Raw genomic sequence first — 121,896 nt, 5'->3', positions numbered from 1 at the left:
TGTATTGTAGGAGCGTCACCGTATTAAGAGTTGGAAGGGATCGTTGTCCAATTTCCTCATTTCGCAGAGAAGGAAACAGGCAAAATAAAGCTGATCCTGAATTATCTATTTCCTGCAATTATGTTTGCTTCCAAGATAGACTATTTGTTGTTGAGAGGCAAGAACAATTTTCTCTATTTCTGTCGTATCCCCTCAGCTCAGTGCCCAAATTGTGCTGTACACAGTAGAGACTGAAAACTTGTCCAACGAAGGGTCCAGAAAATTGAGTTTCTCATACAGTAGGTCAGTACATATTAATTGACTAGAACAATATTCAGACAGTAAAATGAATGAAAACCTCATTCCTCTGTGGATGGAATGAGGTGTGAATTTTAACTAATGTCTTTTAGTTCTTGGTTTCCTCAGTGATTTTCAGACAAGGCTCTTGAGTAAGATAGGACAGCTACTTCGTGTGACCTAGGGGAATAACTTCCGCAGTACCCTCAGTCCGGACCCTGAGTGGCCAAGCGGACTCTATAACCACCCTGGGAAAGTGCTTTGAAAGTGGAGCTCCGCCACGGAAATGAGACAGCCAAGTCTGTTGCCAGCGAGGCGAGGGCTCAGACTCGGGTCTCCGGCAAGCCCCAGGCTCCGCATTTCCGGGTGCGGAAGGGTGGGTCCAGGGGCGGGGCATGAGTGTCAGTCCGCGCGAGGTCCGCCCCCCGCCCCCACCACGGTCTCCTCTGGAGCCACGCCTGTACTTCGCGCAGGCAGCCAGTCGGCCCTGCCGGATCGCTGGCGCGGAGAGGAGTGGGGCAGGGAGACAGCTGGCTGGCTGGCGGGCTGTGGGGGGCGGGGTGCACGCGCGCCAACGCTTCCTTGTCCAGCGCCCTTCCTGCGCGTGCGGCTGGTCGGCCCGCGGCGGCGCAGAGCGGAGCCGGCGTGGGGGGGCCCCGGCAGGGCGGGGGCCGGGGCCGGAGCCGGGCCGGGCCGGGGCCGGGGCCGGAATGCCCCTGTTCTTCTCCGCGCTGTTGGCCTTGCTGTTGGTTGCCCTCAGCGCCCTCTTCTTAGGCCGGTGAGGGGATCCCAGCTACAGCGGGCGGGGGCTGGGGAAGGGAGACCGAGGAGGGGGCGCGCGCTGGAAAGGCGTGCGGGAGGGGAAGGGGGCTAAAGGGCAAGGTGCGCGGGCGGCGGTGGGGGAGGACCCAAGGGGGGCCGCGGAGGGGGCGCGCGGCGGGCTTGAGCGGGGGCGTCCGGCCCGAGCTGGCACCGAGAAACTGGGAGTAGGGGACACTGAGGGAGCCGGCGAGGCCTGAGGAGATGCCGAGGCCGGGAGCTCAATAGGTGTGTGTGTGACGAGGGGCCCGGCGTGGTGGCCTTCCTTTCCCCCTCCGTTCGCCCCTGAGTGTCCCTTTCACCGAGTGCAGAGGGCACCTGCAGCCTCGCCCTAGGAGCCGGAACAGGTCTGGCTGCCCAGGGGAGAGCGGCATTTGAGCCGGCCGGGTGTGACTCCACGGTGCCTTCTCGCTGACACCTGTCTGGAGGGCGGAGACAGAGACCCTGTGGGGGAGTGTGCGATGGCCCATCTGAACCGCTGCCTGTATTTCGACTCCCCCCTTCCGGCCTCTTCTTTCTTCATCTGGGGCTCCTAAGGATTGGAAGGATTGCTTTCTTTGTCCCCAACTTAGGAGCTGGACTGTAGTTGGTCTGATTTCAGTTGGGTGGAGGGAACACTCCAGGACTAGGGTCTTGATTTTTGTGGCAGAGTGTATGTGACAGAGTGTTGTTTTGGGAGACCAGAAAGTTGCCCAGAAGATCCAGTTTTAGGGCATGATATTTTTGCAAGGCCTTCTAGGACCAGGAAGGGGTGAGGAAAGCCAAAACTGGGAGAGGGTCCTATGAACTCACAGGGGTATTTCTGCAGGTGGTTTGTGGTCCGGTTGGCCACCAAGTGGTGTCAGCGGAAGCTGCAGGCGGAGCTAAAGATTGGCTCCTTTTTTTGGATCCAGAATGTCAGCCTTAAGTTTCAGCAGCACCAGCAAACAGTGGTGAGTCTTGGGGAACTCCCTGGGTATGTGTGTGGGGTGGACTCAGCTAAATTTTAACTTCTTATTTCTAAAATTCTGGGTGGTTTTCCTAGTTCGCCCAGCCTTGTCACTTCTTCACCAAGATGATTTTAGAGTTAGTTTGGGAACACTGGGATTGATGCAAGTTGTTGAGTTAAAAATGCTTATAAGGCACAGAGTGTTCAGGGTACAATAAGAAAGATACAGAACTAAGCACAGAAAAAAAGATAACAGGAAATGGAAGAGCTTACTGTTCTAATTTAAGAGGAGAAATAGTAACATATCCATAAAAGAGAAATACTGAGCAAGTTCAACCAATGTCATTGTGAGGAACAGGATATAGTGCTGAGGAGAGAAGTTGGTGGAAATGGAGTGGAGAATATTAAGTGGAAGGGCTATAGCACTTCCTTCTCTTCTTAGAATCTTTTCTGGCTGTCAAGCTGGTCATGGCTTACCTAGCAGCTAGTGTACAAAGCTCTTTTCCACACTGTTTTAGGAAATTGATAGCCTGTGGATTTCCAGCAAACTCTTTAGCCATGATCTGCCGTGAGTACCCTATATCCTCACTCTTTCCTTGGGAAATATTTTGGGATTGGGTTTTGCAGAATGACATTCTACAGAGGCCTCACAGCCCAAGGAGGGGGCGGGGGTTTTGCTGATATCCTGGTTAGCCTGGAAGCTACTATTTTGTGAGACAGATGTTGATAACTACTGTAAGACTGTTCTCCATGATTTGAGCTACATTTTTAGGGAGGATGGGAGAGTGAATGTAGAGGAGAGGAGGAGACTGCTAGGAAGGGCTGGACCTGATGGCAGTGAGGTCTCTCTTCTGGGCAGACGCTATGTGGCATTGTGCTTTGGAGAAGTGCGTATCAGAACGGACCTACAGAAGGTTTCTGGCCTGTTTGCCCCATTTTCCCAGAGCACTGGGGTGCATCAAAAGGAACTGTCCTTCAATCCATCCTTACTGAAGATATTCTGTCAGGTGAGATACTTTTCCCACTTTCCTGGACTGTAGTAGGGATGGCTGGCTGGAGAGTGGTGGGTAGATTTTTCTACTGTTTTGGGAATATAATGCTAGAAGATGCCTCTTATTCTTTCTCTACAGGAAAGGAAACGCTGTGCCTTGATATTAATGATTATTCTTTGCTGCTTCTTTCTAGCTCTTCTCCATTCATGTAGATTCTATAAACATCATGGTTCTCAAGGTGGCTACTTCTGAGTCTTTGTGGCACATTCAGATCAGAGAAAGCAGCTTTCTTTTGGATAGTGATGGGAAAAGGTAACCGCTGGGTAAAAGAAGGTCTGGTAGCCCCATTCTTGCCTTATGGTTGTTTCAGTGTGGGTGGATGTCAGGGTTTTATAAAGGTGTCAAGTTCTCATTCTGTAGCAATTTGAGGCGAGGCTAAGATTAGGCACTTCTGTTTGCCTTGTTCCTTTTAGCCAATAAAGCTTGACTCAAGTTAAATGGTGAGGAAAGGGGCTAAGTGCGCTTAATTTTTTTCCTTTCCCAGGCTGAAATGTGAGGTGAGCCTAAATCAGATCAACAGCAAAGTTCTAAAGAGTGGCCAGTTGGTGAGTATGCCATGGTCATTTAGATGCCCTGTTTCCTTCTGGGCATAAGATATGAAGGAGCTTACATTCTAGATTCTGTGTTCTTATGGGGGGGAGTTCTCTCAAGGTGGTGTTCTAGACCACTGCATTTTGACCCAAAACTCCCAGACTCCCTACATCTTAACACCTTAGATGCTTGTCCTCCCTGCAGGAGGACACCTGCCTAGCGGAGCTCTCACTGGCCCTAAAGTTGTGTCTAGAGGTGGGCATCAGCAGTTGGCAACTGAAGGCGATCACTGTGGATATGTGGACACTCCATGCTGAACTGCATGAGGGCCTTTTTCATAGTCAGCTGCTACGCCAGGGCCCAAGCCTGGCACCCAAACCTGTTCCTTGTTCAGGTAAAGCCCTGGACAGTAAGCTTCTTGGCTGCGCTGTTCTTTGATTATTCTGGAATTACATAAAAATAGTGGTCTCACTACTCATTAGGTGTGATTTGTTATTCAGCATGACCTTTGTTCCTGAGGATAGCTAAAGGAAATAGGGCATTTACTCGTGGTGAGTGAAAGAACTAATATTTAGTGGTAATTATCGTGAGTTAGACTTGTAGTACGAGTTTTATCTATTGTCTCTCACTAAATTCTCAGCATTTCACAAATGAGGAAGCAAGCCAAGAAGAGCAGATAGATGACTTGACTGAGGTCATAGGTCTAGTCAGTAGTAAAAATGGGGTGTGAATTATTTTGCCCTAAAGTCCATATTCTTTGCATTATATCAACCTGTTACCCATATTGTTTTTTAAACTCCGGGGAAGGAAGTATAGTGGGTGCCTGGATCTCTGGGATATTTGCCTTGTGGCCTAGGATTGGGCATTTGGTTAGCCTACTTAAATGGGAAGATTTGGCCAAAGAGGACAGGGCATTTTGGGAGATTTGAGTATGTTAAGGATTGATGGTTCTTGTGTTACTCATTCATGTTTTCAGAGGTGACAGAGAACTTGGCTGAGCCAAATCTGCCTGGCCTGTACCTCCTTCAGCAGCTGCCAGATCAGGTCAAGGTGAAAATGGAGATCACAAGTGTGGTGCTATCCATGAATAGTCAGAAGAGGTGAGAGCTCTCTTGATACAGAAGTGTGGAGAGTGATGGTTGGAGCTATATGCTGGGGTCTCTGTGATCAGCCTAGTAGCTGCACTGCGCTGAGCTTGTCTGTGGGGAGAAAGGGAGGAGGAATGACATTCCGTGTATTTCTGAGCCAGAGTCTGTCTCTGGTCCAGGCACCTGAATTGGACGCTGAAGCTGCTGCATTTCCTGTACCACCGTGATGAGGATCAGCTGCCTCTTCGAAGCTTCACAGCAAACTCTGATATGGCACAGATGAGCACTGAACTCCTACTGAAAGGTTCCTGGGTGGGGACGTCGGTACCAAGAAGACCAGACCCTTTCTTTCCCCCATACCCTGTTTGGCCTTCTTAATATCAGTGTAGCTGGGGATGGGGAGGAGGGAATATATGGAGAGTAAAGAGCCCCAACTCATGAGTTTTGGTGACAGCCTATTCATCTGCTTGCCTGTCTCTGACCCTCTCCTAGTTTTACCTTTTGTCTTCCCAGTGTTCTTCTCTGATCTGCTCTTTGTCCTCACAGATGGGTTGTTGCTGTCCCAGAGCCGCCAGCGCATTGTCTGTCTCAACTCCCTCAAGGCTAGTGTGCAGGTGTGATGACTGTGATACCAAGGGTCATTCCTTTCTCTGCTCTCTCCCTGTATCATAGCACTGAGATAAAACCCAACCCAACAGTTCTGATGTTATTTCCAGGTGACCACCATTGACCTCTCAGCCTCCCTGGTTTTGAATACTTGTATTATTCATTACCGGCACCAGGAATTCTCTCACTGGCTGCACATGCTAGCACTGGAGACCCAGGAGTCTAGTTCATCTGTTTTTAAGCAAAGAAAGAAAAGGTCAGTGTAATCTTTTTTAACTGCCATCTTTTCAGGTGGATTCTCAGATTCTTTTGATCTAAAGTGGCATATTGTGTTAAATATGTATTTGATTAGTTCAGTAGCAATTCTATGTTATTTATTTTTGTTTTTATTTTTTGAGAGAGAGCAAGCATGGGAGGGGTGGGGGAGAGGCAGGAGGAGGGGGAGAGAGAGAATCCCAAGCAGGGGCTTAATCCCACCACCCTGAGATCATGACCTGAGCTGAAATCAAAAGTCGGACGCTTAACTGACTGAGCCACCCAGGCGCCCCAATAGTGCTTCTATTTTATATATCTTCCCCATTAAACTAGATTCTTTGACAGTAGGATGAAGTCTCTTTTGTTTTTATGTCTTCAGTGCCCAGCACAGTGCCTTGTTATACAAAACAAACAGTTGTTGCACTGAGTGTAAATGATCCACAATCTTGTCTGCCTTAGATTATAAGGTGATACGTCCTGTCAACAATGTCATCTCTCTCTGCATTGTGTTGCATAGAGAACTTAAGGTTAATGGCTTGGAAGCAGGGACGCCTGGGTGGCTTAGTTGTTAAGTGTCTGCCTTCAGCTCAAGTCATGATCCCAGGGTCCTGGGATTGAGTCCCACATCGGGCTCCATGCTCAGCAGGGAGCCTGCTTCTCCCTCTGCCTGCCACTCCCCCTGCTTGTACTTTCTCTTTCTCTGACAAATAAATAAATAAAATCTTTAAAAAAATGGCTTGGAAGCAATGCTCCTTGGTTGTATTAGGTTGAATCATGTGATATACTGATGTTCATATTTGACATTCATATTTGATTTATGAAATTGCAATCTCATATGGTTCAACGTAATAACCTTTCTTACATTCCTGCAGTTTACTATTGGGAATAGCAAACTTATGAATTTGGTCTTTTATTTTCTAGTTGCATTCCATCCTAAGAATCACAACAAAACTCACCCTGACTTTTGAGAGCTTCAGGTATCTGTTCCATAACAGGAAGCTGCAATTCTTTCCTTATCAAACAATGATGTCTTATCCCTATGCAGAACCTTTCCCCAAATCCTGGCTCCCATCATCTTTAGCACCTCCATCTCCAATGTCAACGTTTCTGTTCAGCTTGGTGATACACCACCCTTTGCCTTGGGATTCAATTCCATTTCTCTAGGTAAGACTCTGGGATGGAAAAGGAACAAGAATCTGTCCATTCGTGAAGCTAGGCCCAGTTAATGGCAACAGTGGCTCCATAGAACTCTCTCCTACCTTTTTGTTCAGATTACCAGCACCTGAGGCCACAAAGTATCCATCAGCGGGGCGTCCTAAGTGTGGACCATCTCTGCTGGCGGGTGGGCAGTGACTCCCACATTCAGCGGGCACCCCACCCACCCAATATGCATGTTTGGGGTGAGGCACTTGTCCTGGACTCTTTCACGCTACAGGTAGGTGGGTACTTTGGTGAACAGGGGCCCATACAGTTTCCTTTTTCTGCCATGCTTTAGAGGACGGAGTACCTTTTTGGTAGAAGATGATGCATCAGGGTATTGCAGAACTGTGTGTTCTGCATGCTCCTAATGGGGCTCTCTCTTCTTCTTTCCTAGGGTAGCTATAACCAGCCTTTGGGCCTGTCTAGCACCCAGTCAGATACTCTCTTTCTTGATTGTACCATCCGTGGACTGCAGGTAGAAGCGTCAGATACCTGTGCCCAATGTCTCTCTCGCATTTTATCCTTGATGGACACACAATCTGGGAAGTCAGCTGTCTCTAGAGAAACTTCATTTGGGGAATCCGTGTCATTACTGTGGAAGGTGGACTTGAAGGTGGAGGACATGAACTTGTTCACCCTTTCTGCCCTGGTTGGTAAGTGGGACAGGGAGTCTATACCTAAGTGGGTAGTTTGTAACCTAAGCAGATTATGCTGGTTCATTTGGCTCCTTCTCATTTAATGAAGCTGATTATTTGGGCTTTTTTTTAATTAAAGGCATGAAATGCTGGAAGATCTTACATAACTCTTGGGTTTCTTGATATTTCTTAAAGTCCAATAGGAGATATTAAGTATTAGGCAAAATTTATTTTTAAAAAAAGCCTTGATAGTTGATTGAGATGTGTGTAGTTTTTTTTCTCTTATGTGTTTAGTTCTAGAGAGTAACTGATATATCTCTGGGCACTTTGTAGGAGTTAGGGAGCTTCTTTGTCTTTGCCAAATTTAGGTAGGGTAGGATAGGAAGGGAAAAATTTCTCTGAAACATGAGGAATGAACTTAGGGAGGTATAGGGAATAAAACTAGAGTGAAGGGAATGAGTAAGAAAGGAGAGTGAAGGCTGAAGTTGCCATGTGAGAGCTGAGAACCGATGCTAACGTGATTTCTGGATGTTAGGGGCTTCAGAGGTCCGACTGGACACACTGACTGTCCTGGGAAGTGCTGAAACCTCCACTGTGGGTGTCCAGGGACTTGTGCTTGCCCTGGTGAAGTCAGTCACAGAGAAGATGCAACCCTGCTGTAAGGCTCCTGACATCCCCACTCCCGTGCTCAGCCTCTCCATGCTCTCCATCACCTATCATAGCAGCATCCGCTCTCTGGAGGTAATGCTTCTGTGGGGAGGTGGAGTCCGGTTGGTTTTTCTCTAGGCCGAAGAGCATTTCCCAGTCTTTTGAGTGTGTCGTGAAACCCATCTGAGAGAAATATGACACCTTGTGTTATTCTTTTTGTCCTGGCTTGTTCTGCATATTTTTAACTCTTTATTATCAAATGTAAAGTATACACAGAACTAGAGAGAATATATGAACTTGTATGTATCCATACCCAGCTTCAGTAATTACCACTTACGACCAACCTCTTTCAGCTCTGTACCCACCAATTGCCCTGCCGCCTGCTCCCGGATTATTTTGAAGCAGACATAAACCAGGACAGATAATTTCAACTGTAAATATTTCAGTGCATATCTCTGAAAAATATGGGACTTTTTTTTAAAGATCATGATCTGGTGTTATTTTGCTGAAGCACTCAGCTCATTAAAAGGCTGGAAGGGAGAGATGCCGGGCTGGCTCAGTTGGTGGAGTGTGGAACTCTTGATCTTGGGGTTGTAATTTCGAGCCCCACATTGGGTGTAGAGATTATTTAAAAATAAAGTCTTTAAAAAAATAAATAAAAGGTTGGAAGGGATATGAAGATGGAGGCACTGGCAAGTTTTAAGAGGCTTTCCAAGATCTTTCTCCTCAGGGTATCAGGTGGATATGGAACCCTCTTAGGAGGGGAGTGGGATGTCTTTCTAATTGTCAGACTTCAGCTTCCTTGGGAAACTGAGGAGTTGCCTTTTCAGAGGCTGGAACTCAAAGGCATTTTTCTGTTCTGGAATTTAAATTTTTTCTGCTTAACTTTCGGAATTGACTTTGTTTTTCAAGGTTACAAGGACTCCCTTCTTTGAGGCATACTTTCATATAAGTCAGTTGCTGTATTGTGTGGTCAGTCCTTTTTATACTCTTTAAGAATTAAGTCAAGGGGCGCCTGGGTGGCTCCGCTGGTTGAGCGTCCGACTCTTGGTTTCCGCTCAGGTTGTGATCGTATGGTTGTGGGATTGAGCCCCACATCAGGTTCTGCGCTCAGTGTCGTCTTCTTGAGGTACTTTCTCCCTCTCTCTCTGCCTCTCCCCACTCGCACACTCTCTCCCCCTCAACCCATAAAATGAATAAATAAAATATTTAAAAAGAAATTAAGTCAAGATGCAATCATTGCATAAAACATTTTCTTTTCTTGGGTCGCCTGGGTGGCTCAGTCGTTAAGTGTCTGCCTTCGGCTCAGGGCGTGATCCCAGAGTTCTGGGATCGAGCCCCACGTCGGGCTCTTCCGCTGGGAGCCTGCTTCTTCCTCTCCCACTCCCCCTGCTTGTGTTCCCTCTCTCGCTGGCTGTCTCTCTCAAATAAATAAATAAAATCTTTAAAAAAAAAAATCTAAAAATTTAAAATCCTTGTTTAAAAAAAATTTTTTTTTTTTTAAAGATTTTATTTATTTATTCGACAGAGATAGAGACAGCCAGCGAGAGAGGGAACACAAGCAGGGGGAGTGGGAGAGGAAGAAGCAGGCTCATAGTGGAAGAGCCTGATGTGGGGCTCGATCCCATAACGCCGGGATCACGCCCTGAGCCGAAGGCAGACGCTTAACCACTGTGCCACCCAGGCGCCCCTCTTTTTTTTTTTTTTTTTTAAGATTTTATTTATTCATTTGAGAGAGAGAGAGAGAGAGAGTGAGCATGAGTGGGGTGAGGGGCGGAGGGAGAAGCAGACTCCGCACTGATCAGGGAGCCCGACGCAGGGCTCAATCCCAGGACTCTGGGACCTGAGCCGAAGGCAGATGCTTAACCAACTGAGCTACCCAGGCGCCCCACATAAAACATTTTCAAATTGATTGTTACAGTGGTTATTATACAGAGTGTGGCTATTATAGAAAGATAACTCAAAAAGAAAAACAAAAAGCCAAATGACTTACTAAGTATGTGTTGTATGTACTGCATATCCTACGGTAGATATTAAAGAATCAACACACATGGCCTACACTCTCAGACAATTTAGAATCCAGTTGGGAACTCAAAAGTGTAAATGCTCTTACATATAAGTAAGAACTGTAGCTCAGTATATTCATGCTAAGGGGAACAAGGCAAGGGAGTAACGGATATAGTTGCTCAGGAAATGTCTCTGAGTGGAGATGGTTCTTGACCCAGGTGTGCATGTATAGGAATAATCCCAGCCATCTCTCCTATTTTGGGATATTGTAATTGACAGATCTTTCTCTCTTGCTCCCTGAAGGTTCAGTGTGGTACAGGGCTGACCTTACTTTGGAGCCCCCCAGATCACATGTACCTGTACCAGCATGTCCTGGCTACCTTGCATTGCCGAGACCTACTAAGAGCTACTCTGTTTCCTGAGTCTGTTCCACTCGTTGCACTAGAGACTCCAGAGACTGCGTCTGAACCAGAAGGCCTTCTCCCTGAGCCATCTCCCCCAAAGCGGCTACTAAACCTGATGCTAGAAGTGAGCACAGCTAAGCTGACCGCTTTTGTAGCCGAGGACAAGTTCATTACCCTGGCTGCAGAGAGTGTGTCGCTGAGCCGGCATGGGGGTTCACTGCAGGCTTACTGCCCGGAGCTGGCTGCCGGCTTTGATGGCAATAGCATCTTCAACTTCAAGGAGGTGGAGGTACAGCTGCTGCCTGAACTGGAGGAGATGATCCTCCACCGGAACCCTTTCCCTGTGCTGCAGACCCTCCGGAACCGTGTTTGGCTCCTCTCCCTGGGCTCAGTCTCAGTGGAGTTTCCTTATCAGTATGATTTCTCTCGAACTCTGGATGAGGCTGTGGGAGTTCAGAAATGGCTGAAGGGGCTGCATCGAGGAACTCATGCTCAGGCTTCTCCAAGCTCTGCCCCACTCCCACCTGATCTACTCTTGAAGGTTCAGCACTTCTCATGGGTTTTCCTAGATGACGTTTTTGAGGTGAAACTTCGTGATAACTATGAACTAATGAAGGATGAAAGTAAGGAGAGTGCCAAAAGGCTGCAGTTGCTGGATGCCAAGGTGGCTGCCCTTCGGAAGCAACATGGGGAATTATTGCCAGCCCGTAAAATTGAGGAGCTCTATGCCTCTTTGGAACATAAAAACATTGAAATCTACATTCAGCGCTCCCGTCGTCTCTATGGCAACACACCTATGCGCCGGGCGCTGCTCACTTGGAGCCTGGCAGGGCTAGAGCTGGTAGCTCTGGCAGATGCCTCCTTCCATGGGCCTGAGCGTGTGGTAGAGCAAGTTCAAGAGCTTGATCCAGGCAGCCCTTTCCCTGCTGAGGGAGTAGATCTTGTCATTCAGTGGTGTCGTATGCTCAAGTGCAGTGTTAAGACATTTTTGGGTAAGTAGCACTTCCTTATTTGCAGAGCGTGGTGTTTGCCCTCAGAGCTCCAGAAAGCTCTTTGAGTGACTACAGAGGAACTCAGTTATATTGGGAACTGTGGTGGTTTTTGGATGGGTGGAGTGGGATGGGTGGGCTTCTCTTCCTTTCTTTGTTCCTGAATTTCACCCCGAAACTGCTTGGCTAACATAAAGGACAACTAACACAGTCATCTTCAGGGTTGGTGTGCCTCTTGGATCTCAGTGTTATTCCCCTCACCATCTGCTCAGTGTCTCCATGCCCTTTTCCAGCTTTTCTACCGACTGCCAGCTCTTGTTCTGTCAGTTGACCTTGTTAAATAGATGGGTAAAAGTAGTGGCAGGGGAGAAAATGCTCAAGAATGTTGAGACAGTCCTCTGAATAGTCAGCGTATATCCTCCCTGTAATAACAGTTCGGATAAGAGATTATCCCCGGTACCTGTTTGAGATACGTGACTGGCGGCTGATGGGTCGACTTGTGGGCACCGAGCAGAGTGGTCAGCCTTGCTCCCGGCGGCGTCAAATCTTGCACTTGGGGCTTCCATGGGGTAATGTGGCAGTAGAGAGGAATATGCCCCCACTCAAGTTCTACCACGACTTCCGCTGTGAGTAGAGGAGGGCAGTTGGTTTGGCTGAGGGACATTGTGATGGCTGGGATGGGAGATGAGCTGAGGCCCTCTGGAGTGAAGAAAGAAGTTGTGTAACAAGTTGTACCCTTTGCTCCTCTATCCCAGCGGAAATCTTTCAGTACACAGTGGTATGGGGCCCGTGCTGGGATCCAGCCTGGACACTGATTAGCCAATCTGTGGACCTCTTAACCAAGCCCTCAGCTGACCCCAGCCCACCCTTGCCCTGGTGGGACAAGAGCCGTCTTCTGTTCCATGGGGACTGGCACATGGACATTGAACAGGCAAATCTGCACCAGCTGGCTACTGAGGTGAGGGGTTCCAGAGGAGTTGTTTTCTTATTACAATGGTACGGTTGGGGGGAAGAGAGAACGGTACTCATTTGGGAGATTTGGGTGATACTCTTATCCAGATCTCACCGAGTTGTTGGGGTGGTTATAGGACCCGTACAACACAACAGAAAATATGCACTGGGAGTGGAGCCACCTGTCTTTTCATTGGAAACCTGGTCAGTTTGTGTTCAAGGGTGACTTGGATGTCAACGTGAGAACAGCTTCTAAGTGAGTGGAGTGATGGGTGGGGCCTCAACAGGGTGAGGGATTCAGGTTGGAGGGAGAGGGGAAGGGCCAGAGGGTTGCAAGGGACCAGGGCACTGAGAGCTGGGACTCTGTTGTGAGACAGGTATGATGACTGCTGCTTCCTTCACCTGCCTGACCTCTGCATGACACTGGACCTGCAGTGGCTATGCCATGGGAACCCCCACGATCACCACAGTGTCACTCTGCGGGCCCCAGAGTTTCTGCCTGAGGTGCCCTTGGGCCAGCTCCATGACTCCTATCGGGCATTCCGCTCTGAGAACCTCAATCTCTCCATCAAGATGGATCTGACCCGGCACAGTGGGAGTGAGGCTTGGGTCTGGGGCAACGGGAGGAAGGATTGGGAGGATGGGCTTAAATACCAAAGGCTTCAACTTGACCATCTTGGGAGGGGGTAGGGAAAACAAGGGATGATTTGGATCAGGACCTTTTTTTGAAAAAGGGCTATTGAACACAAAGCTTAGTTTTTTTGTTTTTTGGTTTTTTTTTTAAGATTTTACTTATTCCTTTGGGAGAGAGAGACAGAGAGAGTACAAGCAGAGGGAGAAGGAGAAGCAGGCTCCCCACTGAGCAGGGAGCCAGATGTGGGGCTCAGTCCCAGGACTTGGAGATCATGACTTGAGCTGAAGGCAGACGCTTAACCATCTGAGCCACCCTGTCGACCCCAAAGCCTAGATCTTTAAAAGGAAAGGGTGTTGGGGATATTGAGTTGAGGCTGAATGCTGCTTGGGTTTTTAAACTTCTAAAAGCTGAAGCTAGAGATGGATTTAGCTTCATCTCTGTTTCAATCATAGGTAGAAAATGTCTTATTTTTTCTTTTACAGCAATATCCCAGCCCCGGATTCTGTTATACAGTAGTACCCTACGCTGGATGCAGAACTTCTGGGCAACTTGGACTAGTGTCACAAGGCCTATCTGTAGGGGAAAGCTCTTCAATAACCTGAAACCTAGCAAGAAGAAACTTGGCCAGCACTACAAGCAGCTTTCCTATACTGCACTTTTTCCCCAGCTGCAGGTCAGGCTCTGACATCCCTGCTGACATCTTCAGTTCTGTTTCCCTTCCCTAGTTTTCTCATTTTTTCTTATCTTAATCATCTCTCTGATACCATTCTTTGTTCAGTATTATGCTCTTTTGTTGCCAGGTGCATTACTGGGCCTCATTCGCCCAGCAGCGGGGCATCCAGATTGAGTGCAGTCAGGGCCATGTCTTCACTAGGGGAACTCAGCGGCTTATACCTCAAGGTAGGTTCAAAGACTGCCTTCAATTCTCCTAGCTTAGTCCTTGCCCCCTTTGCCCTTCTCATTTCTCTTCCTTTTTTCTGTCCCACACTGTTCTTCTGTACTGGTCCGCATGGGCTCTGTACGCCTCCTTTTCTCAGCGGGCACAGTGATGCGGCGCCTCATCTCCGACTGGAGTGTGACCCAGATGGTTAGTGACCTAAGTCAGGTGACTGTTCACCTGATGGCTTCCCCCACTGAAGAGAATGCTGATCACTGCCTTGATCCCTTGGTAACGAAGACCCACCTACTGAGCCTGTCCTCCCTCACCTACCAGCGGCACAGCAATCGCACAGCGGAGGAGGTACCACCTGACACAGTCTCTTTACTCCCTTATTTGTATCAGTAGGTGTCTTGGTTTGCTCGGGCTGCCATAACAAAATACCAAAGAATGTGTGGCTTAAACAATAGAAATTTATTTCTCGCAGTTCTGGAGGCTGGGAAGTCTAAGATCAGGGTGCCAAGCATAGTCACATTCTGATGAGGGCTCTTTCCTGGCTTGTAGACAGTTGCCTTTGCTGTGTCCTCACAAGGCAGGGAAAGAGAGAGGGAGCATGCTCTCTGGTGTCTCTTCTTATAAGGGCATTAATCCCGTGATAAGGGCCCCACCCTCATGACCTCGTATAACCTAATTACCTCCTAAAGGCTACATCTTCAAATATTATCACATTGGGGATTATGGTCTCAACATACAAAGTTTTGTTTGAGGAACTCAGTCCTTAGCAGTAGATTTCAGGCCAAGGTCCAGGTAATGTTTCTAACTATATTCCAAGCATATATATCATTATTTTATGATGAATTCACTATCAGCTGTATCAGTGTCCCTCTTTTTGAAAATTCCTTTTCTCCCTCTCCTTCTAAAGATAGTCTCTCTTTTTTTTTTAAAGATTTTATTTATTTATTTGACAGAGAGAGACAGCAGCGAGAGAGGGAACACAAGCAGGGGGAGTGGGAGAGGAAGAAGCAGGCTCTCAGCAGAGAAGCCCGACGTGGGGCTCGATCCCAGAACACTGGGATCATGCCCTGAGCCAAAGGCAGATGCTTAACGACTACGCCACCCAGACGCCCCGTAAAGATAGTCTCTTGCCCTTCAGGAAACAGTAAAAGTTTTTTCCTGAGGGGGCGGTTTCCCCCCTAATTAAGGAAAGATTTTATGTTGAAATTTTTTCTTCTTTTTTTTTTTTTAAGATTTTATTTATTTATTTGACAGAGATAGAGACAGGCAGCGAAAGAGGGAACACAAGCAGGGGGAGTGGGAGAGGAAGAAGCAGGCTCATAGTGGAGGAGCCTGATGAGGGGCTCGATCCCAGAACGCTGGGATCACGCCCTGAGCCGAAGGCATACGCTTAACCGCTGTGCAACCCAGGCGCCCCTCCTCTTCTTTTTTTAATTAAGTAGGGTGCATGCCCAAGGTGGGCTTGAACTCACAACTCTGAGATCAAGAGTCACATGCTCTACTGACTGAGACAGCTAGGCGACCCATACGTTGAAATTTTCTGAACCATTTAAAATACAGTCTGAGTATAGTCTAATACACACATTAAAACCACTTAGTTTTTCTTTCTCCAGGGTTGTCTTATCTCTCCCAGAACAGATTTTTTTTTTTCTTTTTAGGTGGGGGGAGGGACAGAGGAGAGGGAGAGAGAGAGTCTTTTTTTTTTTATATAAAGATTTTATTTATTTGAGAGAGAGAGAATGAGTGAGAGCACAAGCAGGGAGAGGAGCATAGGGAGATGGAGAAGCAGACTCCCCGGCGAGCAGGGAGCCCGATGTGGGACTCGATCCCAGGACTCCAGGATCATGACCTGAGCCAAAAGCAGACGCTTAACCGACTGAGCCACCCAGGTGCCCCAGGAATATATTGCTTATTCAACAAGTTTGTTTTCTTGTCTCTACATTTGTGGTTCAGGAGAAATTGTGGGAATTTCCATGCTACCTTGTGGTTCTTTACCTGTTTCTTAGGAGCTCTCTACTCGAGTTGGGGATCCTGCCTTTCATACACACCAGCTGCACTTGGTGGATTTACGGGCTTCTTGGACAACCACCAATCGGGACATTGCCTTTGGTTTATACGATGGCTATAAAAAGGCAGCAGTACTCAAACGTAATCTCTCTACTGAGGCCCTGAAGGGGTTAAAGATTGAACCCCAGATGCCAGCTAAAAAGCCAAAGCAGAGTGTTCCGACCAGTGCCCCAGCCCCACCTCCCGTCAACACTCCCAGCTTTAGTGGACAGCCTGATAAGGGGTCATCAGGAGGTAAGCTGGGGGAGATGAGACTTCATAGGGTCAGGTGTAGAATATGTACACGGAATTGGACAGGAATTGGGAAGGACTAAATCACAGATGGTTCCATCTAGGTGTAGAGATGAAAACTTTTGTTTTTCCGTATTAGGCCGCCTCGGTCTTTTTTTTTTTTTTTTTTAAGATTTTATTTATTTGAGAGAGTGTGCAGGAGCTGAGGGGAGGGGCAAAGGGAGAGGGAGAAGCAGGCTCCCTGCTCCAGCCCAATGCAGGACTTGATCCCAGGACCCTGGGATCATGACTCGAACCAATGGCATACACTTACTGACTGAGCCACCCAGGCGCCCCAGGCCACCTCAGTCTTACATAGCAATGATATAGGGGCATTTAAAGGTGTGATCCTGTGGCCAAGAAGAGGATTATGAAGGAGTGATGGGTCAAAACAGGATGAGTAAGGGAAAGAAAGGATTAAAGAGTTGTTTTGTGGTTTGATGAATTAATTTGTTCAACAAATATCGAGTACTTAATAGGCACAAAGCACTGTGCTGGATTCAGGGAGAGGTATAAAATGAAAGACATTCTACTTGCCGCAACAAGTAGTTTATCATCTCTGGATGAGCTAAGATTAGTTTGTTCATTCAGTCAACCACTCATTCAGTCATAGATTCATTTTAGCTTATAGAGGATATATAATGTGCCAGACATAACCCTAGACATTAGGGATATAAAGATGAGGGTAAGCTCAGAAACTAGTAGGTAACATGTAAGTTATTATTTCATTATGGAAGTGCTTTGTAGGAATGTTCAAGAAGTAAGTATTTAAATCAGCATAGAGAAGTCTAGAGAGGCTTCCCAGAAAAGATAGTTGAGATGGGTCTTAAAAGATGAGTAAGAGTTCAACAGGCAAGAAGAAAGGAGAGGGCATTTTAGGGAGAGGGAATAATAAGTACAGAGGAATGCACGTTCATGGTGAGTTTAAGAACAAGGTGAAAAGTGGTGTATGTCACAAGCGAGAAATGAGAGTGTATGGGAGTTCTTGAGTGAAGGAGGGAGTGCAATCAGGGAACGGTTTATTGATTAAGTAGCATTTAAGCTGGACTTTGAAGGCTTAATATAGTTTGAAATTGTGGAAATGGGAAGGAAGGGCATTCAAGGCAGAGAGAGTATCCTGAATAGGAGTAGAATTGATAAAGCTCAATATGTTCAAAGGAGAGCAAACAGTCTGTTTCATTTGGCATAAAGAGTAGCTAAGATGAGGGGTGAGGGAAGATCCTGGAAAGGAAAGCTGCACATAGACCATCAAAGGTCTTTCATACAAGGCTAAGGAGTTTTTGGTCCTTACTTAGTAGACAGTGGTGAACTACTGAAGGCTTTCGAATAGGGATGTGTCATCATTAGACTTAATTTTTAGGAAGATAAATCTGGCAGTGCTGTGGAGGAGGAATGGAGAGGAAGAAACGAGGTGGAGGGACAGATAAGGAAACTATTATGGCATCCCAACAGCATGTAATGGAGGCCTGAACTTGGTAGAGACAGCGGGAATGGAGATGAGGGGCTGGGTAGAAATGTTATCGTGCATATGAAATGTGTGGCGCAAGTAGCATATCTAGGTAATGCCTAACAGCTGGAGATGAAATCTAAAAGCTTAGTATAGGAGATGAAGATTTTGGGAGTTTCATCCTAGAGCTAAGAAGTTAGGCCAAGGAGATAATAATAATTGCTTACTGTGTGGCAGGTACTCTGCAAAATACTTCTATATGTTGTAGCATTAAATTCCCTCAACAAACTTATGAGACGGTTACTGTTATTTTACAGACAAGGAAACTGAGACACAGGTTAAAGCAAGCTGCCAAAGGTCACAATCAAGAAACTGGCAGAGATGGTATCTTAAATACAGGCAGACTAGTCTGATTCTGGAGGCTGCTATTAACCATAACACACTGTTAGACAAACTCATTAGAAGAAAGAGGAAGAGAGAGGAACCTGGCAAGGATAGACATTAGTAGATACTTATTTTCTAAGACCTGGGAGGAAAGGATTTAGAGGCATAATCAGAGGAAGCAGAACTATGAGAACACAGTGACACTGATGGCAAAGGGAGTGGTTTCATGGGGAAAGGAGTGGTCAACAAACAAAATTGAAGATAATATGAAGTGAAAAATAGAAGGAACAAAATGAGGAGAAAAAAGATCCTAGAATAACTCAGGTTGATACACCTAAGAGAAAAAAATGCTGCCACATACATAGCATTTCTAAGTTTCTTTTGGGAATTTATTACTTTTGTTAAATTGAAGGGAAAATGAAATGACAACCCTTATTTTGCCCTCAGGGATCAAGGGGTGGAGTGGGTGGGCTGGAGTTGCGATAGGAGAATGCGTTCTAGAGAAATTGAAGGAAGATCAGTTTGGCCTTAGATGTGTTCCCTATCCCTTTGAGATTATGACTTCTTCCCACTTCCTGTTTCTCTGACAGGTGCCTACATGTTGCAGAAGCTGATTGAAGAGACAGATAGGTTTGTAGTGTTCACAGAAGAGGAGTCAGGTGTGAGTGACCAGTTGTGTGGCATTGCTGCCTGCCAGACGGATGACATATATAACCGAAACTGTCTTATTGAGCTGGTTAACTGCCAGGTAACTTTTCTTTACCAGAGCACCCCAGCATTGGGCTAGGTAGTATGTGTTCACCTCTCCCACCACCAGATAAGAATGGGCAGACAGCTCCGAAAAATGATTCCTTCCAGCAGGTATCCAGGATAATCACTTTCATTCTAAAACCATAGCATTCACTCAGTAAGCCAGAATTAGACCCAGCTGTAGTCATTGGTACCATCCTTTCACTAACCGTCTCACCTTCCCTGGTGGTCCTTGTGCTGTGATTCTGCTTCTTTCTGTGGTATAGATGGTTCTTCGTGGAGCGGAGACAGAAGGCTGTGTCATTGTGTCAGCTGCCAAAGCTCAGCTGCTGCAGTGCCAACACCATCCAGCCTGGTATGGTGACACGTTGAAGCAAAAGACATCCTGGACTTGCCTGCTGGATGGCATGCAGTACTTTGCCACCACTGAAAGCAGCCCCACTGAGCAGGATGGCCGACAGCTCTGGTTAGAGGTTAGTCAGTGGGACTGGGAAGGCCCTTTATATTCCCAGTTTTCCATATTTGGCTCCTTCCAGCAGACTACTTGCAAGATTCCTGATAGTATCTGTTGCTACCAGCTTAGTAGAATAATGAAGCTGGTAACACCTTGAACATAGGAATTGTAGGCAGTCTCTGTTTGGGGTCTGTGAGCACATAGTGCTTTTTTTTTCTTAATCTCTTGCTATTCTTTTCCATTGCAAGGGAAATTCTCATTTCCCAGCCCTAGAATAGTTGGAACTTTTTTACTTTTGAGAAGATTGCTGACCCCTGCTAATAAATCACACTAATCAGTGGGCAGCCAAGAAAACAGGCAATAAGTTTTGAGAACTTTAGATAAATTCTCTATCTGTTCTTTCTCTGATTTCTCTTACGAAAATGGTTGATTGTTTCAGCAAAGCAGTACGGTTGAATAGAAAGATTGCTTGTCTAGGACTCAGGTTATGTGAGTTTTAATGCCACCTTTGCTATTATAGTAGTCATGAGCCCTTGAGCGAGTCACCGTTATTTGTAAAATTGATTAATACTTCCCCCTCACAAAATTATTGAAAGGGTCTGTGAGAGAGTGCTTTGAAAAATACAAAGCTTCATTTAGATGGAAAATAATCATACCATTTTTAAAAAGTTTTTATGTCAGGGGAGGTCTAAGTGTGTGTCAAGATAATGTTTTGTTAGATGGTGAAATTGTCAGCAGTTGGCAGGGACTAGGATATAGATTTTTTTTCTTTTTCTTTTCTTTTAAAAAATTTTTTTTAATTTTTTTTTAAAGATTTTATTTATTTATTTGACAGGATAGAGACAGCCAGCAAGAGAGGGAACACAAGCAGGGGGAGTGGGAGAGGAAGAAGCAGGCTCCCAGTGGAGGAGCCTGATGTGGGGCTCGATCCCAGAATGCCGGGATCACGCCCTGAGCCGAAGGCAGACGCTTAACCGCTGTACCACCCAGGCGCTCCACTTTTTAAAAATTTTTTTTTAAAGATTTTATTTATTTGACAGAGAGAGAGACAGTGAGAGAGGGAACACAAGCAGGGGCCGAGGGAGAGGGAGAAGCCGACTTCCCACTGAGCAGAGAGCCCAATGCGAGACTCGATCCCAGGCCCCTGGGATCATGACCTGAGCCGAAGGCAGACGCTTAAGGACTGAACCACCCAGGCGCCCCTAGGCTGTAGATTTTCTTTTCAGCTTAGTAAAACAATTTGCATTATAATTTCTAGGATATAATATCAGAATTATTGGGAGATCTAATAGTTTATAAGATAAAACATACCTAGCCAATATTCTGCATTGTTACTACTTGCACAGGTGTGAAGTGTCCACATCGTGCTGGGCATGGTACACCCAAATGAGTTACTGGATCCAGCTACATCTGTTAAGCACCAATATGATAACTTCATTTGCCAGGTGCTTCTTGACTCCAGCAACTTTAGGGCTCAATCCAAGCAACCTCAGGTGTAATTACATAAAAGGTAATCATTTAATCAGTTGTCAGGTCAAGTAAGGGTCAGGTTGTTGGTAATATGAGAGGTCATGTAATATATCATACTACAGCTGTGGTTCAAACAAGACATGCTCTTTACCAGTAGTCTCAGGAGGTAGGCACAGAAGATACTAACTATTCAAGCAGAGGTGGGCAGGATGAGCTATGCAGGATCTCTCTAGCATTTTCTGGGCTTCTGCTTCTTTAGGCATGCCTTCTTTTGCAAAAGAACCCCCCCCTCAGGCTGTGATATTAGCATTAGAATGGAATGTTTTTTGGCTTAGATGAGAGGGACTTTGTGTTTTTGTATTTTTTAAGATTTTATTTATTTGAGGAGGAGGGGGGGGAAGTGTGCTTGTGCTTGCGCGTGCAGGGTAGGGGCAGAGGAAGAGAGAGAATCTCCAGCAGACTCCGTGCTGAGTGCCGAGCTTGATGTGGGGCTCCATCCCACAACACTGAAATCATGACCTGAGCCGAAACCAAGAGTCGGATGCTTAACCTGAGCCACCCAGGAGCCCTGATACTAGAAATTTTGGTGTGAAGTGGTTTTGATTTGCATTACTCTGATGATCAGTGATGTTGAGCATCTTTTCATGTTTCTGTTAGCCATCTGTATATCTTTTTTTGACAAATGCCTACTCTGGTCCTCTGCCCATTTTTAAACTGGATTAATGGTTTTTTTTTGGTGTTGAGTTGTAGGAGTTCCTTATGTATCACCTGCAAATATCTTCTCCCATTCAGTAGATTGCCTCTTCGTTTTGCTTATGGTTTCCTTCACTGAGTTGGGAGGGCACTTTGATCTTGCCTTTCCTATATGAATTTTTTTGTGATTTGGCAGATTTGCTTATGGTCTTCCCATATCACTCATTCTATTACCCATTTTGACTTCAGCTTAGCAGAGAGAGAGTCAAAAGAATTCATTCCCCTTACCCCATAGCAACAGTGTCAGAGTGATTGTCTAAAGACAGAAAACAGCAAGAATACAAACACATGAATATCAAAGTGGGTAGGAAAGTCATTGGTTTTGATGAAATTTTTTTTGCTTAACATGATTTGATTTTTCCCCCAATTTTTTTATTGTGGTAAAATACGTATAAAATTTACTGTTTTAACCGTTTTAAGTGTAAAGTTCACTGGTATTAAATACGTTCATAATACTGTTTATCCATCTCTACCATCCATCTCCATGACTCTTCATCTTATAAAACTGAAATTCTATCCGTTAAACAATAACTCCCCACCTCCCCTTTCTAGTCCTTGACAACCACCATTGTACTTTCTTTCTCTATAATTTTGACAGTTCTTAAGTACCTCATATAAGTGGAATCATATAGCATTTGTCTTTTTGTGACTGGCTTATTTCACTTTCTATAATCTCTTCAAGGTTTATCTGTGTTGTATCATCTTCATTTTTTTGTTGTTGTTTTTTAAGAAGAGGAGGGAGAGGGAGAAGGGGTGAGGGAAAGAGAAAGAGAGGCAGGCAGGGGGAGGGGCAGAGAGAATCTTAAGCAGACTCTGCGCATAATGCAGAGCCCTAATAGCGGGGCTTTACCTCCCAATCCTGAGATCATGACCTGAGCCAAAATCAGGAGTTGGACCCTTAACTGACTGAGCCACCCAGGTGCCCCTAGCATCTTCCTTTTTAAGACTGAATTCGTTGTGTATATATACACCACACGTTGCTTATGCATTCATCTACCAATGGATATTTGGGTTGCTTCCATATTTTAGCTATTGTGAATAATGTCAGATGAACATGGGTATACAAATCTCTTCAGGACCCTGCTTTCAGTTCTTTTGGGTCTATATCCAGAAGTGGAATTGCTGGATCATATAGTAATTCTATTTTTAATTTTTTGAGGAATTGCGCTTGACATACTTGCCACAGTACCATTATACCATTTGACATACCTCCAACAGTGCACACGGGATCCAGTTTCAGCACATCCTTTCCAACACTTGGTACTTTCCCTTTTATTTTTTTTTTTAAATTGATAGTAGCCATCCTAATGGGTGTGAGGTAGGACAGGATATAATTTTAACCTAGCTTGCTTTTCTGGCCTCAGGCCTGCAGGTCTGGCAAATGTGCATGTAACTCATTTGGCTTTGGAGAATTTGGGTGGTTTGGGCCAGGAGAGAGTCATGTATGTCTTCTACCCTGTGAGATCCTTCAAGCTATTACAGGCAGTGGAAGTTTGGATGGTAAGTGTAACTACTTGCATCATAGAGATCTGTGACCCAGTTGGCCAGGAGTTAAAGGTGCCTGTATCTCTGTCTTCAGGTAAAGAATATCGAGGAGCACCGGCAGCGTAGTCTGGATTCTGTGCAGGAGCTGATGGAGAGCGGGCAGGCAGTGGGAGGCATGGTTACCACCACCACAGGTCAGCTCTCTCTTGTTCCCCAACATGTGGTTAGGAGCAGATGTGCATTTTCTTACATACTCTTAAGATTAACATGCTGGAGTAGGACCATTTTGTGTTAGGCTAGGTTGAAAGCAAGTGTCTGGGGTTCCCTAGCCATCACACGTAGCCGGAAGGCTCTTACAATACGTCTGTTGAGAACGTCTCCTATCTCTTTCCCACCTCTTCCCAGATTGGAACCAGCCAGCTGAGGCGCAACAAGCCCAGCAAGTCCAACGGATCATTTCACGCTGTAGCTGCCGAATGTACTATATTAGTTACAGCCATGACATTGATCCTGAGCTGGCAACTCAGATTAAACCACCTGAGGTCCATGAGAACCAGGAAAAGGAAGATCTCCTAAAGAAACAGGAAGGTATTCAGGGCTTGAAAGGCTTTTAGAAGGGACTAGGGAACTTGTGAAAGTAGTTACTTCCTTAGTGGTTTTGAGTCAGTAGTGTTATTAGAAGTCCCACTGTGTACTGGGCATTAACGGTTTCACTTTGTTCTGCATTATGTAAGTTCTGCTATAATAGGATAATCTGTACTCTTGGAGGGAACTGGGATGAATGGGTATTGTTTGATTCTAAAATAAGCAAACATATTTCTACCCATGAGCCTCTCTAATCCATTTCTGTGGGGTTAACTAACAGGAGTGGTTCCAAATACGGGTTAGAAGATAGAGTAGATATTTAGAGAAAGTTGAGTTTCTTATTTAGCTGCTAACAATTACATAGGGGCTGTGGATACCTTTACCCTTATTCATCATGAACTGGAAATCTCCACCAACCCGGCTCAGTATGCCATGATCCTGGACATTGTCAACAACCTGCTGCTCCACGTAGAACCTAAGCGGAAGGTGAGCATGAGCCCTTATAGAATGCCAGTTAGCCTCACGGGAACCCACAGACCTTGTGCTTTATTTGGGGTCCAGTAAGAAAAGCCATGCTTCAAAACGAAAAAGGACCTTGTGGTTGGTACATCCTCTGTTAGTCAATAGCAGCCACTGAAATTTCACTTACCTAGGAAAGGTCTGAGTGTTCCCGAGACTGTAGAGCTTGTTTACTTGATTGTTTTTCTTGGTCGGTTCTCTACTCAGTCACTTCGATACCTCTAAAAGCAGTAACTAGTCCCCACTGTCACCTCTATCCCTGCCCTGTGGGACTGGCTTACTGTGAAATCTTTACTACTTCTGCATGGGCCTGCCCCTTACACTTGCTACTAATGGTGATAGATACAAGTAAGCTTTCCAGAAGAGACCCGTATTCCTTGTTACTTTCTCTGTTTCCCTTTACTGCAAGACTTGTCTATTAAAAATTTTTGCTCATTTCCTTTTCCATTCCTTCAGGAGCATAGTGAGAAGAAGCAGCGGGTCAGGTTCCAGCTTGAGATCTCCAGCAATCCTGAGGAACAGCGCAGCAGCATATTACACCTACAGGAGGCTGTGCGGCAGCATGTGGCCCAGATACGACAGCTGGAAAAGCAGATATATTCTATCATGAAGGTAGTTACCAGGGCAGTCTGAGGAGAGGGTGTTCTCCTAGGACAAGGGAGATCTCCTCTCAGTTTCTCCTGCCCTGGCTCCCTAGTCTTTGCAGGATGACAGCAAGAATGAGAACCTGCTTGACCTGAACCAAAAGCTTCAGTTGCAGCTAAACCAGGAGAAGGCCAGTCTACAGCTGGAAAGCGAAGAGCTTAATATCCTCATCAGGTGCCACAGCATTCTTTCTCTGCCTTTTTCCAGTGCCCAGCTAGGGTTGCTTTCTCTTCCTTACCTGTATTATGATAGTCTTTGGGTCTAGTGTGCATCTTCAAAGGCTGATGTAGATTTGGGAATTTTCTGAATGAGCCTGGCTGGACTTGGCCAAAAGACTGAGAATAGGAGAGCCCTTCCTTTGGCTCTTCATTAGAGTACCTCCTAGGAAAGGAGAAAACCAGATGGTTTGGAAAGATCACTTCTGTGGCCTTGCTACATGCAGGTGAACTGAAAATAAAATGTCTTGAAGTTGATCAGTAAGGAGCACAATTGCAGATACAATTGTAGGGGTTTATTAGTGAGCAGAGACTACTTTATTAGCTGTGAGGGGTGCCTGGCTGGCTCAGTCAGTAGAGCATGTGACTCTTAATCTCAGGATCATGAGTTCAAGCCCCACATTGGGTGTAGCGCTTACTTAAAAAAAAAAAAAAAAAGCAGCTGCCGTGGAACTAAAAGATGGGATTATTCTCCCAGGCCCCGGGTGTGAGGAGCAATGAATCCAGTGGAAAAAATTTAGGGAATACCTGTTCCAAAATCTCTGGGTTTACCTCCTGCATCATTCTAGAGCATTCCACCCCACCCTAACCCAGATGCTGTTACCCTTATTGGCTTTGGCCCTCCTGTCCATTTATAGGTGTTTTAAGGACTTCCAGTTGCAACAGGCCAATAAGATGGAGTTGCGAAAGCAACAAGAAGATGTGAGTGTGGTCCGTCGCACTGAGTTCTACTTTGCTCAGGCACGATGGCGCTTGACAGAGGAAGATGGACAGCTGGGAATTGCTGAACTGGAGCTGCAGCGGTTCCTCTACAGCAAGGTATCGGGTATATACAGTCATACAAAGGCAGCTCTATTGAGAGGCACTGACCTATCTCAGGAGTCTTAACTTACAGAAAGAGATACAAAGGGGCTGGTTATTATATGATTACTGATGATGGTATTAATGATTATAGAAACATGAGCATAGTTCCCCTTAGACACAATCGTTTGTACTATGAAATAACCCAGATGTAGATGAGCTTGATCAAAAGCTTCTTTCATTGAATAAGATTATCCCTAGAAATATGGCCCAGAGGGAAATAATCTTCCAAGTCCAGCTTGGAATAGAATTGTTAATTCTATACTGACATTCAGCTTTCCTGAAATAAGTAACCAATGGCAGGGAGGAGAGGACATGATTCATTATTCCACACCCTTTCCCCAGGAGTTTGGAAATATGTGAGACCATTTTTTAGTATCACAGTGACTGGGAAGTGCTGCTGGCACTTAGTGCCCTCACCAGTAGTGCCCATGAGAAACACTGGATTAAAGGGTGAATTGATTGTTTGAAATTGAAAGGGATACCAAAGGTTGGGATTAAACATGTGGAGATCGTGAAAACAGGATATGTAGCAATTCTCTAGCAAGCTCCTGAGAAGGGCTTATTATAGTATATGGGGGTGGGGGGGTGGGATATCTTTTTATAGGTGAATAAGTCTGATGACACAGCAGAACATCTTCTGGAGTTGGGCTGGTTCACTATGAATAACCTCCTCCCCAATGCGGTCTATAAGGCAAGTCTTATTTCCCCATTCCTGCCCCATTCTCATGCTTTCTAACAGGGCATTTGTAGGATTTTATTTATTTGAGAGAGAGAGAGAGAATGAGAGAGAGGAGGGGCAGAGGGAGAGGAAAAGAGAGAATCCCAACCAGACTCTGTGCTCAGACACAGGGCTAGATTTCATGGCCCTGAGATCATGACCTGAGTGGAAATCAAGAGTCGGACGCTTAACTGAGCCACCCAGGCGCCCCCTAACATAGGGCATTTGTAAGGGCCCTTCGACATAAATCCAGTGTGGGAAGCAGTGTGATGATCTGAGGGGTTGAAACCTTGCCCAGCTTAGCAAGACCATTGTTTTTCCTCTTAGTCTGAATGGATTTGAGGGTTGATTTGTCACTCTTTATCCTGTAGGTAGTCCTGCGGCCCCAGAGCTCCTGCCAGTCTGGGCGACAGCTGGCCCTCCGCCTCTTCAGCAAAGTGCGGCCCCCTGTTGGGGGTATTTCTGTTAAGGAACACTTTGAGGTTAGTATACAGTCCTTTGGGGATCCAGAAACGAAAGGGTACTCAAAAGCTATCTGTGTGTTATTATGCTACATTAGGGGTAGGTAAACTGAGGGATGATGTCTGAGCTTAATTGCTTCTTCAGCCTTTTTCCTCTTTAGGTAAATGTGGTGCCTCTCACCATCCAGCTGACACACCAGTTCTTCCATAGAATAATGGGTTTTTTCTTTCCTGGCCGAAGTGTGGAAGATGATGAGGTTGGAGATGAAGAAGATAAGTCCAAACTGGTGACTACTGGTGAGAACTTTTATGGCGGAGCTCCAGAAGACTGGGGTAGTGGCCCCAGAGATAGCTAAAGCCTCAGAAAGAGGATAGCAGCGGGTATGCTTGCCTTTTCATAGGAATACCAGTGGTGAAGCCTCGGCAGCTGATTGCAACAGATGATGCAGCACCACTGGGCCCTGGGAAGGGTGTGGCACAAGGCTTAAATCGGAGTTCTGGCGTCAGGAGGTCATTTCGGAAAGTACCTGAGGTACCACATATGCCCCTGATGATGGAGAGATGGGAGAGTCTTGGGGTTCTCTGTTTGGGCCAGCTGGGGATTTCTTCATTCTTTTACAGGGATGAACGGAGATGGAGATGTTTGGGGTCCTAAGTTTCTTCTGATGGTTTCAGGGACTCACACTCCTTTCCTGCCTTTCCTAGCACCCTGTGGATGATATTGACAAGATGAAAGAGCGAGCAGCCATGAACAACTCCTTCATCTACATAAAGATTCCACAGGTTCCTCTGTGCGTCAGCTACAAGGTCTGCTCCTCCCTAGTACTTTCTAGAACAGGATCGGAAGGGAACCAGATAAGATCAGAGATTAAAGTTAGGCACAACAGTCTAGTTTGTGAAGCTGGTCTGTGGGTGGTAAACTGCTGTTCCCTCTGCTGCCTTCAGGAGTCAGTACCATTACAGGATGAGGTAAAGGGAAATCAGTATCTGCTGTAGGAAAGCACTAGGCTTGACTCAGATATTGCTTGAACTAAAAATGGCAGCTGATAAATCTTTTGATTTTTCTTTTCTCTCCCCTCTCCCCCTCCTCTCGCAGGGTGAGAAGAACAGTGTGGATTGGGGTGACCTTAACCTGGTGCTGCCCTGTCTGGAGTACCACAACAACACGTGGACATGGCTAGACTTTGCCATGGCTGTCAAGAGGGACAGCCGCAAAGCCCTGGTTGCCCAGGTATCCCGGCAGAGTTCATGGCTGTTTGGTTAGCAGGGGCTGGCAAACAGATCCTGTGCTCAGGTGCATTTCAATGTAGGACATAGGTAGGACAAGTACCTTGGGGATGGGCAGCTGAATGAAGTGAGCATCTTCTGTCCCTACCCTCTCCATGACTTTGGTCAGATGATTAAATTAGATGTTTACTGAGTATTTCATATATGTTAACAGCTGATTTTTAGGAAACTGTGGGCTGACACAACTTCAGGTTCAGAATGGGTTCTAATTAGACTGTAAGCTTATTGAAAGCAGAGATCATTTTATAATTTGAATTACCCCACTGTGCCTTCATGTAAGCTTAATAAATATTTATTGACTTGGTTCACATTGATTTATTCTGCCTGTACCACTAATATTTACCTTCCCTTGTACTCCTCTCTAACCTATCAGGTAATCAAAGAGAAGCTAAGGCTGAAGCCTGCAACAGGGTCTGAGGTCCGGGGAAAGCTAGAAACTAAATCAGACCTCAACATGCAACAGCAGGAAGAGGAGGAGAAAGCCCGGCTCCTCATCGGTTTAAGTGTGGGCAACAAGAACCCTGGCAAGAAGTCCATCTTTAGCAGGCGCAAGTGATCCAGCATCCAAGAGTGGCTTCAGTACAGGATCTGACTCTGGCTCAGGCCCCAGGGACTTGTGGGGTGGGAGGCACTTCCCTTTACCTATCAGGATTTGTGGGGGGTCAGGAGCCCACAGGGTACTGTGGAGAGGCACTGCTCTTTTAGCAGCTGGCCTGTTCCCTGCAGAATACGGTGGATAATAATGCTGAGTTCTACCTCGCACTGATGAGCAGGCCAAGGGCCAGAGAGGCATCAAGAGAGCAAGACCCAGGGAATGGGCCCGGGATCAGGATCTGGTTCCACTGCGGCCAACTGAAAGGGCGGGAGGGACAGTTCTGATCAAGTGTGATAAATTTTTATAGACCTATATATAAATATATACATATATATTTCTAAGTGTAACTGCTCTCCCTCTGTGCTAGAAAGTTGAGGGGAGGAGCCGATCTCCTGTTCCTCATTCCACTGCCTTGTATGAGAGGTATTAGGGTTCCGGGGGGAAATCAGCCCCTTCTCAGTCTGTGCCAAGTTCACTTGGGAAGATGGTAATAGGTGCCAGGGCTGGCCATGGGTTCCCTTGGGGTATGCCCTGGAGAATGGTGAGAAAATGACTTAAAGAGAAAAAATATATATTTTAAATTTGATTTTTTTTTTTTTTGGTGTGTTAAGTGCATGGGTTTCAACCTGTGTTCCTCCCTTACCATCAACTATCAACCTAAGACATATCCTCTAGCTACCATTCTAATGAGGATGGCCTCTTCCCTCATCTGTGAAACTATATCACAGATACTTCCCAGCTCTGGTTTGACATTGGCCTCCTAATAGGTCTCTGCACATTTTAGTGCTGGCTATGAGCCTATTCCTAACTGGGATGGGGGGGGGGGATAGGATATGGGGATAAGAGTGGGATTTGGCTGCATCAACTTGCATCTCTAGTCATGAATCGCAAGGAAGAGGCGGAGCTCATGTGTAATGTAGCATCAGGGGCAGGAATTGCTTATGTAACTGGGACAGCAGATTTAGCAGGAGGAGAGGAGGCAGAGGCTGTGGATGGGAACAGTGAGCTGTCGGCAGGGGCAACATGCCCCAGTGGCTGCTTCTCACAAGGTAGGCGGTGGGGCTCTGGCAGCCTGTTTAGGGGAGGTAAAGGGGGCATGGGCTTAAGGCCTGGGAACTGACTGGTGAGGAGAATGTTAGTGATGCCCACTGTGGAGGTGAACAGGCTATGCTGTGAAAATATCCCAACCCTGTACCAAGAGGCTCAGGCTGAATCTCTGATGCCTCAAGAGGAAAATGTCCAAATACTGCTCTCGTAGAGGATTTGAATCATGTCCAGGAAATCTAGGCCTTGGCCCAAAGCAAGAGTAATGGCAATTTTGCCTGGTGCTCAAAAACATATCCCTAAGGTTACGATTTGAGGGTATGTCTTCTAAGATGGGCAGAACTTGTAATGCTTCAAGGGTAGAAATTTAGAGTGGCTCCCTTGGTTCTCAGCAGGGTGGCAACATCCGGGGTCCCTGGGTCCGAGGCTGGAAGAGCCTCTGGTCAGGTGTGGGGACTACCAGGTCAGGTGTGGAAGAGCTGTGGGGACTACGGGGGCATCAGTGCCTACACCAGGAGCCCCTGGAGCCGGCCCCATTCCTAATAGAGAAGCCTCTGTCTGAGTGGCCAGTGCCTCAGTTCGTCAACCTTTTTCTGCCGGAGTTTCCCATTAGGCCCCTTAGGGGGCTTCACCAGCTGAAGGTAGGTCAGTCCCTGGAAGGGGTCTCAGTCTTGGGGAGACATCTAGGAATGGCCAGAGTTTCAATTGTGCTATTCTCCATTTCTCTGTACAGATTTTAGGCCTTGTGGCTAAAGGCTCCTTCGGAACGGTCCTCAAGGTGTTAGATTGTGGCCAGAAAGCAGTATTTGCAGTGAAGGTAGGGACCTAGGCACTCTTCCACATCATTCTCTAGTCCCTGTCTCCAACCTTGGTTTCAGAAAGGTTTGGTAGGCATGAATAACCTGTAGGAGTCATTACTCCTCTCCTTTTATAGGTGGTGCCCAAGGTAAAGGTCCTACAGAGGGACATCCTGAGGCAGTGCAAAGAGGAGGTTAGCATCCAGGTATGCACAGACCCCAGGAGTGGATCCTAGGAAGAATTAAACCACAGGTGGAGAAAGTACCTTTCCTGTCCAATTGCCCTGCTCTTCCTGGTTCTGCCCCCTTCCTCTGCTTCAACCAAAGTGGATCCTGGGAAAAGTAGTTATCAGCTGTTAATTCTAGGTCCTTCCATGGAAATCTGTCCAGCATGTCCTAGTGTGTTCCTCAGTATCATGCTAGTTTGGGGATTACCAGGCAGGCAGTCCCTACTTAGTTCACATGAACTGAGAGGTAGGGCAGCAGCTCCTTTTCTGCACAATCAGGTAAATCCTGACTTCTTGACTGCCTTGATCCTCAATGACCTTTTTCCTCCCTAACTTCCTGTTTTCTTCATTCCTAGCGACGGATCAACCATCCTTTTGTACACAGTTTGGGGGACAGCTGGCAGGGAAAACGGCACCTCTTCATTAGTGAGTGACTGGCCTCTCCTCATTCCCAAGAATCCTACTCTTGTACTTCCCGCCTGAGATTCCCCATCCCTTTGGCTTGTTCTCCCTTTGCCCTGTTTCCCTTCTCAAAGCACTTCTCTCTCCCAAAGGGAGAGGGAACAACAGGTGGCATCAGTTTGGGCAACAGGCCTGCAATGCCTTGAGCCCAGGCACAAATATTGCCTAGACTTCTGCTGCTTTGCAGTGTGCAGCTACTGCAGTACAGATCTGTACTCCTTGTGGTCCTCTGTTGGCTGCTTTGCTGAGGCCTCCATCCGCCTCTTTGCCGCTGAACTGGTTCTGGTGCTGTGTAAGTGAAACAAGAATGGTAATGGAAATGAGGGAAGAATTAAGAGGGAGGGGCAGAGAGAAGAGATTTGATACTAACTATGGAAGTCAAAGAACATGGATAGGAGAGGATGGGAGCTAGCAGGGAATCGGGAAAGAAGGAGAGCTTCAGCATGCCCCATGCTTGCTGTCATCCACAGGCTATCTCCATGATTTGGGCATCATCCATCGAGATGTGAAGGTAGAGTTAAGTGCTTTCTTCTTTGAAGTGGGCCTCAGTAAGAAGTTCCAACAGATCTAAGAAGGCAGTGGGGAGCTGAGAACAGCTGACCGTGGGGGCCTCATGAGTGCTAAGGATTTGGGCAAGGACCATCAAAGCATAGGCCTGAATGCTGAATAGGGCATCTTCCTCAGCTGGGAGGTAAACATGATGGAGGGTTGAAAGGAAGAGGATGACTAATAACTTCTCACCTGTGATTTTTCAGATGGAGAATATCCTTCTGGATGAACGAGGTAAGTCCTTTTCTTTTCCTAGCCCCAGAATGAGAGGACCCTCAGTTTGGGAATAAGTCATGGCTGATGAGGGGAGGAACAGAATGGTGCTGTTGCCTTATCTTTCACAGGTCATCTGAAACTGACAGACTTTGGTCTGTCCCGCCACCTGCCCCAGGGAGCCCATGCCTATACTATCTGTGGCACTCTTCAGTACATGGGTGAGAGAGGGGCTAAAGTTGGTGGGTAAGCATTGGCGGAAATCTAGCCAATTGATGTCAGTAACAACTGTCTTTCAAATCTAGCCCCAGAGGTCCTGAGTGGAGGGCCTTACAACCATGCTGCTGATTGGTGGTCCTTGGGTGTCTTGCTTTTCTCCCTGGCAACTGGGAAGGTGAGAGAATGGTAGGGATGTTGGGCAAAGCTCCTCTCTTTGCCCTGTAGCGGGAAGAAGACCTTAGGAAATCTTGCCTCATTCCTATCAAGCAATGACACTGCTCCCCCCCCCCCCACTCAGTTCCCAGTGGCTGCAGAGAGAGATCATGTGGCCATGTTGGCAAGTGTGACCCACTATGATTCTGAGATCCCAGCTTCTCTTAACCAGGGGCTCTCACTCCTGCTTCATGAGGTAAGGGTGAACACTATTTTCCTTCTTGACTACCAAACCATTCATTCTCTCCTTTCCCTATCACTGAAGTGATATTTCTCCATCCCTCTAATAATCTGGCCGGGGTGGGGGTGTGCTCCAACTTGATCGAGTACCACTTCACCACTTGCCCTCTAACAAGCACTTTAAATTTCAGTTCTGAGTTTCTCATCCTTCAAATATCCTCCCCATCCGTAACAGGTCACTTCTGAGAGAGAGGGCCAGTGCTACTCTCTTACCAATACAGCACCTTTATTCCCACCTTTGCCCCCAAATTAGCCTGTTTCTCTCTTTCAGATTTTCTCTAGGACTCTTCTTCCTACCCTCCACAGCTTCATGAACTTCTCCTTTTCCAGCTTTTCTGTTTAGCCCCCTTCTTATCCCAGTCCCTCATCCTTCATGCTCTATTTGCCTTCAGCTCTTATGCCAGAATCCCCTCCATCGTCTACGTTACTTGCATCACTTCAAGGTCCACCCTTTCTTTCGGGGTGTGGCCTTTGACCCAGAGCTCCTACAGAAGCAGCCAGTGAACTTTGTCATGGAGACACAAGCTACCCAGCCCAGTTCATCGGAGTCCATGCTTTTCAAGGATTTTGACTGTAACCTGAAGTCCTACCTGGTCCATCCCAGCCTTGCTTGAGCCCCTCTACTGTAGATTGGGGCCCATCTGGGAACCTGAGGATTTCGTCCACTGCCAACTCAGTATGACCACTTTTATGATCCAGTTTGTTTTTAATCTATAGCCTCTTACCATTCTGTTCTACTTGTTGGACCAGAGTTCAAATCTTGGGCATTCTGCTATTGGCAGCCACAATTGGCCCGATCCCTCCCCACCCCCTAATCAACATCTCAGATCACAGTGTTGACCTTTTCCTTTGCTTCCTTTCTCCAGCGCTCATACCCTGAAGCTTTCAGCCAGAGGCTTATTCTGCTTTTCCTGTTCCTTGTCTCTCTGCCACATTTCCTTTCTTTCTTTTTATTTATTTATTGGAGGGGGGAGGGGCAGAAGGAGACAGAATTTTAAGCAGGCTCCATGCCCAGCGCAGAGCCTGATACGGGGCTTAATCTCACAACCCTGAGATCATAATCTGAGCCAAAATAAGGAGTCGGATGCTTAACTGACTGAGCCACCCCAGGCGCCCCTGCCATATTTGCTTTCTTGAGCAATAATGACACTTCATGGGGTCTCAAGGTGCTATTTATGTATTTTTAATAGGCTTGTTGGAAGCAGTATGAATGTTTTTCAAAGGTCTCATAAGCTGGCATTTTAACCCCTAAATATGCAGCTAAAACATGATCTTGGGGCTCAGAGCCTGTCTGTAATAAATCTAATTTTTAAAAATTTCCAGTGAATCTAATAGCCGAATGTGAGGAACAGGAACCAAAACAAATGTGAGTTAAATGTCTTTTCTAGGGCTGATTGGTATAGCTATTGAATTTTTTTTTCCAAAACAAAACGTCTTCAAAAGACAAGATTCTTAAACTGATCATTTCCCTAGATAGCCTAGAATTCAGTTTCTGATGGGCCAACCAAGGGATTAAGAGGCATGATGTCAACCTTAAGATTTAAGGTTAGATGTACTTCAAGAACCTTTTCCTTTAGTTAAGGAAAATCATCTGGACCTTAAATTTGTATATATTTCTGGCCTTTACTGACTTCTTTTCATTTTTCTTAAACTAACTTCTCAAAACTTTTTTTAAACAAAATACAGTTCATTTATATATTTAAGTAATCTCTACACCCAATGTGGGGCTCAAACTCACAACCCCAAGATCAAGAGTCGCATGCTCTTCTGACTGAGCCAGCCATGGGCCCTTCAAAATCTTCATTTTTATTATTCTTCAGTTATATGTGATCTCTCTTTACAGACCAAAGAGAGTCTGGAACACCCTGTATACTTGTGTTTACTAATTCTGTTCCCTGGATTAAGCCAGATTTTCCCTGTACATAGCTGGCATTTTATTGGCCTCTGCAAAATTGCTTTTTCTGGATTGTACTTTGGCAATCTGTAGGAAAATCCCTATGAAATTTAATTGCTGTGGATATATTAAAGGGTATTCATTACAATTCATAATGTTCCATTTAAGGGTGCATGGGAGAAATTTCCTCTGGACCCAGCTGTGCTTTTCCTGAATTGCTGTTTGGTTTTTACCTTAAAGACACTAAATATTCAACAGACTGTATTTTTCTCTTCATATCAGTGCAAGGCCACTTAGAGCCTAATTTGCAGTCCACTTCCAGCAAGTGTTTAGGACTTCATGTTGTATATTTTGTATGCTAGCCATATTCTTGGTTCCATCTTCATTTTCCACCTTTATTTTCTTTTTTCTGTTTTAATCTTTTTTCTTACTATAGTATCTGCAACTTTGTAAGCCTTTTTGGAACAAGGTTGGGATATAAATGAATAAATAAGTGTAACATTAATTCTTTTGATTATCCATTTGTTTATCTTTAGACACTTTTTTAGCTTTACTACATTTTTTTTTTTAAGTTGTAGTGACCAGAACTGCATATTGGATAAAACCCCTGAATACTAGAAATAGGAATTAATGGTTTCTTTTTTTTTTCTTTTTAAATATTTTATTTATTTATTTGACAGAGATAGAGACAGCCAGCGAGAGAGGGAACACAAGCAGGGGGAGTGGGAGAGGAAGAAGCAGGCTTATAGCGGAGGAGCCTGATGTGGGGCTCGATCCCAGAACGCTGGGATCATGCCCTGAGCCGAAGGCAGACGCTTAACCGCTGTGCCACCCAGGCGCCCCGGAACTAATGGTTTCTAAAGAAGTTAAGAGTATTAGGCTGGTACTTGGATCCGCCAGTAACTATCTCAGAGTCTTTACATAAGTTATTTTAACTTCTCTGGATCTTAGTTTCCTATATATAAAATGAGGGGGTTATAATCACTGGTTCTTGATTGTAGGGAATGGGCTTCAGAGTTCTGTGATGCTTTTTCAAAGGGCAGATGTAGATGATTTTATGATATTGTGTGTCTGGACCAGTGTTAATTAATGTTCAGGTCACCTAACATTATATAGCCCCTCTGGTCACAGCAGCATATTGGGTTAAGGTCTTTTGGACATGGTTGACATGTCACTAGGGTCCCTTCCTTAGGTAATATTAGGTAGCTTTGGGACCATAATCATGTAAGTGTAGTTTGAATCATTTATCAAATGTGGACATTTTTAATGTACTCTATTCAATCACTGGGGCACTACAGCAGTGATTCTCAGGGTAGTGTGGAGGGGGTGACAGAAAATCAAAGTTTCAGAAAGTATAATTTGAAAAAGCACTGTCTTCACCCCCAGTTCTGATATGCTCATCCCTGGAAGACATTTTTTCCTGCCATCCTCCACCCCTATTTAGAATCACTGACCTATAAATAAAATACCTTTTAATTATTCACATGAAATTCACTTAAAAATATTTTTATATACAACCTGATATCATCGTTTAAGTCTGTGCTTTTTCATTACCTAGAAGAAATCAGATATACCTACCTATCAGTATGGATATTTTATGCTGTACTCCCTTCTATCTTTTCTAAGAATGTAAATGTAAGATTAGTCTTAACCCCAATCCTTATATTCTTCTAGAAAAGTGTCTTTGTAGTTCTACTCATTGTTTCTTACCTCTAAGTTTACCATATATCAATGTGTTCATTTGTTCACTGATTTAACAAATTGGTAATCACAATTCCTTAGCTACTTCTTTAAATAGTCTTCAGTGTAAAAATCTTGTCAAAGCTTTTTCAAAATAAAATCATATTCATTGCATTATTAATCCCCATTCAAGCTGAATTGTGTCTCCACTGCACTCCCCCTCCCTGTATTCATACGTTGAAGCCTACACCCCAGTACTCCAAATGTAACTGTATTTGAAGACAGTCTTTAAAGACATAATTAAGTTAAAATGAGGTCATATGGGTTGGCCCTAATCCAGTGATTGGTGTCTTTATAAAGAAGAAATTAAGACAGACACACAGAGGGAAGACCAAGTGAAGATATAGGGAGACAACAGCTATCTACAAACCAATGGGAAAGCCTCAGAAGAAACCAACTCTCTTGACACCTTGATCTCAGACTTCTAGCCTCCAGGATTGTGAGAAAATAAATTTTTGTTGTTTGCGCCACCCAGTCTGTGGTACTTTGTTATAGCAACTCTAGCAAACTAATACACTGCTATGATGAGTTCTAATAGATTAGTCAGGAATGATTATTTACTAAAAATCATGCTACCTTATTCCCTATAGTTTGGTTTTGCTTATATTCTGAGAACACATCATTATTTCCATGAGTTTTGCTGATTTATGGAGCCCCACTGATTAGCAGCTGTCACACTGCCTCCTTTGTTCAGTACTGCCATCACACACATCATACACACATACATCATTAATTGTAGCAGGGCTACTAATTCCACAGTTTCATCCTTGAGTTCACTTAGAACTGCCTGGTGCATTCTTCTTAGAGTTGCTGATTTGGGTTATGTATTTGGATTTTTACAAAATGAGTAATCTCTAATCCTAAAATTAAAAACTACAAGTGTTGGGGTACCTGGCTGGTTCAGTTGGTAGAGCATGCGACTCGATTTTGGGATTGTAAATTCGAGCCCCATATTAAGCATAGAGATTACTTAAAAAATAAAAGTACAAGTATTTTTAAATATTTGGGCCTCTCCTTCATATCATGTACAAAACTTAAGTCCAGATACATTAAAGATTTTTTTTAAAGATTTTATTCATTTATTAGAGAGAGAGAGAGAGCACAAGCAAGGGGAGAAGCAGGCAGAGGGAGAGGGAGAAGCAGGCTCCCCACTGAGCAAGGAACCTGATGTGGGACTCGATTCCAGGACCCTGGCATCATGACCTGAGCGGAAGGCAGCCGCTTAACTGACTGAGCCACCCAGGTGCCCCAGATACATTAAGGATTTAAATGTGATCGTCAAAACATTAAAAATTTTAGAAGAACATTTGGAAGATTAGATCTACAATCAAGGGATGGAGGATACACCTAAACCAAAACAGAAAATGAAAGCACTATAAAAGAAAAAACATTTACATAAAAATTTGAAGAATGAATGACTCAATCAAGATGGTCTTAAAAGAAAGATAAAAAAAACTCAACCACATAAAAGTCTTATGTGGGGACGTCTGGGTGGCTCAGTTGGTTAAACGTCTGCCTTAGGCTCAGGTCATGATCCCAGGGTCCTGGAATTGAGTCCTGCATTGGGCTCCTTGCTCATAAGGGAGCCTGCTTCTCCCTCTGCCTGCTGCTCCTCCTACTTGTGCTCGCTCTCTCACTCATGCTCTCTCTCTCTGATAAATAAATAAAATCTTAAAAAATAAAAGTCTTATTTGTAGGGCCAAAGATACCACTAATAAAGTCAATGGACAAAAACAGAGCTAAAAAAATTTGTATTGTGATGACAGGGTCTATCACACCAAACTCGTACAAATTAGAACAGAGAAAAACCCTATTTTTTTTTATAAAAGGGCAAGGAATATGAAGTGATAAATCAATTAATTACATCTATATCAGTTGACGTAGAAGGGTCTATACAAGGGGAACCTGGCTGGTTCAGTCGGTAGAGCATGCCACGCCTGATCTTGGGGTTGTGAGTTCAAGCCCCATGCTGGGAGTAGAGTTTACTTAAAAAAAAAAGAGAGAGAAAAAGTCTCTTACAAGACATTGAATGAGGAAGAAAAAATGCAGAAGTGTAAGAAATGATGCCATTTTTGTAAAGAACTCAATGCCTTCTTCCCCTCCGTGTGAGTGTGAGAGAGAACGTGAAAAAAATGGAAGGGAGAAAGGAGTAAGTACAAGTAGAGAAAAATAAAGACACTAGCCCTCAATCCCAGAGACCCCATTCTATACATTAATTGGGGGGAGGAATGTGTGTGTAAAGAGACATACAGAATCTGTGTATGTATGCATATGTTTTTACAAAGGTGTACACACTATTGATTATCTCAGGCAGGTAGAATGGAGGGAGGAGGCTTTGCCTTTAATACATCTTTGCATTGCATTGTTTCACTTGCTATAACAGGCATCTATTATTTTTACAATTCGCAAAACACCAAATTTAAGAATTGCAAAATGACACCAGCAAACATTCTGTTTATGTTACCTATTTAATGGTGTTTTCCCACTCATCTACCCTTCCATATCCCTCCTGATTTGCTGCTGTAAGTACCATATCATTTTGGCTACTCATGTAGCTTCTGACATACCAACTGCAACAAGGACTAAACATTCCAATTCACACATTTCTATGATACAAGCTTTTACCAGTAGCACTTAGGTTTTTGTTTGTTTGTTTGTTTCTGCCACTTTCCACCCTTGTTTCATTTGCTGAATCTTTTTGATTGACCAGAAGTACATACACCTTGGGATGCCCTCTGCTGAGTCTTGGGAAACCCCACGCTCAAGTTAGTGCTCTTACCTGGTCTTTCTTCCAGTTTTCCATTCAAGCAACTGTTATCCATAGTGCCTGCAGGCTGGGACTGTTAGGTTTCTAGAGCACTGCTGTCCCATAGAAGTACAATGTAAGCCCCATAAATCATTTTAAATTTGCTAGTAGCCACATTAAAAAGGTAAAAAGAAACAGGTGAAATTAATTTTAATGTATTTTACTTAACCTAATATACCTAAAATATAATTTCAACATGTAATCAATATTTAAAAAGTATTTTATATTCTTTTTTCCATACAAAGTCTTCGAAACCCAGTTTGTATTTTACACCTATAATACATCTCAATTTGGACTAACCACAGTTGAAGTGCTCAGTATTTACATGTGATAGTGGCTATGGTATCAGACCACAGGGTTCTACAGGAGCTCATTCCCTGAGAGCCCAACAGTTCATGACAGATTATAGTTCCTCCTCTTTGGATGATTTCCTTTTCTAAATCATTAAGACTTCAGAGTGTAAACAAGGTACAATGATTGTTGCAATGAACACACTTTATCGTAAACTCTAAATACTTACCGTTAGGCTGTTTCCAAAAATCGAGTCCACCTTCAACAGCTAGATTTCCCACGGAGGGGATTCAAGCTCACAGGGAGAATACAGTCCTGTAGTTACTTGACGGTATGGGTTGAAATCTCCACACTCCCAGTTACCACCGGTGGGGCTCTGCCAATTTCATTAGGGTTCAGTTTCTTGTCTGCAAAAGGATGGTATTTACAGCACCTACTTCACATGTCCTTAGGAGGATTAGAGGAGTTAATGTAAATAAAGCATTTGGAACAGTGTCAGTTTCCTAATAAACATTCAATACTGGTTAGCTGTCATTCCCGTACACTTGTAGCGGCCCTGAGGTAAGTCCCAGGAAAACACGAGAAATTCCGAAGAGGCTAAATTCCAGCCCAGGCCACCCCCGACGCAGGGCTTACGCGCGCGGACCCACCAAGCCTCGTCCCAAAACGCTCCACTCACCTCTCCCCTCCGCGCTCCCCCGCCGGCTCTTTCCGGTCAAGGCTGAGGCGCCAGGTAACTAAGGCAAACTGGGGGAGACACCTGAGGCCAGGCAACCGAAACAACTTTTCTGTCTGACAGGGTGTGAGGGTGGTCCCCTGGAAGCGGGAGGGACAGACTCCTTGACTCTCCAGCTACCTGGGTCCCCGCCCCGAGGTGAGGCCACAAAACCGGCCTGGTGCCTGGGGCGCTTCCAGCCCTCTAAGCCCCCTCCCGCGCTGGTTGGGGGGGGGGCGGGTGTCCGTCCGGCGAGCGCGTGCTGCCCGCGGGCGGGAGGGCGGGGGCGGAGCCTACGATGGCTCCGCCCCCGCCCGCCGGGCTCGAGCCGGGAGCGGACAGCTAGTCCGACGCACCCAGGCCCCCTCAGCCAATCGAGAGGCGCGGCGCAGGTTCAAATAAAGAAGGCGGGTGAACATGGCGTCTGCTCTTGGGTCTGGGAGGTGATCGATCCGCGTTCTGTGGTGAAAATGTGGCGGGTGAAAAACCTGAACGTTAGCCTGTCGCCTTCGCCCCAACCGGTGAGCAAGAGAACCTCAGGGACGGAGAGAGCTGGGTCGGGGCTTCGGGGGGGGGGGGACGCCGGTGTGTGTGGGGAAGGGGGTGTGTGTGGAGTCTATTACTGGTCCTGCCGCTTCAGCGCGACTGGTGTGGAAGTCTACCCTTCCTATTGCCCCAGAGCTTCTTGGAGAGGGAAGACGGGCCGGACCGGGCTGGGCCGACCCAGGCTTTCTCACACTCTCTGCTTTCTCAGGGAAAACCAGCTATGAGAGCTCCTCTTCGAGAACTTATCCTGCAGCCCGGTGCCCTCACCAACTCTGGAAAAGGGCCCCCGATATGCTCCTCGCCGACCTCAGCACTGTGCAAGCTGGGATTGCAGGTGAGATTCGCCTGGCCAGCTTCTCGACTGGGCTCTTTGCCGAGGTCGAGAGCTCAGAGGAACAGAGGGCCAAGGCTGGAACGTAATTAATAACGATAATGAAGTCTGCCTTAGTGACATCCATTTACAGCTATTCAGGCCAACAGAGAGGTGCCCTAGGGTGGTTAAAGGAAATCCACAGAGAACCCAGACCTCTATTTAGCTGTTAGTTTTTTTATCACTTCCTCCCCCGTTAAACCTTTCCCAAACTACTGAGAAATATCATCACTTTGATTAGTGGTTTCCCCTGACATGGGCTCGCACGCAGAGACCAGTCAGCTGCCATAGTGAGGCAATATCCACGTCCATTCCAAGAGGTAGTCAGAACTCTTCCTGGGATCAAGTTATAGAATCGCCCTCACTGAGTTGTACTTTTGTCCAAGTCTTGAGAGAAGTAGCCATGCAGAAACTGCTTTTCAGTTGTTGTAAAAACTTGCCAAAGAAGGAGATTGACCCCTTTATAAAGTTCCTCAAAGAAATTTCTTTTAGAACTTAACTGCCTGGGATGATTGTCTTCCTGAAGAAATTGCTAACCTTTTCTCTTTCTTTTTGATGAGGAGAACTATGTAGTTTACCATATTTCCCCTCTTTTTCTGGCTTCCAGAGAGCTCAGGGTCAAATTTGATCATCAGATATAGCTACTGTTACTCCTTGAAATAGGAAGATTTGCTTCCTTTTTCTTTTTTGGCTGTGATTTTGTATCTTATTAACCTGATCTATCGCTCTGTCTGTTCTTTTTCATGCAGCCTGAATTATTTTTAATATTTTTATTTTTAGTTATTTTTATTTTTTCTTTAGCAAGCTCCACACCCAAGGTGGGGCTCAAATTCAGGACCCCAAGTTCAAGAGTTGCATGCTCCACCGACTAACCCAGCCCACTGCCCCTTTGCAGTCTGAATTATTTTTGGAAGGAGATACTATATAAATAAAATAGATTAGAGGAGGAAAGAAGAATATATATTCTTGACATCCTGAATAATGGATGTATGAAGGTAGCAGCCTTTCTTGAAAACACTCTTAACACCTACTGGCCAATAGAACTTTCTGAGGGGCGCAGTCAGTTGAGCATCTGACTCTTGGTTTCCGCTCAGGTCGTCATCTCAGGATCATGGGATCATTGGTTTTGCACTCAGTGGGGAGTCTCCTTCCCCTCTGCCTTTCCTTCTGCCCCTCTCCCTGCTTGCTCACTCTTCCTCTCTCTAAAATAAATAAATAAATCTTTAAAAAAAGAAAACTTTCTGGGATAATGGGAATTTTGATAATATGTGCTGTCCAGTATGGTGGCTATGAATTATATGGCTGTTGAACACTTGAAAGGTGGTTAATGTGACTGAGAAACTAAATTTTTAGTTTTTTTTTAATTGTAATATACCATATTAGTACAGCATAGGTTAAAAAAAAAGTATCTAATGGGAACTGATCTTCACAGAACTTATAGAATTTAACCACAGCCATTTACTTTTTAAAATCTCTTTTAATTTTAAAGATTTTTTTTTTTAAAGATTTTATTTATTTGACAGAGAGAGGAACAGTGAAAGGAAAAACAAGCGGGTGACGGGGGGGTGGGGGAGGTGGGAGAGGGAGAAGCAGGCTCCCTACTGAGCAGGGAGCCTGATGCGGGGCTCGATAACAGAACCCTGGGATCATGACCTGAGCTGAAGGCAGATGCTTAACAACTGAGCCACCCAGGTGCCCCTAAATTTTAAAGATTTTTATTTATTTATTTGAGAGAGAGAGAATGAGAGAGTGAAAGAGAAAGCATGAAGGGGGAGGGTCAGAGGGAGAAAGAGACTCCCTGTGTGGGACTGGATCCTGGGACTCTAGAATCATGACCTGAGCTGAAGGCAATCTCTTAACCAACTGAGCCACCCAGGTGCCCTATTTTTTTTTTTTTTTTAATTTTATTTATTTATTTGACAGAGTGCACAAGCAGGGGGAGTGGCAGGCAGAGAGAGATGGAGAATGGAGAACCCACTGAACAGGGAGCCTGATGCAGGGCTCCATCCCAGGACCCTGGGATCATGACCTGAGCTGAAGGCAGATGCTTAACCGACTGAGCCATCCAGGCGCCCTGAATCACAGCTTTGTTGCACTTAGGAACATTAGCCAGAGGTGCCTGGGTGGCGCAGTCGTTAAGCATCTGCCTTCTGGTCAGGTCATGATCCCAGTGTTCTGGGATCGAGCCCCACATCGGGCTCCCTGCTCAGTGGGAAGCCTGCTTCTCTCTCTCCCCCACTCCTCCTACTTGTGTACTTGTCCCTCTCTCGCTGCCTCTCTCTCTGTCAAATAAATAAATAAAATCTTAAAAAAAAAAAAAAAGGAACATTAGCCAGCACTTCAGCACTCAGCACGAAACAGTGAAATTGCCAACAAAAAGGCACAAGAAATGTGAAAACATGGCACTAAATAGATCACTAAAAAAGCATCTGTTTACAGTATGATAGCTAAAACAAGAAGGAAAGGGGCACCTGGCTGGCTCTGTGGGTAGAGCATACCACTCTTTTTTTTTTTTTTTTTAAGATTTTGGTTTTTTTTTTAGTATATTTGTCAGAGAGAGAGAGAGTGCTTGAGCACAAGCGGGGGAGCAGTAGGCGTTGGGAGAAGCAGGCTCCCCACTGAGCAAGGAGCCCAATGCTGAACTGGATTCCAGGCCCCCAGGATCATGACCTCTGCTGAAGGCAGACACTTAACCAACTGAGCCCCCAGGTGTCCCAGAGCATTTCCCTCTTAATCTCAGGGTCCTGAGTTCAAGCCCCACATTGGGCCTGGAGTCTAGTTAAAAAAAACAAAGAACAACCCAAGAAGGTAAAAATGTTACTTTGTTCAACCTCAGGTGGAATGTGTGTTTTAGGTGATTTTTTTTTCACTGCTCTGTATGTACTTACAAATGATCACAAAAGGCTGCAATTATTGATTTTGAGGTTACAAATTTTAAATTTTAGTGCATAAGCAAATTCACGAATACCGAATCCATAAATAATGGGGATCAACTTTACATGTCTCTGCATGTTGCTTTTCTCATTTAACAATGTGGTGCTGGGGCACCTGGGTGGCTCAGGCGTTAAGCGTTGCCTTTGGCTCAGGGCGTGATCCCGGCATTCTCGGATCAAGCCCCGCATCGGGCTCCTCCACTGGGAGCCTGCTTCTTCCTCTCCCACTCCCCCTGCTTGTGTTCCCTCTCGCTGGCTGTCTCTCTCTCTGTCAAATAAATAAATAAAATCTTTAAAACAAAAACAAAACCCAAAACAATGTGGTGCAAATCCCTGTGCCCACTGGTGTAGAACTAATTCATGAGATACTATGATATGCATGAATCATAACTTATTCATAAATGGACATTGTTTTCTATTTTTTTTCTTCTACAACCAATGCTAATAAATATCAAGGAAACTTTTTTTTTTAAAGATTTTATTTATTTGAGAGAGCGTGTGAGAGCATGAGCGGGGGTTGGGGGGGAGAGGCAGAAGGAGAGGGAGAAGCAGACTCCCCACTGAGCAGGGAGCCCGATGCAGGGCTCCATCCTAGGACCCTGGGATCATGAGCTGACCCCAAAGGCAGACACTTAACCGACTGAGCCACCCAGGCACCCCAAGGATTTTTTTTTAATTGACATATAGTTGACATTATATTAGTTTCAGGTGTACAACATAGTGATTCAACAGCTTATGTACATTACAAAATGCTCACTTAGATATTTTTAATTTTAATAAATTTTGGCAGATTGCTATCTAAAATAGCTATTACGTGGGGTGCCTGAGTGGCCCAGTTGGTTAAGCCTCTGCCTTTGGCTCGGGTGGATGTTTTATGTTTTAAAGTTCATCCCTCTCTGTAAATGAAAGATTTCATGTAAGTCTGATTTTTTTTTGGTAAATAATTGGTCTTTCTATCTCAAGCTTCTAAAATAGTTTTATCTTTCTTAAATAGTTCAGTAATTTTATTTTTTCTTACCAGTCTTGCTTGGAATTTGGTGAGCCATTTCAATATGCAAACACTGGTCTTTCTTTACCTCAGAGAAATTTTCTTCTAATATTTGTTAATTAGTGCTTCCTGTCAGTGTTCTCTTTTTTCATGGAACTTCTTTTCTTCACATGTTAGGTTTACTGGATTTATCTTCCAATTCTTTTAGCTTTTGCCTAAGATTTACATTTCTTTGTATTTTTGTCTTTGCTTTAAGATATTCTTCCACTTGATTATCCAGGCCAATAATTACAGCCTCTGCTCTGATCATTGTCTTTCAATTCGTAATTTTACTGAAATTTTTTGTTTAAAAGTAATATTTATTATTTCCAGAAGGTCTTTGTGTGTGTGTGTGTGTGTGTGTGTGTGTGTGTTGTATATCCTCTTTTAATTCATTTTACTGAATTTGTTTAAAAGTAATTTTTACTATTTCCAGAAGGTCTTTGTGTATGTGTGTTGTACTCGAATCTTCTTACATTGTCATCTGTTTCTTCCATCAGCTGCGTTTTGTTAGGGTCTACTTTTTCTAACTATCTTAGGGTTTGTCCTTCCTCTGGCTACTAGATCTGTTTAAGTACATTCATATTTTCCTTTTCTTTTTCACTGAATCTCAGGACCAGCAACCCTTTAGATGGTAGAAGGCACAGTGGTCTTTGTTCCTGTGAACCAGCATGTGGGGAGCTGTCGGTCCTTTATAAGGGCACCAGAAGGAAGTCTCTGCTCTTCATTTTCCTCTGCTATGAAAGTTAGAGCTCTTCAAATGGGTTGAATGGATTCAACCCATGTGTTCAGGACACCTTCAGCTCTTGAGGCCAGGGAGACTAGGTCACTAGTACAGGTTGATGTTGCCCTTTTTCCTAGGATCCATGGATCTCTCTGGGCCCCAGCAAAACATTATACTAACTCTGGTCCCCAATTTCTCATCTATCCCAGAAGAGAGAAAATCTTGGAGCAACTCTAGAGTTTGGCAGAGCGTACCTAGGGATCCTGCCTACCCATTCCTCTAAAAGTGAGTTGGAGTTAGGATTGGAGATGAGTGAGGTCACATTCAAGCTGCCATCTCCCCAGGATATGGATAGATTATCTCAGCCTTGTTTATACTGTAGGCTGGTTCACTTGCAAGTTCCTTAGGTTTAGTTTAGGGTTTCTTTAGTGAGCAGCAAGGCTTAGCCAAGTTTTTACCTAAGCAGAGGTAATGAAAACTCTTCCCTTGAGTTCAGACACTATCCTGTACCATAATTATATGTTGGGAATGTGAATTGACTGCCTTGGTCAACTACTTTTGTTTTCTTTGGCAGGAAGGCAGCAACACCTCATCTCCACTGGATTTTGTCAATGCCAAGAGGACAGATTCCCCCCCAGAACAGTTCGGCCATCCCTCAAAGTGGCTAGAAGCTTGTCAACATGAATCAGATGAGCAACCCCTAGATATGAATCCCCAAACCAACTCTACTCCCAAAATATCTGAGGAAGCAGTAGATCCACTGGACAACAATGTGGTTAAAACCATAGTCCTTGTACCCTCTCCCGTGGGGCAGCAGCAAGATGTTGCACTTGAGGCTCATTTAGATACCATGACAGAGACAAATAGCATTTCTGCAGATGAGACTTTGAGGCCAGGAGATCTGCTAAGAGAGTGGGTGGCGGCCTGCAAAGAAGACAACTTCTCAGAAGTTGTTCCCACTTTGCCTGAGAAACCTATATTTCAGCATCCTCCATCCCACGTCTTGGAGTGTCTACCAAATCCTTGTTCTGAGCAACACTGCTCCAAAGAAAGCCTCAGAGGTGGTAGGACTGAGGCTGTGGCTGAGGACTTAGTCCCTTCTGAAAGTAACATCTTCTTGCCTTCCTCCATGCTCTGGCTCTCCCCTTCAACTGCCTTAGCAGCAGATTTCCCTGCCAGTCATGTAGACCCAGGGGAGGAAATTGTAGAGCACAGATCTATAGAAGAAAGAGAACTTAGCTTTCCCACACTCCCTGAGAAGGCTGAATTAGAAGATCAAGCACTTGTCTCATATACGGAAGATACTCCATCCACATGTCTGACCCCAAATCCAGGAGAAATGGAATCCCAGGCAGCTCCAGGCCCAGCAGTAGAAGATGCTGGTAGGGTTCTCATCTCTGATACAGGGCCTTGGATGTCCCCACTCGCCTGGCTGGAAAAAGATGTAAATACTTCGATCATGCTGGAAAGTCTCCGCCAGAGCTTATCCCTTCCCTCTGTGCTTCGGGATGCTGCGATTAGCACTACCCCTTTCCCTACTTGCTCGGTGGGGACTTGGTTTACTCCTCCAGAAGCACAGGAAAAGAGTACAAACACCTCCCAGGCAGACCCAGCAGGTATCAAGGATGGTACTTCTGAGACAGAGCACCTCTTATGGGGGTAAGTGTCCCTGTATCTTTGTGCCTCCGTTAACCTGGACCTGCTGCTCCCATCCCTTCTCTTTTCTTTCTTCTCCTCATGTTCTCTTGCTGCAGCAACCATCCTCCGGATCTGACTGCCTTATCTCGACATGACCTAGAAGATAACCTGCTGAACTCTCTTGTCATTCTGGAGGTTCTCTCCCGCCAGTTGCGGGCCTGGAAGAGCCAGCTGACTGTCCCTCACTCCGAAGTTCAAGACAGTAGCACACAGACTGACACATCTCCCAATGGGGTAAGAAGGCTCTTCCCAGTGGTCCCTCTTTAAAATATGTATAAAAGCTGAGGATCTGGAAAATCCCTTAAAAGCTGTGGGCGCACATTATACCCTTGGGATACATCACAATTTTCCAAGGGAATATAAGCAAGGAAAGTTTTAAAGGAATCAGTTTCTAGATCTTCATCTTCCACATGTACTCTTGACTAATTTTTTTCTTTCCTATTTCCCCATTCTCAGTGGCCTTGCCTACTTTACTAAAGAGCAGCGTATTTGCTACCTATGCTGAATCTTACATTGTGAAGGAATAGCAATCAAAGGACAACAGAAAATTTTTGTGTACATGCTGAGAAAGCAAATGGCTGCAATGATAATATAACACATCATTTTTGCATGCTTTCAACAAAATTGAAGGAAGACTTCAGTTATGTTTGTGGATCATTAAAAATTTTGATACAAATTCACTATTGAAATTTTTGGCCTGTATCTGTAAAGGTGTGCCTAGAATTGGGTGACATGCCCTCTTCTCTTTCTCCACTCCTACTTATTCCCATTATTTATGTGAAGTGGATTTTCAGTGCTTACATCTATAGGAAAGGAAAATCAGCATAGAATTGTTGCTGAGCCATGTCTTAGTGTAGGCATCACAGTAGTCAACAGACACATGAACTAGTAAGGGGAGGGAAGCGCTATCCATTTTATTGATGGACAATCCCCAATAAAATTTTACTGGGTGAAATGGACTTCTGTTGTTGCAGAGATATTGTTTAGTAATAGACTTTAAATATATTATAGACTTAAAATACATTACGTGAGGATAAAATTCTGAGAGGAGTAAAAATACAGGTTCAAGGAGGAAAAGGGATGATAAAAAATTTCTGACTCTTTTTTTTAAAGAATTATTTTTTGGGGGCACCTGGGTGGCTCAGTCGTTAAGCGTCTACCTTCGGCTCAGGGCGTGATCCCGGCGTTCTGGGATCGAGCCCCACATCAGGCTCCTCTTCTGGGAGCCTGCTTATCCCTCTCCCACTCCCCCTGCTTGTGTTCTCTCTCTCACTGGCTGTCTCTCTCTCCGTCAAATAAATAAATGAACTCTTAAAAAAAAAAAAAAAAGAATTCTTTATTTGAGAGGGAGCATGCGTGTGCACGCAAAAAGATGGGGAGAGGGAGGAGGAGAGAAAGAGACTCCCCCCTGAGGGTGGAGCCTGACGCAGGGCTTGATCTCACCACCCTGAAATCATGACCTGAGCTAAAATCAAGAGTCAGATGCTTAACTGACTGAGCCACCCAGGGGCTCCCAAATTTCTGACTTTTAGGAAGAGCTTGTTTGTGTGTTTAAAAAAAAAAAAAAAATTTATTTATTTATTTGAGAGAGAGAGTGCACACGAGCGATGACAGGAGCAGAGGGAAAGGGAGAGAGAGAATCCTTAAGTGGAGTCCCTACTGAGTACAGAACCCCATGAGATGATGACTTGAGCTGAAATCAAGAGTTGGATGCTTAACCAACTGAGCCACTCATGGGCCCCTGCTTATGCATATTTTAATGGGATCAAATAGGTATTAAATCATTATGGTATATGTAGTATTTATACCATTGGATATATTTAACAGTTTCATTCCAAACTATCGATATTTATTTATTTATTTGAATTTTATTTATTTATTTGAGAGAGAGAGAGAGCACACTGAGTGGGGAACCTGACGTGGGATTCAATCCCAGGACCCTGCAATCACGACCCGAGCCGAAGGCATACACTTAACCGACTAAGCCACCCAGGCACCCCTCAAACTATCAATATTTATAGCATGGTTGAAATTACAGCCTTTGTAACATTTTAAACTTAAGAGTGCTCAGTCTTTCAAAGTTGTTCTGCGGGGGGCCCCTGGTGGCAGAGCGGTTAAGCGTCTGCCTTCAGCTCAGGGCGTGATCCCAGCGTTGTGGGATCAAGCCCCACATCAGGCTCCTCTGCTATGAGCCTGCTTCTTCCTCTCCCACTCCCCCTGCTTGTGTTCCCTCTCGCTGGCTGTCTCTCTCTCTATCAAATAAATAAATAAAATCTTAAAAAAAAAAAAGTTGTTCTGCGGGATATGAGAGGAAAACAGTTTAAAGACCACTGTTTTAGACGACATTGGTTGTGACAGCACAGGCTGAGGAAGGAAGGGAATGGTGTCCAGGGAAGGAATTGAGAGCCTCAGTCTTGTGGCCTTTGAGGTAATGGGTGGCTGCTGCTAAGAAGAGACGGTCTCCAAATGCCCAAAGACCTTGGGTTGAAAATATCCTCAACATAATGACTTTACCTTTTGCCAGAATCCTGACCTCATTCCCCATCCCTGAGCTGTCCTCATACCCTCTTTCCCTGAAGCTTGCCAAATCCCTTTGGAGGCCACTGAGCCAGAGCCAAAGAGGGGCAATGACAGCACCTGCCGCCATTCCCCATCAAGGTGCCCTGTCCTTGCCGCTTGGCTGCCTCCTTCACACTAACCTCATCACTTGCCTGACTGCTCAGCTCTGAGCAGCAGGCGTGCCCTGTCCGGGGCTCATGGAGTACTGCGTGCCTTTCCGCAAGATGCAGTGGGGAATAATGGCTGCTCTGTGGGGGAGGGGAGCAGTGAACTCCGCAAGCTCTGTCTCCTTAAATCCAGACTGCTGCAACATCGTGACTCAGCACTGCTGCTCCCGCAGGTTTTCTCTCAGATGATGGCTGCCTTTCAGCGGTAATGATGGCTCCCCACTTTTCTCACAGAACTTGAGTCTCTGTATGGCTCTGCTGCCTTGAGATCATACTTTTCCACTCTACGTAGCATACTAATTTTTATCTGCACTAAGATAACGAATAGACAGAGAATGAGAAAATAAAAATGACTAAGAAATATTTGAGAAGGTTACTGGGAATCAAGAGAATTGGAAATTAAAACAATGAGATGCTATTTTTGTCTAACAAGATGGAAAAAATAAAATAGATAATGCTGGTTAAGTATTGTCCCATTGTCACTGGGACATGTGAATTGGTTCAACCTTTTTTGAAAGTAAGTAAAACCCTTAAAGTAATTCAAACTTTTTGACCCAGTAGTAGTTCTACTTCTAGGGATGTATCTTAAGGATAAGAAAATTCTGCATAAAGACAGTAGCTTTTTAAAAAATGATGAAAAAAGTGTAATGAAAAATTATGGTACACCATAAGATGGGATATTCTGCAACCTAATTTTAAAGTATGTTTATGAAGAGTTTTTAATAACATAGAAAAGAAGTATAACATAAGTCATGAGTTTTAAATAAGGAAATCAGAGTTCAGATAATTTCTGAGAGGCTTTGAGGTGAGGTGAGGTATCAGCAGAAGTTAAAAATGGGTGGTACTCTACTTTGATAGGTCTCCCTAAAGCAGATGTTCCAGTCTCAGGCTATTTCAGTGAAGAGAATGAATATAAATTCAGGGTTAAGTAACAGTATAATAAAATTAAGTAATAAAAGCGGGACCCCACATTTATTTATATGTTATAATCTCAGTTGTGATTTTCTTTTTTTTTTTTTTTTTAAGATTTTATTTATTTATTTGACAGAGATAGAGACAGCCAGCGAGAGAGGGAACACAAGCAGGGGGAGTGGGAGAGGAAGAAGCAGGCTCATAGCAGAGGAGCCTGATGTGGGGCTTGATCCCATAACGCCGGAATCACGCCCTGAGCCGAAGGCAGACGCTTAACCGCTGTGTCACCCAGGCGCCCCTCAGTTGTGATTTTCTTAAGCATCGCTGTCTTTCATTATACTTAAAACACTGTCAATATTAAGATCCATCCCAATTTTAGTGGCATTATTGTATAAAAAGATAATCATCTTGGAATTTATTGAATATGGTAGTTTTGTTTTTTTTTTAAGATTTTATTTATTTATTTGACAGATGGAGAGAGAGAGCACAAGCAAGGGGAGCAGCAGGCAGAGGGAGAGGGAGAAGCAGGCTCCCAACTGAGCAGGGAGAGCCCGATGCAGGGCTCCATCCTAGGACCCTGGGATCATGACCTAAGCCAAAGGCAGACACTTAACCGACTGAGCCACCCAGGCACCCTGAATATGGTAGTTTCTATCTAAATCAGTACTCTGCAACTTATTTTTTCTCCCTGACACCTGAGGGAAGTAATCTACTCCTTAGTTACAGCAAATCCCTATAAGCAAGAAAATCTCTGGTGTGGAGTTATATCAAAATCTTTTGGGGTAGTTGCTATACTGTGGGTTAAGAATCATTGCTCCAGGGGCCTCTGGGTGGCTCAGTCGGGTCTGACTGAGTGTCTGACTTTGGCTCAGGTCATGATCTCAGGGACCTGGGACCAAGTCCTATGTCTGGCTCCTCGCTCAGCGGGGAGTCTGCTTGACCCAGTCCTTTTCCCTCTGCCCTTCTCCCCACTCATGCTTGCACGCTCTCTCTCTCTCTCAAATAAATAAATAAAATCTTAAAAAAAAAAATCATTGCTCCAGGTGGTGAAATTATTAATAGCTTCTTTTTCCATTTTATTCACTCTGTATTTCCAAACTTTTACAATAAACAATGTCATCCTTATAGTTAGAAAGTTATTTTGAAAAGGAATTTTTTGCATACCTCTGGATTTTTTTCTGACTTTGCTTCATCGAGCTGTGAGCCTTGCTCCTGCTTTTAACGGGAGAAACTCCTGGATCTCGGCGGGTGGGAGGGGGAATGTGGTGCTGGTGGTGCATGTTGCCCATGCAAAGGGCACAATTTTGTTTCTCTGACTAGATAAGTAAGAAACCTCAGCATCTTCAGGAGAGCCAAGAGATTGGACAGGCTCTGCAGCAGGCCAGGAATGTCATGGTAAGTATTGATTGACCTTGTGCCATCTCTGGGTCTCCTGTGAAAATCAAGAATGGAGAATCCTGGGTGATTAGCAGATGGTGATATCTTCTCCCTATTGGGAGCTTGGAAATGGGGTCAGTGGTTTCCCCTCCCAGTATTCTTGCTTACTTCCTGCTTAGTGACTTTATTTGATCTCTGATCTAACCTAACCACCTTTCCCTCTACAGCAGTCATGGGTGCTGGTTTCTAAAGAGCTGATATCCTTGCTTCATCTATCTCTGTTGCATTTAGAGGAAGATAAAACTACTGTGAGTCAGGAGGTAAGCAGCATGAAGGTGAAGGCAGGGGCCTCTAGTGAGACTAAAAGTCCCAAAAAAGGAACGAGACGCAGTATCAGATTCTTATCTTGTAGTCTCGGCGTGCAGAAACCCTGGTCTCCTGCTGTTGTGACGTGTTGAAGAAATTGAAGACAAGGCTTCAGAGCCTCAAAGCAGAAAGGGAGGAGGCAAAGCACAAAGAGGAAATGGCCCTCAGAGGCAAGGATGCGGTAAGGTGCCAGGCCTTTGTTCCCAGATGTGGGAGGTCTCTTCTTCAGGGTTCCTGCAGGAACACAAATTCACTTGAGACACAGATGGGTGGCCTAAGAACTGCCTGCACTGGGGAATAATGAACTAAACTACTGGTGTGGTGGAGAGTTAGGGCTTTTTGCGCTCTTTTGCCCCTCTGCCCACCTCTTCCCTCAATAGGCAGAGGCTGTGCTAGAGGCTTTCTGTGCACACGCTAGCCAGCGCATCAGCCAGCTGGAACAGGACCTGGCATCCATGGGGGACTTCAGAGGCCTTCTGAAGGAGACCCAGGCCCAAATGGTAATTTGAAGGCATTTTCTTTCCTGGGATACATGCTGACACACTGGGAGGATGGCCATATCCCCCCATCTTGCTGTATCCAGAGGGAAGGGGTCCTCCCTATAGGCAATCCTTCTTGTGTAGGTAGGGCTTCATGCTGAGCAAGAAGAGGTGGCTCAGCAGACAGCGAGTCTGACTTCAAACTTACAACAGGACTGGATATCCATGCAATTGGATGTGAGTATATGGGGCCATCATACCACTCCTTTACTCACAGCCAGCCCTGTGAGGAGCCTTGCCTCAAACGTGCTCTCCTGACCTGCTTGCTTCCCCTGGTAGTATGTAACATGGACAGCCTTGCTGAGCCGGTCTCAACAACTCACAGAGAAACTCAAAGCCAAGAGCCAGCAGACCCTGCAGGAGCGTGATGCTGCAATTGAGGAAAAGCAGCAGGTACAAACCAGGAGTGGGGACTTCTTAGGCCTGGTGTCCTCCTCCTCCTCCGCAGAAGTCCTTTCTAATGAGTGGTATCATTAGCCTCTTATCCTGGACCTGCCCTTTTTCTACTCTGTGGGTTTGGGGACCAGCCAGATCCCTTCACTGTAGATGGCCTGGGGCCCAGTTGTTTCCTTTGCTCTTTAGCACCTTCTTCAGCTACTTTTCTCTTCTTTCTCCTGTTTACTGGAGACCTTATTTCTGCAGTGTTGCTGCCCAAGAGCAAGGTGCTTTGCTGTTCTGTCCAGAAAGAGAAGCTGGGCTGAGTCCTAGGATTCCTGATTCAGGAAGAACCATAGGAGAAAAATCTATCTTTTCTTACTAGGTTTCCAGGGAGCTGGAACAAGCTACTACCCATTTAGAGGACTGCAAAGGCCGAATAGAACAACTGGAGTTGGAAAACAGCCGCCTAGCAACAGGTAGGGGTGTGTGTGTGTGTGTGTGTGTGTGTGTGTGTGTGTGTACACGTACAAGCACAAGCCCTTGCGCCCTGCTGAAGCACGGAGGGTGGCGGTAGAGGGAGGAAGTGCTCTAAAGCACTTGTTACAGAGCAGAACAGGGAGGTTTTGGCCTGATGACTACATGGTGTCATTAGGATACTTTTGGTTTAGATCTCCAGGCTCAGCTGCAGAGTCTGGCCAGCATGGAAAGTCAGCTAAAAGAGCTACAGAGTCAGCACGCCCGTTGTACCCAGGACCTGGCCATGAAGGAGGAGCTGTTCTGCCAGCTTACCCAGAGCAATGAGGAGCAGACTGCTCAGTGAGTTACTGTCGGGTGATTGTGGCAGTCGGCACCCGTGATGTAGGACTGCTGGGATCTAATATAAGTCTCTGGCAGGTGGCAAAAGGAAGAGGTGGCACTAAAACACATGCAGGCAGAGCTGCAGCAACAACAGGCTGTCCTGGCCAAGGAGGTGCAAGACCTGAAGGAGACCCTGGAGGTGAGGACCGTGGCCGGGGGCAGGGGAGCTGGTAGCAGCGCGACTCCTACCTGATGCTATGGAAGTCAGGTTTGACACTGGGGACCAGAAAAAGCCTCTGTTCCCAGGGCTCTAAAATTTCCCACTTAGCCTCAAACCACCACCCCCCTCCACCCCCGGCTCCTTGCCTTCCTTCCTTTTCCTGTGTCCCCAGTTTGCAGACCAAGAGAATCAGGTTGCTCACCTAGAGCTGGGCCAGGTGGAATGTCAGTTGAAAACCACGCTGGAAGCACTCCGGGAGCGCAGCCTGCAGTGTGAGGACCTCAAGGACACTGTGGAGAACCTGAAGTAAGATTTCTACCTTTCTGTGCTTTGCCAACTAAGTGTGTATGTTTCCCAGAAGCACTTCGAGAAGCTAAAGTCTCCAAGAAGGGAATTGTGACAGGGTCCAAGAGGCTCTTGTTTTCCTTTTTTTTTTTTTTTCTTTAATGTTATTTATTCATTTGAAAGAGAGAGTGAGAGAGAGAATGAGAGCACGAGAAAGGGGAGGAGTAGAGGGAGAGGGACAAGCAGACTCTGCACTGAGTGCAGAGCCCAATACAGGGCTCGATCCCACAACCCTGAGATCATGACCTGAGCCAAAAACAAGAGTCAGACGCCCAACTGACTGAGTCACCCAGGCACCCCTTGTTTCCCTCTTTGAATGCAGCTCTGTGTGGGGATTTGGGAGAGTGAATTCAGAGAAGGTTGCCTGGTCTTTGGCTATTTTCTCTGTTCTTTATTTCAGGGCTAACCTGGCTAGCACCATAGCAGAGAACCAGGAACAACACCTGGAGAAGACACGCCAGTATTCCCAAGAGCTAGGGGTGCTGACTGAGCAACTACAGAGACTCACCCTCTTCCTACAGGGAAAACTAAAGAAGGTAGGATCCAGTATTCCTTCTCTCCCCTTCCAATCGTATCTTCAAACAAAGACAGTTTTATTCTTTCCTTCCCAATCTGTAGATCATTTATTTCCTTTTCTTGTCCTCCTGCATTAGCTAGAACTTCCACCATGATATGGAAAAGGAGGAGTAAAAGGGGACATCCTTGCCTTGTACCTGATCTTAGAGGGAAAGCTTGGACTTTCTCACCATTAAGTATGATGTTAGCTGCAGGCTTTTGTAGGTTGAGGAAGTTCTCCTCTATTCCTAGTTTACGAGAGTTTTTCCAGTTGTATCTTTGTTGTATAGAATGGTCTTCCTAAAACGCTACTTTTGTTCCCTCTCCGACCTTCATTGACTTTCAGTCACCTACAGGACTTCATCCTGTCACTCAAACTTTTCTTCATCTGTCTCCTGCCTCTCTATTATGAATCCTTTACTCCCAACTAGACTGCCTGTGTACTACGTACATGCCCCATCTCTAGTCATACCCAGAACTGGGCTGATACCATACCCATTTTCCTTTGCCTTTGAACTGGAAATACCTTTTCTTTTCCTTATCCTCCCTATTCCACCTTCTTTGAAATGTTCCAGAATCACATGGACTCAGTGATCTCCTGCTATATTCCTCATGAACTTACCCTCCTTTTGCTCTTGCATTAGTTTTCCTCCCATGTCTGTTCTCTTCAACAGATTATGTTTAGGGGCACCTGGGTGGCTCCGTTGATTAAGCGTCTGCCTTTGGCTCAGGTCGTGATCCCAGGGTCCTGGGATCGAGTCCTGCATCCAGCTCCTTGCTCAGCGGGGAGCCTGCTTCTCCCTCTGCCTGTGACTCCCTCTGCTTGTGCTCTCTCTCACGCACTCTCTCTCTCTGACAAATAAATAAAATCTTAAAAAAAATTTAAAAACAGATTACGTTTAAAGAAAGCAGATGGAACGCCTGGGTGGCTCAGTCAGTTAAGCATCCAACTCTTGATTTCAGCTCAGGTCATGATCCCAAGGTCATGAGATCAACTCCCACATTGGGCTCCACGCTCACTGGGGAGTCTGCGGGAGATTTTCTCTCTCTCCCTCTCACTCTGTCCCTCCCCCTGCACTCACTCGTGCTCTCTCTTTCTCTCTCTCTCAAATAAATAAATAAATATTAAAAAAAAAAAAAAAAAAGCAAGCAGAAATTTACCCTTGCTTCTTTGGCTTTCCCACAGGGCACACTACACAATAAATTGTTGATATCTTTCAGAATAGAGTTAATTAGCTTATTCAATATTGAAAGCTACAACCAAGATCCTGAAATCTGGAAGGGCTTATGATCTGACCCTAGTCTGTGCCGAGCACGGGAAATGTGAAAGAATCCACAGTCTTGCAGGGAAGACAAGTGTAAACTTGACATCTTCATTTATGATCATGGTAGAGGTCTGCATGGAGAAAACATCAGTTATACCTTTGAGAGTTAGCATGTCTTCTCAAAGCAGGTGATCCTTGGGCAGACTCTTGAGGTTTGGAAGTTTGTAGGGTGGGGCGGGGGCAGGGTTATATAGGAAGGTCTACTAGGCAAAGGGAATGGTCTATGAAAGTCAGGGAGGCACTGTGTGTCCTTTTTTGTAGTGTCTACCTTGTAACATGACCTGGGTTGGGTGCTGGGGCTACAGGTGAACAAGGCAAGGCCCTGCTCATATGGAATTTGGCAAGCTCTTCAGTATAGGAGTTATATGGGGCAAGAATGATAAGGAAACAAGACTAGAGAAGTAGACAGGAGGCCTGAAGCCTTGAACTAATGGCAGTTATAGAAGGGGTAGAGAGAAAGGATGGACTGGATGAATTCAATACATGTTTGGAAAATAGAAGTAATAGAACCTGGTGACCAATTTGGTGTGGGAGTAAGGTGGAAGAGTGAATTATGATCTCTAGATTGTTGGAAAGATGATACTTTCTAGAACTGGTATAAAGTACAGTATATATATATTACTATTATACTATAAAGTACAATGTAATATTTTTGCCTTTTCAAGCCATGTCACCACTGTCTTAACAACTCAACTCTGCCTGTGTAGCTCAAGAGCAGCCATAGACAATATGTAAAAAAATGTGTATGACTATATTTCAATAAAACTTTATTTACCAAAACAGGTGGCAGGCCAGATTTGAACTGCAGGCTGTAATTTGCTGCCCTCCCAAGGCCCTCACCCTAGGATCGTAAATACAGGAGGAGGAACAGATTTTTGGTGGGATGGGACAGGGAAAATGGTGCGGTCCGCTTTACACATACTAAATGTCGGGTGAGGGGCTCCTGGGTGGCGCAGTGGTTAAGCGTCTGCCTTCGGCTCAGGGCGTGATCCCAGCGTTCTGGGATCAAGCCCCACATCAGGCTTCTCCGCTGGGAGCCTGCTTCTTCCTCTCCCACTCCCCCTGCTTGTGTTCCCTCTCTCGCTGGCTGTCTCTGTCAAATAAATAAATAAAATCTTTAAAATAAATAAATAAATAAATGTCGGGTGAACTATGGAGCATTCTGGTAGATTTCTCACAGGCAGTTGAGCCTTTGGGTCTGGTGATTGGGAAAATAATACGCTTGAGAAAGACAGATTGAAAGGTCACCCACGTAGAAGTGGATGTTTTTATGGAGTTCCCAAGGCAAGGCCACCTGGGGAATGGATTAGAGTATAAAGAAGGCCAAGCATGAACTAAAAGGAGTCCAACAGTTTAAGGAAGGACCTATGGATAGAGAGAAGAAATAGAAAGGTATGAGGCCTACATATGAAGGAGAGAGTCATGTCCCAGAAGCTGAGAAAAGGAAGTTTCTAAAAGAAGAACTTGGTCATTGGTTATCAAATAGGTCAGGTAAAACAAGAGCTGAAATGTGTCTGTTGAATTTGAAAGTAAGGATGGTATTGGTGAAACAATTTTGGTGGAATGGTGAGGCAGAAGACTGTGTGTAGTGGGTGAGGGAGTCAATAGATGGTGAGTAATAGATTAGGCAGGAAATGTAAGCTGCTTTATCTTTTTCTTAATTGGAAGGGAAAGAGAAAAGCCTGTTTGAAAATGGAATTTAAAGGGTACCTGGGTGGCTCAATCGGTTAAACATCTGCCTTCGGCTCATGATTCTGGAGTCCCGGGATCGAGCCCCACATCAGGCTCCCTGCTCAGCAAGGAGTCTGCTTCTCCATCTCCTGCTCCCCCTGTCTGTGCTCTCTCTCCCTCTCTCTCTCTCTTCTCTCTCTCTGTCAAATAAATAAAATCTTTAAAAAAAATAAAAATGGGATTTAAGCTAAAAGATGGTTTCTGTTTTTAATTGTTGTTATTTTAGTGAGAGAATTAAGTTCAGGGAAAGGAGCTAATTGAGAAGGTGCTGATAGAGAATAAAGGGAGTAGATAGAACAGCATTCCAGAGGAGGTGGCTGGTGGGTACCTGGAAGTTCAGGAAAACACTAACCCTTGAAGAGCAGCTCATCACGTTTCTCCTTTACCCTTAGGCTGAACCAGAGACCCCCCTGCTAAGCACAGCCTGTGCTCCTGCCCAGGAATACCCTCCGCCTGCCGACAGTGCCTTCTTGGGAAGCGTCTTGACAGCAATGGCAGATGAAGGTTAAAGGCCCTGGGATTTAAGGGCGGGAGAGTTGTGGCCCTGCCCCTCATATCTTTAGCTATAGAAGATGCCTACCAATAGACTTCTCTCTCCCTGGCTTCTATTATGGCAGACCCTTGACAGGGTCACCAGAGGGGCTCTCTACCTTGGTTGGTTTTTGTTTTAGAGCCAGAAGCAGCTCCTGTGCCCTTGCTTGGAAGTGACAAGAGTGCTTTCACCCGAGTAGCATCAATGGTTTCCCTTCAGCCTACAGGTTAGGATGGGCTCCAGGGATCCTGCCTCATTTCTAGATCTGGTACTAATGATAAAGACTAAAACAGTGAGAAGTAATTTGCTCTAAAAACCTCAATTTTACGTGGGCTCATTTTATTTCTGCCTTTTGGGATCTGCAGTGTTCCGGAAATTCAAATCCTATGGGTGGGGAACATGGATAAGAGTTGTGGCGATGATGGCTACACACACTTCTTCCTTCCAATGCCAAAGGGCTCTGCCTCTAGCTAGGACTTGCTCTTTCAGAGATCCCAGGCATGGAGAAGAGCCTGGCAGAAATGGGTACAGTGACTCTGGAGCTTCAAAGCCTGTGTTCCCTGCTGCAAGAGTCTAAAGAAGAAGCCGTCAGGGCTCTGCAGCAAAAGATGTGAGTGGAGGACAGTCTTGATTAGACAGCTCCTTATGTCAAAGGCCCAGCCAGTGCCTGAGAGGACAGAAATAATGCTGAATTTTTCCCTCCCCTAGTTGCGATCTGCAGGCTAGGCTACAGGCCCAGGAAGAACAGCATCAGGAAGCCCAGAAGGCAAAGGAGGCAGACATAGAGAAGCTGAACCAGGCCTTGTGCTTGCGCTACAAGGTGAAGGAGGCGCCTAGAAGTGGGGCGATGAAGAACTGGGGCAGCTCCACCGGTCCACTGGGAACCATGGTCTCTCCAGGAATCTGGGTGGTGGGGATTTTCCAATCATTGCCCTAGTTTTGCCCTTCCTGGGGTCAGACATTTCACATGTTTGGGAATTAGCTATGGGCTGAGCCATCTCCCAGGCTGACCTAGAAGTCAGGAACTCTGGCAGAACTCTCTCAACACTGAAATGCACCTTTCCTAATGTAGCCCTAGAGGAAGAATTGGAGTGTTATCAATTGGTATTATTGGAGCTGAACATGGGTCAGACACTAAACCCTATTTCCTCGCAAGGGCTGCTAAGAAGCCAGCTCTCTCAGTGCTTCCTACCTCCCTTTCCCTCACAGAATGAAAAGGAGCTCCAGGAAGTGATACAACAGCAGAACGAGAAGATCCTAGAACAGATAAACAGGAGTGGAGAGCTCATAGTACGTTCAGGATGATCCCTGGCCCTCTGCCTTCTGTGTCCCTGATGGCTAGAATCTCAGATTTGGTGGAAATTGGATCCCTGGTCTACCCTTGTTTACCACATGGGATAAGAAGGGTAGAGAGGCCCTTTGAGGGCTACTGGATACCTCTCCATTCTTATCCTCAGAGCCTTAGAGAGGAGGTGACCCAGCTCACCCGCTCACTTCGGCGTGCGGAGACAGAGACTAAGGTGCTGCAAGAGACCCTAGCAGGTCAGCTGAACCCCGACTGTCAGCCTATGGCCACTAACTGGATCCAGGAGAAAGTGTGGCTCTCCCAAGAGGTGAGAGGTGACTCAGGGTTAGCAGAGAAGCTGGGCAGCTGGCGGGAACCCTAGGCTGTGCCTCTGCTGATCTGGACATATCTACAGGTGGACAAGTTGAGGGTGATGTTCCTGGAGATGAAAAATGAGAAGGCAAAACTCATGGTCAAGTTCCAGAGCCATGTAAGAATCCCCATGCCATTCCAGGGCCATTTCCCACTACTACTAGCAAGTGCTCTGCCATTTTTTCCTTGCCCCACAAGCTATGCTATTCTTTTGAGTGTAGGACTTAATGCAACCTATTTGTTTTCTAGAGAAACATACTAGAGGAGAATCTTCGGCGATCTGACAAGGAGTTAAAGAAACTAGATGACATTGTTCAGCATATTTATGAGGTAAAGGAGGTTGGGAGTTGATGCCACTAAGGCGTCTGGCATAGGGCCTGACCCCGGGAAGTACTCATGAGCATCGCTCTGGTTCCCAGCCTGTGCCGAGCGCTGGGTCTGACTCACTGTTGCAGGCGTCTCTGTGGCTTCTGCTTTCTCCCCTCTGACTCAGTTGGTGCTTCCGGGGGCTGGGAGCCTTGGACTTGTGACCCTGAGCTGCCTTTTTGCCTCTTCCCAGACTCTGCAGTCCATCCCAGAGGTTGTGAGGGGTTGCAAGGAGCTACAGGGATTGCTGGAATTTCTGAGCTAAGAAACTGAAAGCTGGAATCTGATTCACCCTTTTTGACCTGCAGTACTCCCTTACCCCAACACCAGGACCAATGGACAAAGAACTAGCTATGTTTAATGCTATTTAAATAAAATATATTTAATGTATTTCTTCAAATTCACTGAATCCTATTTTTTGGGTGTGGGAGGTGGATGAGGTTAGAGAAGCTTATTGGCCCTCCTGCCTGGACACCCTCCATACAACCCTCCTGCTGCATCTAGAGCCAAAGTTGGCTGCCCCTCCTCCCCGCTCTTGCTTCCTCAAATACTCTGGGCACTGGACTGCTTGTTCCCTGGCTCTTAGCCTGGGGGTAGGACAGACAAGGATTCATTCTCTTACCTTCTCCATCCCCCTCTAGGCTAGGTCCTGGTAAATAAGGGGGTAAAGACAGAGAAATTCAGTTCCTACTTCCTGCCCCAGACTGCCACATTTTGTTGGTGCCTCTGTCTCTTTACCCCACCAGTTGTTACTATTTAGGTGACTCTCCTTCACCAGACCAGGCTCTGTGCCCAACATCCAGCCCGGTGGTAAAGGCAATTGTGGCAGAAAGGAGGGCAAGGCCATTTCTTGCCTCCGGGGCCCCTGGTGGTAGGGCTCCAAGAGGTGGGAGGGGGACAACAGCCTCCAAGAACCTGGCGGGGTAGTCACTCCACCTCGTCGCCCCGCCTCAGTGGGCGTGGCTCGGCTGAGGCACCAGTCCGGGGAGGGGGCGTGGCCAGGGCGGGGATGTGCCCGCCCCTCGGGGGAGTCACGTAGCTCTGCAGCATCCGCAGCCTCATTTACAGGACCCTGAGCTACAGCCACAGCTGTTGCCGACCTGAATCCGCGCTGTTCCCGTGGCTGCTGCCGCCGGTAACTCACTGCGCACCTCGCTGCACACAGGTGAGGCCTCGGGCGAGGCGGGAGCTGCTCAGCATCTCCCCTTCCTCTCCCTAACTCTTCCATCACATCCTTGCCCTGCTCCGAGGGTCCTTGGATGTGCCTTCTTAGCTCTCTTCTTAATCTTCTCTTGTTTCTGTCCACTTGGAAACCCTGTGATTCAGCCTCTCCCACAGTACCCCTTCCTCTTAGCTCTCACACCCGGACCTCAGCTTCTCTAATCCCAAGTCTTCCTCTGCCTACTGGATTTTTCCTGGGGGTCAGCCTCTACCGCCCAGCCCATTTTCATTTTAGCCTGCTCCCTCTCTTAGGCTAAGTTCCCTGTCCAGTTGTTTTGCCTACTCTGTCCCCCCCATTTAGGTCTTTCCCCTGGCTAGTTAGCCTGTCTCTCTGTCACCTCCCTCCAGGTCTCCCTGCTCCTTCCTCCCTTTCTCAGGCCCTCTACTCACTCCTTGCAGCTCTGATCCTCTGGTCCCATCTGGCTGCAAAGGCAGCCAGGTTTGGGGTATGGGAAAGAAGAGGTTACAGAAGCCTATGGCAGTTATTTGCACCACTCCTGCTCCCCATTTGTCCCCCACTTTTCCTCCAGAAGCTGAGGGAAGAGGGGTGATAGGTACTTCTGCCTCATTCTGAAGCCTTGGAAGTAAGTACGCTTTCCCTAGGGGCCCTGCTGAAGATGATAAAATGGAAGTTGGAAAGGCCAGGGCTTATGCCCTACCTGAAGGGGCCAAATTCAGTGAAAGAAGGACTGGATCTTTGGGCAGTAGTTTCACAAGAAGACCTGTAGCTTCAGAGCTGCTCACCTCCCCACCCCCACCCTGCATCTTTCCCCAGGGCTGGGAAGGGTGCCCACCAGGGACAAAAGGAGATGCGGGAACTGGGGCCCTAAGCCTGCTAGCTGTCAGAGGGATTGGTGCCACTGTGTTGCCCAGGACCCATGCCAAGGACTCCTGCCTTGTTCCTAGCTCCATGCTTGTTGGGAGGTGGGGGGAGACCATTTGGCCCATATGGCCAGGAGAGGAAACAGGGGAGGTAGTAGGTCGGGTCCAGCTTTTATATCTTTTCTCTATTCCACAGAGCTGTCACCATGCCTCACTCGTACCCAGCCCTTTCTGCTGAGCAGAAAAAGGAGTTGTCTGACATTGCCCTCCGGATTGTGGCCCCAGGCAAAGGCATTCTGGCCGCAGATGAGTCTGTAGGTAGGTGGGGGCCTGTGGCTATGTTGGGTAGAGGTGGCCAGAGAGCCCTGGGGATGAGCTTGCTACCCCTCTTTTGTTTGCCCCCAGGCAGCATGGCCAAGCGGCTGAGCCAAATTGGAGTGGAGAACACAGAGGAAAACCGCCGGTTATACCGCCAGGTCCTGTTCAGTGCTGATGACCGTGTGAAGAAGTGCATCGGAGGTGTCATCTTTTTCCATGAGACACTCTACCAGAAAGATGATGATGGTGTTCCCTTCGTTCGTACCATTCAGGATAAAGGCATTGTCGTGGGCATCAAGGTGCAGCCACTGGCCCTCGATGGGGGCCGAACATGGAAATAGATGTGTGTGTGTGTGTGTGTGTGTGTGTGTGTGAGAGAGAGAGAGAGAGAGAGAGGTGACAAGGGGAATCCTGCCTGGGTTCAGCCCTCTGCCTCTGTTTTCCCTACAGGTTGACAAGGGTGTAGTGCCTCTAGCGGGGACTGATGGAGAAACCACCACTCAAGGTACAGGATGGGTGGGTGAAGACCACAGGGTTGTTGGATGGTTGTTGCTGGCAAAGAGGGGCAGAGTGATGAGGCTGGCACTATGCCTGCAGGGCTGGATGGGCTCTCGGAACGCTGTGCCCAATACAAGAAGGATGGTGCCGACTTTGCCAAGTGGCGTTGCGTGCTGAAAATCAGTGAGCGCACACCCTCAGCACTTGCCATTCTGGAGAATGCCAACGTGCTGGCCCGCTATGCCAGCATCTGCCAGCAGGTGTGTGCATGTTTGTGTGAGGGGGTCAGATGGGTGCCCTGTGCCTAGTGGGGAGAGGGTTACGAGGGGTTTCTCCCCTCCTACTTAGTGCCCCTCCCAAGCTACTCTGCTCTTACCTACAGAATGGCATCGTGCCTATTGTGGAACCTGAAATCCTGCCAGATGGAGACCATGACCTCAAACGTTGTCAGTATGTTACGGAGAAGGTGAGTCCAAACCTAGGCACAGACACATCCTGCAAGGACAGCTTCATGGGGGAGCGTATTCCCCATAGTCCCTGGCTCAGATGCAGGCACTTTCCCCAAGCACTCTTTACACTGTCCCAGAACACACCTGTGAGTTTTAGCCTGTGCTGACCCTCACAGTCATGCCCACCTTCCCCTAAAAAGGGTGCACTGAGCAGAGGCCCTGAACCTTAGTAAACCTCCTCTGATCGCCAGGTCTTGGCTGCTGTGTACAAGGCCCTGAGTGACCATCACGTGTACCTGGAGGGGACCCTGCTGAAGCCCAACATGGTGACCCCTGGCCATGCCTGTGCCATTAAATATAGCCCAGAGGAGATTGCCATGGCAACTGTCACTGCCCTGCGTCGCACTGTGCCCCCAGCTGTCCCAGGTACTACCCTGCTTCCTAACTTGCTCCTGTCCCTAAGACCCATTCTCAGGGTCTTATGGCCTTCATGTGTCCCGTACCCTGGAAAAATAGGGAGTTGCCCAATCAGTTTGTCTTCTCTTCTCTACCCTAGGAGTGACTTTCCTGTCTGGGGGTCAGAGTGAAGAGGAAGCATCGCTCAACCTCAATGCTATCAACCGCTGCCCCCTTCCTCGGCCCTGGGCCCTCACCTTCTCCTATGGGCGTGCCCTTCAGGCCTCTGCCCTCAATGCCTGGAGAGGACAACAAGACAATGCTGGGGCTGCCACTGAGGAGTTCATCAAGCGGGCTGAGGTCGGGAGCTAGAGGTGGTGGTTGTGGGACAGGGATATAGCTAGGCAGGAGGGCAGCGCCCAGAGACTATAGCCTGGGCAGGGTTTGGCACCTGTGGGCGGCGTCAGCCCACTTACTCCACCTCCCTCCCACCCCCCACCCTTCTGCAGGTGAACGGGCTTGCGGCCCAGGGCAAGTATGAAGGCAGCGGAGAAGATGGTGGAGCAGCAGCACAGTCCCTCTACATTGCCAACCATGCCTACTGAGTATACATTCTGCACCACAGCCCTTGGCCTGGCCGCCTGCACCCTGTTGCGCCTATAGTTATGCCAGGGCCAAATAGCCATGCAGAGCAGAGATGCCTCCATCCAGCACTGAGTCATCTTCCCTTCCTTGTCCTTCCCTCCCCTCTCCCATTGCTGCACCTGGGACCATTGGATGGGAGGATAGGGCACTCCTTGTGACTGAGGGCAGGAGAAGTTGCTAGAAGTCAGAGCAGGACACCTGGGTTTCCCCCTGCCTCCGCCAGCCCCCACAATTTCCCCATGATGTGGTAGCTTCTCCTTGGGCTTTCCTTGCCTTCCCTGTCTCCTGGGATCAGAGATTAGGACACCAGACATGACTCATGCCTTGGGTACATACCACATAGCAAATAAATGGTAGCAAAACATGCTACTTTGTCTGTCTGTTTTACACCTCAAATTCCCACCTCAGTTTCTGATTTCTACTGACTGTCTCTGGGCCCTCTGCCTGTGAAGGTGGGGAGGGTAGGTTTTGAGTTTTACTGGGCTTTAAGTTTATGGGGGAGGGGCACACCCAGTCACCATTCCCAGCTCAGGCTCTTGCTGGTGATGTCCAAGGCTGGAGTGTGGACAGTGTGGAGGGCAGCAGGTCCTTCAGGGACTGCCACCTCAGAGGCATTAGGTTGCAGCTGAAGGATGGAGTAAGACAAGACTTGTGCCATTCCTGAAGGCAGCTTTTGCACAGAGCCCAAAACTGGGATAAGGGGATGGGAGTCTCTCACTTCTCTGTGTTGAACCCCGCCGGGGCTTGACACATTCTGCTGGGGGTCCACACCCGGGGGTGGGCACTGCAGGAGCAGTACCTGGGCTCCTGCCCAACATGGAAAAGCCCCAAGGCTCAGGACTGCCAGACGGAGCAGGGTATCTAAGAGGTTGCCAGGGGCTATTGCCCATTCCCATTTGGGGTAGATGAGGGCACAGAGAAAGATGATTTGAGGGTCTGGACAAGGGTAGACCTGGTGAGGTTGTGTGCTAAACTTTGACCACTTGGCTGGGGCGTGGGGTACACCAAACACCTGGGTCTGTGAAGGGATGAAACGATGAGAGAACCTGCTAGGTGTGTTCTGTGTGAACTGGGGAGGCCATGCTCTGTGGAAAGTGCTCCACCCAGCTAATTATTGCAATATGGGATTATAGGCCCAGTATGACCTGCCCTTAAATTAATAAAAAGAGGTAACACTTACATAATACTTTCTTTTTCAAAGATTTATTCATTTGAGAGAGGGAGAGAGTGCTTGGGCAGGGTAAGGGACAGAGGGAGAGGGAGAGAGAATCTCAAGCAGGCTCCCTGCTAAGTGTGGAGCCCAATACAGGGCTCTATCCCACAACCCTGAGATGCCTGAGCTGAAACCAAGAGTCTGATGCTGAACTGACTGAGCCACACAGGCGCCCCTGTAGCACTTACTATATGTTCCTGGCAGGCCAGGCCCTATTCTAACCACTCTCCATTTACTAACTTATGTACTACAACAGTGTATAAAGTAGATATTATTACTATCCCTATTGTAATATGAGGAAACAGGCACTGAGAGGTTAATTAAATTCTCAAGATCGCTGAGGTGAAATGATGAAGTCAGGATTTAAACCTAAGTGATGAGGATCCAGAGTCTGTGCTTATAAATCTTCAAAAATTTTAAGTGAAGTATTCAGACTTTACAAGTTGGAAATGAATTCAAATGAATTAAAAAAATACTGAATGAGCCAAATATGCTAAAAAAGGTTCTACTAGCTTGCCACCTCCATATTTGAGGCTTGAGAAGAGAGTGTCCAGAGGAGGAGCTCTATGATACGGATAAACAGTGATATGATAGGGTGCTTTCTGTGCCAGGCTCTTTACATGAATGACCTTATTTTATTTTATTTTATTTTATTTTATTTTATTTTATTTTATTTTATTTTATAAGGTTTTGTTTATTTGAGAGAAAGAAAGAGAGCACGAGCAGGGGGTAGGGAGGAGGAGCAGAGGAAGAGGGAGAAGCAGATTCCCCGCTCAACAGGGAGCCGGATGTGGGGCTCTATCCCAGGACCCCGGCATCATGACCTGAGCCGAAAGCAGATGTTTAGCCAACCGAGACACCCAGGCGCCCCTATTTTATTTTTTCAAGTAATCTCTACACCCAAGGTGGGGCTCGAGTTTACGACCCCTAGATCAAGGCTCCCGCGCTCTACGGAGTGGGCAAGCCAGGTGCCCCTAAATGAGCTCATTTTAGTAAATGTCTCCATTTTCCAGATGAGAAAACTGAGACTTAGAGTTGCCTGTGGTCGCCCAACTAGTATTTATACGCCTGCAGAGTTTACACTCTTAATCCCTGGGGCTAGGAATGTGTTCTACAAGGAAGCGGCGGACTAACGAAGTCTTCGAGCAACACAGAAACCCACGAACCTCCTCGATTGCACTTGGTGTGGGAGTAAACTCCTTTCGAACTGGCGGACAGGCTCCTTACGGACCCCGCCCACCCTCGACCTCTTTTTCTCCCCGCGCACCTGGAGTGCCGCTCGCGATTGGCTGCGACCGCTGCCGTGGTCCCGCCCCCTTCTTGAGGGTTTCCGATTGGGGGCGGCTTGCGCAGCTCCGCCCCTCGGCGCCTAGAGCAACCGGAAGCAAGCATGGCGGCCCCTGGAGCCGCTGCTACAGACCTAGGTGCGGTGGCATTCTGGCGGGGCCCGAGGCTAGTGTATTGAGAGGGAGGAATGCGGGCTTTGGGGATTGTGGTGTGCCAGAGGTCCCGCGGACTGGGGGTCGGGGGGTCGTTTCAGACAAGATCCCTTCGTACTGGGGCGCGGTCCCCTCGCACAGGGATTCCTATAAACGCGGGCGGAGAGCCTCTGAGTGCCAGTTGCTGGGGCTCCTCCGCGTTAGGGGTGGGGCGGGCACCTAAACCCACTTGCAGCGCCTCAGGTTGGTACCTCCGTACCCCCAGAGGTGGTCCGAGGCAAGCGGGCCGCTCTCTTCTTCGCTGCGGTTGCCATCCTGCTGGGGTTGCCGCTTTGGTGGAAGACCACGGAGACCTACCGGGCCCCGTTGCCTTACTCCCAGATCAGTGGGCTGAATGCTCTGCAGGTGAGACCTCGGTGGGAGAAGGCCAGGGGACAGCCCGCTGGCAAGGTGGAGACTCAGCTGATGGCCCCGATGCTCTTTCTCCTAGCTGCGCCTCACGGTGCCTGTCACCGTCGTGTTTACCCGAGAATCAGTGCCATTGGACGACCAGGAGAAGCTGCCCTTTACCGTTGTGCACGAGAGAGAGATCCCTCTGAAATGTGAGTTCCTGGGGAGTCAGGGCTGCGTTTCTGGTCTGAGCTCAGTCCAGAGATGTGTTAGGTAGGAGGAGCCTGGGTGTCCCTTAAAGGTAGTTAAAAATTTATTAGGGGCGCCTGGGTAGCGCAGTCGTTAAGCGTCTGCCTTCGGCTCAGGGCGTGATCCCGGCGTTCTGGGATCGAGTCCCACATCGGGCTCCTCTGCTGGGAGCCTGCTTCTTCCTCTCTCACTCGCCTGCTGTGTTCCCTCTCTCGCTGGCTGTCTCTCTGTCACATAAATAAATGGAATCTTAAAAAAAAAAAAATTTATTAAAAGCTCTCTCTGAATGAACAGTGTGGTTGGTTAGAAGAAAAACAACTTTATTTTATTTTTTTTTAAAGATTTTATTTATTTATTCGACAGAGATAGAGACAGCCAGCGAGAGAGGGAACACAAGCAGGGGGAGTGGGAGAGGAAGAAGCAGGCTCATAGCGGAGGAGCCTGATGTGGGGCTCGATCCCAGAACGCCGGGATCACACCCTGAGCCCAAGGCAGACGCTTAACCGCTGTGCCACCCAGGTGCCCCAGAAAAACAACTTTAAATTCAGTGTTCACCGTTAAGGCGACAGTTTTATTCATAAAACAGTTACGCTATCTGATGAGAAGCAATTAATGCTCATTAGGGGATAGGAGAGGAAGTGGGATGTAGTGGAAAGGACACAGGGTTTGGAATCAAGTTGAAGTTGTATTCAGGCCTTATTAAATTTAACATGAAATACTTTACTTTTAGGTACTTTCAGTACCAGGAATTTTGGGGTGAATGAGGAATTGATAATGGTTTCAAGAAATTCATAGTCCAGTAGGGGAGGAAGACGCTTAGATAAAGAAATCACAGTGAAAGTATGTAAGAAACTGAGATTGCTCTAAAGAAAAAGCCTTTAACCATCTGGGAGGAAAGAAAGACAGAGAAGGTTTTGATGATGTCATTTTTACGCTGGATTTTTAAAGGATGTGAAGGAATTCAGGTTAAATGGGGGAAGGGAGGAAGGGAACAGCATGAACCAGTAATAGTAATCACTAATCACTGATATTGATTGTTCATTATATGCCAGAAACTAGGTGAAGCACTTTACGTGTGTTGCCTCATTTAGTCCTCTCTAACATTATGATCTCCATTCTATAAATGAAAAAACAGACTTAAGAGATTTTAATTTGTTCAGGATCACACAGTTAGCGAGTAAGAGGTGGAACTGGGATTTAAGTCCAGGCCTGACTGATTCCAGTGTTTTGGCTTTTAACCGACAAACTCTATTGCCTCCTGTGTAAAAGCATGGAGGGGTGAATCAGCATGTTGGGGGATCTGAGAGCAGTTTTACTTTTCTGGAGTGTGAAGTGAAAGTTTGGGAGTGACTTCATGTGTAAGTTGAGTCCAGACCGAGACGCGCCTGTATGCCATTTACTTTCTAGCTTTTTAACCTTGGCCACACACATTTTTTAAAAAAAATCATATTTCAGGGAGCCTGGGTGGCTCAGTCGGTTAAGCATCTGCCTTTGGCTCAGGCTCAGGTCATGATCCCAGGGTCCTGGGATCGAGCCCCATATCGGGCTCCCTGCTCAGCGGGGAGCCTGCTTCTCCTCCTCCCGCTCCCCCTGCTTGTGCTCTCTCTGTCAAATAAATAAAATCTTTAAAAAATCATATTTCATGGGGCCCCTGGGTGGCTTAGGTGGTTAAGCATCTGACTCTGTATCTCAGCTCAGATCTTGATCTCACAGTTGTGAGTTTAGCCCCGTGTTGGACTCTACACTAGGCAGGGAGCCTACATTAAAAAAAAAAAAATCATATTTCATACAGTTCAACCTAATGTAAACACACATAATTTTGGTTTCTCAAAACAAGAATGGATCATACCTCACATGTTCACAACTTGATTGTTGTCAATTTGTCATGGGTTTCTTTGTATTTAGTGACGTGGTATTCAGTAATATGGACATATTGTGGGGGTAGTATAGTGGAGTGGCTAAGAGTATGGAATTTCGTGTAAGAGAGCTGGATTAAAGCCTTGGTTCTGCTGCTTACTTATGTGAATTTGGGTGAGGTTGTTAACCTCTCATTTGTTAAATAGGAATAGTAATAGGTTTGTTCGTTTATTCAATAAATATTTATTGAGTGTCTATGTCAGATACTGTTGTATTTGCTGGAGATACAGCAAACAGAATACACAAAATACAGTGAACAAAATAGACAAAAAAGAGGAGAAGAGACAGTTAAGAAGATAAATTAAATGTATGTTAGATGGGAGGGCACCCGGCTGGCTCAGACAGCGGAGTATGACTCTTAATCTTGGGGTTATGTGTTCGAACTCTCAGGTTGGATGTAGAGATTACTTAAAATAAAATTTTAAATAAATAAATGTATGTATGTATGTTAGATGGTGACAGGAGAAAAAGAGTTCAGGACAGGGGGATAGGGTGGTCTTCTTGGGGGATAAGGAGATCATTGCTGTTTCAGAAAGGGTGGCCAGGGAAGGCATCATTTGAAAACAGGACTTCCAAGTAAAGACCTAAAAGAGACAAAGGAGTAAATTGTGTAGATATCTGGGAGAAGAGCCTTTTGGCAAAGTGATAAGCAAGTATAAGGTCCTGAGGTAGAATCAGAAGTGGTGCCTTTGCAGAACAGTGAGAATCCCATTGTGGTGAGAGTGAGGTGAATGAGGGAAAGAGTAAGAGGAAATAAGACCAGAGTGGTGAAAGGGGGCTAGGCTCACATACAGCTTTTATTTTGGGTGAGAAGGGAAGCCATTGAAGGATTTTGTTTTGTTTTGTTTCGTTTTGTTTTTTTATTATTTATTTATTTTTTTAAAATATTTTATTTATTTATTTAACAGAGAGAGAGAGAGACAGCCAGCGAGAGAGGGAACACAAGCAGGGGGAGTGGGAGAGGAAGAAGCAGGCTCCCAGCGGAAGAGCCCGACGTGGGGCTCGATCCCAGAACGCCGGGATCACGCCCTGAGCCGAAGGCAGACGCTTAACGACTGAGCCACTCAGGCGCCCCTGTTTTGTTTCGTTTTTTAAAAGATTTTATTTTTAAGTAATCTCTACACCCAATGTGCGGTTGGAACTCACAAACCCAAGGTCAAGAGTTGCGTGCCTTACTGACCGAGCCAGCCAAGCGCCCTTTATTTTGATTTTTTAAACATAACTTCCATGTCACATCTAACCAAATTAGCAATAATTCTTTAATATCGGTTAATTTCTAGTCTATATTCAGATTTTCCCAGTCATCTCAACGGTTTCTTTTTTAAGTCAATGAATTTTTATCTATGGAATTTTACTTGTGATTGCTTCCACTAAGGATCACCGTAGTTCTCCAAAGTCAGAATCATAATCTTCAAAATAACCGTTTTAAAAAGAACTTTTGTTCAATGCACAGTTGTCACTGTCAGTCTAGTTCTTTCTGTTGGGTGGCTTTGATCTCTGCTTGAATATGGACATACTTCAAAAATGCCCCACATGTAGTCTCTGGGATCCAATTTCTTTTCTTTAGGGCCCTAGAAGTCAACTTGTCGGAAGTACATTGATTGCTATTTTGGCAAATGATCTAAAATTATTATTCCTCAATTGTTCTACTGTTGGAAAGTCTTGTTACTTCCACTCTACTCCATGAGCCTGGTGGAAAATGTTACGGGTCTGATTGTCACCACTGCAATAAACTTGCCGTGCTGGCAGCATATCCTGTGTCTCAGTGTAGCCACATTAACGATTTCTGGACACCATGAATGATAGTGCCCATTTCCTTCCAGAACGAGGCTTTTCAGAGGGGTCCTTTTACAGCTGGCTTACTCCAGTCAGGATCAATACATCGCATTTTGTTATATCTCTTTTGTCCTTTTTATTACATGGTCAGCTCCCCCTATACCATCCCGATACACTTCTTTGATTTGTTGGAGAAAGCAAGTCATTTGTTTTATGGAACATCTCACATTCTGGATTTGACAGATTGCTTCCTCCTAGTTTCACTTAAGTTATTCGTCTATTATCCATATTTTAAAAAAAACTGGTAGTTAGAGCCGGAGATTAAAATCAGGTTCACTTGTTTAGGTATGTTATGGCAAACTTCCTGTTGTATCAGGAAGTATATAACGACTGGTTTCATTTTAGGTGATTCAAAGGTGATTTCGCGAAGTCAAATAATGTCAGCTCGATGTCTGTATTTTAGTTCCCTGTCAACCTGTCACCTGATGGTTTTAGCAGCCATCGATGCTGGCGTCCATTTCATTAGTGGTTGCAAATTGGCAATTTTTAAATTCTATAATTTCTCCTGTGTATATGATCTGGAATTCTTCTGTAACGAAGAACTTCCCCAATAAATTTTAGGTTCATCTTCTCAAGTTCCAGGGGGGCAAAAAAATCCCTTTGGGATTGCTTTACAGGTATAGATTAATTTGGGGAGAACTGACATCCTTAGAATATTTAGTCTTTCCATCTAAGAACTTTGTATGCTTTTCCCATTTTATTCAGATCTTCTTTTATGTCCTTCAGTGAAGTAGTCCCGGGTGGTTTTAATATAGTTTTATACATTTCTTCATGGGTATTTTTATGTTCTTTATTATTATGGTGATTGAGATTTTAAAAAATACTTGCTTTTCAAATTGTATATCGCTGGTATTTATCAGAAAGCTACTGATTCTTGCGTATATCTAGTCATTGTACTGAATTGTTACTAGTTCTAATAGTTTTCCTGTTGGTTCTCTTTGATTTTCTTAGAAAATAATTTTGCTACTTTTAACAAGTGGCTGCTTTGTTTTTCTTTAAATATTCATGTTTCATGTCTCTTTCTTCACTTATTACATTGATCAGGAACTTCAGAAAGAACAATGCTGAATAACAGAGAAGATAGCAGGCATCCTCGTTTTACTACTAATTTTATTTTTTTAAAGATTTTATTTATTTATTTATTTATTTATTTATTTATTTAGATATTTATTTATTTGTTTTGGGGGGAGAGAGAGCGCATGCACACGAGCAGGGGGAGGAGCAGAGGGAGAGGGACAAGCAGACTCCCCAGACTCTCCACTGAGTATGGAGCCTGATGCAGGGCTCGATCCCACGACCCTAGGATCATGACCTGAGCCGAAATCAAGAGTCGCATGCTTAACTGACTGAGCCACCAGGTGCCCCTTATTACTGATTTTAATGGAACTACATTTAGTGTTTTGTCATTAAGTGTGCATCTTATCTTTATCAAGAACATTCGTTGAATTTAACTATCTTGAGGCATGTATTGAAGTGATCATTATGGTTTTTCTCCTTTCAGCTAGTACTAGAATGCATATTGTGATAGATTTCCCTTTGGGAGGGTACTTCAGGTTGACCATGGGGTGTACACAGGCAGAGGCAAGAGGTGAAAGAGGTGGGGTGTGGGATTTGATATCATCCATGTAGAAATCATTAGAACTGGCTGCAGCTTCTTAGTCTTTATTTGCCAACAATATTCTTGCTGTCCTGAGACACTGGACAGCCTGAGGTCTGGGAAGGTGGACCGAGGTCTGTACTTAATCTTCTTATCTTGCTTCTTCCTTTTTCTCTCAGACAAAATGAAAATCAAATGCCGTTTCCAGAAGGCCTATCGGAGGGCTCTGAAGCACGAGGAGGAGGCCCTGTCACTGCGCAGTGTGCAAGGTACCAGAAGGGACGATCATTATAGTTTAACACGAAGCCCTCTTTTTCTCTTCCGATCTCTAAGTGTGTATTTTCCATACCTTGTCTTAACGTCAGAATCTCTCTGGGAAAGCTGGGAATGAGATACCGTGTGTTTCAGCCTGGGCCACCGGGGGCCGAGCCTGGCCACAGTGTCAGCCAGGTGTGAGTGGGAGGTGGCGCCGTGGCTTAGGCCCTCTGTGGAGGCCAGAGGGAAAGGGAATGGTGTTTTTGCTTCTGGTGCACCTCCCGCTCTTGTTCCCAGAGGCAGAAACCATGTTAGCTGAGCCGCAGGAGGAAGCGGAGGGCTCCCTGACTGTGTACGTGATCTCTGAAAACTCCTCACTTCTGCCCCAGGTAGGGTGAGCAGAGAGGCTGCAGCTTTGCCTTATTCCGTCAGCTCGTTCTCTCCTAGGTCACCTCCTTCTTGAGGTAGTGCTCCCCATTGCTTGCGTTTGCTACAGAAAACTCTTTAACTCGTTTTTTTTTAAAGAATGCAGATAGGAAAAAAAAATAGAATGCAAATAGGGATTTTTCTTCATTGACTCTGGGTCTTTCTAAAGCCAGGAGTTATATACAGCTCAAGCTCCGATGACCATTTAAAGTGGAAAAAAAAATCAGGATGAAAAAAAGAAGCTGTTTTTTTTTTTTTTTTATTTTTAAGATTTTATTTATTTATTCGACAGAGATAGAGACAGCCAGCGAGAGAGGGAACACAAGCAGGGGGAGTGGAAGAGGAAGAAGCAGGCTCACAGCGGAGGAGCCTGATGTGGGGCTCGATCCCAGAACGCCGGGATCACGCCCTGAGCCGAAGGCAGACGCTTAACCGCTGTGCCACCCAGGCGCCCCTGTTTTTTTTTTTTTTTAAGATTTTATTTTATTATTTATTTGACAGAGATAGAGACAGCCAGTGAGAGAGGGAACACAAGCAGGGGGAGTGGGAGAGGAAGAAGCAGGCTCATAGCGGAGGAGCCTGACGTGGGGCTCGATCCCATAATGCCGGGATCACGCCCTGAGCCGAAGGCAGACGCCCAACCGCTGTGCCACCCAGGCGCCCCCAAGCAGCTGTTTTGAATGGGCTCTGGTGGTAATACGGGCGACACATTGACCTTTCCACTTGATGAGCAAGAGGGTCGGTGGGAGCTATGCATGTACCGTTTTCTTTTACAATTTATGATGAAATATGTAATTCTTATAAAAAGATGAAAGAAAATTTTAATGAACATCCATGTACCCAACCCCACCTCGCAAACTACAGTCTAGCAATGTAGCTGAACCCCACGCATCTCCATGGTTCTGCCCCGCTCCCTTTTGGCCCAGGGTGACCATGTTTTGGTGTGTGTCATTTTCTTACTTTTCTTTCAAGTTTTATCACTTGTGTTGTATCTCAGTAAACAACATACTCAATTTTACAAACTTTTGAACTTTATATTAATACACCGCGTGTTCTTCTGCAACTTCCGTTTCATTCCACATTTATGTTTGAGAGAATCATCTCTGTAATCAACGTGCGGTTGAGTCTAATATGTTCATTTTTTTTTTTAAGATTTTATTTATTTATTTGACAGAGATAGAGACAGCCAGTGAGAGAGGGAACACAGCAGGGGGAGTGGGAGAGGAAGAAGCAGGCTCATAGCGGAGGAGCCTGACGTGGGGCTCGATCCCAGAACGCCAGGATCACGCCCTGAGCCGAAGGCATACGCTTAACCGCTGAGCCACCCAGGCGCCCCTAATATGTTCATTTTTAATATGTTTCGTTATAGAAACATATCACAATTTATCCATCCTGTTGCTGATGGTCAGTTCAATTGTCTCTGGTTTTTGACTCTTAGAAATAATGCTGCTGTGAGCATTCCTGGGCTTGCCTCTTGGCCACATGTTGTCTACTTATATCAAACTTTCCAGGTGTTTGTTTATTCCACTGTCCTTGTTCAGCATGGCATCCCCTAGTTTCTAGCCCGTGAAGATTTAGATAATGCCTGGGACTTACGTCTGCTGGGAAGGCAAAGGAAACGGAAATGAATGAAAATATTCATGCACACCGATCGGTCAGAGGTGCTGAGATAGGAGTTCACTATGAATCTAAAGGGAGGGGTGGGCCTGTTGGTCAGTGGCCAAAAGCCAGCTTCTCTGAGCCCGGAGCCAGTGTGCTCTTCTGCTTTCTTCCCTGTGCCCTGGGCATTCTGTCTCCTGCTGGCCTCTCACAGGACACGATGAGCTACATCGGGCCTGAGAGGACAGCAGTCGTGCGAGGGTTCACGCACCGGGAGGCCTTTAACATCGTCGGCCGCCGCGTAATCCAAGTAGCGCAGGCCATGTCTTTGACTGAGGACGTGCTCGCTGCGGCCCTGGCTGACCACCTTCCGGAGGACAAGTGGAGCTCTGATAAGAGGCGGCCTCTCAAGTCCAGCTTGGGTAGGGTGACGGGGCGTTGCTGTAAGAAGGGACAGGGAAATGAATGATGGGGAGGCAATGGGGCAGGAGGGGAATCTGCGTGCGGACTCTTTACTCCTTTCTTCTGTGGTTTCACCTTTTTAGTTAAAGCACTCAGTGTTCCTCATCCCGGTTTTATCCTCCCTTGAGTTACATGGTAGCCGTCAACCCCATTCCAGAGGAGAAACAAGTTCAACGCAGCCGGGGGTACGGCTGCCTCTGGCTTCCCTGACTCCTGTTTCTCTAGGCTATGAGATCACCTTCAGTTTACTCAACCCGGACCCCAAGTCCCATGATGTCCACTGGGACATCGAGGGGGCCGTCCAGCGCTATGTGCAGCCCTTCCTGAGTGCCCTCAGTGCTGCGGGCAACTTCTCTGTGGACTCTCAGGTGAGCCTGGGAGCAAGCCGAGGAGCCCCTTCCCTGGCTGCACCGTCCTTTTCGGAGGCCATCTGTATTTAGTGTTTTCACGTGGAGTCTCTTCTTCCAGCTCTTAGAGCTTGCTGATGTGCTAGGAATTGCCTGTGTGTGTATATGACTCCAGGGTCTGCTTTTTCTGCATGGTGTCCAGCTCAGGGACTTTTGTCGAGGTTTGTTAAAAAATGACCTTCCTATGGCCTCCTTTAGAACTGTATTCACTCAGCCGTGCCATCCTTAAGGAATTTATTTTAAAAATAAAACTTCCTGAAATATGTTAATGTAGTAACAGTAAAGATGGAAAGAATGTAGCTTCCTACGTGTGAAGAATGTATCACACAGTGTCCTTTTAGGGAAGACGTGGGAGACATTTTTATCAGGTCTTGCTAGTGGGAGTACTTCTGAATAACTGACTTGAGTTGATTTTGTGGACACTGAAATATGCTATTCTTGTTTCCCTCTTTGTTTAGGCTCTTAGAAAGCCTGGTAAAAAAGTGTGGTTTCAAAGCATGTATTTAGTGTATTAACTTTACCCTTGGCTTTGTTATTTTTTTTTCCTACACCTATTTTCTCTCAGCTCTGATTTTGTCTCTTATATTTTGTCCTGTCCTAATTATATCTTTTTAAGGCACTTCAAATCCTTTTTGGGACAAAGTGGAGTTTGAATCAATACACAAGGAGAAATAATGTTCTCCTTCTTGGCTTTACAGATTCTTTACTACGCAGTGTTGGGGGTAAACCCCCGCTTTGACCCAGCTTCCTCCAGCTACTACTTGGCCGCGCACAGCCTCCCGCATGTCATCAACCCAGTGGAGTCCCGGCTGGGTGAGCTGAGGATGAGGGTCTATCTGCCAGGCTGGGGAGGGACCCTGAAGGCTCAGCATAGGATTGGAGGCTGGTCGTATATAGTTATGGTTCCCAGGTTGAGTGGTCTGAGGGCATCAAGGAAGTGCTGGGCATTTAGGCTCCTTGTTCATGAGACTCATGAAACTCATATGCAAAAACATTTATTAAACATGACTCCCAGTGCTTTTTATAAAGAAATGGATAGGCTGCTTCTCCCTCCGTGCAAGCCATCCAGGATCTGGTCACGCATGTAGGAAAGATAACAGCAAAAGTACACGCAGGCAGAATTTGGATGGACAGTTCTGATTGAGTTTTTTGTTTTGTTTTGTTTTGTTTTTTTCTGATTGAGGTTTGAAGCTGGGATTCCAGTTTTTCATTTTGAGGGTGGTACGTCTGCAGAATAGACGACCACAAGCTGTAATACAGGCAAACCAAAGTTAGTGTATCACTGGTTGTGGGATTTCAGATAGTAAGGCTAGGCCAGTGTGGACCACGATAATGGGAGGGACTGCAGGTGATACCTGCCTCCTTCCCTCCATCCCTCCCTCCCTCCTTCCTTCCCCTTCCTCCCTCCAGCATTGCTGAGTACGGAGATAGGAGGGCATTCCAGGCAAGGGAAACTCTGGGCTTAGATGTAGAAGAGGCAGAATGGATAGGCATTCAGGAAGCTCAGAGAAGCTTAGTGTCGCTGAATTGTGAGGGAGTGACCGAGATGGGCTGGTGCCAGATCGTAAGGACCATGGTAAGTAGCTTGAGCTTTTACCTGTGTGAATGGCTAGCTGTTGAAGGATTAAGACGGAATTGACATGAGGTCATATTTATACTTATGTCTAAAATGGGTTATAGATATATGGGTGTGATGTGGCAATGCCCACGAGGGTGGTTTTAAGACAGTCATGGGGGGCCTGTTAGAAGAGGGGAGATTCCAGGGGCCTTTGGGGGGCTAAGGACTCTACCTGTATATGGCACATGTTGGGAGAATGTTCAGAGGAGGTTCTTGACCACAGAAACCCAGGACTGGAGGATATCCCGGTGATTATCAGCTAGGGAAAATGACACCCAGAGCGAGTGACCAGAAAGTTGGAGGCGGACCTGGAACTGAGATCTAGATCCAGCAGGTTTGGTATTCTGACTTCCCTTCTCTTTGTACTGCAGGATCCAGCGCGGCCTCCCTTTACCCTGTGCTCAACTTTCTGCTCTATGTACCTGAGCTTGCCCACTCCCCGCTGTACATTCAGGACAAGGACGGGGCTCCAGTGGCTACCAACGCCTTCCACAGTCCCCGCTGGGGTGGCATTATGGTAATGGTCATAGAGCCTCAGCTTTGGGGACAGACAGATGTTCCCTGAGACTGTTCCTTCTGTTGTTCCTCTAGTGTCCTCCACGGCCCAGCCGGTGGGAGGGGCAGCACCAAGGAGGTGAGGGTGCTGTGAGCTCGTCCCCTCCTCTGTTGGCCCGGCAGCTTCTTATTTCTGTCAGTGTTTTCTGTAATACAACCCTTTTGCATGTAGCGGTTTGCACTTACTGAGCACTTGTCTGTGTGTACATCCTTGATCTTGGCCCTGTCCGTGGGAGTCTTGCAAGGCTGGGAACTTTGCTTCGCCCATTAGACTGGGAGTTGCTCATAGGTAGGAACTCAAAGTGGAATAAAAAATATTTCTTACAGGACTTTTGAGGGGATAATGGAGATAATTTATGAAAAGCTCCTAATAAATATTCAAAAAAGTATTAGCTATACCATCAGGTTCGTAATTGCTAAAAACCTTTCTAAAAAGGTCTTCTCTTTCTCTCCCGGCCTCCAGAGTGTCTAGGGCAGAGCCGTGAAGGGCCCTGGTGTGGTCTTGAGGCAACCTCATTTCCCCCTGCAGGTCTACAATGTGGACTCCAAAGCCTACAATGCCTCGGAGCTGCCGGTGAGGGTTGAGGTGGACATGGTGCGAGTGATGGAGGTGTTCCTGGCTCAGTTGCGGTGAGGTCCTGGCTGATGCGCCTGGGGGCGTGGCCACTGAGTCTGACCCCAGTCTCCTGAGCCCCCAGTCTCCTGAGCTGACTAGAATGAAACTCACCCGCAGGGATACCTCAGCTGTGCCTAGAGCCCCAGGGAAACCATGAAAGGTTTCTAAGGATCACCTTATCCTTCTAAGAAGGAGTAGTTGCTGACAAAAACTTTTAAGAAAAACAGACTCCTGAATGTCAGGTCCCTGGGGTGTGATTAGGGGTGCTTAAGAAAATAGCTACTAATTCGTATGCTAACTGGTACGGTGATAGCGGCTGCCTGATGCCCAGTGCTGAGGATTCTAGGGCTGTGCCTGGGGTCATCAGGAAAGAGGATTCTGATTGATTAGCAATGTCTGCCCTGGGTGCAGGATTAGAGAGGTACAACACACGTGCTTATCAGAAGTGGTGCTGGATTGGGGCGCCTGGGTGGCTCAGTTGGTTGGGTGGCTGACTCTTGGTTTTGGCTCAGGTCATGATCTCTGGGTTGTGGGATCGAGCGCCACATTAGGCTCCATGCTCAGCACAGAGTCTGCTTGTCTCTCTTTCTCTGCTCCTCCCCTGCTTGCTTACACATGCGCACTCTCTCTCTTTCTTAAATAGATAAAAAAACAAAAACAACAAAAAAAAGAAGTGGTCCTGGATCATGCCTTAACTAAAGGCTCAGTGGTCCCATTTGTCCAAAGAGAGGGTAGGCAGGGTGAGGGGATTAAACTAGGTTGGCATTACCAGAAATCTTTTAGCCATGGGACCTTTTTTCAAACAAGGTCTTGGAAATCTGATCCAGAAACAGGTGAAAGCAAAAACACTGGTTAAAATGGGGCTTGAGGCTCTGTTTCGCTGAGTGTTGCCACTCATCCCCACCCCCAGGCCCTGAGGCAATTCCCTATGACTTCTGTGGTTCTGGGTGAGATTGAAAATCTTAGTCATTATTCTAGGAATCTTAGCCATCTTCTACTCTCAGCCTTCCTTACTTCACTCTTCCTACAGGCTGCTCTTTGGAATTGCTCAGCCCCAGATGCCTCTGAAATGCCTGTTTTCAGGGCCCAAGAGTGAAGGGCTAACGACCTGGGAGCTCGACCGGCTGCTCTGGGCTCGGTCAGTGGAGAACGTGGCCACAGCCACCACCACTCTCACTTCTCTGGCCCAGCTTCTGGGCAAGATCAGCAACATTGTCATCAAGGACGATGTGGCATCTGAGGTGAGCGGGCAGGGGATGGATTCTGTGGTGTGACCAGAGTGGCCAGCAAGGGCCAGGGTGTGGTGAAGCCAGAGAGCCAGTTGAGGCCCAGGGTGTGTGTGGGCATGCCATCCTTGAGTGCCCCAGGCTTCCTCTAGGGGGCAGGGCCAGGTCCCCAGCAGGACGCCAGATGGGGTGTGAAGTTTTAAGCGGGCACACACAAAAATAAACTGTAGCCCTTTTATACTGGCCTCCATATCCTGGGCAAACTCCAGGCAACGAGATGGAAGACACAGTAAGACCCACGCCCCCTCCCACCCCAGCACCTCAGTGGTGCCTGGGACTTACTGGTAACCCCCCGGCCCCTCCTAGGTGTACAGGGCTGTCGCGGCCGTCCAGAAGGCGGCAGAGGAGTTGGCCTCTGGGCGCCTGGCCTCTGCCTTCATCGCCAGCCAGGCAGCTGTGACGTCCTCGGAGCGCGCCTTTTTTGATCCCTCGCTCCTCCACCTCCTGTATTTCCCTGATGACCAGAAGTTCGCCATCTATATCCCGCTCTTCCTGCCTATGGCTGTGCCCATCCTCCTGTCCCTGGTCAAGATCTTCCTGGAAACCCGCAAGTCCTGGAAAAAGCCCGAGAAGATAGACTGAGCAGGACAGCATCTCAGTAAGAAGCCCTCCGTTCTGGCCTGAGTGGGAGGTGTTAGATTGAGAGGCACATAAATGGGGCCTGCCGTGAAGGACTCAGCTCCAGTAACCAAAGTACAACACTCCAAGCAGGGTTCATCTTCCCTTCCCTTCCCATTCCTCTAGCTCAGGTTCCCCCCACCACCTTTGTGTCCTCCCTCTCCCCCTCCGGCCAGAAGACGCATCATTTGGGTCTCCTTATCTGGCTTAAACTTGAAGGCCCTTACCTGTCTCCCCCCAGGGCAGGGGCAGTTTGCTGTGCTTCTGTCCCGTTCCTCGAAGTCCTCTTGCACTCAGAGGGAGCATTAGGGGAAAGCCCTGGGTTAGATTCTAGCCCCCTCCCCTCCACGCTTCTCTCTAACCCCTCAGGGAGAGTCCTAGCACTGCTCTCATGGAAGGGGCCAGGTCAGCCTCTGGGGCCTTCTCCCTTCCTCCCCTCCCTCCTGGCTGGCTGTGCTTGTTGGGTAAAGCCTGATGCTGTGCGTGTGGCTGAGTTTCCCTTCACCCTTTTATAGCAGTAGTGTGGTGCAGTGGGGAAGGTTCCAGATTTGGGATCAAGCATGCCTGAATTCAGACCCTTGTTTCGGTACCTTCTGTACTTATCATCTGGGGAGCATTGAATAAGCCGCTTAATCTCCCTGAGCCTCAGTTTTTAATTTGTTCAAATAGCACTAATGATACCTCCCTTACAAGGTGGTTATGAGGATTAAATGTGATAAGCATATCAAAGTTATCTGGCATATTTTAGGCTCTCAATAAACATTGGTTGAATGTGAATTGTAATGATACCACGTGTGAGCATAGCGTTCATTCTTCAGTTGTGTCCAAGTAATGGTTTCCTGCTATCTGTCCTGGGCTCACAGGCCCACCTTGCTTCAACCTGGCCAAGTCTCTACAGGGAGGCCCTGCCTCCCTGCCCTGGAGCGCCCTGTGGTGGCCAGACGCCTAGGCTGTTGTCCTTCAGCATGTCCAGGGTTGCCCAACAAAGCTATCAGCATCTACTTCTGCCTTTTTCACAGGGGTTTTGGGAGAGAATAGTTTGTACCAGTGTAAGCCCTTAAATAAACTCATTCATAAATTCAGAAAAAGAATATATTAAGCATAGGCTGCAAGAGGCACTGTGCTAACTGCTAGGTATTATAGAGAACAAAGACAGGATCTCTGGTTCCATGGAACTGATCTTTTAGGGGGAAGAGTCAGTGAACAAAAACTAATTTCAAATAATGCGTTAGAAGGGAAAAACAGGCTGATCAGATGGTGACCCGGGGCTAGTACTTTAGATTGGGTGTATGGGCGGGGGGGGGGGGGGTGGGGGGGGTGGGGTGGGCTTTGAGCGGATGACATTTGAACTAAGACTAGAAGAGGAAGCCAACTGGGGAAAGAGCATCCCAGGCAAAGATCCTGAGGCGGGAACTCGCTTGAGGGGCAGACGGGAGGACAGAGTGGCGGAAGTGCAGCGAGTAAGGAGAGGTAGACGGAACTCCTTAAAGTATCTAGCGAAAAAAATGAATGAAGGCGAGGCCCCACCCAGCCCCGGGGGAGTGGACCCAGGTTGGCGAGCCGGCAGCCTTTCGGCGGGGGTGGGCGGGGCCCGTGGCTGGCCCACCCCTGGGGGCGGGGCGGTACCTGGGGCCCCGTCCGGGGGCGGGGCTGCGGACGCTCCCCCTTCTCTCGGCTCCAGCCGGCGCAGGCAGCCGCCGCGGCAGCAGGCGAGCGGCGGCCCCGCGAGGCCATGAAGGTGAAGAAGGGCGGCGGCGGGGCTGGGACGGGGGCGGAGCCCGCTCCAGGGGCCTCCGGCCCGAGCGTGGAGCCCAAGCCCGAGCCGCAGCTGCAGGCGGAATCCGAGTCCGGGTCCGAGTCGGAGCCGGAGGCTGGCCTGGGGCCCAGGCCGGGGCCGCTGCAGAGGAAGCAGCCGATCGGGCCAGAGGACGTGCTGGGGCTGCAGCGGATCACGGGCGGTGAGCACCGGCGAGGCAGCGCCGCCCGCGGCGGGAGGGCGGGAGGGAGACAGTGCGGGAGGGGGCCCTCTCCGTGCGCTGAGCCTGGGCCCCCGCCCCCTTTCCCGCCCTACCCCCCCGCCTCCCCTCCCCCACCCGGGTGCCCCTCGCCTGAGTTCCCTACCCTTCTGCCTCCGAGCTTGAGATCTCCATGTCCCCTCTTCCCTTGCTCTCCTTGTGCCCGCCTCTTTTCCCTTTAGACATTTATTTTCACCCTACTCCTTTCTGAGGAGGCCATCCCCCTTTCCCATGGTGGAGGTGGGGCAGCAGCTGCAACTGTGACCCCTTCCCCATGGAGTCATCAGAGCCCTTTGAGGCTTTTCTGTGCAATAATGAGGATGGGTGCTGAGTGCCGCCTGTCCTCAGTCCGCGCGCCCTGGAGCCTAGGCGGAGGCTGAGCTACTTAGGTGACATTAAGACCCTCCAGTCTCCCTGACCATTAAATGCCCTCACTGTGGGTCTCCCAGGAAGTCTGGGGCCATCCTCCAACCCCAGGAAAGGACCTGGGCAGGAAGCTTCAGTGGGTTGGCTCTGGGCCCTCTCAAGGGAGTAGGTTAATGCCCCCTCCCACCCCCGCCCCCTTAGCCTGTCTTCTTCCGGGAGGCCTAGTCTCCACTGTGGTTGAGTTTCTGAGCTGAACTGCCTGGGTTGAAGTCCCAGCTATGCCATGTAATTGGCTGTGTGACCTTGGGCAGGTAATTTCATCTCTCTGAGCATGTTCATCTGTAAAATGGGGCTAATGGCACCTACTTTATAGGGCTGTTGTGAAAACTAATTTTCTGATTTTGCATAGTGCCTGGCATGCTGTGCATGCTCTGTAAATAGGGCTCTTTTGTCAGTAGTACTGAGGGCCCCACAGGACTGCTTATGGCTGCTGTCTGGAGGCAGACAACTGGGCATTCAGGGCAGGGGAGGAGGTTACCACAGGCAGGGAACAAGGGCGAGGAAGCCTCATGGCAGAGGCAGTGGCGGAGCCTCAAAGAACAGAGGCGTTTGGAGAGAGAGTGGCCCTCTAGCTTCATTCATCAGTGATCCTGCCTGGGCTCCCTCTGTGAGAGCAACTCTTAGGACCCCTCTGCGATGGGGGGGTGGGGTGGGCAGGTGCTGGAGTGGACCTGAGCTCTGGAGTTGCAGGAGCGGCAGAGCCCGAAGCTGCCAGACAGCGCCGTGGAGGGGACCGTCATGGCAGGTCTAGGCCTGTGCATCTGGGTCCCTGGGGGACCAGCTTCTCTCTCCTCTCTGAGCCAGGCAGCAACCATTCTTGGCTGGGCCCCCGGAGCGCTGAGCTGCCTTGCCCAAGCAGACACCAGTGGAGGGAGGGGGCCTGGACCAGTCTGATGTGAGCGTCAATTGAGCTGTAACTGGCAACAGCAGCATTAGAATGGGGGCAGAACTTACAGGATGTTTGGAGGTCAGGCTGACCTGTCCGGGTCTTCCGCAACTTTAGAGGTTATTTTGCAATTGTAGGGGCTCCCAGCCCGTGTACTGCCGTGTGTCTCCTAATTTGGAGGACATTCATAGCCATTAGAGATGGGGCATCTGTGGGGGATGACCAGGGGAAGGGGCTTCATGGGAACCATTTCCTCTATAGAAGCTGAGAACTGGGTTCCAGGGATCTCTACCCTGGCACCTCCTGGTCTCTTTTGACCCTAATCACACAGGTCTGAGGTTTGCCCCTCCCGGATTACCAGCCCTGAATCCAGCTTAGGAAGCTATTTGTGGCAGAGGGAAAGGGGGCAGTTGTGTTCTGAGCCTTCAGCCCTTCTGCCCCTTTATCTGGCCTGACCCTGGGTCCCAGGCTTCATCCTTCCCTTGGCAGAAGGCAGGGCGTGGGTGCAGCATTCTGAACCACGGGCATCCCCCTTCCCTCACTTCCTCTAAGGACAAAAGGGCTGATAATTCAAGGTGTGGTAAAAGAGACTGAGGGCAGACTGTAAGAACTTACTCCCGCGTGAGAGGAGAGGCTCCAAGAGCGGAGAATGTGGAGAAGAAGGAAGGGCTTTCCTGGGAGCTGGAGTTAGGCAGCTCGGATTCTGCTCCCAGTTCTGCCACCTCTTCTCCTTGTGCCCTGTGCCTTCTTTCTGCATCTTTGGACTGGTGTTTACTTTCTGTGAAAATAAGGTGTGTCCGGGGTGAGGTAAGGGCTGCCCCCTTGCATTCCTCCTCTCTCCCCACTGTGGACTGTGGTGGACAGGCCAGGGATCAGGCCTCTCCCCCAAGCCCTGCTGGACCCTAGGGAGCCAGGAGGCTACCAGGAGGGCTTCCTGGAGGGGGCCGCCCCGGGTTTTGGGGAAGAGAGAAGGACTTTACATTCACTTCCTCTTCCTGCCCCAGAGGAATAGGAGGTGGCCCAGGGGCCTGGAGGGTGATTTCCGGGCCTCTATGGGGGAGGATGTGATGGCGTGCAAGCCGAAGCACCAGACCCGCCACTGCTCCTTTCAGTATATTGCCAGGGCCTCACTGAGCACTTGAGATTACTGCTGCAGCAGAAGTGAGGGTTGGATCAGGCCCTGATATTCCTAAGCAAGCTTCCTCGGCGACCGCCATCAGTGTTCCTGGTTCCTCTTCTGGGCCTGAGGACTCCCTTTCCCCCCATGCACACCCCCAGATGCACCTGCCACACCCTCTTCCTGGCTTTGCTTGTACTCTTCTCTCTGGGGGTGGCTCAGAGCTCAGGCTGGCTAGATGAGCTTTGAGGGGGTTCCCTCCGTTTGCTAAGACTTCCTTCCATTTGGAGATCAACGGGGAACGGGAGCAAAGGTGGCCCCCTTCCCCCAATATTCCAGGCTCTGGGCTTGAGTCAGCAGAGGTTTGGCTAAGCTGCTTAAGGGAACTGGGCTTATATAAGCCGCTTATGGGGAGTGGGGGTGGGAGAGTTGGGGGTGGGGAGGAACTGGGGAGGGGTTGTTTGCCTGCCCTAGCACCACCCGGGTCAGGGAAGTCCTTGCCTGACACTCCTACTGTAGCACCAGGGGCAGCTGTGTGGTGGAGGTGGAATGTTCTCTGGGGAAGTAGCGAGTGTCTGCTGAGGCAGAGCTCTGTCACCCTCTTTAGCCTGAGGTTCTCAAAGGCAGGGCTGTATCCCTCTCGTGCTGGGGCTCCTCATTAGGTTGGAAACCCATCTGGCTCAAAGTTACCGAGCTGACCCTGGCAGAGCAAAGGCTGGAACAAGGCCCCACAACGCCAGGGTGGGAGGGAAACTGGAGGGGGAGGTGACCTTGTCTTCCACCCTCCTCCACCCTGCCCCTCCCTGACCTCGGAGACCTCAGAGGATAGAGCTGTTCGTCTCTCGTTAGATCCAAGTGGCAGAGCTATGTATCCCCTGGGTGCTCTGGGTGCTCCCTTAAGGCAGGGACTCAGTTCCCTCTTTTTGGAAGGCAGTGACCTTCTGAAATCAGAGAAAGTGGTAGTTAGTCTGGGGTCCCTCAAACGCTGAGCTGGCAGCAGGGGCTTCTGGGCAGGTTCTTCTTTTGCTTAGCTGCCTGTCTTCCCTAGACTACCTGTGCTCCCCCGAGGAGAATATCTACAAGATCGACTTCATCAGGTTCAAGATTCGAGACATGGACTCAGGCACTGTCCTCTTTGAAATCAAGAAGCCCCCAGCCTCAGGTGAGGGGGCTGGCAGGGTAGGCCGTCGGCAGAAGGACGGGGTGGGCGAGGACTGTGAAGTGGGTTGCCCAGGGACTCCTCAGGCTGCAGAGGAGTGCGAGCAGAGCTGGGGCTGGGCCTCTGCTTTTCTTTCCCATCTGTTTCTGGGGCTGGACATCTTGGGAGGACAGTCTAGCCCCTTCAGTTCCTGCCAGCCTGCCCTCTGCAGGCCGTCCTGGGAACTGCAGTCACAGAGGCCCCAGGCCTCTCTGTCTTCTGGGGCCCTGGGAACCTCAGTTGAAATTGGTGACCTGCTGACCTAGAAACCACCCCCCTCCCGGTGGAACCATTTGGCCAAAGGCCTGATCCCTCAGTGTGCCTCAGCATCTCCTGGGGGAATTTTTAGGAATTCAGACAGCTGGGGGCCCTGGGGTGGAACCCTGGGTGGGCACGGGTCCCAGCCTGAAGCCATCTGAGCCCCAGCTGGGGTACATTACAGAGCGGTTGCCCATCAGCCGGCGGGACCTGGACCCCAATGCTGGGCGCTTTGTCCGCTACCAGTTCACACCTGCCTTCCTCCGCCTGAGGCAGGTGGGAGCCACGTGAGTCACGGGATGGAGGTGGGGGGGGTGTTGGGGGGATGGGCAAGGGCTGGGGGTAAGGGTGAGGGTGGAAATGAGCCCTGCCTGAGTTCTTACTGAGCCTCTCGTGAGGGGTGTTGTCTGTCTTGAGCCTTGCCTGCTGACTTCAAGCCCAGCGCTGCCCCCTCCTGTCTGTCAGGGTGGAGTTCACAGTGGGAGACAAGCCTGTCAACAACTTCCGCATGATTGAGAGGCACTACTTTCGCAACCAGCTCCTCAAAAGTTTTGACTTCCACTTTGGCTTCTGCATCCCCAGCAGCAAGAACACCTGCGAGCACATCTATGACTTCCCCCCTCTCTCTGAGGAGCTGAGTGCGTGGGCGGGGCTGTGGGGGCGGGGGGACTAGAGAGGCCAAACCGGGGGGACTGTGGGTCTGACCCCCTTTCTCCCACCCTGGGTCTCTTGTGTTTGGCCACCCTTCCTATGCCACCTGTAGGGAGACTGAGAATCAGGAAGGCTGGGGGAGCTCTTTGAGGTGGTTCTGAGGTTGTTCAGCTGGTCCCCATCCCACAGTCCTGAAGCCTCTGCAGTGGCCTGGCTCAGGCTCCTGACCTTTGCCCCAACTGGCTGGGCCTCTCTTGCAGTCAACGAGATGATCCGTCACCCGTATGAAACACAGTCTGACAGCTTCTACTTCGTGGACGACCGGCTGGTGATGCACAACAAAGCTGACTATTCCTACAGTGGAACGCCCTGACCCGCCGAACAGCCCCCCACCCCAGGAGGGTCCTGGGCCCTCAGCTCTGACCTCCCCAACACTCACCTCTCAACCCGAGGTCTTCTGCCCGGGGAGTGTGCCGAGAGCCCTGGACCCTGAGAGATGGGAGGGAGGGTACCTGATGTCCCCAGTCCAAGTCTCTGAAGCCCATAGGGGCCTGGCACGTGGGGTGGGATGGTAGGAGGGCTGTCTGCCTCCGTGTCCAGGAAGGCCTCCTGGGAGAGGAGTAGCCAGGACTTCCGGACAGCCTAGCTGGGCCTCTTGGGCCCAAGTTTAAGAATAGTGTTCCCCTATCCAGGCTTTGGCGAGGCCAGGGCAGGGACACATTCCCTGTTCCCTGCCCACCACCAAGAGGCCATTCAGAGTTGTAAATTCACAGATGAATTTACATGGGGGGGGTTGGTCTCAGCCCCAGCCCCAGCCCTTAGCATCGGGGGCCCAAACTACTGCCTGAGGTGTGGGAGGGACCAGCCCAGATGACAGCCTGTGATAGGGACTGGACCAACTGTATATAGTTTTCAGTAAACTCTCCTTTTCTGTTCTTTGGCTGTGGGCCAGCGTGTGTGTGGGGGTGGGTGGGGGTGGAGTGGGGGGGCAATAATATGGCTCCCAAATCTTCCTGTCCCCTCGACCTCTACACCCTGGCACCACACTCAGCATCTAGCTGTCCCCTCAACCTCTACATCCTGGCACCACACTCAGCATCTAGAGTCAGCATTTAGTACGTGAGCCGCTGGAAGGGGTTTTTCCTTTGATGAAGATGGAGACCCAGGCCCTGAGAGGGGAAGCTTTGGCCCAAAGTCATAGCCAACTCTGGCAAAACAGAGGCTGGGACAATGGCCTTCAACTCCAGGGTGGCTGGAAGGTGTGGAGGACGTGGTCTTGTTCTCTAGCCCACCTTCCCCCACCCAGAGTCCACTAGGACTACTAGGTTGTGCTTCTAGCCCTCATCAGACAAGGCAGACACGGTTTTGGCTCAGGTCTGGAGCCATCTCTCCTTGGGTTCAGCTGCTTTGGGGAGCCCCCCGCCCTGGCTGCCCTGCATAGAGCCCTGCCTCTGGCCCCCAGCACTACCCCAGCTCCAGAAGAGCTCTTCATTTCCTTAGTGGAGGAAATGGAGGAACTGAGGTAGGCAGAGAGCTCACACCCTACTTGGATACGCCTGGCGACCACCCTCTCTGGCTGAGACTTAACCTAACTCTCGGAGAGGCCTAGAAGTGCTGGGGTTCATCTGGGTTCTGCGGAGCCCTGGCTGGGACCGGGCCCTGGGCTGCACTCAGGAATTCTAAAATGAGTGAGACACGAACACACACTTGCTCCTAGGAATAAGATGGACTGGGCCTACAGGGGAGCGGGAGTCATCCTGCTTGCGGGGATCCGGGGAGGACCCTGGGAGGAGACAGCATCGGAGCAGGGGCACAAGCACTTGGCATGATTGGCCGGAAGCGGTGGGGTGAGCGTTCAGGCATAGGGAACAGCATGGAGCAGAGGTCTGGAGGCAAGGTGGGGCAGGTGCCTCCGGGAAGGTGGGTATTCATGATGTGGAAGGAAGACAAGTCTCTGGAGCCTTGTGGTCCAGGTGATGAGGCTTCTCCTGGGGAAGGTGGGGAGGGTTAATCGGGAATGACCGGTCAGATTATCTCCGGTTGCTGAGCAGGGCTGCATTTGGAGTGAGACTAACAGCCGACACACACTAAGTGCCAGGCCCGGGGCTAGGTTCACAATCCCTTCTGAGGCGGCTGCTGTCGTTATGCCCATTTCACAGGAAGTGCGGGCCTAGAGGGGTGAACGTGCGAGGCCGAAGTTGCACGGCTATGATGTGGCAATGTCAGGGGTCTAACCCCACAGCATGGCTCCAGGTCACACCACCACGCTGTGGGCAGGGGGGCCCTCAGGATGGTGGTGCAGGAATTCGGTCTGACAGCTGAAGGGAGCCTGAGCTCTGTCAATACCCTCGGAGATGGCAAGAAACAGGAAGTGGAGATTTTTAAGAGGGGAAATTTCCAGAACGGGTGGCTGATTGGATGAGACGGCTGGAGACAGGGAGGAGTCGAGGCTGAAGCCTGGTCCACGGCCTGAGTGCTGGGGTAGGGAGAGATGCTGTCACGGGGCTTGGGAACCCAAGTTGGATCAGGGCGGGGCTAGGGGAGGTGATGAGTTCAGGTTGGGACCTGCTGGGGTGTGGGTACAGATGGAGGTGACCAGGAAGAGAGAGGAAATTCAGGCCCTGAGACCGGGAGGTGGATGAAGGCTGGAGACAGTGATCCTTGGAGGTCGGTGGCCTCGAGACGGTTGCTGAAGCTATGGGGTGCCCAACTACTGGTGTTTAGTGAGCAGGGGGCAGGAATGCCGAACACCCTCCAATTAATGGGGCGCTCCCTGCAAAGAGTCCACCCCTCCCAACCAAGGGTCACTGAACGGGAGTATGTAACCCTAGGCAAGGCTGGTGAGCGAGAGCAGGGCAAAGGGAGGGGAACCCATGATGGAGACAGAGCAGCCAGAGAGGTGGGAACAGATGGAAGAGCAGCCAGAGAGGTGGGAACAGAAGCCTCTCTTACCGTAGGCTATGTTAGAAGCTAAGGGAAGAAAGCATTTCACCAAGAAGCAAGTGGTCAAGAGCTGTCAGTTGTCGCAAAAGTGAGGAAGGGGCATGGGGTGGAGGTGGGGGTTGATTTACAGATGAAGCTGTGTAAGTTTACAAAGTATTTGCAGTTGGAGGTGTTGCTCCTGGGGTTACACGTCTACAGAGAAGCCAGAGCAAGCAAGAGGGACTTTGAGGCCTCCAGCCGTCAGGAAGAGGGCGCTCCACCACCACCCTGATAACAGTCTTCACTGTGCCTGCTAAGTCCGACCTGGTTGAGGTTCCAGATGGGGCTGAGGTCCGCATCCCTGGAGCGGGTACCGGGTTGGCACTCACCCCGAGGGTCCTATGTCCGTTGGGCCTGGAGGAGGAGTCCGGCTGGGAAAAGCGTTGGCTCTGTCTCCTTGTGGGTCTTCACGTGTCTGGCATGGCTCCTGCTGCCAGTGGTGCACGTTGCTGCATTTGGTTCCTGGCAATTTCCCTACGAACCTAGAGGATCCCTGGGCAGTAGAAGGAGGGAGACGACAGGGTAGGGGTGGGTCTAGTCCTGGCTCTGAGGGTGATGAGCTGTTGACCTGGAAGGTCCATGTGGACCTGGCCGGCTCTGGGCCTCAGATTTCTTTTCTCTGAAGTGGGCCAGGTTTCTTAGCTTTGAGTCTTCGGAAACGTCGTGAGGACCCCACCACTGGGTTGAGCAAGAAAGCCCAAGAGACCCACCGTTCAGGCCTACCCGGGCTGCTCTGCGTGGTGCACGTTGGGACTGCCAAACCCATTATGAAATTTTGAGATGCTTCCACTCCGACGGTAAAGGGTTGCCATCTGAATCCCGCAGCACCTTCCTCCCTACCCTGGGCCCTTCTGTTAAGAAGCACCCTCCATCCCCCTCCAGCCTGTTAATGAAAGCAAGGGTGTTTTACTTTTTTGTATCATGGACCACATTGTTATCGTCTGCTGCAGCCTAGAGACAATAAGGGTTTTATGAATATAAAATATATGGTAATCCTAAATATCTTAGGTATTAAAAACCATATACTAGGAATCTATAGATCTATTCTGTGATACCTGTAATATAATATGAAAACATCTGCGATTTCAAACCTGCGCTCTCTCTACCTTATGACAAAATCACAGATTCAACTGCAGCTATTGTGATTCAGGGCTGACATTTGTAATTGAGGGAAATACTGAATTTGAGGTCGAGATGAGTGAAAGTGAAGGCATGATTTCTTCATCCAAATTTTAAAAAAGATTTTATTTATTTATTTTAGAGAGAGAGAGTGCGCGTGAGTGCGAGCCAAGGGAGGAGCAGAGGGAGGGGAGAGGGAGCCTCTCAAGCGGACTCACGCTGAGCGCAGAGCCCGATGCGGGGCTCCATGTCACCGCTGCTTAACCGACTGAGCCACCCAGACGCCCCTCTTCATCCAACCTAATGAACCCATGAGCTAACCAGTTTTAGAACCCTTATGTTTAGAGCACCCCCCCCAAAAGGGTTAACTCCCCCAGGGGGCGCCTCCAGACCCTGCATCCATTCAGCTCACCCTCCAACGGTGAACGTTCGGTGTGAGGTGGCCAGCAGGGGGCAGCATATGAATGGGAGTGTGGGGCTTGCTCCGACAGCCGCTGCAGCTGTTTTAAGACAGCCGCTGCAGCTGTTTTAAGTTTAAGGGCTAGTCTGGTTACAAACACAAACACGAAACCCCAAATTCTGTTTGCCACCTGTCTTACTTGTGTGGGTGCCAGCTCACTTGTAGGTGCGCTAAATGGGCCCATGGACAGAGATCTTACTCTGGAAGAGATCTCTGCTCACCGCTTAAGCTGGAGGTGTGGAGTAGGGGCTTACAGTCAGGGCTGGGCTGGGGCAGGTGGGTCTTTCTCTTGGATGTGCTGGCTGGCCACGTCTCCCCCCACTGCCCACCCTACCCTATCCCTCTAGTCCTGGACACAGGCTCTTGGGGAGGGTGCTGCTGTAGGGTGGGGCTCTATTATGGTATCTTTTCCGGAGCTGTCTTCTAGGGTAGGCCGGTGATGTTGACCTGCTTCCAGGCCTGGCCCCCGGAAGAACTTTCGAAGCAGAGTCCCCACCTGGGGCTGCTCTGAGACTTGAAATTCATGTGTGTGCTTCTGTCTCCCATACCTATCCAATGCCTGTTCAGGCAGAGGGTAGGTCTCCCTCTTAGTCTGTCCTTCGGTGACAGCAGTCCATCTGAGCTGGTACCTTGGAGGGGAGGCTGAAGTGCAGTGAGTGGGCCCCTGACCCTCCAGAGACCACCTTCCAGCCCACAGCACCGGGCTATGCTCCAATCACGTCACCCGTGGAACCCGTAGCCCGAGCCAGGGAAAGATGGGGGAAAGAAGCCACACCCTGGACAAGGAAGTGACCCCTTCTTGTGTGAAGAGATGGGGGGCTCGAGGAGGAAAGCGGTGAGTCTCAGTAGGAAGGGGCATGGGGGGAGCGAATCCTCTTCCTTCTTAGGGGCAGGACAGCTGCTTCCTTGGATCACTGTGGAAGTTCTCCTGGGAAGAGGCCCCTCCTACCTTCCCTCTCCTCCTCCCCAGGCTGGTCAGGAAGTCCTCCTCGATGCCTCACTCGTTGGATTTGGAAACTTCACAGTACAGATCGAGGGTGAGGGTGACATTGCAGACCAGGGTATCTACAGTTAGTGTGGCCTGGCCCTTCGGCCCAGGGAGGGGAAATCCGGAAATGAAGCCTCAGGAGCCAAGACCACAGGCACTTGCTTTATTGTTCCAGGTCAGGGGTCTATGGCAGGCCGTCTAACCAAGCCCAGGCTAACCTCTGGGGGTTCTTGTCACCCCCAGGTGCAGGGTAGGATGAAGCTCCCACTTGATGGGGGCTGGGCTCTCCCATAAGGCAACCAGCCCACACCCCTGGCTCCGGGGACATCATGGGTCTGCCAAGCAGTCAAAGAGAGGGGGAGGTCTGCCACCACCCCTCGGCCCCGCCAGCCTGTATCACGCTCCCCTTCCCTGAATGCCCAGACCGCCTGGGACCGTTGGAAGTCATTAGTAAGTTGGAACCTAAGCTACATGAAGTTTTTATAGAGGAGTAAGATCGTAGTGCCCTGGAGGGCCCCTTCCTGAGCCCAGGGCTGGGAGAAGAGGACACTTTTAAGTTTCTGAGGGCAAGGGCTTTTCCAAACACTTTGTGTCAGAATTGGGCTCAGTTTGGTCCTGGGGTGGCCGTTACCTCTCTTGTGTGTCATTCTGGGGGAGGTCAGACAGCATGTACTGAAGATGGGCAGAGCCTGGCAGAGTGGGTGCTGCTAATAGCAGCCCCCTGGGGGACCCCCAGACAACTTGGGGAGAGGCTCCACACCTACTCCTCCTTGACTGGCTGCTGGGATGAAGATGGGAGAATAAATACAGGGGGCTTCCGGGAGAGAACATGCTAGAAGGGGCCAGGCCTGCAGAAAATGTGGACATCAGAATAGGGTTTCAGGGTGGTCTTGGACCTCAGGGTGAGGACCTGAGCCCTCAGCTCTCAGTAATGTAGTTCTGATTCCTCTGGATAGAAGGTATGTGGGTGGGTGTAGGTCTGGTTGACTCTGTGTGTGTATGTGTGTGTGTGTGCACACACGTGCATATGCACACACATATTATGCAGGAGGGCGTAAGTGTGGATGAGTGTGAGCTAGGGAAGGTGTGTTTTTTCCTTGCCTGGACACTTGGTCTTCAGCGACCCTGAGTGAGGAGCTGGCTCACCAGGTGGCAGAAATGTGTGAGGGGTGGCATCGTGGGTGGTGTCTTCTTCACCCCCAAGCTGCCAGCCAACAAACAGTTGGCTTAGTGGCATAGGGGACAGGGATGGTTTTCCTTCCTTGACCTTCAAGGTGGGCCCGATGTGGGCGGCCAGCTGGGACTTCCAGGCCAGACGAAGGCTGGAGCTGTTGCTGGGCATGGCTCACGCTAGGGCCATGGGCTTGGAGCTGGGGCTGAGGTACACAGAGGGTCCCGCAGGGGCCGTGGGGGGTGTGGGCTCCAGCTCCATGAAGGCCGAGTAGAGGGTGGTGAGGTGCAGGTCGCCCAATGCCCCAGAGCCCCCACTGCCTGGCGGTGCCAAGTCGCCGGCCCCACTGCTTGTCTCTGCCAGACAGGGCCCCGGCGGGAAGCCATGGGGTGGTGGCGGAGGTGGTGGCATTGAAGATGATGTCGGGGACGAGGTCACCAGTACCAAGGGGTCAAGGGCCAAGCTGTCATCCTTCAGCTGTTCCCACAGGTTTCCTAGTTGGGGGAGAGAACAGGAGTCACTGGGAGGTACCAAGGAGCCCTGTGCATCCCTATCCCGTGGCTCTCACATGCTAAAGAGAGCGGGATTGGGGTAACCTTGACTGGGGAACAGACTGTGGGCACCAGGGAGTTGCTGGAACTCTCCGATTTCTCTAGAGATCTCTGGGGCTCTTCTTTTGGTGGGAGGTGGGGTAGGCAGTCAAGGGCCTGAGAGCCGGCTTATTGGAAGGTTTGATGCCTGTGCTGTGCGCTCTGGAGTTAGCCTGCAGAGGGAGCCCCTGGAACTCCCCCCCCCCCCCCCCCCCCCCCCGGCTCCCCCTGGCCCAGGCTCCCAAGAAAGGTGGATCTGCAGCTGAGACCCAGGGGCTTCTAACACTGTGCTGCCGGACCCCAAGAGGCGGTTGTGCTTGGCGCCCTGGGCCGCCTCCAGGGCGGGCCGGAGGGAGAGGAGCAGAGCCTGGAGCACTGACTCTAGGGAGGATTCAGTGCTGCCACCCCGTCCTCCTCTTCGTGCTGTGGGACCTGCATCATGGCAGGCCGGGGCCTGGCGCTCCTGCCTGGGGTTTCAGGGCTGCAGGGATGGAGGGAGGAGGCCGGACTAAGCCCTGGACTGAACTCCGCCACTTGGGTTCCAATCCTAACTCTCCTTCTTTCCAGCTAAGTAACCTTGAATAAGTTACTTAACCTCCACGTGCTTTTGTGAGAGGAGTTTAACAATCCCTTCGGTCCTAGGGGCCCCGAGGAGAGAGCACACGTGAAGCTGATGGTTAGTGGTGAGCGTCGTGCCCCCTTCTGGCTGCGGCTGGGGATCTGGCTGCACATTTCTAACAAGCTTACCAGGACCTGGGCTGTGGCCCCACAGCACGGGGAGCTCTGTGAGGGTCAGCTGTCCCTACCTGCTTGTGGATACCCCCACCCCCCACCCCCCGTGCACCCAGAGGGTCTGCGGCCTGGGTCAGCACCCTTCTCCAAGCCTCCTGTGGCCAGGACCAGGGTCTGGGCATGCACCGGAGTTTAGATCTGAGTGGGTGGGCTTGGCCGCATGCAGAGATGGGGCAGGCAAGGTGGAATGGGATAGATAGAACGTCTCCCCAGACTCCTAGCCCCAAATCTCGGCAGGACCTGCCTAGTTCTGAGGTCTTCCATTCTTCCCCAGGGGGAAGGCCTCTCTCCTTCTGCCTTAGAGGGAATGAGAAAACGCAACCACCGCTGGGAGTGTTCAGACTGGCAGTCGCTCACAGCCACTGTGGAATGGCACATTGGGCTTTCTCCCAGCTTCCCGGAGCTGGGAGTGCTTTGATGATGGGGTCCGTTGGAACATGTTCAGGGGCAGCAGGAGGAGGGAGATGGGGGCAAGGACATTCCTCTTTGCCCCTTGGCACCCCTGGCCAGTTTGGGACTTCTCTGCTTCAACTGACCAGAAATCTGGCAGCTAGCAGGCCACAGCCTGGAGACTTGAAGGGGATGGGCCACCTTCCCTTTCCCACCCCCGGCTCACCCTGGAAGTCAAAGTCGGTGAGAGAGGGGTTGATGGCATCCAGGTCAGTGCCGAGGTCTCCGTCTGGCAGCAGGGTGTCATGCATGGTCCTGGCCGGGGAAGGCTCAGCCAATAGCTTGGCGCTGTGGCTGGGTGGGGTGTTGGCGGGCAGAGGCGAGTCCTGGGGGGTGCCTGGCTGGGCCCGCAGCTCAAGGTGCCCATCCGGCTGTGGGAACAATGGCTGTGGAGGTCCGGGAGGGGCCAGGCCCGGTGAGAGGTGCGAATATGTCTGCCCATAGCAGGAGGGCACGTGCCCCCCAAGTAGGTCCTGCAGGGGGTTCTTGCCGGGAATGGGGCCCGGAGCTGGGTGGATTGAGTGCAGCGGCTGGGAGAGCCCAACTGGAGGGGCCAGGGGCCGGATGGGGCCTGAGCTGGCCAGCCCAGGGGCTGGGCAGCCCAGCAGTGGGGAGCCCAGCTTCTCCCTCTTCTCTCCAATGAGGCTGTCCAGCTCTTCTGCAAAGGCCCAAGAGAGAAGAGAGAGGGACAGCATTAAATCGCCCTTTCCCCCCAAGCTCTCCCCAGCCCTGGAACCACTCAGGCCTTGGCTCACTAGTAGGTTCTCTTTGCTCAGCTTCTCTCCCTCTGCCCTTCTCCCCCTCCTCCCTCCCTCCCCTCCCCCCTCCCCAACACCTCCCTCCTCCGGCTCCTAGGCACACTGACCCTCCCTGGCCTTGCCCGCAGCCCCCACCTGGCTTGGCCATGCTCTTGCGCACAGCCATAGGGTCTTTCCGCTTCCACTTCTGCAGCTCCTCCTGCATCTTGTCGATTTTGGCCGGATTGAGGGCCCATAGGCAGCCCTTGCGAGAGGAGCTTCCTGATTTGTTCTCTACCTTCTCAAAGCATTTGTTGAGAGAGAGGTTGTGGCGAACAGAATTCTTCCAGCCGTCAGGAGCCGTCTGCCAGAGCAGAGCGGGACAAGAATTCAGGCCAGGGTCAGTAGCCAGAGCCAGGTCTGGGCTCCAGAAAACTCTTTTGCCCTCTGGGCGCCGAACTGCCACCCCTTCCGGGGCTTGTCGTCCTCCTCAGCACCCAGCCTGCGCTGGGTACCCTTCAGTGGCGGGGGAAGGGTGGGTAGGAATCTTGGCCCCGAATTATTTTCACCTAACATCTGCCTTTATGCCAGCGCCACCTCCAGCCGACCCTTCCCCTTCCGAGGATTGTCGGGGTGATTCATACAGGGAGGGCCCGTTCCCCATCTGGAGCTGGCCCACTCCCCCTGGGTCTTTGGGCCTGTGCTCGGACCCCTCTGCGGAAAGGGAACTCACTACTCCCAGGTCTCCCCAATGCCAGCTTTGGAATCAGGAGGAAGCCATGGGATGCTCCTTTCCTGGGGCTGCCTCATCCCTGCCTGGACAAACTCCGGAGAAAAGAAAGATGGGTGAGGTTGTATTTGGGTGTGTGCCCGTGTTGCACATATGTTGTGTGTATGGCTGGGTTTTGGTGAGAGAGCGAGGTGTGGGGGGGAGACTGGCTATGCGTACGTGTGTGCCTGTGTCCCTAAGTACGTCTCCCTGATGGGAGCCTGTGTCCGGGGTGTGGGTCTGTGAATTCCTTTGAGTGTGAGGATGTGTGTGTGAGAAAGTCTCTCTGGGTGTGTGGGGGTATCCATGATTGTATGTGTGTGGGTGTGAGTGTTCACAGGAGTGGGGGGGGGGGCGTGTCCCGGTGGGGGGGGCAGCCCTCAGGTGGGGAGTGGGGGGGGGGCTCGTGCCAACAGAATAAACACCCATTAGGAGGCCCGGTCATGCCACCAGTGCAGTAATTGTGCCCAGGGAGGGTTGTAAAAACCATTAGGCTGACTCAGTGGGGTGAGAGGCGGTGGCGGGGGTGCCAGTGGGCACCCCCCATCCCCCCTCCTCCAGCTCTGTTCTAGCCTCTGTGACAGTCCTACGCCCAGCAGGGGCCGACGGTGGGCAGAGCTTCTGCTCCAGGCAGTGGGGCCCCCATGCCCTCGCCCCTTGGTCCCTTTTCCCTTTCAGCTGGCAGTGTCTGCTCCACGAGGGGCGGCCACGCCCTCCTCCCCAGCGCCCTTGCCGCAGGGAGCAGCCAGGCTGAATCACGCCCAGCAGAACTGGGTCCCAATGCCAGCGTCCCTGCAAGTTGCTGGCAGCAGCTGCTGGAGCCTTTCTCAGGGGGCAGCTGGCCTGGGGCAGGGGGCTGGTTGAGATGACCCCCAAGGCTCCCGGGGTCAGGAGGAAGGATTCTTGAGCCACCAGACCAGTCAGCTTGGGATTCACCTTCAACTCCCACGACAGTCCCTACTAGGAGTCAAGGCTGTGTCGCCTGCTGGGCAGGGTTAATGTGCACTGGGCCCTTTTATGGGCCCATAAATCTGTGACTTTGGGATGCCAGGGCAGCCCCCACCCCAGCCACTTCCTGTTTGAAAGAGGGATGGTCAGCACCAGCAATTATGTCCAGTGGCTGGACACTTCCCCAGTCCCATAGCCCTGACTCATGGGGCTACGGGACGCCCACCTCAGCTGCCTCGGGCATGAGTGCTACCCACCCCAGGGTCACTCTGTTCTTGCCCGGAAAAATGACCTTCAAATGGAGAGTGAGTGATAAAGGGGGCAGGGGATCTTTGAACTAATTCCTTAGGTAGGTCAGAGGGGAACCGTCCGAGTTGGAAGGAATGGATGTGCCAACTGGTCCAACCTGACCATTTTACAGATTGGGAAACTGAGGTCCAGGGAAGAAAGGGCCTGGCGGTAGATCACACAGAAGGCAGTGACAGAGCCCAGACTCCAGCTCTGTCCCCTTATTAAGGGCCCTGCCCAGGTCACCCTATAGGGCTGGCTTCACCACTGGGGCCCGTCCCATCCTCACAGATGCTTTCTCTCTGAAGTCAAATGTAAACTCAGGAGTGAGGGAGTGATGCAACTGACTAAGAACAACAACTAGAACCAAAAAAAAAAAGTTGTTAGACCTCTTCACTCTTCAGTCCCATAAAACAGGGATTACACGGCTCCCAGGAAAAATAATTAAGCCAGGAAGATGAGATGCAGGGAGGGGCTGGGGGCCAGGCCGGGAGTTGGCAGGGAGGAATGGCTGAGAGGAACTGGGCAGGGCCCTCACTTCCCTCTCTCTGGCCTGGCCCCTTGAAGCCCTATAGAAGACCCTCCAAAATCTTTGGGGGTTGGGGAGGGTTTTGTCTCCGGATCTGTTGGGCTATCGGGGCAGCCCTGGATACTGGCTTTGATGCTTCTCAAATGCCAGAGACAACTCTCCTCCCTCGTCCTCTCCCTTTCAGAATCTCTGGTGGATGACCGTACTTCTCCATTCCTGGCCAGACCACCCTGGCCCCCTTGCCCACTCCTCATTTGATCACAACGCAGCAAGTACAAACTTGTTTGAGTGTCAGCTTCAGATTATGCTCAGGCAGGACAGTTGGGAAGGTAGTGGGGCCAGAGGTCACCTGCTCGCAGGTGGAGCTGAGTTCTGGAGCTGGGCCTCAGCTCCCACCTTCGGCCTGGTTCGTAGATGAGATTATACCCACCGGGTGTAGACCTAGGAGAAGGCACCCCTCGCACACAAGCTCTGATCTCCCCTGCACCCACCCTGGAAGAAGAGGTCTGTGCTGGAGGGTATGGGGGGCATGCCGAGAAGGAAAGCGGGTGATGTGTGAAGCCAAACGGCTCGAGCCAACAACCGATCCCCCCTGTCGTGTGACCTTGAGCAGGGGGGTCACCCTTTCTGATGTGTTTGCCCATCTGGAGAGAAGGGCATCTGTCCCGCGTCTAGGGAGGGAATCGGGCAGAAGCCCCTTCCGTGGATGACAGGAAGTGGATACTGTACGTGGGAAGGTCAGGTGAGCCACCCAGTTCCCTGGGACGCTTGCAGACCATGAAGCCCACAACCCGCTTTCAGGCTGCGCTGCAGTTGAGCCTGCCACCCACCGAGGCAGATCTTAATCTCTCCCTGGAAGGCAATGGGTCCTGTGGTCCCAGCCTCCCATGCCACCCTGGCTGGCTATAGCTCCCAGATTCCTCTAACCCTACAGCATCCTGGGGGCAGGGGGGCGACAGTGTCCCATTTCTTCCCAAGCTCTCTCTCTCTCCCCACTCGGGGTAGGTGGATGCTTCTTGAAGCCTCTCAGGACTGACACGTCCGCTTTTCACCAGCATGAGATCCAATTCCAGCCTGCTGTGTAACCTTGGGTGAATGGCTTGAGCTCTCTGTTCCCGACACAGAACTCTGACTTTTTGACGTGGAGACGAGAGGAAGTGTGGAGGAGGAGGCAAACCCTCTCCTGGCTTTCATTCTCCCCCTTGCTCTACCTTCCAGCCGAACCCTCTGGCTCCAGAGAGGCCTGGCTTGCTCGGGACTCGGGGACGTGAGGAGCGGGGTGGATCTTGGGCTCACCTTGAAGTAGGGAAAGTGCTCCGTCATGAAATTGTAGATCTCGCTGACAGGAAGGCTGCCCGTTTTACTGTTCTTAAGGGCCATGAAGATGAGGATGCTGGAAGGCAGAGAAAACCTTGAGAGTCTGAACTTCTGAGCAGGCGCGGAGTCTCCCCCTGACCACCCCTCCTGCCCTGGCTGGAGTCGTTGGGGAGGAATACCCGCTGAAGATTTAGGTGAGAGGCTCTATGAGGTCGAAAGGAGAAGGATGAGAAGGTGTCCACTGAAGGCGGGAATTACTGAGATACAAGGGTCTCGTGGAATCTGAGAGATCTGGGTTGTAATCCTGGCTTGGCCACTCGCTAGCTGTGTGACCTTGGGTGAGTGCCTTAACCTCTCTGAACCTCAGTTTCCTCAGCTTTGAAGTAAGGCAAGTAATAGCTACCTCAGAATCGTGAGGATTAGGGACGATGCCTAGAACATAGAAGGCACCTGTTAAACGGAAGCTATCATTACCAGTCAGCCGTCAGCCTGCGCACGGAAGGTTGGATACTCAGGGAGGGAACTACGGTTTCTTGAGTCCCTACGATGCGCCAAGCATCTTCTCTCACTTCATCTTTCCAAAGGCCTGAATATTGTTGTTCCTTTTTTTTTTTTTTTTTTTAAGCAGATGAATAAACAGAGGCTCAGAGACAGTCAGCAACTTGCCTGAGGTTTCACAGCTAGTAAATTCGAGAGCCTGGACTTGAACTCAGTTCTGTTGGACTCCGAGGATTGGGTGTGCTCCTTTCTGTGCATCAGCCTGCCACCCACAAACCCCTTTTCTGTGCTCTTGGCTGCTGTTTGAGCTCCTTTTCCTTCCCTGAGCTCACACTGACTGATGACCCGATCCCACGTGGGGCCTGGCACACAGGAGGTCAAGGGCCACTGCTGATGGGAGGAATGAAAGTTCAGGGGGAAGGTCTCCAGGATGGGCTGGGGGTTGTGGGCTCGGCACTTACGGCCCCAGCCCCGATCTTGCAGCCGCTGGATGCCTGAGCTGCGTCTGTAAGCCTCATCCCTCACTTATCTCCAGGAGAGCTTTGGGGTGGGCTTCTCTCTGTAGCTAGAGGAAAGGGAGGGGGAAGGGGGAGAGCGTCCCTCCTAAACTCTCAGTCCCAGGCCCTGGCCCCCAGGAGGCTAGAACTTGGGGGTCCCAATCTCAGGGCACAGCCTCTGCTGAGTAGAGGCACTGACATAGCTCCGCGGGGTCAGACAAGGGGTCAGAGGTAATCCAGTCTATCCGTCTGCCCCCATGTGGGCATCTCCTCTCCAGCACCGTCTCGAAGCCTGCCGAGTATGACTTCCACCCTCTGCCATCACCTTATACCTTGAGGCTTCCGTGTCTCAGGTTCCCAATGGTCCTCCTAGCCCTCTTCCTTCCACCCCAGGGGTGCTGGGAAACATACCTGTAGGAGTAGATGGGTTTTGGGAAGAGAGGCTGGTGCCCATCGGTGCTGGCCTGGGGCGCGATCCGCTGGTATGGATAGTGTGAGGAGCCCAGGTACGGTATGGGGTAGCTGCCACCACCTGGTGAGTACTGTAGAGGTCAAAAGGGCAGAGTGGTTGCCATGGTAACCCCGTTCATATACATCCAGAGAGAGAGCTGAGCCTAGATTCTTCTCTCCCTGGTTATGGGCGCCAAGAGCAGAGCCATGTGAGGGGGCTGCCAGGGGTGTGGACAGCGGAGGGCCCCTGAGGAGATCCCCATTCCCACATTCGAGATCTCAGAGGCCTCAAAGCTCCTTTCTCCCAGTTCCTTCCTCTCAGGCCATCTAGGTCTCCTGGTTGCCATGGTGATGGGGAAGCAGTGGGGCTGGGCTAGAGAGTGAGTGTGAGGCCCTCCGGGCCTCCCCCACATCTCCTGGAGCCGCTGGGTCGGAAGTGGGGTGTCCAGCACCGGCGTTCGTTTGCTGGGCACTGCCACCTTTTACGAGTTTCAGTGGCTCTTTGAAAGGGCCGGTCATGGTGGTGGGCAGGTGGGGGTAGGAGTTTTTACGGCAAAGGGAGTGGCTGCGGTGCCAGGGGTGGTGTTTTATGGGGGCAAAGGGGGTAGGAGACTCTGACTCCCCCATCTGCTCCAGGCTGAGGTGCTCTTTCCAGGTCACCCAAGAGACACTTAGTGCTTGAGTCACCCTCTCTGCAGGCTCTATAAAGCCCTGGGTGCGGCCATCTTGTTCGAGGGGGGGTGCGGAATGCAGAAAGCATCAAAGCAGGGCTAGGCATGGTGAGGCCATTTAAGGTCTGGCAGCCCCTTAACCCTGCTGTGGCTCCGTCCCTGATGGGCCAGGCTGCCTCAGGACACCCCCCGCCCTGGGTCAGACCCTGAGCCTCACGAGGGCTTTAGCCATTCCAGCGGGGCTCCTCGTGGCAGCGAGGATGACCCCTCATGGGCTCTCTCTGCTTCCCTCCATCTCTTTCTTGACCCCGCACAAAGCAAGCCGTCTGACCCCCTCCCCCTCCCCCCCCCCACGTGCCTGCCTCCCTGGCTTGGCCAAGATCAGGGCCAAAGCGAGAAAGAGCTGGGAGTAAAACCTGCTCCACAGGCAGGGCCTGTCTCAGTGCCAGGCTGCAGGTGGATGGAGCTGGGCGCTGGGCAGCCACTTGCTCCGTCTTGCCCAGTGACTCCTGGGAGCTGCCTGGCTGCTCTGGGGCTCTTTTCTTTCTCTTTTTAAAAATCTGCATCCCATGCCCATGCGGGGCAATTACTTGGCATCCTGTCCACGTTGGAGGAGCTGAGGCTGGGCGGTGGGGTGAGAAAGGGGCAAAGGGCCAAAGATGATGGGTTCCCGGAGCCTTCCAGGTGGGAGGGTCTCCCAGCTCCATGGCTGGTCCCACCCTGTCTCGGTGAAAGGGAAGTTGGGGGCCAGGGCTATGTAGCAAGACGGTGGCTGACCCAGGCGGGAGCCCATTGTTCCCTTTCTTCTCAGTCCTGTGTGTCATCCCACACACTCCTTTTCTCTTGGCCCCTGTCTTTGTCGGACTCTCCTCCCTCTCCTTTTGGTTCACATCTGGACCCTGCCCCACTCTCAGCCCCACTCTTTCCTGAGACTCTCAGATGAGCCCCACCTACTCCTGGAGAAGGGCGATTGCTTCCTTCTGCGTGGACCCCTGGCCCTCCACCCCGGGCAGCCTGGACCTCGGGCTGCCCCTACCTGGCAATGCAGACACGCACACTCACATCCATGCACCACAGAATATCCCGGGGCCCCAGGGGAGCATGCCCACCTGCCCCTGACGCACCTGGTGGAAGGGGGCCTGGGAGGGACAGTACATGTGCTGCAAGGGGGGCTGGTAACAGTACATCCCAGGTCCAGTCTCCAGAGCTGGGGGCTTGACCTTGACTTCTGAGCCCTGCTGGAAGAAAAAAAACAGATGACCAGGTGGGGGCCTTGGTTTTCTTCCTCCCTCTCTCCTGTGGCTTGAAACTTATACAAAAGCAACCTCTACTCTGCTTCCCCAAAGCTTAGTCCTAGAGAACAAATGGAAGACAGAGAAGGTCAGGGATTTTCCTGAAGGATCTCAGCAAGTCCGCGGTGGAGGTGGGGCTGGAATGGACAGCACTCCCTACCCCGCACCTCACTTCAGGTGAGAGGCTGAGGCTGAGCTGTCCAGAGGACTGGGGACGATTTGACAGTGGTCACAGCGAGGTGGAGTAGGGTCAGAGATCTCTCTGGAAAAGCACGGGATACAGGGCTTGATCCCACTCATCAATCCTGGCTCGGGGCCTGCTTGCGTTCAGAGCTGCCAGCCTCTCAGAGCAGGTCTGTGAAGCACCCGTGGAAAAGGTCTAGAATTCCCACTGCAGAGCCATATAAGGGGAGCACAGGAAGTGGTCAGACAGGTTGGCCAAGCTGGTGACCCTAGCCCTGCCCCTTCCTCCTTTGCAAAGCCCAGGGGAGCTCCGGCAGGCTCTTTGGAGGGGGCTAATGAGTCCCCCGACTCTATCTCCTGGCTATCCTCAACTCAAAGGCTTTTGCTCCCTGCTCTGGGCAGTCTACCCCGTTGCTGGTCTGCTAGAGCCCCATGCCACTCTTTCACCCCGGCGCAGGGCACCTATGGCTGCTTCCCATGGGTGGTGAGCAACCCACGGGGTCCCCAGAGTCTAGCACAGATCTCTACCCTGAGAAGAGTCAGAAGGAGTGCACAGCTAGGTGCTGGAAGGTGAAGAAGACCACGAGGAGGTAGACCACTCTTCCTGGGCTTCCCAGCGGCCTTGGGAACCAGTATCTGGGCCCAGAGGGTCAAATCAACTGTGAGCTCTTTTTGGACGTGCCTTGGGGTTGCTGATGCAGAGATAGCCATAATCATCGGATCTCAGGCCTGGAAGGGCCAACAGCACTAAGGTTCAACCTCCTCATTTGGAAGATGATGGGGCTGAGCCCACTGGGGCGAAGTGATATGTCTGAGGTCACCCAGTGAGTCGACCAGCTAGCTGTGGTTCTCTGGGCCCGAGCTCCTCTCCACTGTGCAGGCGGAAGGGAGTGGGCTCAAATCTCAGCCTCACTTCCTAGAGGCCAAGGGGTACCGTGGGAAAGTCACTTGACGTCTATGGAACCTTGGTTTCCTCATCTGCAAAATGGGGATAGCAGGAAGTCTTTCGAGGGTTGTCTTGAGGATTAAACAGGGCACTTGAGAGAAAGCATCCTGCATGGTGCCCAGGGGCTGGCAGCTAGTGGATTTGGGGGGCAGTAACTAGTATGATGACGCCCTCACTGTGAGTGGCTGTCATGTTCAGTGGGCCTGAGGAGAAGCCATCAAAGAGCCCCAGAACCAAGGGTCCTGTCTCGGCCACAGCTGGTAGAAGCCCAACCCCTTCTCTACCTTCCAAGCATGGGAATCAGGCTTTTTGGGGCTGGCTTGGGGATGGAATGGGAGCCTGTTTGAAAGCAAGAGGTGAGGAGAGCTGGCGAGCATCTGGCGTAGGCACAACCCAGGCTGAGCCCGCTCAGTACTCACTACCTCGGGGACCCCCAAACCTCCCTTTAGCTTTCCTCTTCCCAGGGCAACAAACCAATGAGGCAAGTCCTCTTAATCGTACTTTTCAGATGAGGCCCAGAGAGGTTAAGTGACTTGCCCCAAATCACAGTTTGTGGGTATGGCTGTGGAAGGACATGCTGACTTTCCAAGGTGAGTTCAAGGTATTTGTATGAATATACCCCAGCCCCCTTCTGGGCAAGGAATGGGGCCCCGGAAGTGTCCTTTGAGAAGACGGGAGCCCTCTCTCAACCGGGTATGTGGCTGCTGGAGAGGGAAACTCGCGCTCTTTGGCTCCTCCCTAAACCCTTTCTCTGGGTCTCTGGAATGTGTTTTTCTTCTCACATTTGCATATGGGCGGGTAGGTCTGGCTGGGGATTCTGGACACGTAAACAAACAGAGAAGTCACACACTAGAATCCTGACTCAGGAGCCTCTGGGAAGCTGCCAGCTTCCTTAGTCTGACCTGCCTCCCCCCCACCTTGGCCCCTCCAAGCCGGGGCAGGGCAGCATCCCCTCCCCAGCTGGCCTGGAGGCCAGGAGGAAGCCGAGACCCCAACTTTCTGAGCTTGCTGCTTCCCTGGTGCACACTGACCCTCAGTGGAGAGGTCTGGGAGGGGAAGATGGAGTCGGAGCTCAGAGGACTCATTCTGGGCTTCTGGGAAGTAGGACCGCTCGGGGTAGGTGGGATGCCCACCGGCCACTGGTACTCACCAGGACTTGGGGGCTGTGCTCTTGGCTGGGGTAGGGGAGCCCGTTGCACCAGGCCTCTGCTGAGAAGCCAGGCAGGAAGGCCTCAGCCTCCCCCACATCCACGGGGATCTCCTCGAAGGCCTCCAGCGCCCCCGGGGTCTTAAAGGAGTGTCCATCGAGGGCCAGGGCGGTCTGGGCCTCGGGGAAGACGTCCTCATGGAAATGCCGCTTGTATGGGTGGAAAGGCCCATGGCCGCCCTTGAGGAAGCGCCCGGGGCTGCTTGCTGGGCCCTCGTCAAAGCCGAAGCTGGGGTACTTGTCTGAGGGCGAGAGCCGGAAGGGGCCCGGGCCCGGGCCGGCTGGGCAGTGGACTTGCTCAGGGCCTGGTGATGCGACGCTGGGGCTCTGTGGGGGCAGCGAGGATGCCCTCTCTGGGGGGCCGTCGGGCACAAATGACGAGCAGCTGAAGCCGGCAAGCTTCTGGGGCGGACAAAGGGTAGAGAGCCCGTGAGTAGAGGCTGGACCAGGACCCTACTCTGTGCTAGGGTAACGGGGTCTGCGGCTGAGCTCCGGGGGGCCCCCAAATAATTGAGGAGCATAGACTGCTCTTGGAAGCCCTCATCCAACGAGGGCACACTGCTCCTAGATGTGAGGTGCCCCAGCTCGGACAGGTGCACAGCCCTGCCCTGGGAGAGCCCCAGACTGAAGGGATAAGCAGAGGCCTGCCTCCGAACCCTCTGGATCTTGGAGTCACTGGGTACTTGCTCACTGCTGGAAGGGACAAGGCAGATCCCAGGAGGTCCCCAGGGGAGGGGGTGACGGGTCCACTGCTCGGTGCAGCTCCTCGAGCCGAGGTGCCAGGTACTTACGTTCTGTGGCACAGGGGAGCCTGGGAGGCCCGGTGCCTGCATGAGGTCCCCCTGCGGCTCGCCCTCCAGTCTGGCGGGGCCGGGCAGCGTGGCGTCAGACTGCGGCGGGAGTAGCGACACCATCACCCAGTCCTGGCCTCGAAGAAAGCCGGCTGTGATGAGAGTGAGGACCAGGGTCCTGGGGTGACCAACCCCAAGCTCACCCCCTCCACTCCCACCCATCCCTGGGCTGGAACCTGCACTCCAGCCAGACATCTGGTGAGACAGACAGACAGACAGGCGGATAAACAGGCACAGTGAGAGAAACGTCCGAGACGGAAGGAAGCAGATAAGCAGTAAGAGACAGAGGAAGAAAGCACAGAGGGAAGACTGGAGAGAGAAAAAAACACACCAGGTAGGAGACCCCCCCTGCCCCCAGCCCCAGGAGGGAGAACTGGCCGTTCTGGTGCTCGGCTGCTGATGGTTCCCTTGAGACCCTGCCTCTGGCCCCTATGTCCCCAGCGAGAGACTGGGCTAGGTGACCGTGGCGAGCGGCCTCCGCTCAGCAGCCTAGCAGGTGGCTGGTCCGGAGAGAAGGGGGGCTGGAGAGAGTGGGTCAAGCCTCGGCCTTGGGTGGGAGTGACCGTCAGGCTGCAGGTGACCCAGCCCGCCGTAGAGTTGGGGCCTGTCACAGGTGCTACTTTCAGGGACTGGCGAGACCAGTGTGCCCCTGGGGACTTGAGGGGACCTGGTTGCCTGGTGGCCCTGTGAGCCTGACCTGGTCCCGGGGTGCGGCCACTGGCCCATGGCGTGATGTCCGGCTCGGGCTGTTTCTCCTACCGCCTCCAAACTGCCTCTCATACCTGCGACCTTGTACAGGCCACTGACCTTTTTTTAAAAAATATATATTTTTAATCTTTTTAAAAGGATTTTATTTATTTATTTGACAGAGAGAGATAGTGAGAGAGGGAACACAAGCACAGGGAACTGGAGAGGGAGAAGCTGGCTCCCCGATGAGCAGGGAGCCCCAACGCTGGGCTGGGTCCCAGGGCCCTGGTATCATGACCTGAGCCAAAGGCAGACACTTAATGACTGACTAAGCCAGGTGCACCTATTTTTAAAATTTTTTTTTAAAGATTTTTAAAAATTTATCTATTTGACAGAGAGACAGAGAGAGAGAGCACAAGCAGGGGGAGCTGCAGGCAGAGGAAGAGGGAGAAGCCGGCTCCCAGCGGAGCAGGGAGCCCGACTTGGGGCTCCATCCCAGGACCCTGGGATCATGACCTGAACCGAAGGCAGATGCTTAACCGACTGAGCCACCCAGGCGCCTCTAATATTTTTTTAAAAAGTAATCTCTACACCCACCATGGGGCTCGAACTCACAACCCCGAGATCAAGATTCACGTGCTCTCCAATAGAGCCCACCCGGCGCCCCCAGGCCACTGCCCTTTCTGAGCTTTGGTTTCACCATCTGAAAAACTAAGGGCTTGTAGTAGATGATAGCTCAGAGCTCTTTCTGCAACGACCTTCTACAAGTACAGAACGTTGTCCCCGGCGCAGCCCAGAGGTGGAGAGGACTCAGGTCCAAGTCTTTCCTTGCCAGCTGTGTCAGGGAAGCTCTCCGAGCTTCGACCCCTTCATCGACAGAGCAGGGAGAGAGGTGGGGCCTCCCGCCTAGGGATGCGTAATCAGTGCAATCACACACGGGAAGCATTTTCCACGGTGCTTAGCACATCCTAAGTGCTCGCTCGTCGCCAGTTCTCGTTATTAATATCTCACTAGTGCGGCCTTGCTGTTACCATCCCCAGCTTTCTGCCTTCCTTCTCCACCACCTGCAAAGGGCCGTTCTTCTGGAAGGTACTCCTCTTTGCCCAGTAGTCTCTGAGAAAGACTGCCCTTTGCTGAGGGCCTGCTCTGGGCTGGCCGCCGTGTCAACAATTTGGGAAATTTTCTCATTGGTTTGTCAGAACAATACGGTAAGGAAGGTACACTCTTAACCCCACTTTACAGTTGAGGAAACTGAGGCTCAGAAGGGTTACGCGACTTGCCCAAATCACACAGCTAATCCTTAATAGAGTCAGGATTCGAACCCAGGTCTGTTCGCTGGACTCCTCTTACGGTTTTTTCATTCGGTGGGGGCCAGAGTAGGTGTGGGCTAAGCTGGGGGGCCAAGCAACAAGAACAGCGTGAGGTTCACACTTACCCCTCCTACCTGAGACCTCTGTCAAGCAAATGAGGATAAGTGCATGTCCCGGGCCAAGCTCTCCCGGGAGCTCCCCCGGGACCCCGTGGTGCCCAGCCTGGGGTCGGCTCGCCGTTGATGAAGAAACTACCTCCTCCCTTTGCTTGAGGGTATTGGGGACAAGGAAGGGAGGGCATTTGCCCCAAGTCCCTCAGGGGATCAGTGGCAGAGGGGGCTAGTAGCTGGGGTCCAGGTGGGGGCCCGTGGGAGGCTCTCCCGCCCCTTCAAGAGTCCCTACCGCCCCTTCTCCATGTCCCGGCACCCGCTCAGTCGCAATGCTAAATGTGGCGTGACCAGGGAAGCGCCGAGCTGGCCGTAACTGGACACCACAGCGGAGCAGGCATGGGGCCCGAGGCGCAGGGCAGCCCATCTCTGGCTCCGCATGACCGCCGGTCTGGCCCCCGTTCCCCGGACAGCTCTGGGACAGCTGGGGCCTGCCTGCCACGCCTGGATCTGGCCCAGAGCTGCTTTCCCAAGCCTTCTCCAGCACCTCCAGAGGCAAGGCCGGGGTCCTTTCTCCCCCCGGGTCTCAGGCTTTGGAACCCGTGGGGCGGTGGTCGCTCCTCTCTCTGGAGGCCGAATAGGGTGTGGTTAACAGCAAGGGTTTTAGATTTGGTCTGACCTGAGTTTGAGTCCCAGCTGTGTCACTTCCTCGTGCTGCGATTTTGAAAAAACTGTGTAATTCTCTGTATCTTGTTCCTCTGATAAATGGGGCTTGTGGACCTATCTCACAGGGTCGTCATGAAGGTTAAGAGAAACGATGTGTGTAGGATGCCCGGCCCATAGAAAATGCTCAAGGACACACGTCATACATTTGGCCTTACTGGCCACATGTGGCCGTGGCCTCTGACCCCGGCCTCTAGTTTCCCCGATGGTCTTGTGGCTTCGGGCCTGGAAGGCCTGGAAGGCCTGGGAAGATCAGCCAATGACCCCCAGGGGGCAGCTGCCCTCGCTAGCCCTGCCCTCTCTGCCCGGCCTTCACTCAGCCTGGCCTCAGGGGGGCTCAGACCCCAGCTCTGCTCCTTGAGCTGTGAACCTGAGGAAGCCTGTCTGAGCCCCAGCTTGGGCCACACCTCCTGCTGAGGGTCTGACCTTCCGGTAAGGCCCCCTAAAACCTCTGTGCCACCCCCCCCCCCCCTTGCATCAGCCTCTACGTCCCAGGACATTATCTGGAGCCCTGGCTGACTTCCTGCGTCTCAGAGACCTTAACTGAAGGCTTTAGTTCACACACAGCCATAGGACTTTTACACTGGCTTAGACAAGCCCCCAGGGACAGGACCAAAACCAGGGAGTGTATACGGAGCTCAGAGGCCCGTCCCTCGATTTGCACTGAGGATGTCGAAGTGCTGGAATGGCCCCCCGTGCAGGGCTTCCTCTAGGTCGGCTTTAGAGATGACCACTCCCGACTCCGTGGCACCCCCCCTTGGTCGCCTCAGCCCAGACTCTGTTTTATGAATGAGGAAAGGAGGCCCAGAGAAGAGGTTCGGTGACTTGCCTAGGACCACACAGCCCCCAGGAGAGGGGGGTCCTCTACCAACTGCATTCAAAAGAGGCTGGGCAGTGGGGCTCTGATTGGTGTATATGGGGGGGGGGGTCCCCGTCCAGCACGGGGAGGAGCTCACTGTGGGGAGAGGGATGAGGCTGCGTTGGTCCCTGACCCCTCCCTGGAGTAGCCCTCAGTGCCCCTGCGGTTGGATGGTCTAGTTCGGAAGTGCTAGAGTCAAGATTGGGTTTGAATCCCAGGAGCTGTGGGACTTTGGTTGGGTGCTTTACTTCCTTCCCTGGGCCTCAGTTTCCTCATCTGTAATAGAGGGCTAATAATACATACCTCTCTGGAGGATTAGATGAAATATTGCTTGTAAATAGCTTAATGCATAGTACATGGTCAATAAATGGTAGCTATTAGTAATAATTAGCAGTAGAACAGAGTTAATTTAAAGCATGAGCTCTGGGGGGAGGGGAGGAGAACTCCCCCCTCCGTCTCCGTGACATCATCCTCCTGCATTGGCGGAGGCTAAACTTCCCTCCCCTTGACTCTCTGGCCTCAGAGATCATTCCAGTTATCTCCCTGTGGTAGAGCCAGTGTCCCTAGAAACTTCCAAGGAAGATGGGGGATGGGGAGGCCTACTCTATTACTTTGGATCCATCAGGAGGCTTCGCTAATGGCTCCAGTGTCCTGAGGCTGGCATCCGCACTCAGAGGGAATCTTGGAGTCTAACCTCTATCCTACCTGCTTTAGTTTCAGAGAACATGATGGGATGTGTGTGTGTGCAAACCCATGTGGGAGGTCCAGTCAGCTCTCCTCCTTTCTCAGATCGCAGGAGCTACCAGAAATGGCTGCCACGACCCTGCCGCTTAGTGTGGGCTCCCCCAACCCACAGCCTGCCCCCTTCCTGGGCTGCAATTTACAAAGCACTTGTATCTGTCATCTCCTTCGTTCTCCCTTTGCCGCAGAGGGTAGCAGGCACTGGTGTGCTGGAGACAGCTACTGTGGCATTACAAGAGCCAGCTGTGCCCACCTCCTTCTAGCTCCCCGTTCTGTCAAATCAGCCCAGGTCGGCCCTGGTGTAAGCATTTACCCATGGACATTCGCAAACACTACACATCGGGGCCTTTTTTTTTTTTTTTTTTTTTTTTGAGAACTGGCTGGTGAACACTGATCAGCACACCACCAACAGGGGGCAAGGTCATTAACCCCATTTTTCAGAGGAGAAAATTGAGGCCCAGAGAGAGGAAGTGACATGCCCAGTGGCCCACGGCTAAAACTGAAAATCACATGTCCGGATTCTCAGGCCGCCGGAGCCCCAACCACACCCCCAAACACACAACACTCCAGAGGTGCAACCCCAGCAAAACAGGGTCTGGGGACCATTTCAGTAGCTCGGCATCCTGTCTAGCCTCTGCTGTCTGAGCTACCTGTCCTCTGTCCACCACCCTCGGAGAGTCGGAGAGTCGGAGGGCAGGGGTGGGGCTGGAAGAAGCTTCCCTGGGGTCAGAGGGAAGGCAAGGCAGAGTCCCTGCTCCCTAACCTGAGTAGGGAGTACGATGGGAGGAAATTCCCCAAAAAGCATGACAACAGAAGCAACTAGGAGCATTACTGCATCCTTGCTCTGTGCTCTGCTCACGAACAGCCAGGCCCTGTGCTCCCTCTACCCGGCACAGCTCCCCACCTCTCAGAGACCCTTCTCCTGGTGCCTTAGGACTCAGGCAGAAGGGGCCATTCTGGGGGTAGGGGTTGGGGACCCCCTGTTTGCTGGTTGTGTGACCTTGGCCAAGTCACATTCTCTTTCTGGACCTCTGTTCCCTTCAAAGTGCAGCGAAGGGCCGGGACCATTTGCATCTGAAGTTGCTGAGACTTAGTCCTGCAAAAATGTATGTGGCCATGGAGCTGTCAGCGGGGCCTCACCCCTGCCTGCCTTCAGGAGGGACGTCCCTGAGGAAATCCTCAAGGAACAACTGGGGGAATTATGATTCCCCAGAAGAGGATTATCATCCTCATTTTATAGATGAGGAGACCGTGGCTCCAGAGGTTAACCCAACTGACCCGAGTCCACCCAGCTACCAAATTATGCTCCCCCCACCAGGATTCAGACCCGGCCTTCGAAGCCAGTGTGCCTCACCACGACACTACCCTGCCCCAGCGCGGGAACACCTCAGCTTCCTTGCTGGCACCTGGGAGCCTGAGTGGTGGGCTGGGGCATCGTGGCAGGTTTCCCTGGGAGGGTCTGTCCCTGCACCCTCCGCGGGTGGCTGAGTCACAGAGGACACGGAGGGCCCTTCCTGAGCGCTCTGCACACTCCCTCCCACTGGGCAGCCTCCTGCCCGCCCTTTATGAGCGAGGTGGAGATGGGACAGTTCCACCTTAATGGTTTCTGTCACCGGCTGCGGCAGCATGTTTTATGAGGGGTGGGGCCGGGCCTGGGGCTGCCTGTGGCCCCACCCGGGGCTCCGCCCGCCCAGCTGCGGAGAGGGGGCCCCTGCAGCAGCTCCGTAATTACCTAGTTGGGGGTGGCAGCGAAGGGCCCGGGGGCTGCTCCCGAGGCTCTAGCACCCCAGGATACTGGGAGTTTGAAGGTGCCAAGAAGGAGGGAGTTTCTAGATCCTCTCTTCCCATCAAGGTTGGGGGTTCGGAAGCTAAAATTTTGGTCCCTCTGACTCATCACCCTGCCTCAGTTTCAGGAAAAAGGGTCAGCTGCCCCTGCCTTGAGATCTGATTAAAGTGCTTTGAGAGGCAGCTTAGGGACAGAAAGGGCAGGGGGAGGAGGGGGGAGAGCAAAGAATGAAGAGCAATCATGTCCCCCATGAGATGCTTTCCTCAAACCTGAGCCCCAGACACCTGCCGCTGAGCCATTCCCATCCCCCGAAATGGAGCTTTCCCGGAGCCACTGCATCATTCCCCCGCTTCTGGAAATAGACTGGTCCTAGACTGTATCACTCGGCGTGCCCATCCCGAGAAAGCACTTGAGCCACCTTCCGTGTCTGGGGCTGACCTGGAAGTTCTTCCAGATATCTAACCTTAATCTCCCTTGTCATCTTAGTCCTCCTGCCCTGTTCTTCCCGCCATCCACCAAGGGACACCCCAGAGGCTAGTAAATGGCAAAGGACCCATCCCTTCTCCAGGGTGGGTCCCAGCCTTGTTGTGGATGCCCGACTCCAACAGCTTCCTATTTTCCCCACTCTCCTTGGCCTGGCATCCCTTCTTTCCACCGTCCCTGGCCACCTCTGAACAGCTCTGGGCCCATCCCCAGCCCCTGCCACCCAGCTCTGGCCCCAAAGGAGCTGAATCCAAGCACTCACAGTGGGCTCGGGGCCATGGCCACCATCACGGCTTCGGGGAGTCATTCAGCCCAGCAACACCCGGGGAGCCTCCATCGAGGTATAAATACTCCTACATGCCTGGACCGGCCCCCTGCCTGAGGGCTGGGGCGGGGCTGCCTCCCCAGGCCAGGCAGGCAGGTCACATGCCCCATAAATGCCACAGGACCACAGGCCCTTCCCAGCAGCCCTGGGGAGACCAATTGGGGCCTGACCTTTCCAGAGAGATGGATGAAGGATGGATGGATGGATGGATGGATGGATGGAGTGCACAGATGAATGGATGGACAGATTGATGGCTGGACTAATGACTGCATGGGAAACTGGACAGGTGGATAGATGGACAGATGGATGGACAGGGGACAGATAGATAGGTGTCCTTGAACTGCCTGAGGGTGTTCATTTGGTAGATGGGAAGGAAGGGATGCTTGGTTTTAAGGAAATAAGAAATGCCACCCCTCGCACTCCCATCCACCCCTTTCTGAGACGCACTTACCAGGCACACTCACACACTTTTCTCCTAGAAAACACTGTCCACCTAGTCAGAGTCCACTGGCTCTACTGGGTTGTCCCTGCTCCTTAGATGCTTCTTTCCGGAGACCTAAATACCCCAACGCCCAGAGAGCTTTCGCTCTTACTCTTGGAGGTCATTCATGGCCCGCCTTTTCCTTCCTCCTGCCTACTCCGGAGTCCAAGCTCTGAGGCTGTGAGCCTCCCTCAGCTCTTGCTCCCAGAAGCAAGGTCAGCTTGCTCTCCAAGGTTAGCAGGAAGAGGAGGAGCAAAATCCTCAATTCCAAGAGCATGAGCCCCTTAGATGGACAACTTTGGGAGAGGGTGCCTCCCCCCACCCCCACTTAAAACCCAGGGGGTTTTAAAGGCATGGTTGGGTCTGATGTTGAGAACAGGCTTCACTAGAGACTTGTAGGTAGACAAAGTGATCCAGAACCACTTGGGGCTTGACTAGAGAGCTGGGCTCCTGGAGGGTGGGGACTTCTTGCCTGCTTAAGCCCCCCAGGGGGACAGTGTGCAGAAAGCAATGGTCTGAGGCCCCAGACACTGATTTCCAGAGAAGCAAGTGCCTTCTAAACCTCAGTCTGCCCAGCTGTGAAAGGGGCCAAAGAGTGGATGGTGAGGCGGGGAATGATGGAAGGAACAGGAACATTTTTCACAGATTATGAAATACGGCTTCATTCTCCCTTACCACAAGCTCCCTCCAGCCACGCATGCTGTCCGTGGGGAGGTGGAGGAATGGGCAGGGGGTGGGACCGCATTGCCAGCCTCTGAGCACCCATTAGCTCTACCAACAGTCCTGTGTCTCGAAGTCCCCCCCATAAAGAAGTCACTCGGCTAAACCTGTGGTCCCGTGCCTCCCTCCTGGGGCTGTGCTGATAACCGGCCGCAGAGCTGACTGGCTATGCTCGATTGGCAGCTGAGGATTTGAGCTGTGAGACCAACAGGGACGACTAGAACCTTGTTTTATCTCACCCCCTAGCCTGGCATTTATCATCTCAGAAGCCCCTGGCTGCCCCCACCAAGGCCCCCTGTTTCCTGACAGGGAGTCCTTCTGACCGAGGACCCCAGAAGTATCCTTTCCCAGCTCTGCCGTCAGCATGAACCTCGGTTCCTCCTTTATTGAATGGGATCGTCTTTGCCCTACCTACCTCACCTGGCTATCCTGGGGACCGAGTGAGAACCAGAAAATCAAAATGGTCGGAGGAAGCTAACCTGACACCCTTTTTCTGGTGCTCCTGCCTCCTCACATGAGGTCCTGGGCCCGTGGGATTTCAGGAAAGGGTTGGGGGCTGACATTGTTCCCCCCCTGCAACCATTTGCCCTTCCCAGGGTGTTCCCGATGGGGGAGGTCAAGAGTGCTCACATCCAGTTGGTGGGCTCCTCTTGGCCTGCCCACCCTCGTGGGGGCTCGGGACCCCCACCACCCCTTGGGGGGCTTCCTGTGCTCCGTACATATCATTTTCTGAGGGCTGCTCATTATGACCTGTCTGTTATTATGGCTGTGAACTCCGCCACCACTACTGATACTATAGATCCAGTCCCGGACAGACACTGGTGCGCCCCCCCACGTTGTTCCGAGCACCTGCGTGCACACACAGACAAGGCGGCAGTAAGCTAACTGCCTGAATGCACCAAACTGGACTGAAAAGAGCACTGGCAGGCTCTCCCACCCAAGTCCCTCTCCATTTGACAGATGGGCAAACTGAAGGCATTGTGGAAGGGATTGTTCTCTGCTCCGCAGGTATCTGGGCTCTGGCCCTTCCTCCAGGCACCTGGGCTGCGCGAAGCTGGCTGAGTGCCCGCTCACTCCCTTGCCCATCTGAGGAGAAGGATGCGGAGAAGCGGTATGTTCTGGGGGTGTTTCTCTGAACCCATCTAGCTCGTGGGCTCCAGCCCCCGCCTTTCTCCCCTGAGCATCCCCAGGTCCCCCCTGGGCTTGGCATTGTCATCCTAAAGAATTTTCTCTCCAAAACCCTTCCCACCTCCGAGAGATTGGGGACGCTCATGGGAAGGCTCAGAGAGGCCGAGCCTCCTCTCCAAAACCACATGCTCTGTGGGGCCCAACCTGGGCTCCACTCACCCCTCCCAGAAGGAGCCGGGGACAGCTCCCACAGTGAACGGGGCTGCTCCGGCTCTGCTAAGATCACTCTGGCTCTGCCAAGTGGAGTCTGATCGGTGTGTGTGTGTGTGTGTGTGTGTGTGTGTGTGTATCTTTGAGCACATCCTATGCCTTCCAAGACAGATGGACTGGTGTAGTGTGGGGCATGGCTATGGAATTTACAAGTGTAGGTGGAATCTCCAACTGTCTCCGGGCAATCCAGTTCCAGGGATACGCCCCATTCTAGGGTGTGTGTGTGTGTGTGTGTGTGTGTGTGTGTGTTGGTGCCCAAGCTGGCTGTAGTTTGTCAGAAGCAATAGTTTCAGGCCAGAGCAGCAGGGCTTAAAGTTGACTGATCGTGCGTCTTCCCGTGAACATGGGGTGGAGGTTAGGGTCAGACCTCCGAGTGGGCTCTCTTGTTGCATCCAGGGGTTCTTGCGGGATGCCCACCCCCCTGAACTCCCAGAGTAGCCCTGACAGCAAGGGTTCCCTTTTTTTCTGTGACTCACAGCTGGCTCTCGAGTCCAGTTCCTTGAGCGATCACGATTCAGCTAATTCTTTCCCCGGCCCCATTAATCTGAGCTGACTAAGCAAGAGCCACAGGCAGGGTAGAGACCCAGGGCTGCTCACGACAGCAGTCATTCCCAAACAACCCAGCCGGGCTTCTTGCTTCAGCTCCTGTCCATCGCCCTGCTTTGGGCCTGGTGGCGCCTATTGGATTGGTTACACTTGTGGCCCCCCAAGAAAGCTTGCCACTACCTCCCTCTGGGGCCTTCTGGGCGTGTCTCTCTATCTTCCCCCTCCACCTGCCCCCCAGCCGCAGTGTAGAGAGGTCCACCTGAACATCAGACCTCGACTCGTCTTGCTGCACTTGATCTCATTGTTACTGCTTGGCCAGCATCTAGCCTTGAAGGCCTGGTAGGCGCAGGAAGTAGAGGGCTTCTCCGGGGGTGACCGCATCCAGTCCTTTCTGTTCTAGTGGCATTGCTCTGGGCTTTTCCCAAACATGGGGAGAATGTGGAGGATCTAGCAGGACCTGGTGGGGACGAGGCTGAGGGGTTTGGGGCTTTGAGGGGGATCTCTGGTGCACGGAGAGATCCGTTCCGGGGAGGTGGGGATGGAAGATGGATTTGGGGCTGAGGATGGAGGTGGGGCTGAGGAGGTGAGGTAGAGAGGGAAGAGAGGGATGGGGTTGTGGGGATGGAGGTGAAACTGGGGATGTGGATAGGAGTGGAGGGGTTAGGGGATAGGCTGGGAGTTGAGGTTGGAGCTGGGAACAGAGATGGAGGAAGGGGAGTAAGTCGGAAAGACCAAAATTATTCAGGGATGTTTGATGCTTCTGAGATGCGCTATCCCAGAGGTCATCTTGTCATTTCCCCGCTCCTGGGCGCGTTGCCAGCCCAGCCACACCCATCCCAGATCAATGGTTGCCTCTCCACTCAGGAAACCACCTCCTTTGGTCACACAGTCCAGCCAAACTCAGTTTATGATCCCGAAACATGTCATGAAGTCAATGTCAATCTCTCCTGCTTGCAGAAGCCAGTCTCGGCTTGCTGGAGTCCCCCTGCAGGCCTAGCAGGGGTGGTGGGCTGTGACTGGGAAGGAAAGAGGGGAGGGCATGCCTGCGGGACCCCCTGTCCCTTGCATCCCTTTGTGAGGGGGGAAGATTAGGGGAGGCAGGCAGAAGTGACTCCTAGCAGGCCCACGTCGTTAGAGTGTGGAGCTGGAGAGACCGTGAGAAGGGCAGTGGGGCCTTCGCTCTGCCCTTTCCTGTACACCAGGTCTCAGGAAATTTCAGTGTGGCTCAGTGACAATCTCTGGCTCTAGGCTTGAGCCCTGTGCTGGCGGTGCTGTTCTGCTGATCCAAGAAAACTCAAGCTGGAAGGAGGGAGTTAGACATCAGGAAGGACTTCCCAACTGGGAAGGATGGACAGAGCCCAGGGGAAGGGGTGTTATGGTGCTTTCTTAGAAGGCAGAGGGGACTCTCCTTGGGGACTAAAGAAAGGCCCTCCCTGAGACCAGGGTGTGGGTGGGGGCTGGCACATGAGAACCTCCCAGAAGGCACGTGTCCCTGGTGGGCTTTCCCCCTTGTCTTTCACTTTCCCAAGCTTCCTCCCCCCTCACGATGAATGGCGAAGGCCGTTGCTAGGGGGAAATGTGGGCTCAGTTTGCGGATGAGACAAAGATGGGGGGGCAGGGAGCCCCCCTCATCTTTCTCTCCCCTTCCCGAGAGCAGAATTGAGAGGATTCTGGGGCTCCCTGAGCCCCTGGGAAATAAAGTCCTCTGAGAACTCCCTGGCATTCCCGGGAGAACAGGTTCCTGGCCCTGGGAGGTGAGTGAGGCGCCGGGCCTGGGGGGGCAGCATGCCTCAGCAGGCCCTGGAGCCGGGAGCTGAGCTCCGCAGAGGCAGCAGGGGCGGGGCCGGGCGGGGAGCTGGGAGGACATGCGCCTCTCCCTGTGGCACCTTCGCCCCTGAGGATCCTGAGCCTCCCCAGCCCCAGCCCGACTCTGGCCCTGCCTGGCCCGCCACATGAGAGAGGGTCCAGGACAGGAGGGGCCGCCCCCCTCGGTTGGAGTTGGCCTTCTACTGCCTGCGTCCCACGGGTCGGGCAATGACCAAGGTGGTAAAAGGGCCTGAGCCAGTCCCTATGGGGACAGGGCTGGAGTGCAAGGCCATCTTTCGTCTATACCCTCCAGGCAGCCCTCTAGCTGGGTTTCATCAGTGGGGAAAGGCCAAGGCTATGGGTCAAGCGGAGCTGGACTCTGTGGCCGTGGAGACTTCATGACTTCGAGGGAGCTGACCGAGCGTCCTTCTGCAGGATTAGTGACATGAGGAGGGCAGCCCTGCCTGGCATGGGACGTGAGCGGCATCGGGTCCAGGAGAGGGATGAGGGGACTTCTCTGGGATGGACCCTGTTCACCCAGGTCCTCTCCTGCTGGCCAGCCGTGCCCGCCATAATGCACACACCAACACCCCCCCACACCAACATACCCCCATGCCCACAGGTGCAGAGAGAGCAGGCAAACACGCTCACTTGTTAGAGTCTGTGCTTTATCTAACTTGCTTCTTTGGATATGTAGTGAGGGCCTGGGGGACTCCCTGGGGAATGCCAGAACCTTACCTGATCAAGTAGGGGGTGGGGAGGAGCTGTGGGAGCCAGAGGGGGCTTCCTGCTGCTCCAGCCCTTTCCCTAAGAGCCTTTGCTTACCAGACTCCCAATTCGATGCTTCAAGGGTCCTAGAGCTGCCTGCCTATCCCAAGTCTGCTGGCCAGACCTCTTGATCCTGCAGCAGTCTTGAGGGAGAGCGGTGTTCCTAGACCTCCGGGGGATTCTGCCTTGAGCTCTGCACCCGGCACCGGCCACAGCACCTGTTTGCCACCTGTCTGCTTCTCCACCAGCTGTGCCATTGCCTCTCTGCACCCCGAGCCTCCCCCCAGCCCCCAGCCCCCAGCCCCCAGGCGTCTAGCCCCAGCTCGGGCCACCCAGAGACGTTGAGCGATTTCTGGATCAACACAGTCCCTTGGCACCACCCAGCCCCTGGAGCTGGGATCCCTCCCCCAGAAAGCCACTAAAATTGGGAATCTGCCTCCCTGTCTTTCAGCTCTAGTTTTCCGGTCCTAGCATTGCCGAGTCCTCATTTTCTTCTAGCATGGGGTGTCTCAGCACAGCCTCTCCAGCCACAGAGCCACACACAAAATCCAACAAACCCCAGAACTACAAGCCCCACTACAGTAAGAAGGGTTGGCGTTAGACGGCCTGGGACAGGGAC

The 121,896-nt window shown here is 50.1% G+C and overlaps 7 protein-coding genes and 1 non-coding gene across 14 annotated transcripts; 6 read left to right on the top strand and 2 right to left on the bottom strand.

Annotated features, from left to right (window-relative positions):
- The first annotated feature begins 907 nt into the window (after nt 1–907).
- On the top strand, nt 908–29,470 carry BLTP2 (bridge-like lipid transfer protein family member 2). 4 transcript variants are annotated; one of them, XM_026517710.4, is made up of 39 exons: nt 909–1,054; nt 1,904–2,027; nt 2,542–2,591; nt 2,883–3,030; nt 3,209–3,327; nt 3,560–3,620; nt 3,811–4,000; nt 4,583–4,706; nt 4,874–4,998; nt 5,241–5,308; nt 5,411–5,556; nt 6,601–6,719; nt 6,827–6,990; nt 7,150–7,408; nt 7,926–8,131; nt 10,349–11,441; nt 11,873–12,064; nt 12,194–12,396; nt 12,527–12,645; nt 12,767–12,987; nt 13,506–13,696; nt 13,824–13,923; nt 14,061–14,263; nt 15,922–16,216; nt 18,674–18,831; nt 19,100–19,306; nt 23,090–23,189; nt 23,401–23,583; nt 23,945–24,066; nt 24,556–24,711; nt 24,797–24,918; nt 25,598–25,778; nt 26,428–26,514; nt 26,913–27,023; nt 27,164–27,299; nt 27,404–27,534; nt 27,708–27,809; nt 28,099–28,233; nt 28,663–29,470. In XM_026517710.4, the coding sequence occupies exons 1-39, from the start codon at nt 987–989 to the stop codon at nt 28,843–28,845; spliced, it is 6,702 nt and encodes a 2,233-aa protein (XP_026373495.2). In that variant the 5' UTR covers nt 909–986; the 3' UTR covers nt 28,846–29,470. The 4 variants fall into 4 exon arrangements, 3 of the variants coding, with proteins under 3 accessions (XP_026373496.2, XP_026373495.2, XP_044246772.2); XM_044390837.3 differs by having other exon boundaries at nt 968–1,050; XM_026517711.4 differs by lacking the exons at nt 27,164–27,299; nt 27,404–27,534 and having other exon boundaries at nt 908–1,054.
- Nucleotides 29,471–29,764: 294 nt separating this feature from the next.
- Nucleotides 29,765–36,952, top strand: RSKR (ribosomal protein S6 kinase related). The gene is made up of 12 exons (XM_026517391.4): nt 29,765–29,827; nt 30,300–30,569; nt 30,662–30,745; nt 30,863–30,931; nt 31,309–31,378; nt 31,602–31,706; nt 31,885–31,925; nt 32,170–32,197; nt 32,308–32,397; nt 32,482–32,570; nt 32,694–32,804; nt 33,241–36,952. The coding sequence occupies exons 1-12, from the start codon at nt 29,765–29,767 to the stop codon at nt 33,460–33,462; spliced, it is 1,242 nt and encodes a 413-aa protein (XP_026373176.2). The 3' UTR covers nt 33,463–36,952.
- A 3,676-nt stretch (nt 36,953–40,628) lies between these two features.
- Nucleotides 40,629–61,807, top strand: SPAG5 (sperm associated antigen 5). The gene is made up of 24 exons (XM_026517709.4): nt 40,629–40,815; nt 41,049–41,174; nt 46,469–47,553; nt 47,649–47,826; nt 52,551–52,625; nt 52,835–52,927; nt 53,020–53,154; nt 53,354–53,473; nt 53,597–53,689; nt 53,792–53,905; nt 54,273–54,366; nt 54,559–54,706; nt 54,785–54,887; nt 55,081–55,214; nt 55,654–55,789; nt 59,257–59,368; nt 59,536–59,622; nt 59,886–60,006; nt 60,105–60,216; nt 60,606–60,686; nt 60,854–61,009; nt 61,097–61,171; nt 61,303–61,383; nt 61,613–61,807. Exons 1-24 carry the CDS (start codon nt 40,765–40,767, stop codon nt 61,682–61,684), a joined length of 3,582 nt encoding a protein of 1,193 aa, XP_026373494.2. The 5' UTR covers nt 40,629–40,764; the 3' UTR covers nt 61,685–61,807.
- Nucleotides 61,808–62,449: 642 nt separating this feature from the next.
- Nucleotides 62,450–66,132, top strand: ALDOC (aldolase, fructose-bisphosphate C). Of its 2 annotated transcripts, none has more exons than XM_026517707.4 (9): nt 62,450–62,584; nt 63,659–63,780; nt 63,868–64,079; nt 64,231–64,285; nt 64,378–64,538; nt 64,661–64,744; nt 64,979–65,153; nt 65,284–65,483; nt 65,633–66,132. In XM_026517707.4, the coding sequence occupies exons 2-9, from the start codon at nt 63,669–63,671 to the stop codon at nt 65,726–65,728; spliced, it is 1,095 nt and encodes a 364-aa protein (XP_026373492.1). In that variant the 5' UTR covers nt 62,450–62,584; nt 63,659–63,668; the 3' UTR covers nt 65,729–66,132. The 2 variants fall into 2 exon arrangements, with proteins under 2 accessions (XP_026373492.1, XP_044246682.1); XM_044390747.3 differs by lacking the exon at nt 62,450–62,584 and adding an exon at nt 63,099–63,224.
- Nucleotides 66,133–68,334: 2,202 nt separating this feature from the next.
- PIGS (phosphatidylinositol glycan anchor biosynthesis class S) lies at nt 68,335–83,037 on the top strand. The gene is made up of 12 exons (XM_048212111.2): nt 68,335–68,405; nt 68,686–68,825; nt 68,911–69,022; nt 74,589–74,678; nt 74,962–75,053; nt 76,904–77,111; nt 77,377–77,519; nt 78,257–78,371; nt 79,548–79,693; nt 80,261–80,361; nt 81,378–81,588; nt 81,940–83,037. The coding sequence occupies exons 1-12, from the start codon at nt 68,372–68,374 to the stop codon at nt 82,213–82,215; spliced, it is 1,668 nt and encodes a 555-aa protein (XP_048068068.1). The 5' UTR covers nt 68,335–68,371; the 3' UTR covers nt 82,216–83,037.
- On the bottom strand, nt 72,674–72,808 carry LOC113269221 (small nucleolar RNA SNORA1). Its single transcript, XR_003321379.1, has one exon. It is a non-coding gene; the product is annotated as a small nucleolar RNA SNORA1 (small nucleolar RNA).
- An 885-nt stretch (nt 83,038–83,922) lies between the features above and the next one.
- Nucleotides 83,923–89,737, top strand: UNC119 (unc-119 lipid binding chaperone). The gene is made up of 5 exons (XM_026517704.4): nt 83,923–84,209; nt 87,744–87,857; nt 88,336–88,438; nt 88,617–88,789; nt 89,063–89,737. The coding sequence occupies exons 1-5, from the start codon at nt 83,984–83,986 to the stop codon at nt 89,173–89,175; spliced, it is 729 nt and encodes a 242-aa protein (XP_026373489.1). The 5' UTR covers nt 83,923–83,983; the 3' UTR covers nt 89,176–89,737.
- A 4,765-nt stretch (nt 89,738–94,502) lies between these two features.
- FOXN1 (forkhead box N1) lies at nt 94,503–115,542 on the bottom strand. Of its 3 annotated transcripts, none has more exons than XM_044390806.3 (9): nt 115,496–115,542; nt 108,478–108,629; nt 107,630–108,088; nt 105,183–105,296; nt 103,349–103,479; nt 101,922–102,018; nt 98,248–98,455; nt 97,521–98,012; nt 94,503–96,016 (listed from the first exon to the last, which is right to left on the bottom strand). In XM_044390806.3, the coding sequence occupies exons 2-9, from the start codon at nt 108,598–108,600 to the stop codon at nt 95,697–95,699; spliced, it is 1,944 nt and encodes a 647-aa protein (XP_044246741.1). In that variant the 5' UTR covers nt 108,601–108,629; nt 115,496–115,542; the 3' UTR covers nt 94,503–95,696. The 3 variants fall into 3 exon arrangements, with proteins under 3 accessions (XP_044246741.1, XP_026373708.1, XP_044246739.1); XM_026517923.4 differs by having other exon boundaries at nt 105,183–105,293; XM_044390804.3 differs by lacking the exon at nt 115,496–115,542 and having other exon boundaries at nt 108,478–108,670.
- Between the last annotated feature and the right edge of the window lie 6,354 nt (nt 115,543–121,896).

The sequence above is a fragment of the Ursus arctos genome, unplaced genomic scaffold (assembly GCF_023065955.2).
Source record: "Ursus arctos isolate Adak ecotype North America unplaced genomic scaffold, UrsArc2.0 scaffold_24, whole genome shotgun sequence".
In the NCBI taxonomy this organism is placed as follows: domain Eukaryota; kingdom Metazoa; phylum Chordata; class Mammalia; order Carnivora; family Ursidae; genus Ursus; species Ursus arctos.
The sequence above is the reverse complement of the archived record's forward strand: the minus strand, read 5'-3'. Positions and strand labels throughout refer to the sequence as shown.

What these genes read in the sequence shown, in the direction of transcription:
- BLTP2 (XM_026517710.4), top strand. Translation starts at nt 987, where the DNA reads ATGCCCCTGTTCTTCTCCGCGCTGTTGGCCTTGCTGTTGGTTGCCCTC. An exon ending in ACGTAGAACCTAAGCGGAAG is followed by an intron (nt 24,067 to 24,555) that starts GTGAGCATGAGC and finishes CCATTCCTTCAG; the next exon opens with GAGCATAGTGAGAAGAAGCA. An exon ending in TCCCCAATGCGGTCTATAAG is followed by an intron (nt 26,515 to 26,912) that starts GCAAGTCTTATT and finishes TTTATCCTGTAG; the next exon opens with GTAGTCCTGCGGCCCCAGAG.
- RSKR (XM_026517391.4), top strand. Translation starts at nt 29,765, where the DNA reads ATGAATCGCAAGGAAGAGGCGGAGCTCATGTGTAATGTAGCATCAGGG. An exon ending in CAGGGGCAGGAATTGCTTAT is followed by an intron (nt 29,828 to 30,299) that starts GTAACTGGGACA and finishes GTAGAAATTTAG; the next exon opens with AGTGGCTCCCTTGGTTCTCA. An exon ending in AAAACGGCACCTCTTCATTA is followed by an intron (nt 31,379 to 31,601) that starts GTGAGTGACTGG and finishes GCTGCTTTGCAG; the next exon opens with TGTGCAGCTACTGCAGTACA.
- SPAG5 (XM_026517709.4), top strand. Translation starts at nt 40,765, where the DNA reads ATGTGGCGGGTGAAAAACCTGAACGTTAGCCTGTCGCCTTCGCCCCAA. An exon ending in TGTCGCCTTCGCCCCAACCG is followed by an intron (nt 40,816 to 41,048) that starts GTGAGCAAGAGA and finishes CTGCTTTCTCAG; the next exon opens with GGAAAACCAGCTATGAGAGC. An exon ending in GGTTTCCCTTCAGCCTACAG is followed by an intron (nt 59,623 to 59,885) that starts GTTAGGATGGGC and finishes TTGCTCTTTCAG; the next exon opens with AGATCCCAGGCATGGAGAAG.
- ALDOC (XM_026517707.4), top strand. Translation starts at nt 63,669, where the DNA reads ATGCCTCACTCGTACCCAGCCCTTTCTGCTGAGCAGAAAAAGGAGTTG. An exon ending in TGGAGAAACCACCACTCAAG is followed by an intron (nt 64,286 to 64,377) that starts GTACAGGATGGG and finishes CTATGCCTGCAG; the next exon opens with GGCTGGATGGGCTCTCGGAA. An exon ending in TGTGCCCCCAGCTGTCCCAG is followed by an intron (nt 65,154 to 65,283) that starts GTACTACCCTGC and finishes TCTCTACCCTAG; the next exon opens with GAGTGACTTTCCTGTCTGGG.
- PIGS (XM_048212111.2), top strand. Translation starts at nt 68,372, where the DNA reads ATGGCGGCCCCTGGAGCCGCTGCTACAGACCTAG. An exon ending in CCCAGTGGAGTCCCGGCTGG is followed by an intron (nt 78,372 to 79,547) that starts GTGAGCTGAGGA and finishes TTTGTACTGCAG; the next exon opens with GATCCAGCGCGGCCTCCCTT. An exon ending in AGGACGATGTGGCATCTGAG is followed by an intron (nt 81,589 to 81,939) that starts GTGAGCGGGCAG and finishes GGCCCCTCCTAG; the next exon opens with GTGTACAGGGCTGTCGCGGC.
- UNC119 (XM_026517704.4), top strand. Translation starts at nt 83,984, where the DNA reads ATGAAGGTGAAGAAGGGCGGCGGCGGGGCTGGGACGGGGGCGGAGCCC. An exon ending in CAAGAAGCCCCCAGCCTCAG is followed by an intron (nt 87,858 to 88,335) that starts GTGAGGGGGCTG and finishes GGTACATTACAG; the next exon opens with AGCGGTTGCCCATCAGCCGG. An exon ending in CTGAGGCAGGTGGGAGCCAC is followed by an intron (nt 88,439 to 88,616) that starts GTGAGTCACGGG and finishes CCTGTCTGTCAG; the next exon opens with GGTGGAGTTCACAGTGGGAG.
- FOXN1 (XM_044390806.3), bottom strand. Translation starts at nt 108,600, where the DNA reads ATGGTGTCGCTACTCCCGCCGCAGTCTGACGCCACGCTGCCCGGCCCC. An exon ending in AGCACTTTCCCTACTTCAAG is followed by an intron (nt 98,456 to 101,921) that starts GTGAGCCCAAGA and finishes CTGCTCTGGCAG; the next exon opens with ACGGCTCCTGACGGCTGGAA. An exon ending in CAAGAGCATGGCCAAGCCAG is followed by an intron (nt 98,013 to 98,247) that starts GTGGGGGCTGCG and finishes GGGCCTTTGCAG; the next exon opens with AAGAGCTGGACAGCCTCATT.